This window comes from Lissotriton vulgaris, chromosome 5 (assembly GCF_964263255.1).
Source record: "Lissotriton vulgaris chromosome 5, aLisVul1.2, whole genome shotgun sequence".
NCBI lineage: Eukaryota > Metazoa > Chordata > Amphibia > Caudata > Salamandridae > Lissotriton > Lissotriton vulgaris.
In genome coordinates, this window is record NC_141693.1 from 351,672,236 (window position 1) to 351,816,414 (window position 144,179).

At 46.6% G+C, this 144,179-nt stretch overlaps 2 protein-coding genes and 1 pseudogene across 2 annotated transcripts; 1 reads left to right on the plus strand and 2 right to left on the minus strand.

Moving 5' to 3' along the window:
- Positions 1 to 17,084: 17,084 nt before the first annotated feature.
- LOC147710884 (uncharacterized) lies at positions 17,085 to 18,343 on the plus strand (annotated as a pseudogene).
- A 1,645-nt stretch (positions 18,344 to 19,988) lies between these two features.
- On the minus strand, positions 19,989 to 78,533 carry DDOST (dolichyl-diphosphooligosaccharide--protein glycosyltransferase non-catalytic subunit). Its single transcript, XM_086921623.1, has 11 exons — positions 78,239 to 78,533; positions 75,845 to 75,955; positions 58,077 to 58,163; positions 56,289 to 56,392; positions 42,274 to 42,368; positions 41,815 to 41,908; positions 39,229 to 39,377; positions 30,804 to 30,951; positions 28,555 to 28,675; positions 27,571 to 27,677; positions 19,989 to 21,301 (listed from the first exon to the last, which is right to left on the minus strand). Exons 1-11 carry the CDS (start codon positions 78,372 to 78,374, stop codon positions 21,152 to 21,154), a joined length of 1,302 nt encoding a protein of 433 aa, XP_086777749.1. The 5' UTR covers positions 78,375 to 78,533; the 3' UTR covers positions 19,989 to 21,151.
- Positions 24,789 to 26,459, minus strand: LOC147710886 (uncharacterized). Its single transcript, XM_086920070.1, has one exon. The coding sequence runs from the start codon at positions 26,146 to 26,148 to the stop codon at positions 24,964 to 24,966; it is 1,185 nt and encodes a 394-aa protein (XP_086776196.1). The 5' UTR covers positions 26,149 to 26,459; the 3' UTR covers positions 24,789 to 24,963.
- Positions 78,534 to 144,179: the final 65,646 nt, after the last annotated feature.

Genomic DNA, 144,179 nt, shown 5'->3' on the forward strand with positions numbered 1-144,179 from the left:
CACGGTCTTCCATGGTGGCCACTCGCTCCCCAATCTTGTCCACATCCCGACGTATCTCTCTCAACTCTCCCGCCACTTCATGCTTAAGCGTTTGGAAATCCTCCTGGAGAGTGTTAAAGAGTGTTTTGAGAAATGCATGTGTGATGGGCACCTCCCCATCTCCTTGTTCTGCTTGTGCTTTAGGGGCCGGAGACGTTCGACCCCTTTCTCCCCAGTCGTGGAGCCTTTAGTGAGAATCACTTTCAGTGATCTCTCCCCTTTATTCCACACTTTGGACATTTTGGGGCCCTTAACCCGCAGGAAGTCGGCATCCGCTCTTGATCCGCAGGTGTGTCACAAGGGTAGCGCTGCTGGGTATCTTATAGTTCGGGTTGAATCTAGTCTCAGTACAATTCTTACAGGGCTCACCCCTCCGTCCGACCCTTGCTGCAGGCTTGACTGCTCTCTCGTGCCCTCCGGGGCCTCAAACTGCCGCACTCCATATCTCTTCTTTCTTCCGATCGCAGGGGGACATGCAAGCTACTAGCTGTGTGACGCCCTTTTACGTGCGGGCCCCCAGGCAGCTTCGGCTGTACTCACAGCTGGATTATGGAAATGTACAGCAGGTGCGCTCACGGGCCACCTCACCTTCGCCGCCAGAATCTTCTTTCTTGCTCCTGCTTTGGTGCTTAGGGCCAATAAGCACTGCACAGCCCTCAATGGCTCATCAGGTATCCCGCCAAAGGCGTGGGGAGGTCCTTTTAAGGCCGCTCTGCTATTCTCCTTTGCATGCGGCCTCTCCACGATAGCGCCAGATTCGCGCCCCTGATTTTCTCCTTTGCCCTGGAGGGAGCCGCCAACCCCCGGCAGCACTGCTCCACGCATCCGCTAGTCTACAGTGGCCTCCACTGACCTTCGCCCGATAATGATGTGAGCAGCACCCAGTACCGCTGTTGCTCCCTCTGACAGAGGGTCCTGCCACTTCCATCGGCATCGTAGCTCCAGGCCCTGGCACCTCTTCTCTTGCTGCTGGGCCTGTCTTGTAGGGTGTTGCCCTGGGGCGCCCGTCCGCCACGTGTGCTCCCAGGGGGGCCCGTGCGCTTCTTCTCTCTGGGGCCACGACTGTGCTCAGTAAGGGGGCCCGCGGGCCCGTCCGGCCATCTCAGCTGGCCGCCCCTGTCTTTTCCCAGGTCAGCGCTGACTGCACTGCCCGGACGGCAATTGTTGGTGAGGAGGCCTGCTCGGTAATGCATGAGGAATATTCCCCCCTGATCTATACCCCCACTGCGCATCTCCATCTGGGCTTACCAGGCACCGCTCCTTCTCTGTGTTTCTGTGAGAGCACCAGGCCGGCGCCCGGGAAGGCCCGGGATCCGCACCATCGAGTTCTTGCTTCTGCCCAGGAAGGGACCACTCCCCGCCGCCTCCACTGGACCCCAGCCGCTGCAGGTACTCACTCTGTGTGGGGAAGGCTGCTGCCCAGGTTCCCCGGCACCAATTCCACAGTTGCCGCCGCTGGTGAAGGGCCTGGCCTGTCTCGCCCCTGTTCCAGCACTATCGGGCTCCCGGCCCGGGCGCCATTTGCTTTCGCTAATAGCCGGGCCGCTTAGGGTGTCATCCAGGAGCATGGGACTTCTGCAATCATTCCAAGGACCACTGCTTCACTCTCGCCCGTCACCTCACCGTCCGCGGTGCACCACGGGAGAGCTAAATCAGGATTTTGGCTGGATTAGGAGGCCAAGAGCGAGGAGCCCCCGGGTCCTGCGACTGCTCAGATCGCCATCTTGGCCAAGCCCCCCTAACCTCTTTTTTAGAGAACAGATCCTTTCAAGTGATGGAAAAGGACTGTTTTTCAGATTGTTTGGCAATTACCTGTGGTGTTCCACAGGGTTTGTCTCTCAGCCCTACACTATTTAACATTTATGTGCGACAGCTCACCAACATAGTGCAGGAGTTTGACATATCGGCGGTGTCCTATGCAGATGATACCCAGTTGCTTGTGTCTCTGACAAATGGCCCTAATTCAGGAAACCACCAGCTCATGCCGGTCTCGAGAAGGTGGCCAACTGGATGTCAAACAGTCCCTTGAAGCTAAACGGAAAAAAGAGGAAGCTTATGATACTGGTAAACCTTGCCATACACAACCCCCTGATTCAATGGCCCAATGACATGGGCAACCCTCCTGTTCCCAAACTTTTCATAAAAAACTTAGGAATTTGGCTGGAGGATATGCTTACAATGGACTATCAAACTAAGAAATTGTCAGGAATTTGCTTTTCGCTACTCAGAATGATCAGAAAGATTATCGAACTGATCCATGATCATCTAAAAAAAAAAGTCATCCAGTCCCTTATAGTTTTTCGCATGGACTATGGCAACACGCTTTATGTGGGCTCTCCTAAATTGTAAAAAAAGACCCCAGGTGGTGCAAAATGTGTCAGCCAGGCTCTTATTAAAAGTCCCAAAGTCGCGTATCAGTAAAAGAATCTTTTAAACAGCTTCACTGGCTGCGGATGGAAGCCAGAATCAAGTTTAAATCCCTCTGCATTGCATACAGGGCCAAACAAAAAAATGCCCACTAAAGCTCAGACAACTGATATCTATGTACACTCAAACCAGACACCAAAGATCCTCCCAACTGCAGCTCCTTAGGACAACCAGAGCGCAAAAGGGCAAGATGGGGAGGCAAATCATTTGCCCATCAGGTACCGATTCTGTGGCATACCCTCCCACTTGACCGTAGATCATTGCCTAACAAAATCTCCTTCAGGAAAAACCTGAAGACCTTACATGTGATCGTAGTTCTCTGGACAGCACTCACCAGTGCGGGGAAGCACTCGGGCAGCTTTGTGCTTTACAAATTACAAACGTAAACAATTGGGATCTTTTTTTCACTAATAGCCAGGGGTCACTGGAATTGTGGGGCATGGGAGGGTCAAATATTGTGTCAGGGTTGAGTAATTTGGGCTGCCAGAAAAGGCAAATTATGTGGTATAATGCAGCACATTTTATGATAGTATTTTTTCATTATGCTGCCATTTCTGCACAGTTTAACATTGTCTGGGCATTGATGGCACCTCATTTTAACCCCCACATATAGCAATAAGCAACAGAAAGGAGAGCAGTGAACTTTTTCGAAGGGTCTTCCTCTGTGTAGCAACACACGTCTGTGAGATTTTAATAACTTTGGAACTGTTTGAGCTGGAAACAAAAGCACTTTTTGTTAAAATCTGCAGGTTCTGCAACAAATATATAATTATGTTAAAAACGCAGCGCCACCCAATCTCATAATTCCAGTGGCCCTGCTAATTCCTGTGGCTAATTGTAAATATTAATGTTGTTTTTTTGTAAGACGGTAATCTTTAAGTAGCCGGATACTTGTTTTAGTTTTTTTCTGTCCTATGGGTTATATTATATTAAATTGTTTAGCACTCCTTTCACTTGTATTCATATTTACACTAAAATGTATGCCATTTATCTGTTACTTTATGTATGTCTCCTTGTTATATTACAAAACTCAAAAACATATTTTAAACAATAATATTGAGCATCGTCACTCACTCACTAGAATGAGAGTCGTGCAGAGGATTTTGTTTTGGAGGCTGATTGCCTGACCCATACCGACAAGAAGTTTGAATTAGCCTTTACCTCAGTAGGAAATTGTGTGTGGTAATTCAATCAGTGGGAACACTGAAGTCATCCGGCTTGTCAGTAGATTTATCATACACTTATGCTATAACGCGTACCAGGTTTAACCGGATGTTTCCGTTTCGCTTAGGTTGTTAAAGGGCACTCAACAGGGTTGTCTCTCATTGCCTTAGGCATAATCCATACACAGAGAATTGACTTTTACAGAGCCCTGCACGTTCTCTCGGTATGCCAATGGGGTTTTGTTAGATGCGAGTGAACCAGCTAAAGTTCTCTAGAATTTAGATGAATGTAGGATATATCCCCTAGATTCAGGTTTAGTTGGAGCAAGTAAGTGATGAGACCTGTTTCTGGCTATCAAATGAGGCAAATTTATACTACTGCATGCGATCCACTGGAATTCCAGGACAAATTGTCATGAAGTGGATATCGTTCCATAAAATGAATATTCTTCCTGGGTCACATTACATCTTTTTGAAGTTATGTCCATGTGTACTCCAAAGAGGTTTTACAATAAACATGGGTGGAAGGGGGTTCCTAAAATCCTACATAGGCTCTGCAGCAGGTGGTAGGCAGGTTCCAACCTCAGCCACTGAAACCAGTTACACCTGTTACAATTCCTTTATTTGTAGGCTCTTAATGCCTCTCCTGGTGCTTCTTACCAGAATTTCCAGGCTGTTCCAGGCAGAATATAGATAGTGTATGGAATAGCGCTACTCATCAGAGTGAACAGCCAGATTCATACCAATTTGGCCGTAATGGCTCAGGTGGAACTGCACAACAACTTGAAATGAGCCAGCCAGATCCATCTAAACAGTCAGTTTATATTGTTTGACGACTTTGGTGCCTGTTTCAGAGATCAAGGCATAGGGTTATTACAGTTTGTGGCTTTCGCAGCTGGAGTCAGGACTGCTGCTGCTAGCCTTGGGCCTGACTAGGTAGAGGGGTCTTGGCTCCGCCCCTGAACTGCTGTTTCCGAAAAGCAGTTTTCGGGGTGGAAGCCTGGACAGCACCCATGGATTTAGCTATCTTGTAAATTTTTTTACCTCTTCCTCAACCTTAGGGCCGAAGAGATAATCCTCAAAATTGAAGATTGAGGAGGTGCTTCTGCACCTGAAATGCAGAGCTATGCATGGCGTCAGAAGAGGATGCTCGTGTTGATGTCTGTGGAAGTTTTACCAGCTGCATTCAGAGTGCAGCATATCTTCACATTTGAGATGATCTTCCCTTCGGCCAAGAGCTCTTGTCTCTTTTTATGGGTTTCCGGGAGGCGCTTTGTAAACTCCTCCATTTCTTCCCAATGTTATGTATTGTAACTGGACAGAAGATACAAAGAGTTGGCAAAGGATGGCGGCCCCCACCACCACACACTGTCCGCTGTGCTGTTGGCGGTGAGGCGATTAGTTGGTAGTGGGAAAGACCATTGTCCTACAGACTGCTCCAGAATGAGGGCAAGAGGAGAGAACTGGGGTAGGAGATGATATGTAAGCTAAGCTGGGGGCACTTTGAGGGACTATTGCACAAACAGTACAATGATTAAATATTGCTATCCACATTCACCGAGGTATCGACTAAACCATTTGTTTTCTGGTTGAGGAAGCCTCACTCATATTTTAGTGGCGTGCTTCGTTATAGGCAACTTCACCCCACTCTGAAAAGAAAGTACTATCAAGGTGGACTAAACCTCTACTTGAGGGAGTTGTTTACAAGAGCCTACTTGATATAGGGGGAATGCAGATACCAAAAATGACCTCCGAGTAAAACCAATAATGCTTCCTTTTATTGGTTGGTGCTGAGGGTAAGATTAAAGTTAAGGGATGTATATTGAGTGCTATCATTCAGACATTCCTGTGTGTGCCAACATGTTTCAGCCTAAGTAAGTGTCCGGGGAGTTGGGGGGGGGGGGTATTTGGGCTACTAATAACTTTGGCAGTTTGACAAACCTTCATGAAACTTTAAAAAAAAGTGTAATCTCAGCTTCTTCCTGGAACGTTTTGGGTTGATCCATCAAGCAGGGCCCGAAGAAAACAAAAGAGAAGGGGTGTCCCAAAACCAGGTTCCCCCATGCAAATTTTCCATAGGGAAATTGAACAGCAATCCAGCAAAAACAGCTGAACAGAACTGCACCAAATTAGGTAGAACGCTAGATCTTGATCAAGAAAGCACGCTTGTGGTAATTTGGTGTAAATTATTTCAATAGTTTTGGAGAAATGAAGGCTCCAAATGTATGTTCATTTCATACTAAGGATCCACCAGAGTAGATCCATGAGCTCAAGTGTGTGTTATGATTAGCAGGACAAGACCTGAAGGAAAAGTTGGGACTGCCTTCTCAGAACTTGGAGACTCAGTCTATGAGTCCTTAACAATAAAATAAGATATAATGGGATAGGGTAAGGATACCATGACTCACAGGGCAATGTGGGGGTATTCCAAGAGAGACCCCGCCTGGGGTCAAATTTGAAAAAGTTTCTTTTTTGGGTTCCGTGGATTCATGGCAAGCCTCAGTGTGGCCCCCTGTAGAACCGCTGCGGACACACAGAGCAACAAAATTAAAAAGAAGGGTTGGGCGCAGGGCTCGGCCAAAATTCACATGGTCATGGAAGGAGAGGATAGATACCCTTTGTAGTCACACACGTGTTGGAGGCAAGGGTGTCTATTTAAGGTTAGCAATCATAACGAACCAATGCTAAGTGCTTAAATGTAGGTTCCACTTTGTGTAGCTCACCCAGGTACACTCCTTGATGGTAGCAAAGTCAAAATATGGGGTCTTGAAAGAGAAATATACATCTGTTTTACTAACAAAACCACTCATTGAAGGCAGTGGGATTGTAAATATAAACATTCCCAAGTATTAATCGCAGAATTATGTTAAGACCCTTTTCCTCACACACCACGCCTCTGACGGCCTGGGCCCATCGGGCATCAAAACCTTATTCCAACAGAATGCGCCCTCGAGGAACCTTAGGTCAGCAAAAAAGAATCTCCTTACAGTGCCCAGATTCAAAAGGATGAGATTGAGCAGGAGAGTTTAAGCACTTGCTGCTGGAAACTTTTGGAAATCTCTCCCAGATGATCTTTCGGGGAAACAATCACACACAATCTTTCAAAAGACTTTAAAGACCTGGCTGTTCCCTGAGAGGGGGGTTTGAGTGGGCGTCTGTATTCAGCACCTTGATGCCCTTGGGGGTAAGTCTGCGCTTTAAAACATTTCTATTCATTTACATTCATGTGCATGTGCATGTAAAAATGCTCATTGAGTCTCTTTTTAAAAACACATCATCTCAGTCTTGGTGTTCGAACAAGGTTGTTGCTCAGGCTCCTTCGAACAGACCACTTTTAAAGTGCGCCTGAAATATAAATGAGGCAAAAAGGACTTTGTGATTGCAGGGATATCCGTTTTGTATTGCTCCCTATAAATAATGCATGTTTGCCTAATGTATGGGAGTAATGTGCAGAGGCTTATGCAGCCACTCAAAGTGAAGGAAGAAACAGGTTAAATTGTCTGAACATTGCCCCATGCTGAATTGTGTGGTGGGTGAAATCAAAATGTTAAATGCAACTTATCAGACCAATGGATGAAGCCCCGTCCAAAAACCCTGCTACGGAAGTATATTATGTATGAAGCTGATGGAAAACTAATAGTCTGGTGACACAGTCAACGCTGTCCCAAAGGCCAGACCTAAAAATAGTGCCCATCTCTTGTAACCAATGGATCCCTATTTGTCTTTTTAATCAAATCTACCAACATTTCCTTTTCTAGGCATCTGGTGTACCCTAATGTACAGTGTTTTATTGGAAGAGTTATAAAAACCGCTCACTGCCTCCTTATGGTAAACCACCATAAGGAGGTAGTGGACAAGCAAGTGTACACTTGCCCAGACTGAGTAAAAACGTGCATCATTCTCGTTTACAAGGTGGGAAAAAGCTAGGGTATGCTGGGTATATTTTACAATTTATAGATGGAGTGAAATAAACAGTGTGCAAATATATTCCAGTTTATGAAGGCCGGGCACAAAATCCCTCCAAAATAACTCCAGCAACTCTGGCCATTCTAGCATATCAAAAGGAACTGACCAGCATGTAGCTGATATGGTGTCTTTGCATTTTTCAAAGGACCTAACCCTGTCACCAACATATATCTTGATCGAAAACATTCATCCCTTTACATCACTGGCTTGAAAGAGGCTCAAAGGTGTCTCAGTCTCCACAATGGAGTCTCAGTATTAAACTTATTGTTACTTATTGCAGGTTTTATATAGCGCTAGGATCGACTCCCGGAGGAGTATCTCCGCGCTTCGACCGCTGCAAAACCCTTCCTGGCTTCCCTGAGAGATGGTCCCTTAATGGGTATCTCCAGGGTGAGACCAGGCATCCCCGGCGGTCTGGTGGGGCCGTTAGTGAAGATGAGGCAAGCTAATGCCCAGAGTTGCCGAGTGTGATCGCTGATCAGAGTGGGCACCGAGGCGAGAGAATTATCGAGTCCGCTGACCCTGGTCCAGAAACCTGCCACGTCGGGAATCGAACCCTGGTCCCGGGCCGTCCTCTGCTCTCGGGTCTGCCGCCTCTAACCAGTGAGCCACACTAAACGGTGGTGTCCTTACTATTGCCTTTATAATAGCGTGTCCCCGCACTGTAGTGAGAGAGGAGGAGGCAACCCAGCCTGCATTGCAAGGCAGCTGCGGGATTAGCTAGCGAATAGGTGGGTTTTAAGTCCCTTTCTGAACTTAGCTTCAGAGGTCTCCATCCGGAGTTTTAGCGGGAATTTATTCCAATTCTGGGCTGCCAGAACCCGGAAGGATCTGCCCCCCATTCTGACTTTCTTTACCCTCAGTACTGTTAACAGACTGGTCCCACTTGATCTCAGGGATCTCCCTGGTACATAGCTAGTAACAAGATCCCTCAAGTAGGCGGGACCAGATCCCTTGGTGATACGGTGGCAGGTGCAGAGTGCTTTAAACATTACTCTTTTCCTTATTGGGAGCCAGTGCAGGATATCGAGGGCTCTTCTAGAGGCAGCCCTCCTTTGCTGCATGAGAACAAGTTGCGCAGCAGCATTCTGCATGACCTGCAGTCTACTAAAACATTTAGCAGTGGCACCCAAATAGAGTATGTTGTCGTAATCCATACGAGATGTAATAAGGGCATGTACCAGCGTCTTTCGTGCATCTATGGGCAGGAGATCCATTGTTTTGCGGAGGCTTTTAAGGACTCCAAAACATTTCCCTACTACGCGCCTGGTGTGCACTTCATAAGAAAGAGTGGGATCGAGCCTCAACCCTAGATTTTTTGCCTGGGTACATGGTATAGGTGTCGGACCCAGACTACAAGGCCACCACGCCGACGTTCACCCCCTACCACAAGCACCTCCGTCTTGTTGCCATTCAACTTCAGGCAGTTCTTAGCCATCCAGGAGGCAAGCTCCTGCATGCATGCTCTGAAGTTAGAGGCAGCCACGTCAGGTGCCCGCAACCATCCAGTCTCAAATCCTGTACATTAATGTCGCTAAGCAAGATACTTAAGGAGACTACTCCTTCGCACTTCAACATCAGGACTGAAGATCTATAGGTTCATGACAGCCTTGAAACAGGGCCCTTTCGCTCCTGGGGCAAATCAGAAGCCTTTTCACTAAGTATACTAGCTGTGATGCCAAATAAAAACATTTCACATCAGGGACATTTAATCCTCCCTCTTCATATGCAATTTTAGGGTCCTTAGTTTAATTCTAGAACATTTTCCTGCCCAAATTCAAGGATAGCATTACTGTAGACAATATCTGGAAAAAAATTATATGACAACAGGCAGAAAAACACCTGAAATACATAGAGGCATTGGGTAAACCACTAACTTAACAACTTAAATTATGGCAAACAATGACAAAGGAAGCTTAGACCAGAAGGGTTACTACTCGTGAATCTTAGTAAAACCTTGCATTCCACATCCATCTTCTTGATGCATCACCCATATACCCAGGTACTTCTGGTTTCTCATTTCAGGTCCAGGTCCGGAAGATCGGCTACCATGCTACCTGCCATTGCACCCAATGGTAGCAGTTGTGATTTGAACAGGTTATTGCATATGACCATAAGGCCACCATACTGATTAAACCACTTCAGCATGCTGGGTACCGATTGTGATACACTAAACTGTCACCAGCACAGAGAGACAGCATGTGGACAACGCTCCCTATTGGTATACCCCAGTACTTCAAGTCGATCCTAAATTGATTAGCCATGGGTTCTATTACCAATGTAAATGGGGGCGAGAGAGGACATCCAGGATATACTACCCTGCTGATTGTTTTATCTGGAAATCTTCCATGTCAATAAGTTCACCCTTCCAGACATAAAAATACAAGAACTTCCTCCAAAGCTACCGGAAACAGGAGAGGGTGTTAGCAGGTGAAGGGAGTTATGGATGCCTTTGGTGGCAAAAGGCTGGGAGAGAATGGAAGAATCTCTGGTGTGAAGTACAGCACTTTTCTTTAAATCTATTTTATGAACACAAACATAACAGAACCACTTATAGCATAGACGTCCATCGTAGTGGCAAGGACCCCAGTCTCCAAAAGCGCAGCAGGTCGGGCCAGGAGGCCTAGGCCATCACACCAACTCAAAGAAAATCCCAAATACTAAAAAAGGAGAAAATGTAGGATGCAGACAACAACCCCACACACCCCTGCAGGTACACCCACAGATAGAAAGCCCCCTGGGTGTGTAGGCAACCTCCAGGAAGGCTCAATCGGAAGGGCGAAGCAGGGGATGGGAGACAGGGGAGACATTCTGCCAGTTGTCCCTTTTAGCAACTTATACATTTAATACCAATGAACAGAAAAAAAATTCACACCAAAGGATATCAGCGATTAAGAAATATGCACTTGGTTATACTCAGAGAAGCCAAAGTTAGAGCACCACAATCAGTATGTTAACGTCTAGCAGTAACACTGGTCCCATGGTCAGAACCAATGACCTCTGTATCATCCTGCACAGTGCCACCCAAGCCGCTCTGCAAAGTCCCCAGGCAGCCTAGTCTCATCTATTGGACGGCTTGAGGGTGCAGAATGCTCTTCAAACTATGCAGCCAATTGTGGGAAAAAGGAGGAGTGGGGAAAAATACATCGCTCCATCCATCACTTTATTTAACAGGAAAGAGGAGCATTGATTTGAGACCATTTTCTGAAGTCTTCGACTTATCTCGATGAACGACTTCCTCTGATGCCGCACAGCCTGGGTAAAAATCCAGATTTTTTTTGCAAGCCCCTCATACTGCACTTCTCTTTTAGGCTACGTATTCTGTGATGTAGCATCTATATTTGTTGCCTTTACGAATCTGACAGTCCTCACCTGGTATGGTGCTTCAAGTTTCAGTACAAGGATGAGAGTCCTATTCGCATGTTCAACAGAAAATAATGTTCACAGGCCCTTAGGGTACGAAGTCATAGAAGGGTGTGTCACACGTTCAGCAAAACCCAAGAAACAGACCACTGCGACCCGAAGTGACCGCTGCCTCTTCCACTATGGACTAAAACATGCATAGTTTCTTTAAGTTTAAGGATGGTGGATGCAATTGGTCATATTGGTCGTAATAGTCTCCACGGGCTTTTGTTCTCCATGATAGTTTCTGGAAGTCAACTTTAAGGAGGTTCCTTTCCACTGACATTATATTAAGTTTGTGTTCCAGAACATTTCTGGAATTTGATAGCTGCCATAAAAAACCCACGGCAGGCTGTCTCTCTGCCGCCACACCTGGAGTCTCTGCTGCAGTGCCACCAGGACAAGGAGCATACTAAACACTTTTACTTGTCTTGTTAAATGGATCGTTCAACAGCTAGAACTTCAAATCTTCAGACCTAACTGGTAATTTCAGCCGGCAAAGGACTCTGAAGCAACACACAAGACACACCACTACAAGGTGCCCATCACGTCCAATCAATGAGAAATGGAGGCAGGATCAGGCCCAATACTCGGCTGGGTTTAATCAGGAAGAGCTCAATCCTATTAATGCAGTCTTTTTATCAGCTTACTGATTTACCCCAGGCCGGCATCAAGAGAGTCCAAATCCTGGCCTAACTCCACGCAAAAGAGGAAGAACCAGTCATGCAAGAAAGAAGTGGTCTTTTTGGTGCATGTCTTGGTTACTATCCACAAAGTAAAGTCCTCTTAAACAAGACGGGGGGGGGGGGGACACCCAGTTCTCAGACTACTTATTACCCTTGTCTGACATCGCAACACCCACCTGTCTTCCATGCCACCGAGTAATATTAGCTCCTCACTAGGTGAGTGTGAAGGAAGCGGGCACCATGTGAGTTGGAAGGTCCGATTATAGATAGCAGCAATTTTTCATTCCCACATGGGCAATAACCCCATGGCACGCGAGCAGTTCATCCTGTCCTGTTGATCTTTTTTCCTTGTGCATCTTGCTTTAGTGAAGCCTTTAATGTCAGAGTTCTAGATACCAGAATGCATTTCCTTCATACATTTGCAAATTCGCACCAAATTGGGCCACCTGGCACCTGTTCTTAGGAACAGCTGAATTGAAGAATGAAGCGCTATACAAAAGCACCCCAACTCTCACATGCCCAAGCCAAGGCCGGCTTCGGGTGGCAGTTAACTCTCACTTCCCCGCAGCTAGCAACTTAAGTGTGCATAAGTGGGGCCATGCCCCTTCCTGCAAGATCAATTAAGCCAGGCCTGGGGGAGCACGCTACTTACTTGTGCCTCAGCAAGCTCTCTGCCCTACTCCGTGCCGGGGCCCTATCTTCACTCTGGTCAGCACCTGATCTGCAATTAGACAGCAGCTGCAATTTTAGAAATGCAAGTCTGCGAGTGAGGTCTGACGGAGTCAGTACAATCTCGGCCTGTCAAAGTATTCAGAGGGCCACAAGGCAATTTGCAAATAAATGATTCACTTCCCCCTCAGGAAGCAGTGCTCAAAGTTGGCAATGGCACTTGCTAAACAGGACTGCTGCCTAAGGCGAGCAACAGTCCATAGTAAATTTCAGAAAGTCCGTAATTTTCGGCTTCTATCTGTGATATCTTTAATGGACACCATTTGGCCGTAAGTTTGATGATTTTGGGTGACAGGCAAGGACGTTGTGCCTTTCACAATAGTTTCCCAGGACGTTGTTTGGAGAACTAATAAAGCTACCAAAGATTGGCTTCAAAGCCATCAGCCAAGCCTAGTGCTTGTTGCTCCACTGCAGGACTGTTCTCATTAGCCCTGATGCTTCGTGGCCAATGAGAACAGCTTTCAGGTACCCAGCCTTAGAATATTTTAGGACGTGCAGAGCCTGCCTTCGGTCTTTTGTTTTTAGCTCTCGCGACCTATCAATGCGCATGCGCATTGAGCGGAGCGAGAATTCAAGTGCTCAAAATCCTCGTCAAACCAAGGGCTTTTTGGTGCGGTTTTCTTTGAGTTCACGTGAATGACGTGACCAAACAAGCACGCGCATCAGCCTCCCTCCTAATTGCATTTTTTAACAGCCGCCACCACATCAAAGGGCTTCGCCCAGCGTAAGCTCTGCGACTTCTCCTCCCCTAATTAATCATGGCTGGCCGGCCGTACTTTCAGGTTCCCGGCCGCTCTTGTTTTATCTCCCCCCCCCACTGTATCTGATTACCTTGCGCTGTGCCTCCGCTGCAACACACAATATCGAACTGCGTCAATGTGACAGTGGTCTTTATATCAAAAATGTACTTTTAGAGATGGGATGTCTTGCGCTCGCCTCAACTAATCGCTTTCACAAGTTTGCTTTTTTCCCACTATTAAAAAACAATCCTCCTGCTACACTTAAACATGTTGTCTCTTTCACTTTACAGCATATCACGCTAGTTCCTCTTTCTTTCAGCGACGCTCCACATTCATTTTCTGTTGCACTTGACTTTTTCACCCCAAATCCACAGACTGTCTTTTACAATCCTCATGGGGGTGTCAAGTGCTCCTCTCAACCTTCTTTCATGGGTTTGTTTTCCTGACTGCTTTCACAGGATCGGCAAGTCGTCGCCAAAATTATGTTGTAATATGAAGCTCTGGGACTAATAAGCTTGTAATTAAAAGGCTTTATTAAGCTTCATGGTCAGGCGTGACTTCTCCCCACGCCAGCTCAGGGCAAACTGCAGACGAGTAGAACCTCAGGCTCATTTCAGTAACCACTGAAACAATAACAAAGCGAACACAACAGATTGCAAAGTATGCATTAGCAGAGCACTAGTTTACAACACACATAACTAATCCCCATCTCTTCCGCCTTGTTCTATCTTAAGTTTGAATGCGATGCCAACACTGTAGCAAAAGTAAATAAATACCATTTATTTGTCAGGGGCATTTTTAAGATGCGTGTCCTGTGTGTCCACAGATACCCCAGGTTTTTCTTGGGCACTATATGCAATTCTTTAGACTCTGTGTGCTTTGCTACCACCATTATTTGCTCGCAGTAACTTCTGTCATGTATTGGTGTTGTAGTCTTGCACGTTGTCCAAAACCCTCAGGCGCCACTCTTGTTTTGCTTTTTCGATGAGCGCCAACACTTCCCAAAGGGACTGTAACACTTCACATAAACACCAGTTCCATTACACTCGAAGCGCAGCGTCCACAGCAGGCTCCGGCTCTCACCTCAAGTGCACATAATATTTATTATGTCTTCGTCTGTGAGGGGGTGTCAACACCATCAGCTGTGTACAAGCTGCGCATGCTGTATACACAGGCCGTCTCCCAGCACATACGGCGGCCTCTAGCAGAGTGCACCCCACATTTTTCTGATTTGCAGCATCTGCCACATAATCCATCATCTGCCGCATAAACTGCAGCTTTTAATAAAAGCGGTTGTAGCTCAAACGCATCCAAAGTTACAAACAATTCCGCAATGCATGTTGCAGCTCAGCGAAAGACCTTTCGCAAAGGTTAACTGATCACCTTTGTGTCACTTATTGCCAAGGCCACTGGAATTATGTGGGTCGGGAGCACCGAATTATACGACAGAGTTCACTAAATTATGTGGCAAGTAAAGGAAAATTATGTGGCATGGAATTTTGTAGCATTTTTTTTATATTACTACTCCATTATATTGCAATTCTGACTCCTGGTCATACTGTCTGTGCAAAGATTTCACCTTATTAGTGCCACTTTAACAAACAAAGACGGAGAAAAGCAATCAAAAGGTGACCGGTTAACTTTTGCAAAGGGCCCACCACTGCAAACAAAGCCACGTCGCCACATTTTCAGTAACTTTGGATTCGTTTGATCACAAACATTTTTTCTGTTAAATTCTGCAGATTATGCAACACATGATGTATTATGTGGGAAATGTGGAATGCCCATAATTATGTGAAAATAGCCGCTTAATTGCATAATTCCAGTGGCCCTTCTTATTGATATATGTGTGTTTTATACTGGTACTAATGAAATTAAACTCTTGCCCAGGCAGTGTTAACTGTCAAAATTACAAAATTATTGAGTAATGCTATCATAAAATATGACGAATTATGCCACATGATTTGCCTTTTCCTGCCACATAATGTAATCAGCTGTGCTAAATAATTTGATCCTCACCTGCCGCATAATTCCAGAGACACTGGCTATATAAAACAACATCAAATTCCACCTACAAATAACTTCAGAGAATACCAACACGCTTGAACGTCTGGATTCATTTTGTTTGCTGCTATAAACTTCCACAAATATTAATCTTTTGTAGTATCAGTCAGTTATCTCATTTATATGGTGGCTAAAACAAAACGAGAATTTGTAATGCAATAGGTCTCGCGTTTACGTAAGTTTAAGCTATTGGCATTATAAATGACCAGGCCTTTTATTTATGTTTTAAAAACCAAAACATAAATAAAATGTATTGTCATTTACAATGCCAATAGCTCAAACTTGTTCTTTAAGAATCTTTGCATAAATTTGGGTTCCAGAGTAGCATGATGCTCGCCGAAAAGCGCTTTGACGCATGGTCAGTGGTAGGAAGCGCTATATAAATACGATGCTGAAATGTGGGGGCAGTGCCCTTCCCGGTTTCGTTCAGCTTTTATGTAGACTTTAGAAAATTGTCTCGTGAGGTAAATCCTGCGCGCATCTTCCGATGTAAACCTCCGAGTTGAATTACTGGAACTCGAAGAAACCCATGCCTGCTACTGTTGTAAAGCGCTCAGAGCCTTTGATATCTTTGGCTCATGTTCGCGCTACATAAAATTGAACATAAATGGAAAATAAATCTGTGTTTTGTAGCCCCATGGTGTTAGCACATCGGATAAGGAAGCTTTTGAACTGTACAGCGGAAACAATAGTGTTCCTGGGACAAGGTATCTTTTAGGGCTTTGGTGGAATGTGTTCTCTGGCCCGATTCATGCAGGGGAAAAAGCAGGGTAGATATGTTCTTCCACACCATGGACAGTCTATTGCCTTGTAAGGTTGGAGCCCCGAAAACTAGCTCAGAGGCGCCGCGGGGTCTGAAGCTGCAATGACATGCTGCCTTAAAGACACCTCTCATTCAGTTCTCTAAACACGCCCGGGGCACCCCCCTCCACCCTCTCAATCTGCGCGGGGGAGCCGGTCGTGTGGCTGTAAAGAGAGTTAACGCCACTTGTCAGTGTCCTCTGGGGCAGAATAGGCGCTTTGTCTGCGCCCTGGCAGAGGGCTCGTCGTCTGGCGAGCGGCCCCGCCACCCCCAGATTGGCATGCTAATGCAGGCTAACAACAAGCATTCCCATAGCCAATAGGACTCGCATTAGGAAAGTGTAAGCTATTGGCTTTGTAAATAACAATGATATTAATTTATATATTTTCATTGCCAACACATTAAAAAAATTATTGTCATTTACAATACCAATAGCCCACACTTTCCTAATGCGAGACCTATTGGCAACGCCAGTGCTTGTTTGTTTACAGGGTCCAACGCGTGCATTTTTAGGAGAGTGACATCACGTGCCAGGCCAGCACTCACAGACCTTGAAGACCTTCCCCATGTCTACTCGTTCCTAAGCGCTCTCTCTCTTCATCGCTTCATCTCTTCTGGTTCCCACTCCCAGGGCCCTGTTCCCCTTCAAACAAGGTCTTTTGTCTTCATCTCGGAGTATCATTTTCTATATTTTTGCGTCGGTGTATATGTAGGCCTGCAAATGATGTCTGCCTTTGTATGTTTCGGTCTCTTAGTCTGTCTGTTAACTCACGAGTGGCTATCGGTTTGTCTGCCTTATCTATCAACTGGTTTTTCTCACTATTTGTCTTTACCCGTTTGTGTCGGTTTGTCTTCTAATTGTCTGACCACCATTTTGCCTGTCTACCTACTTTCCTTTACAGAGCTAATTAAGCAGTATTAGCTTTGAGGTCCCGTAAGAAAATAGCAAGGAGCGTGAAACTGACATCGTCATGCTATCTAGATCACCCCTCGATATATTGTCTGGATTATGTTGGGCTGTAAAGCACAGTGCGATTCCATGCACTTTCTGCATCTTGGTGGTAGTATGTCTGATAGTTGCTGGTATGTGTCTGATTAAGAGTCAGGCGAAGGTGCTGCAGAGGCGACGTTCACATCAGATTATGAGGCATATTCGGATGCACCATCTACCTTGCAGGCAGACTACTTGCCAGAAACCCCCCAAAAAAAGGACTTTGTGAAGTACAGATCAGAATGGGAACTTATACACCACAACATCCGGAAGTTGTCAGACGATGTGTACAAGGCTAAGTGCATCCTGTGTGATAAAGACTTTTTAATTGCCCACAGAGGAGAGCGGGATATCAAAATGCATGAGGCAGGAGCAAAACATAAGAAAAATGTCTCGGTCAAAGATGGCAACAACTTCATCACACCTGCAACCAAGCTTCCAGCCAGAATTAGCTAAAGTAAGCAATTGCTGGCTTCGTCATATAATGTGCCATAGGTTGTATGTAATTTATGTACACACTTCTTGCTTTGTCACACTCTAAGAGTCCCACATTGATTATGCGAGCCATCTTGCAATTTTCTTTTACTCTTTAAATGTGCAGCAGTGTTTACCATGTCAGATTGCATTTAACATTTTTCTCACTCTGTTTTTATTAAGAACACATTATAATGGTTTTTGGTTTAGCAGCTGACACTTTAGTTTAAATTTGCTGCTCTACGGCCAATTGTGGCTACTATTTTCTTCACCAATGGAGACTTTGTGTGTTGCTTATACCTTTGTATTTTATTTTAGGTCACAGCTGCAGAGGTGACTCTGGTGAACCATGCTATGAAGCATCAACTCCTACCACTCCCTGGATTGTGGCTTTAAGGTATCCAAAGTCATTTATTCTGGTTCCTCCATTGAGATGAAAGCATCCTGTGGCTGCACAAAGGCATCAAATATCTCTACGAATGGGCTTGGACCTCTATTGTTGCAGCAAGCATATGAAGACTTAAAAGATGGATGTTTTTCAGTTTGCAGTGATGCCTCAAACAAAGGAAACATTAAAAGTATATCCACTTTTGTTGCAGCACTTTCATTTCACTTCCGGTATAACCTACTCTCTGCTGGATTTCTATGAGGATGTAGCGGAGACTGCTATAGATATTGCACAGCAGATTACAATAAAATTAGAAGAGCATGGGATCGAAATTGTAGCACGTCGCTGCATACTGTGGAGGCAACGCAAGTATCAACTACGGACGACATCATTCTGTATTTCAGCTTTTGAAGGGAGCAAATTACATTCTTCCTGCAAACTGTCCTCTCCACATCCTACACAACTGTGCTAAACAAGCCAATAATGGATGTAGAATTCTTTATTCTAAAAGTTTACAGCCATTTCTCTCCTTCAACTAAGCAAACATGGGAGTTGAAAGAATATTTTCCTTTTGTGGACCTAGAGTGGCAGCCTTTGTTTTGGCACGTCACAACATGGTGGCTCACTTTGTTCCCAGCCATCGAAAGACTGTTGAAGTGCTGTGCAGAACTGAAACCTTACTTCCTTTCCCTTGGCAAGAAAAAAACACCCAGAGCAATATGAGATTTTCTAGGACTTGAAAGTGGGGAGGCCACCATGTCATAAGGCAAAGCTTACCTTTTCTTTGATCATGACATTTTGGTAATTTTCAACACGCCTATCCTCCTGCTTGAGAAGGATGAGCTGAGCGCCCCAGAGATACCGGGCATTTTCTGAATATTGGAGAACAACTTAAAGGACAGAGTGGAAAATAAGTTCTTTGGTTTCCAAGGGCCAAATTATTTAATTTCGCATGATTCAGAGTTGAGCGCAAGCACGCAGAGCACTTTAGACATTTTTGGAGCACCCTTAATGTATATAGAAAAATGTTTATTTTTTTGGCAAGTCATTATTTGTCACCATTAGAACCACGATGCTTAAAAGAAATGCTCATTTTTTAGCAGCTCTGCAAAGCTGCCGATGCGGTTAATTTGACCCATCTTCTGGAACTGAGGAACTTATTTAACTAATACAGTATAATTGCTCCTGCTTCGCGAGCTGCGTCAGGCACCAACTGGTCATGTGTGCAGAAATGGCTGAATGTTTTGTCAAAGTTGCCTTGCGATGCTCCTAACATGAAAACAAAATCATGTCATTTATACTTAGCTTGCTAGGCGGCAATGCACCTACTGAGAGGATTTTTTTCAATTGAAGTTTACCTGGACTGAAACACTAAATAGGTGTGATGTTGAGCTGGTTAAGGCAGAATTGCAGATCCAGGTGAACATGAAGCATTCATGCGCATATTTCTATCATTTTTCTCTTCGGAAACAAAGAACTTCTAAAGTGCGTTAGTTCTGAGAAAAAGTACAAGTTCAAAAACCAGCACTAAAACAAATACTGCTGCAGTTTGTGAGTCTATGTACTAGCAGTCATATTAAGGAGGCAAAACCTTGTTACTTACATCAATGGTCAAATTTTATTTGGTGTGCTGAACTGCTTTTTAACCCAATATAAACTTACTTTGACCTGTACTTATGTTTGCTGTCCATTTTCCTATTTATATACTATTGTGCGAGCTCCGTGGTATGTGTGTAAAACATACCCTTTGTCCTGATTTTTGACCCTTTGTCCTAAATTTTGACACTCACCATCCTGAATTTACACCTGTGCCAGTTGGTCACCCTACGGCTGCCGGATTTTTCGCTCGGGCGCCAGATCTAGTTGTTAGCTGCCATCTTGTCAGCCGCACCCCCTTTCATCTATGTTTTCTCTCAAGTATGCACTTTAGAAACCAGTTCTCAACTGGTACTTGCTAGAAGGAGCTGCAAATAAGACACTGGAAGATCACTGAGCAAACTATAAACAGGTGTCCTTTTTTAAAATTTATTTTTATTGTTATGTAAACCATCGTTTGAAACATGTCCGATACGAAATTGCGTTTTGGAAAAACAAAACATGTACAATATACGGCAAGATGAAGTTGGGGTCGTGGGGATCTCTTTTTAATGAGTTACAGTGAAAACAGATCTTAGGTGTGAAGAGAAAAATCAAGTTATAGTAATAAGTGTAGAAAAGTTTATGGCCACCTGCAGGTAAACAACGTCTAAATCTCAGCATTAAGTTGAGACCAAATTTTAAAGGTGAAGTCAATGGTTCCAACAACATGTCCTACCCACAATGTATCTACAATCAAAAGAAGCCGGTTTGGCTTCAACACCCTAGAACCCCTCCAGACTCATTGGCATATTGAGGCTCAAACTGAATTATTGCAATAATAGTCATTATCAGTGAATGCAACATATCTGTAGCATTCAGAATTTTATTCACCTTCTGACTTCTGGAACTGGCTCGAAGTACAGACATAACTGCTTCACCTGTCCTAGCACATTTCATTGTCAGACTGGTCTACCAGTCTGAAAAAACAGACCACCAGAGAAGACACCTGCTAGGTCTATGGTTACCGAATGAAGTGCCAAACCCTATCAGTTCTAGCTAATCGTGTGAGCAGACCAAGACACAGCAAGCAAAACAAATATTGGAGGACAACACCTAGAAACGAAAACACCCTGAGCAACACAGTTCATCTTTCCACGGAGGCTTGGACCCCACTACAAAGATATCCTTCATCAAGAAATAAGGAGCACAGCAATCAACACGAGCGTGGAGTATTGCATCAAACATGCTCAGGGTGAAATGTTTGCTGTCTGATTATTTTTTCAGGGTCTTCAAATTAAGGTTCTAGAGTTCAGTAAACACAAAATCAGAGGAGTGCCTCCTATAAAAACGACTAGGCTGATTCCTAGACCAAGATTTACTCAGAAAAAGTGAGAGAAATGTAACTGTTTATACTCATTTAAACACCAAAATGAACAAGAAAATATTTATGTACGTCTCAAAAATGTCGATGTTACTCTATCCCCCACTTTCCCCAACCACAGATTGCCTCAGTTTTAATTTTGTGGCTTCTCACCTCTGCAAGAAACAGAAATAATTCACGATTTCAACCCTGTCCCCAGTCCTCTTTGATTTCATGAGCAAAAGTGAGTGTGACCACAAACAATCTTCTGTGCCAGTTGGACTATTTTCATGGGTGCTGCCCTTCTTTCCCCCCACAGGGGTGACTTGTTACATGGAACACTTAATCAGATTTCTCCTTCTCCTTCATATGCAAGAAGACAATGCTGAAGAGGAAAAGGCCGACCATCATGGAGAAGGCACTGGCATAGTAAGGGAAGGCAGATGGGATGAAGCGTTCATACTGGGTGTGCTGCAGTGGACGTACCGACACCTGAGGGGGACGGGAGAAGGGGGACAGGTGAGAAATAAAATAAATCATAAATTTATACACAAACAAATGCTTCGTTAAAGAAAGTTGTGATGAAGAAAGAGTATGTACTACTTCAACAGTATAGAAGGTAGAGACACACCTAAAAGAAATGCACAAACCCTTGGACAAGTTAGAAGAAAGAAAAAAAAAAAAAGAATGCATGACCCTCAGGATAAATGGCCACAGCATCTTAAAAATAATACTCAAAAGATACCGACCAGGATGGGTAAGGAGATCAATGGCAAATATCATGCTCATCTCCCGCAGTATCAGTAAGGAAAATGCTACTTACAGTATGCATCTGTTCTTGGCATGTAGGGCATTCATATCTTAGCATAGATCGCCACCTAGTGTTTAGTCCGGATGTTTGCACTTTGGTGTCCTGGAAGAGTCTTCCAAGTATCACGAGATAGGTGACTCCTCCCCTGGACTACAGTGCGCATGGGCTTCTTCTCCATCCTCCGATTGTTTTTCACCATTGTGGCAAAGATTGAGTACAGAAAAGTAAGAGATGACCATGTAAATGTATGTAGAAGGAATTACTGCAGCTGTGACAGGCACCGGGGAGGAGAGTGGGCGATATGAATGCCAGCAGCCCTACATGCCAAAAACAGATGCATACTGGTAAGTAGCATTTTCCGTTCGAGGCATGTGGGCTGCTGAATTGTTATCTTAGCATAGACTGTATAGCAGTATCTCCTCTAGCGGTGGTCACCTGTACCAGCTGCAGCAGTTTGAAAAAGAGTTCGGAGGACAGCCTGGCCTACAGCAGCTTGCTGCTTTGCTTGCACATCTACACAGTAGTGTCGAATGAAAGTGTGTATGGTAGACCATGTAGCTGCCCTACATATGTCTTCTAGTGGAATATTTCCTAGGAAAACCATGGATGCCCCAATTTTGCGCGTTGAGTGGGATTTTGGGGGGACTGTTAGAGTGCGCTTAGCCTTTTGATAGCATATCTGAAATGCATTTAACTACCAATCTGGCTATCCCTGTTTTTGAAATGGGGTTACCCTTATGTTGTGGTGAAAAGCGACAAATAGTTGTTTTGTCTTTCTGAATGATTTAGTTCTGTCAACGTAATATAGCAGAGCCCTTTTTACATCTAGTGTGTGTAGGGCTCTTTCAGCCACTGACTGCGGGTTTTGGAAGAAAACTGGCAAGTCTATTGACAGATTGATGTGGATATAACTTTCGGCATAAACATGGGGTTAGTACGAAGCACTACCTTATTGTGGTGTATCTGCATGAAAGGTTCTTGAATGGTTAGTGCTTGTAGCTCACTCACTCGCCTGAGGGAGGTAATGGCTATTAAAAAAATGCCACCTTCCATGTTAAGAATTGTAATTCACATGAATGGAGTGGTTCGAAAGGTGGCCCCATAAGTCTGGTAAGTACTACGTTTAAGTTCCAGACAGGCGCAGGTAGATGTTTTGGAGGGATAATTCTTTTAAGTCCTTCCATAAAAGCTTTGATAGGTGGTATTCTGAACAGGGACACGTGTTGTCTGTTTTGGAGATATGCTGCTATAGCAGCAAGGTGTAGCCTTATGGAAGAGTATGCTAGATTGCATCTTTGCAGATGTAACAAGTAACAGATTATGTTTTGGATGGAGGCATCTAATGGATTGATTTGGTTATTATTGCAGTAAATTACAATTTTTTCCATTTAGCTGTGTAGCATGCTCTAGTAGTTGGACGTCTTGCTTCCTTGAGAATGTTCATACAGTCTGGAAGCAAGTTAAGATATCCGAACTCTAAGACTTCAGGAGCCAAATCGCTAGGTTCATTTGACTGGGATCTGGGTGCCTGATTTCTCCATGGTTCTGAGTTAGTAGCTGTGGCGATAGTCGCAGTCTTTGGTGGGGAACTACTGAGAGTTCTAGGAGCGTCGTGTACCATGGCGGTCTTGCCCATGTGGGAGCAACCAGGATCATTGTGAGTGACTGTTGCCTTAGTTTGCGTGCTACCAATGGAATCAGTGGTGTTGGTGGAAAAGCGTACGCAAATCTGCCTGACCAGTTCATCCATATCGCATTGCCTTGTGACAACGGGTGTGGAAACCTGGCGGCAAAGGACTGGCATTTTGAGTTTTCTTTTGTGGCAAACAGACCTATTTCTGGATGTCCCCACTTTTGGAAGAATGGTTGAGAACTTGAGGGTGAATCTCCCATTCGTGTATCTGTTGGCAGTGTCTGCTTAGTAGATCTGCAATCTGATTCTCTATTCCTGGGAGGTTTTCTGCCAGGAGAAAGATGTTTTGGGGAATTGCCCACCTCCATAAGCTCTGTGCTAGGTGAGTCAGTTGCGGAGAGTGTGTCCCTTTCTGTTTCTGGATGTAGTACATGGCTGTCATGTTGTCCGTCCGGATTAACACAGCCTTGTTGTACAAGTATTTCTGGAAGGCTTTCATTGCTAGAAATACTGCTAACAACTCTAAGTGGTTTATATGCAGTGTCTTTTGCTTGACTGTCCAGAGCCCTTGGACTGTGTATTGAAGTAGGTGGGCTCCCCAACCTGTCAGTGATGCGTCCGCTGTTAATACTACTTGTGGAACTGGCTCTTGGAACAGTCTCCCCTTGGAAAGGTTTTGTGGGTTCCACCACTGCAGAGAGTTGCAAGTGCGACTGTCTACCAACACTAGGTCTTTTAGTCGTCCTTGAGCCTGGTTCCACTGCCGTGCTAGGCATTCCTGCAATGGACGCATTTGAAGTCGGGTATGAGGGACAATGAATATGCAGGAGGCCACCATGCCTATGAGCTGCATGAACACCCGAGCTGGCAAGGAGTGTTGTGGCTAAAATTTTTGAATTAGAGACTGCATGTTGGCTATCTTGGCTGGATTTGGATATGCCTTTGCCACTGAGGTATCTATTGTTGCTCCCAGATATTGCTGTATGTGGGAGGGCTGCAGATGTGATTTTGGTTAATTTATGGAAAATCCTAGACTGTGCAGTAGCTGGATTGTCTGAGTTGTATGGTTTGCACACTGTGTGTATGAGTTGGCTTTTATGAGCCAATCGTCCAGGTAGGGAACACATGGAGGTGTGCTGCTATTACTGCCAGGCATTTTGTAAAAACCCTTAGTGCTGTAGTAACCCCGAAGGGGAGAACTTTGACTTGATAGTGGTGACCTATTGTGAACCTGAGGTACTTCCTGTGAGCTGGATATATAGGTACGTGAAAATATGCATCTTTGAGGTCTAATGTAGCGATGAAGTAACAGGAGTACTTGCTGTAGTGATCATATGGAAATCCTCCGAGAGTATGTAATGGTTCAGAGGTCTGAGGTCCAATATTTGTCTGAGGGACCCATATTTTTTGGGAATAAGGTAGTATAGGGAGTATACTCCTGTACCCCGATGTTGAAAAGGGACTGGCTCTACGGCTCCCTTTTCCAGCATGGATGTCACCTCTAGTTGTAACAGCGTGATGTGTTCTTTGGACATTGGACGGTGTTTGGGTGGTATGTTGAGTGGAGTAGAAGTGAGTGCCAGGCAATAACCATACTGGATAATTTGTCTCACCCACCTGTCTGTGGTAATAGAGTTCCAGACTGGTAGGAATTGTGTTATTCTGCCTCCGACTGGTGTTAAGTGGTCTGGAGGGAGTGTGAACAAGTCACTATTTGGTGGCAGTGGAGGCTCTGGTGTTGTTGCCGCCACATCCTCTGCCTTTGTTATTGTTGCCTCTATAACCTCCTCTATTGGAACCCTTATTAAAGGTGCTCTGAGTATAACTTTTGAATGTAGAGGAGGTTTGGGATGTGTTGCCTCTACCTGAGCCTCGAAAGGAGGAGCGGCGAAAGGAACTCCTAGATTGTTGAAACTGAAGTGCTCCCATAGACTTAGCAGTATCAATATCTTTTTTCATCTTTTCCAAGATGGTGTCTACTGCAGGGCCAAACAAGAAATCTTGGATAACTGGCTGGTTGAGGATGGTTGACTGCACTTCATTCTTAAATCCGGAAATGGGTAGCCATGCATGCAGGCGTAGTAGCACGCAAGTATTGATTAACCTGGCTTCTGTGTCAGCTGCGTCAAGTGCACATTTAATGGAAGCATTTGTGATGAACTTGCCTTCCTGTATGAGGTAGTTAGCTTTAGTTTTAAAAGGTTCTGGCAGGTGTTGTAGTAAACCCTCCAGTTGGTCATAATGTGCTCTATCGTAGCATGCTAATAGAGCCTGTGTGCTTGCAATTCTCCAAGTGTTTGCTGCTTGGGATGCCACTCTTTTGTCTGAGGCTTCTAATATCTTTGACTCCTTGTCAGGAGGAGCATCTCCTGTTGTCTGTGAATTAGCTCGCTTTCGAGCGTTTGATACAACTAGTGAGTCTAAAGGTAACTGTGACCCAATATAAGAAGGGTCTGTAGGGGCTGCCTTATACTTCTTCTCAATTCTGGGATGGAGGACACGCGCTCTGGCTGGGTCTTTGAATATGTCTGGCATGTGTTTTAGTACCCCTTTTAACATAAGAAACGTACGTACATTGTTTGCTGATGTTGGAAAAGTATCAAATAGGAAGTCCTCTTCTATTGGGTCAGTGTGCATGTCTCCATTATGATATTTAGCCTCCCTATCCACCAGTTGGTTAAAGACAATGGTGTGGTCAGTAGGCAACGGCTTTGTAGGATATGTAGAGGTGTCAGGGATGGGTTGTGGGTCGTATGTATCATAAGGATCATTCTGGTCATCCCATGTGTTATCCTGTATATCTTGATCCTCAGGTTCTACAAAATTATCTTGAGGATCTTCTATGTTTTCTGTCTCATCATAACCGGATGTAGGAGAGTAAGGCACAAAAGGCATGTTAGGATAGAAAGGAGGAGGAGTGAAAGGCCTTGAAGGTGATGTTCCCAAGTCTTTTTTCTTTGGAGGGCCAGGGGAAGAAGTGTCAGTGTCCAATGGTCTCTTCTTCCTGTGGTAAACTGTTACTCGTGCGGTTTCAGGGTCTATATACAGTTTAGGTTGTTCCTCGCTCTCTGGATCAGGATGGAAGAGTTCTTCCTCAACTGTCCGTGGTTTCGGCGTCGATTATTTTGGCTTGGTCACTTGTTTGTGGTAAGTCTTTGGCTCGACGGCCTTCGGCTGTGGAGCTTTTTTTCGACTAGACTGCTGTTTTTGGGTCGGTGACCTTTTTCAGGTCGGCGATTCCCTTTTGTTTGAAGTCTTTCGTTGGCTTTACTGCCTTTTTTGGTTCGACGACCTTCTTTGGTTCGAAGACCTTTTTTGATAGACCGCTTCTTCGGGTCGATAATCTTTTTTGGATCGATTTGTGTTTTCGGTTCGATGACCTTTTTCGGATCGACCGATTTTTTCGCAGACTCAACTGCCTTCTTCGGGGCAACAGGATTTTTAGTGTGACCTGCTTTTTGGAGGTCGACACTGTTTTTCATCTCAACGGCCTTTGTCGGGTCGACTATTCTTTTGGGATCGACAACCCTTTTTGTCTCGACGCCCTTTTTTGTATCGACGATTTTTTTCAGGTCCTTTCCATCGGCAGCAGGCCCACGTGGCGTAATAAAGGCCCAACGGCCCGCATCGACGACCGGATCGAGATGGAAAGTCTTTACGAGTCAATGGGTACCGAACAAGAACAATACCGTCGAGGTAGAAGGCCTTTTGGCCTTAGAAAGTTGAAAACTTTGGTTCCGAAGTTGGAGTTGAGGAATAACATCCGAACCCAATGGCGGAAAAAAACAACATGAGGATGGAGAAGATGCCCATGCGCACTGTAGTCCAGGGGAGGAGTCACCTATCTCATGATACTTCGAAGACTCTTCCAGGACAACAAAGTGCAAACATCCGGACCCAACACTAGGCAGCGATCTATGCTAAGATATGAATTCAGCAGCCGACATGCCTCGAACATTAAGATTAGGAGGTGCAGGGGTCAGTCTCTGGAATTCTCTCCCAGACTACATTCAGCAGGAATATGATCGCTAAAAACACCTGAAAGCAGTTACTCGGGGAAAGGTATTATCTATAAACACTTTAATATGAATACCTTACAGTCCACACTGACTACTACCTGCACCGAGATGCAGATTGTGTAGAGAATTAATCTTGGTTTAAGAGAAGGGCGAAGTGGTGGTTAAGGACTGAAAGCAGCATTACTGGGAGAAGAAGCAGAGTAAATGGGGTAAACAAGAATGTTTACTCCAATATGTAAATGAAACAAACAGAGGGAGTAAGTAACTCACACATACACAAATGCAGCCATTGCATTACCTGCGTTGAAGAGTATAGATGTGTGTATCCCAGTCTGTTGTAATCCACCTTAAATTGGAACACACCATACACATCAGGCAGAGTGAACTGGACGCTGTATTTGCCCCCTAGAAGAGAAGATGTGTTTGTTACAAAGAAAAATAAGACTAGTGATAGTGAAGCTCCTTCGGAGAGTGTCCAACCTCCTTCCAAATGACTATTTAGCCACTAAGCACCTTCAACAGACCACTGGAGAGAGCATATCCTGCAGAAGGAAAGCCTTAAGCTGCAGGTAGTGACATTCTTCCAGCCAAAATGTAACCTGGTAATGTTACACGAGGGCGCTTGGATTAATGATTAAGGCTGCTGGGCATGACTTACTAGGTTGACACTACCAATGTCAAATGGGGCAGAAACACATTTTGTAGTCACATGCTACTCAAGTCACCAACGGGCCATATAAAACACAAATTCCTGACCTTGATTATTCCTAGGTTTATTGCCTCCAATAGCCGTGGGACAGAGCAGGTCCATCACAAGAATCCAATTCTTTTGCCACAAACAAAAGATGGGAAATATTAGAAACTATGCAGTGGATTCAAAAGATAATTGTTTTCTGCCCCTTCTTTCCCTTCCACGCTGGTTCAGGCTCACCATGGCAAAAGTAAGGCCTGGAAAGTACTCTATTTCTTTTTTTTTAATGGGGGGCTATGGGGGACTAATCTTTTATCCCTGCCTATATCATCAACACTACCGACTTTCACAGGATTCTAAATATTGAGCCATTAGCTGAATGCTTCGGCATATGTTTAAAAAGCCCCTTTGAACTGGACCCTGCAGGTGGTGATGGTCAGCTAACTGGATTTAGGACTATGATTTGGTGGCTAGAGGTGGTCAAGGCGTATGAGTGAGGGGTAGGAGGGGAACGTGCAGAATATTTTCGAAAGTGGAACCGCTATGGATTAAGTGCTCAAAAGAAGTGAACTGCAAAGCAAGTAGACCCACCATTTTTCTTCAGGAAGGTTCTGACAAAGGGATCAATGCGGACAAATTCCAGTTGAATATCATCGCCATCAAAGGGAATCCATTTGCCATTGGAGAGCTTTTCAATCACAATGCTGTACTCCTGCAAGAGGAAATAGAACAGTCCAAAACATTAAAATACTGATAAAAATCAATGCAACGATCATAAACAGATTTGTATCAAGTGACAAAACTAGGCAAATAACATAACCAGCAAGAAAATTAGGAATCTGCAAAAATACAAAGCAATCATTCAAGTCTTGGAAATTTGAAGACTGACATTTTACATTGAAACAAACAGACCACATAGAGAACCAGGGTAAAAAGGCAGAGATCGCAATGATTAGGATTTGGTCTCAAGAATGTAAAGGAAACAGTAGGTAGGAATTTAGGTGCAATGGCAGAAGACTTTGGGCACAGCAACAGGTAGGCACTAAAACTTTTTTTGTTTGGAATAAATTGAAAATTATATTTTAAGAATTATATTAATGCCGAACTGTAATGGAACAAATGAGTTATCTTGGCCAGTACATTTTTTTAGTAGAGCAAACTTTGCTCCCCAAACAGATCAATAATAATAATAATAATAATAGGAGTTTTATAAAGCGCCTGGTTACGCCAACGGCGTGTCCCCGCGCTAGGTGACAATGACAAACCCTATCGTGGTCAAACAGTTTTAGCACAAATCTACTTAACTAGCATCCAAGAATAAATGCGGCTTCTCTTTCAGCTAAGTTTGAGTAATATCACGGAGCCGGAGACCCAGAAATCATGGAAAAGGAAAGGTGTAACTTGGCATCGGTGTGGGCCCCATTTATAAAGCATGCATAAAAAAAACAAAATCGACTTTAATTCAACAAGGACTAAACGGCAAGTTAGACACTGAGTAAGCCAGAAATTGGTTACATGGGGGGGGGGGGGGGAGAAGAAGGGGGGGGGGGGGACTTTTGCTGAGCAAAGTCCAAGCCCCTATGTGCATGAGACTGCTGGAATGAATGTGGGCATTCAGTATGTGCCAGTAAGAATGGATAGATTCCCATGGTTTTAAAACTGCAATCCAAGCTTGAAGGGAGAAAAGGTCTGCTGCACAATGCATTTCGGGCTGATTTCATGATTATATAAATGACTATACAAAAGGTACCAATGCATACAAAAAGCAAGAATTATGCCTTCGACTTGCTAGTGGCAATGAGCAAGGTCCGTATCAAAACTAAGAATGCTCATTTACAAATGCATAATTTCATATTCTTAGTTGACATGCTGAAGTGTAGCGACAAAGTAGAGCATCATTCTAGTCCGCCAACAACACCAATACATTTCCCACCTAGGCCACACTAATTCAACATTCATCAACTCAGACAGGATGTGGCGCACTGCCCATCCAATAATGTGCTTTGGTACCTTGTCAGAGGTAAAAGCGCTAAATAAAAGCAAGTACAACATAAAACAGCAGCACTGGCATTTCAGTTTAATAAAAAAAAGTGATTTACTTCAAGGTCAAATTCTCTGCTAAAAGTGCAAAACTGGTTATATTGTAAAAGTAAACTTCTTGCTATGCTGAGAAAATGTCAACAACAAGTTATGATTTTTACGATGCCAACAAACTGAACTTGGTATTGTGATGTTTGGATCAGGCATGCTTTTGTGATACTCTACAAAAAAATGATACTACAAAGTTGTTTCATTTGACTCTTAGTAGGCCACCTTGAAGATTGAGTAAAGGCAATGCTTGGGGAAAATGTGCCTATGATTAAGGAACAAGAAAACATATGGTGGTCAATTTATTCTGTATTCTTACTGCAGGGATGGGAGTGACAAGCTGTAAGAACCCTCTCAATCTCCAGTTTTGATACCCTGTACATTTGCCACCCTCCCCAAGATGGTCTCTCAAGGCACTATTACAGCACTGTGGTGCTGCTGAAATACTCAGATGAAGACCATACTAAGAAAAATTAACCTTCATTAGCGCACGGTTTCACGGAGCATATGACAAAGCAGATTGCATCGCTCTGTGTACAGGACGGCAAATTGTGGACTAGGCAAAAAGAAAAAAACATAATCAAACCAACACAGATTGATACTTCCCATTCTAGGAGCACTCTCGCCTCTTGCACTAGTTTGTCTGCTTCAATAATCTGTCAGTCTATTAAAACGGTATAGTGACTGATCGACCTTGACCTTTTTCCCTCCGACATCCCAATTTTAGTGTCAGATATTGGTGGAAATCTTACCACAAGGTCAGTGACTGTATAGGCATTGGGTGGGGATTTCTCCCCTACGCGGTGGTGGGACACTGCCCCTACTCGTAGCACTCCCTCCTCTTTGAACACCCAGCGAGAAATGGCTAAAGCCAGATCATGGTTTCCGGTCCGGTCATGCCTGAAATCCAAGAGATAAGAAAATATATAAGTAAACAAAATATTTTCCAGGATTAGCCCTGCAAAAGCCTAAACTCTGCACACACCTGCTCAGAACTACTGTCGTACTTGACAAAAGCCTTTACAGAAAGGCAAAAGAAATACAATTTTCACACAAGATGAAATAGTTGATATGCAATCAAGAAACACATTTATTTATTTATTTTGAAAGTTTTATATAGCGCGAACAGGATCTTTGCAGATATCAGAGCGCTTTACACGGCTGGGAATGCCAGCAAGAGAGTGGGGTTACACATAAGTAGTACAGCACATCAATAATACAAATATAACAGTTAAATGTGTGCATAGATTGTCAGTAGCATCAATAATACAGGTGAGATACATATTCATGGAGTTCGAACAGCGAGTTAAATGTGTGCGTAGATAGTTAGCAGCGACAATAATTCAGGTGAAATACATAGTCATAGAGTTCGAACAAAGTAATACAGGTCGGAGTAGGGTCTTTCCAAATCCACGCTAATAGGTCAAGTGTATTTGGCCATAAAAATGGCTTTTACTTCTTTCTTAAAAAGTGTGAAGGAGGAGATGAGCCTGGTTTCAGGAGGGAGTGAGTTCCAGATCCTGGGTGCCATTCCTGAGAAAGAGCGTTTATAGGTTTTTACCTTCCGGAATCTTCGAGGTTTTAGCAGAAGATTGTCTGTGCCTCTAGTGTTTCTAGAGCCGCCAGAGATTGACAGCTTCTGAGTGAGGTATCCGGGAGAGCTCAGATGTAGAGCCTTGTGTGTCATGCAGGCTATTTTCAAATGTATTCTGGCTTCAAAAGCCAGCCAGTCCAGTGTTTTCAGATCAGGTGTGATGTGCGAGTGTTTTTTTGATCCAGTGATGAGTCTGGCTGCAGCGTTTAGAGAGGCTCTTAGGGGTGCGGTGCTGGTTAACGGGAGACCGCAGAGGGCGGTGCTGCCGTATTCAATTCGCGGGATTACTAAAGCTTGTACTGCAGTTTGGAAGTCTTTGGCCGGTAGGAAGGGTTTAAGTTTCCTCAGTGTATTGATTTGGAAGTTCGCTCCCTTAGTGGCCTTGCTGATATGATGCTGCATGTTAAGGTTGGAGTCGAGGGTTATGCCTAAAGATTTCGCTGAGTCCACTATGATGGGTTGGACATTGAGTGCCGTTAACTGTTTAAGCCAGGTTTGCGTGATGGGGATCTTCGCGGGAGGTGCGATCAGCAGGAATTCTGTTTTCAGAGCATTGAGTTTGAGATGATTATCAACAAGCCAGGATTGGGTGCTTCTAATCGTAGAGTTCAGTAGTAAAATGTCGTTGGGGGATTGTAATTTGAGATATAGTTGGGTGTCATCTGCGTACATGTGAAAAAGTACATTGGATGCTTGAAGCAAGGTGGTGAGAGGTTCCATAACTAGGTTGAACAGGGTTGGTGATAGGGAAGATCCTTGGGGGACGCCTAACGACACAGGTATTGGAGAGGACATCAGGTTGTTACTCTTGAATTTCTGCGACCTGTTGTGTAAAAAGGAGGTGAACCACTTGAGAACAGTCCCAGAAAGACCCATTCTTGTGCTCAGAAGATCGAGTAACTTCTCATGTTTGACAGTGTCGAATGCCGAAGAGAGATCAAGCAGGATGAGGAGGCAGGTATCACCGTGATCTAGGATTTGAAGGGCGTCATCAATTATGTGAGTCATAGCAGTTTCAGTGCTGTGTCCTGCTCGGAAGCCTGATTGATGCGGGTTGAGGAGATCAAACAGGTCGATATGTTTAGTCAGTTGTAGTTGAACGCATTTTTCCAATAATTTGGCGAGAGTGGGAATATTGGTAATGGGACGGTAGTTGTTTAGGTCGGATGGGTCGGCAGTAGGTTTCTTTAGCAAAGGTGTAACTTGTCCAACTTTGAGGGAGTCAGGGATGGTTCCTTCTTAGAGCGAGCTGTTGATGATTTTAGTCCAGAGAGGAAGGAGCAGTGGGATGAAGTCTTTGACAGCGTTAGCAGGGAGGGGATCCGTGAGGTGATTGGAAGGTTTCACGGTGTTGAGCAATTTGCCTATTTCTTCTTCGGAGTAGGTTTCAAAGGTTGACCATGTTGCATTGTTTTTAGGTTCGGTGGGTGTTATGCAGTTGAGTGTGTTGTGGAGTCTTGCGTCAGCGCGGAGATCATTCTTTATGTTGTCAGTTTTTTGGGTAAAGAAAGTGGCGAAGTCTTCACAGGAGGGTGCTTCGTGCAAGGTACTGAGAGGTTGGGATTGTTCCTTGGCTTGTGTTTTGATTAACTCAAAAGTTTTCTAGGGCGATTTTTTAATTGGTCGAGCTGGAGGCTGAAGAAGTTTGCTTTAGAGCGCTTTATTTTCCTGAAGTAGGCGTTTCTCTTTTTCTTCAGGGTTTTCAGGTGTAGTGCAGAGGGAGCTGTCCTCCAGGTGCGCTCTGCCAACCTCATGGCTCGTCTATCTTCATTGAGACTCCCGTCGTACCATGGGTTGGAGATTTTAGCGGAGACTCTTTTTAGCTGCATGGGAGCAGCCTCATTAATTATTGAGGTCACGGCGCTAAGATAGTGGTCAGTCAGGGATTGGACATCTGTAGCGCCAGTAGGGGGGAGTAGGAGGTCGCGACTGTTCGGGGGTAAGGATAGTGGGTTGAGTTTTTTCAGGTCTCTTTTCCAGACTTTAGTTCTGGTGGGTTGAACCGAATTGAGTTTGACTTTTTCATTGATGTGAAATGTAACCATATGATGATCTGACCAGTCACAGGGTTGAATAGTCTCAAGTTGAGTAGCGCCCTCTTTGGCGATGATAAGGTCAAGGATAGAGCCTTTCTCGTGGGTCGGGCTGTTACATAATTGTGTGAGGTCCAGTGCGCTGAGGAAGCTTTTAAGACTATTTACCACCGCATCGTTAAGATCGTTCCAATGGAGGTTGAAGTCACCCAGGTATATTTGGGTGAGCTGTCGTCCTGCGTTGGTTAAAATCAGGTCCATCATTTGTTGGGCGAAGATGAGGTGGTCTCTGGGAGGGTGGTAAATGCCATGAAGAGAGCATATTGATTTGCCATCACTGATGATATCGAGGCAGATGTATTCGTAGGAAGTTGGGGAGGGTAGGGGCGGCATGGAAGCTGTCAGAACAGAAAGGCTGTTCCTGTATATGCATGCGATACCGCCACCTATCTTGCCAGACCTGTCAAGCCTAACGATGTGGTAGTTAGGGGGAACCAGAATGTCCATTATAGGTGTAGAGGATTCGGTTAACCAGGTTTCAGTCAGGATGATAAGGTCAAGGTCCAATCTTAGGATGAGATCAGCGATGGCGGAGGAGTGTTTAGAAGCCGATCTGCAGTTTAGGAGAGTGCATTTGAGACTGGGTGGGTCTGGAGAGGATGAGGGTACTAGAGAGAGGGGGACTTTTCTAAGGTTATTTGGGACGGATATTCTGTTGTTGAGAGTGGAGGATCTACGGGGATTTGAGTGTATTGTGGGGATGGGGAAGTGCGAGGCAGTTGTGAGGTTTAGGGGAGCTTGGTCGTAGGAGCGGAGGAGGGAGAGGGTGTCGAGGTCCGAGAGAGGGTTGCATGTACGAAGGGGGCGGTTGTTGCGATTGTGGGCGGGGATTGCGGTCCAGTGAGTGCGGCGGTTGTGCTTGTTGCGATTGTGGGCATGGATCGCGGTCCGGTGTGAGGGACTTGGCTTAGGAGCGTCGTCGGGACGGGAGGGTAGCAGGTTGAGAGGGGGGGTGGTGGTGAGTGAGGCGAATCTAGGGGGTGTGGTGAGCAACTCTTTGATGGTGTGCATGTCTTCCTTGATGGTGTGAATTTCTTCTTTGAGTTGTAGGAGGAAGGACATAATCTTGTCTAGCGTGGGAGGAGTATTAGTGCTGGGGGTGGAAGTCATGGTTGGGTGGATGACCTGGGACTTAGCGTGCGGGGGGGGGGTTAGTGTTCATGCAGGGCTCCGTGTTGTCGTCGTGCGGGTTGGTGTTAGGGGGAGAGGGTAAGGGGGCGATGGGAGTGGATGAAGTATGGAGGAGGTTGGAGGCGTGGAGGCGGGGATTCCTGGCAGGTGGAGAGAGCGGGGTGTATGATGGAGTGGAGTGTATGATGGTGGTGAAAGGGGAGCCTGAAGGGAAGTGAGGGCTGAGAGTGGGGGGGGGGGGGGGGGGGGGGGGAGTTAAGGTTGGAGATGGTCCTGTCGTGGAGCGGGGGAGTTAAGATAGTAGATGTGTTGTGCTCTGCATGATTAGTTAGCGTGTGGAAGTGGGGGCTGAGAGAGGGGGGGGGGGCAGGGTGTGGGATTTGTCGCTATGTGTGTCGATCTGGTGCTGAACTAGGTTAGAGGGGCTGTGGGCGGGGTCTATGGTGTCAGGGGGGAGAGGATGGGTGGGAGTATTATGAGAGGGGGTCACCGGGGTGGGAGTGTGTGGTCGGCTGGTGTGTGATGGGAGGTTATTTATGTCTGTGATTGCGGGGTGTGGGGTGGTTGCAGCAGGAGGGTGAGTGACTGGTGTGTTGGGGGAGGAGGTGAGGTTCATGTCGTTCTGGTGCTGAGCTAAGTAAGAAAAGTTGTCGGTGGAGGCTGTGAGGTCTGGGGTGATAATACTGGAGGGGATGTGAGTGGAGGTCCGATGGTTGGAGAGGTTCTCTTTGAAAGTGGGGAACAGGTTGTCTAGTAGTTCCAGGTTCCTGTCTGTGGATTGAATTAGGACAATCCCGTTATTGTAGATAGTAATAGTGGTTCTGCCTAGGAAGAGTTGGGAAGGTGTGATGGAGAGAGTTAAGCAGTGAGCAGATTTCCTGGTGGTGGAGACAGTGAGTAGGGTGAGGAACGTTTCTCTCCATTGAGCTCTGCGAGAGGTGTGGAAGATGATATCGATGTTAAGGGATCCATTGACTGGTGAGAAGTAGGTGTCGACAAAGGGTATTTCAGGGTGAGACCTCAGGAAGTTGTGTTTAAAGCGTTTAGCGGCTTTTTTGGTGAGTGCGGATGGGTAGTTGATTTTATATGTGTGCTTGCCGATGGGCTCCATGCTGGGATGGCTGGGATGGTATATGTGTAGGTGAGTGTGGCGGTAAAGGTGGGTGTGGGAGGGTGGATGATAGTGTGACACGTGCGCAAAGAACAATGCAGACAGTAGGTTACATGGTACACAAGTGACCTTAGTGAGTAACAAAAAAAAAATAGCCAACATATAGGGGTAGCAATCTGAGTAAAGCACTATGCCGACAGTAAATTACGTGGTACACGAATGCCACTAGTGAGTAACAAGATAGTCAAAATAATCAAGATAAATAGGTAGCAATCTGGGCCAACCAAAAATACACAGTGTGAATGGGTGTAGCTTACACAGTGTACACAATGAATGAAGAAATATGAGATAGCAGACGGTACAGCTTACACAATGTAACGAAATATACAAAACTATAAAAATATAAATGGTGTCAAACGGTGCATATCGAGCAATATTAATACTAGTTATTCGCCAGAACAATTTGAGGTAGCGCTCGGTACATATAAAAATATAAATGGTGTCAAACTGTGCATATCGAGCAATATTAATACTAGTTATTCACCAGAACAATTTGAGGTAGCGCTCGGTACATTGACCGTGCAGAACAGTGAGAAATGTGCAAGTTTACAAAAACGAAAATGTACGCAATACAGATAGAGGTATAATGTTGCACTAAATGCAGGCACTTAAGCCACACGAGTGTTTAAATACACAGACTGATTGTAAGTAGCAAAGTACAAGATACAAGTAGAGGTAGAAGTAGAAGACTGCAAAAATAGGCAGGCACTTATGAGATTAGCAGTCCGAGAATTACATGAGAGAAAAGTGATAATTGGGTGCAAGTTGCAGCATTGTGCAAAGTAGTGCAGAGTATACGTGGAGGAGTAGTTTTGATAAAATATAAACCTACACTATATGGGGTAGCCGTCGGTGAATTACAGGAGATAAGAGTGAGAAATGGGTGCAGGTTGCAGAATTGTGTAGAGTAGTGCAGAGTACAATTGGAGGAATAGTTCTGATAAAATATAGGTCTATAGATAAAATATAAAAATATAGAAATAAACATCCGAATACACCTGCAAACAGTCGGTTACAAGACACAGATAGGTGTGTGTCAGAGTTACATTATCATATAAAGCCACAAACCTATTCAAACAAAGTCTAATGCCAGGTAATAGTTAATTTATTGTATTCTTTAACAGACTTGGTTTCTGAACAATCTTGTATATTTCTATTGGCATTTGTAGAGCACAAACCTAGCTGGGGAGTAATGGGACACTCATTCCCAATGTCATAATACTAATGCCCCTTCAGCCAGCAGTTTTCATATTTAAAGCGGAGATCGCGATTAAGGTAGCTTCGTTTTTTAACGTTCATAATCATTTAAGATTTCCTTTGCTTTAGCCAGTCCTGTAATGATGCTAGCCTTTCTATTGACAACCATCTTCACCTTTGCCAGTTGATAAATGTACGCCTTAGTTCCAGCGAATCTAAACCGAGCAAGCAGCTTTTTAAACACTGCCTTTTCCCTGGGGTCCCAATAGTCATGTCTGAAATAAAATTCATAGTTATCCTTTTAAGATGGAGTCTGAACTGCGTGTTGGTTGCAATACTTACGCAGCAATCTGCAAAAATTCTCTACGTTAGTCAAGTAGGTTGCTTCAGCTGAACAAAAGGGATTGGATAGGCTCAACGATAGGTCAGTTGCCCCTGCTAATCAGGGAGAATACATTTACTTATGAGAGCTGCCATCACTTAGTCAGTAACCAGGTAATTGCTTGCCAAGTTCTGAGAAGAGTGGCATTGGTTAGTTTTCAATTTGGGACTAAGCCCTACGTGTTCCTGCAAGGGGTTGATTTTGTTCACTGTAGCAACTGATGATGCAGAACAATCCATTGTACCTGGATGACACCATCCCTAAAACAACATGGCAATAATGCACAACGCAAGTTTACATTTGTTTTTTTGTTTTTTATCTTGGCTAGTTGGTGCTGCAACTCTTTTCACATCAATGTCAACAGAATTTTCCGCCAGAGAGTACTGACCACCGGATTAAAGCAACCATCACCGTTGAGACATATCGCCCCACCTTATCCATGTGGCCTGTTACTTTGAAAGGGTTTGGGCATAAATCAAACGTAAGATACTTGTGAATAACTGGTAACTTGTATTTTATTTATTTACTCTCTCATTTGAGGTACAGTACACTACCGACAGAATAGGGATGAGGAAAGGGGCTTAGGAGGTTCGTAGTCCAGAAGAAATCTCCACACCAGATGAAGTACTGTACGTCAAGGGCAGAAATGTGTCAGCTATAATCAAGACATGTAGGGTCAGGCAACACTTGTTTTTAATATTGTGCTAGGGATGTGGCAGTGTTACAACGGACTACCACTAAACAGTTGTAACAGTCTTCGTGACTGTTTTCTTCCTAGATCAGGAAGTCATCTGGGCTAGTATCAGTAAAATAAAAACTATACAAGCTCTACGCTACTAATAATTACCCCCATAAGAGCTTGAGAAGAGTCTGCAATAGACTGAATACTAGGTCTTTCGCACGCAGCGGTCCAATTATGGAGCATGTCCCACCTGGTCAATACAGAGGTCAGCGCATTGCCACTGAATGGCTTCCATGCGTAGAGAACCTGGGACCTACCCTCCGCTGCTCTCCTGGATCGGGAAAGACAAGAAATAATCCATAGGATTCCCCTTACCACTCCTCCAATCGAGATATACGTCCCCCCTTTCCTTTAACTCCTCCCGCGATAGGAGCAGTATCTTTGTGGTTGATACAATGACTGCCTTCGGAGCTTGGGTACTGGACCTGTATTGGCTTGTAGCACCACCCCTTTTTGTTTTGAATTATGAAGCATGCCACTGGCTGTGGGCGAGTGCTTTTACAGACTAGAACAGACATATGATCTAGGGTGCATGCAACCGGGTAATTAGACATACTTTTGTCCATTCAGTAAAAAGTCTGTGGTAACTCTTTTGGGTTGTATCGCAGACATTATCATTATTTCCCCCTACAAATCACAAGATCAACTGCAATGCATGAAAACAAGCACCCCAGTACACAGGAGAAAAAGACCTGCCTAGAAAACACACACACACATTTTCATTTTTGATTCTACAGATCCCTAACCAAGAGACTGCCTTTCGTCACTAAACCAACCCACTTTCTCAACTCTGTATAGAATTCAGATCCCTACGGTTTTGCAGACAGATTCCAGATGATATATTACTAAACCCAGATTGGTGCACACCTCGTAGAGCCAGGTGTAGCCTTCTGCACAGCAGAGTTGAAGAACGCATCGCTGAAGAAGTCCAAGGAGCCACTGAAGACCACTCTGGCATTATTCCTGGCTTGGAGACCAGCTATCAGAAGTGTGTTCTTTCCAACAGCATGAGGATACTGTACAGACAAGGAAGGGGTAGAAGAGTAAGAGGTAAAAATAAAAGTTATAATACAAATCAATTTCTAGTCTAGAGTGCTACAAAAATAAACCTTTCGCCATGAAACCCAGATTACCAGCTCTAGTATGTGGAAAAGAAACATGAAGTAGAGTGATGTGCTTACGTAAAGCAGACATGCAACCTATGTAGAAATGAGACAATCTGCTTGGGTGTACAACTAGGGAGGATGTGTTCCTCTCTGTAGGTAGGTAGTCCATTAGAATGTGATCTCTTTGCATGGTGACCACTACAGTCATATGTGCATTGGCTACGTCACATCTGCTCCCTACCAATAAGTCCCAAATCACTATACCCTCTCTATCTTTTCTACACTCTAAGGGCCATTTGCTCTGCTTCTCCCAACCCCGGCATTATTACCCTGCCTGCTGCCCCTTTATCTACATCAGTCTCAACACTTCATGCCACCTTCTCCCCAACACCACCATACTGGACCTAACCACACCGGCTCTTTAGTGCAGCAACACGAAGCAGGAAAGGAGTAGACAGAGGGAAATGTGGGAGGACGGAGTGGCACAGGTTTTATAGATGCACAGAGGGGATTAGTACCAGGTGGGTCAAAAGAACAGGAGGGAGAACGGGAGGGGTGTGTGAACTTCTAGTAACAAGCAAAGGAAAGTGGTTGGTGCACGGGCAAACCCTTTTCCTAATCAAAACCCTCCACCACCTCCTCCCAAAGAAAACATGGCAGCCTCCACGGGGCACTAAAGAGTACCAGAGAAGGGTGGCACAGTGAAAACCAGGTACACGTGTGGAGGGGAGGACAACCCTGCCAGGTTTTAGATTTCAGAGAAGGACAATAAACAACCTGAAGAATTTGTAGTGGCTTTTCTTATGTGAAATGTCTTAGAACCCACGACATCACCTCTTCAATTTTTCCCCTCTGTATAGTTATGCTCCGCAATTCCCGCTCCACCACTCAAGTCTGATTTTCATCTGGTCACTCTTTCTGATCCTCCCACTTCCTTTCCAAACCATCCTCAGATTGTATTTTTTCTCTATAGTTCAATCTTCTTCTCCTCTCCCGGTTTTTAATCTTTCAGGTTTTCCTCACTCTTTCCATCCCTAACACAATCTCTCTCCTTCTGCTTCGCCCCAATACATCTGCCTCTCCTCGTCACTCAGTCTCTTTCCACTCCCCTCAAAATGATTCTCTCCCTGCCTAAACTTCTTTCCCTAGGCTTTATTTTCCTTTTCAGCGCTTCTGAATCTCTCAACCAGTTAGTCTGTCTGACCACCCCACATTGCCACACTATTGCCAGCTGGTCAAACTGACTTGCAGTGCCACCTCGTGGTTGAAATAGGAATCTGTAGAAGAGCTGGGTTTGAGGAGAGAAAGTGATGGGGCCCAAGGGCACCATTACAAGTCATATTTTGTTAAAAGTGTTTGGATTTTTCACTCCATGAAACAGGAGATGTCCAAACCTGGTATTGCTGCAGGGGTATGCTTTAGTAGGCTATAATTTGGGGAAATCTGTGATTAAGGAAAGACCAAGGATTTCCCTATTTCCGAAAATCTCACATTACTTAAAGTTCAGCTTACGTATCAGCTCTCTAAGCTATCACAAAAATACACCCAGATCCCAATCACCCCCCAGACATTGCATGATCCTCCTGCAATGCCACAGGAGCCACAGCTCTACACAGTCTTCAGGAAAAAAGAAGTTTTTTTATTACATGAAATGGAAGAATAAAGTTTCTTAAAATAAAACTAATGTAACTGGACCTTATTTTGGAAACGAAATGCCACTTAACTGAATAGTTAGAACTTGCCCACATAAGAAAATAGGAGGAGGAACCAGCAGATGCAAAACTACTTACACAAAGAAACTTAAACAACCATCTGGCCAGTAAAAATCAATAAATGGCAAGCCTGCATTTTGTGTTTAGACCACCTTGCAGGTAAGTTTGCCCTGTGTTGATAAACATTTTATGCACTGGAAACCAAGCATGATTGCCACAGAAAGAGGTACCGATAGCTATAGAAATCCAGAAGCACTACATAGATTTCTGGGGCAGTTACACATCATGCCTCAGTATTCTCCTTGACACCCAGGCCCAAATGCTTCTTCACCCCATGCAACAATGAGAGCCACAGCCCTACAAGGGTGACAATTAAGTAATCCCTGCATCCACTATAAACATGTACAACAATGGTACCATGGTAAATACAGTGCAATAAATTCTATGACCAAGCCCAGATCAGGACATCAGTTTAAACTATTAGACCAGCACAATCCACAACCTCACTCAAGGCAAAAACTTGAAATTACTCTGGGTTGTCAGTTCCCTACACTTAAAGGAAAGAATCATTTCACTTAGATTCTGCTCTTGTCTAGCCATACATGTGCATGCAAACATAATCTTGAAATACATACCTGTGTGATAGGTTTGTCTGGGAAGAAGGAGTAGGACGTAGAGGAGCCAGTCAAAATATCAAGCACCAAAGGATTATCTGGGTCAGCCACCATGCTTCACAAAAAAAGAATTGAAAGTGATAAATGTATTGAACAACTCTTTACGTAGCCTTGTAACTTTCTATTTGCCAGTCAACAATGTTCCACTTAATAGGCACCCTCCCCTCCAACAGCAAACAAGCTTGTCTCCCACTGCCTGCTCGACCCTGAGCACACTGCTCTCCTACATAACACAACTACTTGTTCACGTAACTGCTTAGAAGTATGTCTTACGGTACACTGCCCCCCGTGACAAAATTAGACTTTCCCATAATCATTCACAGCGTACTTCCTTCACCTCCGACAGCACATGCAGCCTACGTTCCAAACATCATAAAGCAGTAAAAGCTAACATTAAAAACCTTTCCAAAGAGGACTTACCCAACTCCCTTGAAGAGTATGGGGTTCAAAGGGGTTTTGCCAACAATAGTGGGGGCCTTTAGCAGGTTCTCTGGATCAGCCACAATGAGCGTATGCTGAAGGGAAAAGAAAGCAGAGACGGTAAAATTCTGAAAGACTAAGGGGAGAATATCAAATTACAACACAACATGACATCCTGAGAGAAAAGACCAAGCAATAGCTCATGTTTTTTTCTTTTTTTAAAGAATGTACTTGTGGCATTAGGGAAGTCTTGACACTGCTGGCATATAAATGATGCTGTGCAACTGCTTCATACATTGCAGCACTTATTATAGAGCAAGGTTAGCTTTAATTAAATGACCCCCGCCCCCACTCCTCTAAATCATTGAACCTCCAATAATTGCAAAATATGCTCAATTACTATAGATATTTTAATTGTATTTCACAATGCTACATATACCAGCATTGCTCAGACAGCACAAAACCGCTCGTATGCTTACTCTCCAAAATGTCCCTCCCTCAGCTGGTTTGGCCCGCCGGCCACTAACTACATCACAACAACAAAAACACACAACTGGTTAACTTTTCTAATAACAGCCTGTGCTCATAGGTTAACCTGACACCAACTAAAGAGCAAGCGGTAGCAAAAACTGAACACAAGAGATGCAGAGGATACTTCTAACATTCTGCTTTGAATGTTTTGGGTTGGTATTTTATTGAGGTGTTTAGTGCTCGTTCTACAACCGCTCTGAAGAGGTCAATTGACATAAGCACTACACAAGGAACGACAAACTTAAAATCATTGTCCTTCTAATTTATCCTTTAACCGCCCCCCTTCCCTGGTTTCTACTCATGCATCCATTAGGCCTCCTCCAGCACCTCTCTCCCCCCTACAAAATGCTTATGCTTTCTACAACTAACCAGTATGATCCAATGTAGATCTCCCCACCAGTAATCCAACTCCACCCCTTAGCATGGCAGAGCCACACAAATAGTACCCAAAAGACATGAAAATACCTGACAACTCTTTCGAGCCTTGCATACCAGAGTGTAGATATTAACGTCCCATCCACTGTCCACATATCTTTACTTCCTCATTGACGCATCTGTCACTTATACTGGACTCTCACCAAATCATGCCTAGCAATGTGTTCCTTATGACAACAGTCAGTCATCTGCCATTGACCCATCAGGTTCTTCACCAATCAGTTTGGCCCTCTGTCAATACAAAACTCCTCCCCTTCACGTTCTGGATCCTTGGGTTTGCTCTCATCTCTCAGGACAGAGACAACGAATACCAGTCTAGATGGCTGGTCACCAAAGAACTTTTTTGTATGGTACATGTATATTAGGCCAAGCTCTCATTCTCCAAAACATCTGTTAAGAAGGCTTAACAACTTCAAACAGCCTCCCTACCACACACAATGCCTTTTACTTTTGCCGTCTAGCCTTCACAGCTTGATGCTGATGCTTACTGAACTGCAATTAAATTCTAGCTCCAAATTAGATTGCGTTGGACTGATACTAGAGAAAAGGAACAGATTCTGAGCTCAGCTCCAAATGCCAGGACTAACTCTTGACAAATTGGAATATAAGCTCTGTCAAACAGGACATAAAGTGCTCAACTGGTCGCAACATATGGACAAGGCAGGACGAATCTGAATAATGCATCCAGGCTGCCCCTTACATCTCAAGCAAGAGGGGGCTAACCTGTGGCGTAAGCACTTTATGGAACATGATGCGAGGAACCAATGGTTTCCTCAATCTCATCCTTCAGGTTTCCACGCTGCCTCTTATGTTCCCACTCAGCACTGAAATGACCCGAAAGATTACTATACTAGCAATCAAGATGACAGAATCCCAATTCTACAATCATTTTTACACAACCCCAACTGGTTAGGTCAATTAGGGTAAACTTAAATGTTACTTATTATCACACTGAAATGTTTTTCTTATAGCATTATTGGGATACGTTGCAGAGATTCCTATGTGCATAAGAAAATTAACATAACAAATACAGAATAGTCAATGCTTTGCTCTGAAGACTGATGGCGTCGGCCTGGTTAAATAATGCAACATACTGCAAGGATCTGACAGATACATTTTCATCCATGCTACCAACTCAAAGGAGTCCAGAGAATATATGGAGCCCTATCTTGTTAGAAGTTTTTATTTACTTATTTTGTGTTTTATAGAGCTCAAACTTGACACGTTAAGGTATCAGAGCGCTTTACATAGTCAAGGAGTTGTACAATAGGAAGGGAATCATGGGAGTACAAGGGGATGCAAGGAACACAAGGTACAGTTAGCATTACAATAGCATCGGACAGCGGAGGGAGGAAGGATACAAGTATGGTTAACATTATAGTTGCTGAAGGTAGGCCCGTTTCACGTTGGGGCGAAAGGTCGACGAAAGGAGGCAATAGTCTGTGCGGTTATGGGACAGGGTTTAGACTAGGAATTTACTCATGAGGAAGGATTTGGCCTCCTTTTTGAAACGTGCAACAAAGGGGATTCTTCTGATGGCAGGTGGTAGGGAGTTCCATATTCTTGGCGCAGCCCCAGTGAACGCCTGATTAAACTGTTTTTTTCCCCCGAAAGCGTGCAGGCTGGAGTAGGAGGTCTCTGGCGGACCGTGAATTTCTGATTCCGCCAGATAACACAAGTTTCTGTGACAGATATGCAGGGGAGTTCGAGTATAGGGCCTTGTGCGTGATGCATGCCAGCTTACGCTGTATTCTGGCCTCGAGAGGAAGCCAGTTCAGCATTTTCAAGTGTGGGGAAATGTGATCAAATTTCCTTGTGCCGGTGAGTAGTCTGGCGGCCGCATTGAGGCAGGCTTTTAATGGTGCTAGCGAGATCTCCGGTAAGCCAGAGAGGGTGGAGCAACCATATTCCAGTCTAGAAATGACTAGTGCTTGGTCTGCCATTTTTAGGTCGGGAGCGTCCAGGAAGGGTTTCAGTGTCCATAGATAGCTCAGGTGGAATCTGGCAGATTTGGCCATCAAGCTGATGTGGTTTCGCATGCTCAAGTTACAGTCCAAGGTTATTCCCAGCGATTTGGCCGAGTTCACAATGGTCGGAGGACTGTTTAAGGCTGTGATGGCCTTAATCCAAGTCTGAGTTTCAGGGTCGGTTTTAGGAGGGGAAATGAGAAGAAATTCAGTTTTCTTTGCGTTGAGTTGGAGTTGATTGGATTCGAACCATTGGACGGTCTGCTTCAGGGCCTCATTCAGGGAGAGAACCTCCTAGAGAGAAGAGATTTAGATGTAGATCTGCATGTCATCAGCGTACATATGGTAGGAGATATTTGCAGTGGGGAGGACTTCGGCAAGTGGTTCTAGATAAAGGTTGAAGAGAGTGGGGGACAGCGTTGAGCCTTGAGGGACTCCTACTGTGACCGAAGAGGGAGCGGATAAGATGCCGTTGGCTAGTAATCTTTGAAATCGGTTTTGGAAGGAAGGAGCTAAAACATTCAAGGACGGTACCATCTAGTCCCATACTAAGTTTTAGAGGTTCGAGAAGTTTCCCATGGTTGATCAGGTCGAAGGCAGAGGATAGGTCTAGGAGGATTAGGAGACAGGTTTTGCCTTGGTCAAGGGCTTGGGGGGCATCATAGACTATGTGGAGCATGGTGGTTTTAGTGCTGTGTCCTGGCCTGAATCCAGATTGGAAGTCATCGAGCAGGTGAAAGTTATTGATGTGATGACTAAGCTGCAGCTGCACACATTTCTCCAGCACTTTGGCTAAGAGAGGGATGTTGGAAATTGGTCTGGAATGGTCAGGTGAGGCTGGATCCAGAGATGGCCTTTTCAAAATGGGGAGGACTTGGCCCACTTTCAGGAGTCAGGAATTGACCCCTGCCGGGAGGCAATAATTATCGTGGTCCAGCTAGGGAAAATGGATTAGGCGACGGTAGCTAGGCATTTGGAGGGGAGCAGGTCGTTGAAGTGGTTGTTCGGCTTTAAGGTAGATAGAATTTTGGAGACAGAGTCCTCGTCGTAGAGTGTGAAGTTGGTCCACGGTGCTTGGTTCTTGGGTGAGGCCTATTGGGGCGGTGTGGGTGGAGGAGGCAGGTCAGGGGGGTTAGAGAGAATGAGGCGGAGCTAAGTTCGTTACCTAAGCTTTTAATTTTGTCCATAAAAAACGAGGAGAATTCCTCAGATGAAATTAGAGACTTGATGTTTTCTTTTGATGTTTTGGCGAATTTGTTGGATTGGTGTTTGACCAGTTTGAAGAGTTTGCTGGGCCTGTTCTGAGCGTTCCCCAGTTCCGCTCTGAAGAATTATTTTTTTGAGTTGAGGATGTTCTTGTTGTATGTATTTCTGGCCTGGCGGAGAAGTTTTAAGTGAGTGGCAGAGGGGTGCTGTCTCCAGTTTGTTTCGGCTTGTCGGAGGGATCTCCTCTCAATGTTGAGGGATCCAGTGAGCCAGGGGTTTCTATCTTTAATTTGAGTTATTTTTTATTTTAAAGGGGCCAGGCCATCCAGAATGTTGGACATAGTAGCTGAGTAGTGACCGTTGAGGTCATTGACCGTGGATATTTGCGGGGGAGGAGGGAGGTCAGATTTGCACCTAGCCTAGAGTTCCTTGTGGTCAAGGTTCTTAGTGTCTCTGGCCCATCGTTTAGAAAGCACCGGCTGGGGGGCCCTTGTCTTGAGGGAGCATGGAAGTAGGAAGGCAATGGCGTGGTGGTCGGACCAGTCATAGGGGTCTATTGAGATAAGCTTGACGGTTTTTTCCTTAGCAATGATCCAGTCAAGAGTGGCTCCTTTCGAATGGGTTGGAAGTAAACAGGATTGTGTCAGGGCTTGATCGATCAGGAGGTCTTTAATGGCGTTGACGTGAGGGGGGGGGGGGGGGGGGGGGGGGGCTCAGAGAAGACAGGAGTATAGGCGTTAGATTGCTTCTAGTTACACTTCTGTTGCAGAGGGTGGCAGATCTGCAAGGGTTGATAGCGACCGTGCCGATGGGTTGTTGTTCATTCATACCAGAGGGACACAGGGTGACTGGGGCTGCATTGTGGTCCTGTAGGATGGCGAGGATTTCTTTTTCAGTGAGGTCTAGTGGATTTGGTGAGGCGAGGGGAGGGTTATAGGAGAGGGCAAGCGCTAGGGTTTCATCCTGATAGGTGGCAGGGGTGCTTGCGAAGGTGGCTCAGGGATAGAGGTAGAGGGTGTTTGGGGAGCTCTATAGTAGGTGGGGAAGTGGAGCTCAACCGGGGCTTGAGGCTGGCGAAGGAGAGTTCAGCGAGGTGGAGGAGGTTTGTTAGAACCAGGATGGAGAAATGGATGCTCTGGATTATTTTGGTGGCTCTGGAGTGCAGAGTATCGATATCCACATACGGGGGGGCGCGGTAGGGGTGCCTTGAGGGTTAGACTGGGCTATGATGGGAGCAGGCGTGAAAGGGGTACTGGGAGGGTTAGGATGGGAGCAGGTGCGATAGAGTGAGGGTTAGAATGGGCTGTGATGGGAGGAGGCGTGATAGGGGTACTGGGAGGTTTAGGCTGGGCTGTATTGGGAGCATTAGGGGGGTGATTTGTGGGCTAGCAGGGTTAGCTTGACCTCCATCATAGGACATTGGAGGATTACCAGTCTCAGAGTCCGAATGGGGAGCTAGATGGGAGGAGACCAGGTGTTTCTGGATGATTGCGTTAGCAGGGCCGATAGATGAGCTGAGGAGGTTAGGGTGTACTGTATAAGAGACCTCCGGTACTATAGGGGGGAGGGAGGGCAGGGGACCAGGGGTCTCGGGGCCAAAGTGTATGCAGGGCCGGTAAACGGACTGGAGGGGTTGGGAGGAGTAGTGTTGGAGAACCTTCGAGAGGTGGTTGGTGGGCGGTTAGATATACTGGGCGGGCAGGTCGGAATGTTGTCGCAGTGGGTGTTGGTCACCCGGCTAGTGTCATGCACATTGTTTCTGAAGAGGGTAAAGAGGTCTCCAAATTTATTGAGGTTTTTGGTTGAGGCTTGGACCAATACAATGCCGCTATTGTAGAGGGTGATGGTAAGGTCAGCTCGCAGGGTTGCGGAGGGCACTATTGAGAGTTTAGTGCCGTAGGGAATGTTCCTGGTTGAATGTACATTAAGGAGGTGCTCAAGGGTATTGCGCCAAGAGGGGTTCTTCTGGAGTAGAAAACAAGGTTGTTGATGACTGTGTCGATGTCTGCACTGAAGCGTAAGTCAGAGATCAGAGTCTCAGGGTGGTTTTTCATGGTGAGGTGCTTGAAGTTTTCCGTGGCTGTTTTGGAGCGGGTAAGGGGGTAAACTAGGGTGTATGTGTTTAATCCAGTAGCAGTCAGGCCAGGATCAACCATGTTGACACGGGTTGGGCACTAAAGCGCGACCTGGGTCGGAATCCGAAGAACCTATATGTCCTTAGAGTTGGGATAGTAACTTACAGAGGTAATAGTTTGGCCGGGTTGAAGGGAGACAAGATTCCTGGAGCTTTCCACGTTCCAACAGCCTCTCTCTTTTTTTTTTTTGGATGACTATGGTAGGTCAGGGCCACTTAAAGATGGCCGCCACCAGAGCGAATATGGTTCCGGGTGACCATTGATTGTTGAGAGGGTGCAGTCCTCTGTCTATTACCACTGCTGAACCAGCCTGGTTGGGTACAGCAGTGGACACTTGTTTGTTTCTGTTGTTGTTCAGTCCTCTTTCTATTAGCATTTCAATGTGCTGCCATTTTCCGAGGTGGAGTGACTGGGCAGCCAGAGGGCAAATTGAGACTAAAATGGGCGAGGAAATAAAATCGTGGTTGTGCCATAGTTTGGACGCATTTTCAAAGAGTAAGCTCTTATGGCACTGAAGACAGGCACATAGATTACAGCCTCAGTTCTTACTGCTGCTGCTTTAAGTGCGGGCGCGAGGCGGGGCTTTGTTTCGAGCCAGGAACCCATTCAGCAGTTCCATACAGCTTGTGTTGTCCCTGCAGCCCGAGCGCGATCGGGCGATGCGTCAAGAACAATTCCCCAGCATCGCGTCTGTCCAATACGGATGTTACTCCAATGATCTCAAGCCACATGCCTGCAGAAATGTACAGCTACACCACTGGACAATGTCTTGGTCAGAATTCAACGTAAAGACTATAATAAGCTCTGCACAGGATGTTTTTTCCCTAAAGATCACTATCACCGGAAAAAGGACTGTACACTTCGATGAATAGGTGCATTATATTTCACTTGTAAGTCAGATGCACCCTTCCTTCTTGGGAGTGGCGTCCCCAAATGCATTCCTCTTTGGGAGTTAAAAATACCAGTGTGAATTTTACTACTCTTTGTTCAATTCCTTATTCAAAAAAAATACATTTTGTTTTTAAATCACTCTTCAATCGTAGTGCTGTTCATTTAATTTATCATCACGATGCAGTGGTCTTCATTCAAAAGGTATACAATATTTGGCCATCCCATTGAATAGTCATGGTATACTCATACACTTCCTTTAACCCAATGCATTTTGGGGATATGCCCTTCTTCGGGGGTACATTTATCCTGGGTGATGGTGAAACAAAAAGTAAACTGATACTCTGAAATGGAGTGCAAAACATACTACTAAATCCAGAACCCTTAAAATTTATATTGTTTAAATGGTCATGGGGCTCATTATGAGGGGAAATTCCAACAGCTATGTGAACCGTCGTAAAGTCATAATTGTACAGGGAAGGTCTAGCTGTTGGGCTTTTAGGTAGTGGGTCTACTAGTCAAAGCACCTACGTGCTTCAGGAACCATAAAGGCCAATTCGAACAGGTGAATAAACAGATGCGACCTCCAAGATGACTTGGATGAGCAATCTTCATCAAAACGATGGCGATTCATCAAAAACATTGTTCGATGTAATAAATAAAATAAAAAAATAAAATTTAAAAAAAAGACGGTACATGCCAGTGGTTAGGCACGAAGTTTAAATTACCTCAGAGGGAAATATAGCATTAAAGCAGTGAACCAGGTTTCCTCCAACGGTCCAAAGTACTAGGTACAGGGTTAGAAAGAGCCCCCAGAGTGGATCTAACTAGAAGAAAAACTCAAAATGTGAGCCAGAAAATGTGTCCTTACACTCTGATAGTTTAATAGTAATGCATTGTCATCCATGATGCCCAATATGCATACAACAATCCAAGCGCCAATAGGGTTCAAGGAAAGTTCATGTGCGTCCTTACCTCTCTAAAGCGTGAAGTCTCTTATATAGAGTCTCTGATAGCGTTCATATAGATCGCATCTTTGTGCGTTTAAATATTGTGATGAATGTGTCAAAAGTAAGAAAGTGGACTAGATTTCAAGTGCAGCTATTCTGCTCAACGCCATGTTAGGGCGGCATATTTCACTCTAAATGTGAGGAAAAAATGGGCAAGTTTAAGTCATACTGGCCTATGCTTCAGACTGAAAATGAATTGAGATGTATTTTCAATGAGCCACCATTGTTCGCATATCAAAGATCGAAGAACTTTAAAGCGGTTCTACAAAAAAAGATTAACAAAAAGGTACTACAGTTCATAAGGGCAACATTGTTTGTCTACATTGTGGAAGTTGCAATACCTTAAAAGGCAGCACCCACGTGTCTCAAGGGACCAAGATGAAATTGTATCCCACCGTCGCGTGTGCTTAAAAATGTTGTTTACTTACTGAAATGCCCCTGTGGTCTAGTCTATGTAGGCAAGACTGAACAAAAAATAAAAACCTGATTAATTGAACATAAAAGCAGCATTCATGCAAGAAATGAGAAATCTACAGGGGCCTTACTTTTCAACACCGATGGGGAAAACGTCAGTCAATTGAGATTTACAGTTCTGGAGATTTTTCAAATGGAGTAAGGCATCGACAACAAAAAGCAACAAGCATTTACAATGCAATGGTTTTGCCTTTGTTAAAGTTAGAGCTATTGGCATTGCTCTTGACATTTTTATTTATGTTTTTTTTAAACATAAATAAATGGCATTATCATTTACAATGCCAATAGCTTGTGTGCCTCGAGGTGGCATTTTCAGACTTTATAGGGGTATGAAACCGCAGTACGCACGGTGTGGGTCATTGAGAGAACCCACAGTCCACCCGTGGGCACTGAAGGGCAGGCATTATGGGGTGAACTGTGGTAGGGAGGACATTGGCACCGCTTACACCTTCGATTCATTGATGGGTATTTGAAGTCTAGTCGCTGTCACAATGCCCCGGAGTGTTGGCGTGGAGTGGACCTCGCCTTATAGGCCATCCAGGACCCTTCCAGTGCCGCATTCACGCTCTACAGGACTTGGAGTGCGAAGTGGGATTCCTTCTGGGGCAGTCACCTTACACGGATGCCCGAGATCAGACATTCTGAGCACAAAGTTTGGGGTGCAGTTGTTGCCTTCAACGTGACCACCCTGTTCCCGTGAGCATCTTTGATGTTGCACACTGGTCTCCAGGGGGCCATTTTAACGTCTGATTTCTATAAACCATTTCATTTTACTTTCTGATAAATATGGCCGTGAGTGCATCCCATGTGGGACCGGTCTGTGCCCCGTCTGGCCAGGGGAGGGTGTGACGCCCTTCCGGACAGAGAGATATATTCACTAACATTCCAGGGGCACAGATGTGCGGCTCTCCAGGTGTGCGTTGGGGGTACTCACCTGCCTGCTGCTTGCTGTCTGTTTCCGGGCATTAAAGGTGGCACACAGAGGCACCCTTCTGAGGGGGCAGGACTGTGGTTACTTACAGACCTGCCTAGAAGAGTTTAATGTGCATTTACAGACAGTATTGGGGTGAAACATGCGACTCAAGGGTGTGTTTTATTCAAAGGTCTGTTTGAGAGACCCAATAGGCTGACTCCGGGCATTACAGACCTTTATGAAGGGAGATCGCGGGGTGATACAGCCACGGGGCTTTCCAAGTCTCAGTGGGGAGCAGTGGGGGGGGGGGGCCATATTCCGAGAGGGCACGAGATTCCAACAGACCAGTGAAGATACAACCCTCTCATAGAAGGCTAAACACGAGAAAGGGGGCATATTAAAAAATAAAATGATCAGTGTTCCAATGTAACAGTTATTAGGGTGTTTTAATAACAAACGTTCCCAGGCACTGGAGTGCAGGGTGCCCTGGAGCCGCGCATGGGGCCTCTTGTTGTCACCCTATGCGGACGGGGGTCCATTGCTTGCAGAGGGCCCCCCAAAAGACCTCATGATAATGACCCCAATGGCAACAGTTCAACCCCCCGTCTCCTGTGTGTCTATAACCTGCCAGGTCTCCGAGGCCTGGGTCTTCCCAGGGACTGAGGGAGCCCGTGGCCTCTCCGCCGTGGCCTCTCTCCGCCGTGGCCTCTCTCCGCCGTGGCCTCTCTCCGCCGTGGCCTCTCTCCGCCGTGGCGCAAAACTTTCTGCCGACCAGACAAGGGTGTCGGGCCGGAATATTTGTATTTCTAGGCCGGACTAGCAGAAGCCGAGCCTTTGTTTGCGCTAAATCTGTAACAAGAGACGCGTCCGAAAAGCTACAATTCCTACACCTCTGAACATGGTTTCAAAAGAACGAAAGCGCAACGGAGACCTCTAAAGGTGACGTGGGAACTCGGCCCTCCGAAATGTGAGTTTCTGCTCTGGGAATCCGGGTTCTTTTAGGAAGTATATATAGAGTGGAATTTAGAAACCACCTGAGCACCGCCCATGAGCAGAAAGTGTATTAATTGAATCTATACAGAGCTTTTTATAAGTAATGCACAACCAGATTATAAAACAACGGACGAATTTGAGTTGGGTACAGGGTGGCCAATGTGGCGGGTCCAAGGGGAGTCCCGAGATTGGCACAACTCACCCCCGCACGGGGTCCTGGGCGGACCATCTAAGGAATAGGGCGGAAGGCTGGCACAGTGCGGGCCACTTCTGATGGCCTGGCTGGTTATGCGTTTCGCTATGTCTGAAGTGGGCACCGCGATGGCTTCTTTCAATCTGCCCCATCCTGACTCGAGCTGGCATCAAAGTGTCCATGAGAAGTTGTCCTGCTGCCCGGGGGCAGTGGTTTGCATCGCCCTGCTCTGCCCAACAAGCTTTGTTCCCCCCAGGCCCCATCAGAGGCCTTACACCTTTGCGGGGAGCAGAGTTTCTCTGTCTCTCGCACTGGTGCAAGTTCCTCTCTCAGACATGTCCTATGCGGCGTCCCACCCGTTCCAAACACAGCATTGCTCAATTACTTTGCGGCGGTAGGGGGGCGGGAACGGGGCCAGAGACACGGAGAGCGAGGCAGCGGTAGGGGGGCGGGAACGGGGTCCGGAGACACAGAGAGCGGGAGAGGGGGTGAGAACGGGCTAAAAAAAAAATAAAAAAATTTAAAAAAAAGAAGAAAGAAGAAAGCAAAAAAAAAAGAAAAAAAAAGCAAGCACTCACCTGGACTTCTTCCGGGTGCCGTCAATCCCGGACCAGATTCGGGGGTGTTCCCGAGAACAGGCTTTCGGCTGACGTCACCAAAAGGGAAAAATTCTCGGGAACGCCCCCGAATCTGGTCCGGGATTGACGGACAGAGCCGTCTCCCAATGGCTAGCCTCCATTTATGGAGCTAGCCAATGGGAGGAGGGGGCAGATACCAGACCCCACAGAGCAAAACATAAGATTTTTCCTAGCGCATGCGTACTTCGTACGCATTTGCTAGGCAAAACCTAAAAAGAAGCTACTCTGGAGGAAAATGTACTGAATCAAAAACCTAGAAACTTTAATACTCAAAGGATTGAACGACCTTACGGAGTTTAGTTGTGATCTTTATGGGATTATCATGACCATGTTATTTAGACCCATCCTTTCTTAAGATTATGATAATCTCATACCCATGACATTTTTTTTCCACCCGCCAAGCCCCTCGGGGGACATTCACGAGATGAACACATTTCATATTCAGTCACCTCGGGGATTGGTCACATTCAGAGCGGTTGATACCACTGTTGTCCGTTTCAGGTTAGATTACTCAATACCCCCTTGAATCACGGCTCCTTCCGCTTGAACATGGCGCAGATTTATATTTTAGTACGTTTTCTCTGTAACACCAAAACTGTGACATTAGTGAATACCATTTTGGACGTGGATCCAGTATATTTACTCTTTCGTTAACCTCGCTTTTCGTAAGTTAAACATGTCCCTTTTTTTCTTCACATTTAGAGTGAAATACGCTGCTCTAACATGGCATTGAGCAGACAAGCTCGTCTTTATTTCAACAAACTCATCATGATATTTAAAATCACAAAGATGGCGATCCAGATTAACGCCATTGGAGACTCTAGGAGAGAGACTTTGTGCTTAAAGGAGGTAAAGACACACAAACTTTCCTTGAACCCTATGGGCGCTTGGATTGTTGCAAACATATCTGGTATCACGGGGGACAATGCATTTGTTTTAAACTATCAGTGTGATGGCACATTTTTTCAGTCACGTTGTGAGTTTTTACTCAAAGTTAGGTCCCCTCTGGCGGCTCTTTGCAACCCCGCACTTAGTAGTTTGCAGTAGTTAGAGAAAACATGGTTCACTGCTTTAAATCTATGTTTCATTCAGAAGTCGTTTCAACTTCGTACCTAACCACAGTCACATACTTATTTTTTAATAAAGCAAGCACATGTTTTTGCATGAATCACCATCGTTTTGACCAAGATTGCTCATTCAAACTATCTTGGAGTTTTCATCGCTTTATACACCTGGTCGGATCGGCATTTATGGCTCCTGAAGCACACAGTGGCTTTGACTATATAGACATGTTACCTAAAAGCACCAACGCTGGACCTTCATTGTACCAATATGACTTTACGATGATAGATGTTGGAATTTCACATCCCAATGAGCACTTTGACCATTTAGAATATAAATGTTATTGGTTCTGGATTTAGTAGTATTTGTTATGCACTCCATTTCAGACTATCAGTTGTTTTATCGTTGTTTTACCTTTTCCCAGGATAAACGGATCCTCTGAAGGGCAAAGCCCGAAATGCATTGGGATAAAGGAAGGGTTTGAGGATACCACGACTATTTAATGGGATACCAAAAAATTGTATACCTTCGAATGAAGGTCAATGCATCATAATGAAATTGTAGAAAAATGTCATCAAGAACACTATGGTTGAAGAGTGCTTATTTTGTATAAGGAATTGAACAAAGTGGATAAAATTAACATTCTTTTTGAAACAGAAGGAGGAGTGCATGTGGGGGACGCTGCTACCAGGAAAGGAGGGTGCATCAGACATATGTCTGACCTACACCCATGATCAGAGGGCAATACCCTTGTGCACCTAATTCATTTTGATCAAGTGATTACACCTCAGTTGTACCGCTACAGAGTGGATTACCAGTCTCTCAGTATTATATTTTTCTTGACCCATCAAACAATTTTTACGATTACTGAAATATGATGTTGCAACCACGTTAGATCTCTCATGTTATCCTGCAGACAATTTGCATTTGTTTTTTCTTATTTATACTACTACAATTGCATTAATGGAGTTCTTAAATAAATTAAAATATAAAAACAAAAATTGTCGAACTGTCCCTTAATTGCTGCTCAAGTTCCTGGAGATCACTGTAAGCCCAAAAGCTTTATAAATAATGCATCAGCCCTCCTTTCCAGATCAAACACAGTTCTGTGTCCCATCCTCCCTCGCACTACTTAACCACAAATATGTGTTCAAGCCTTCTGCTTCTATAATAGCTTGAATAAATTGTGTGTCCAATCCCCAAAGCTTAATGATCATGCAGAGGGCCACCCTTTCCACACCTTGATGATAATGCTGTATACAGTGACCCCAAAGCTTGACTATGCTAGGTCTTAAAGATAGATCACACTGCCCCTTTCAAAGCTCAGTCATGCTGTGGGACACACCTTCAGAAGCTCCATTTAGTGTGCCCCATCTTCCAAATGTTGATCACTTGCAGTTTTGCTCTGAGTCGTAACAGTGATCTGCCCTTAACATATTGTTCAAACGCAGCCCCCACTGCCTAAGACAGGGATATGATCTACATACATCATAAAATAAAGGGTACAGTTGCATGCCACATTCCTGTCCAACAAGGGTTGATGACAGAACTAAGAGTGAAAGGATCTTACCTGGCCTGGATCAGAAATGTCATAGTTGTGATGGTCGATAACTGCTGTCTTCTCCTCGTCGAACTCTATGCCACATTCACTGCCCAGTTCTCGCAGGGGGTCACCTTGGGGTGAGGGTGATAATATTAAAAGAGGAATGGTGTTTAAGATTTATTGTTCAACATGTATGATGAATTGGACTCAAGTCATAAGGGTTAGGAAAATTAAAATATCACACTCATGGCAAAGGAATACACCTTCATGCTCCAATGCACTTCTTAGCAAAGTCACAGATTGAGCATTAGCCAATAAATAGCTTTCACATTTGTCTAACTCCTCAGAACGAGGTAATACTGAGCCTTAAGCAAGAGAAGCTCTGGCCTGTGCACTCTCAGACAAATGTGCTTACAGGTCTAGAAAGCCCCATGCAGGACCTGAACTACCCCTGTTTAACAGCATAGGAAAAAACCCAGCAACTAGTTCAAGTTAGGAAAAGAAAAAAGGTAGTCCCAGTTTACAACTCAAACAATCGCTCTAATTTTTCAATATGAAACCTCACAATGGAGGGGACTTCAGTTTCATGATTAAAAGAACAGCTCTGGAGTCCAATCCTTTGAATCACACATTGCGCATTCTTTGTCAAAGCTTTCACTGATCCTTTGTTCTCTTACTGGGAAACTAGGAGAACGTATAAGCATAGTTTGCCAGAAGGCTGCACTATGAAATATCAACTTTCTAGACAATTAAAAGTAAAAACTTCTCCAGCAAATCACGAACATTGTATATAAATAAAAAGAAACGGCTGATTTATTCATCATTATGTTCCAAAATCCAACTGCAACGTTTCAAAACGAAATATTGCACTTATTAGATCAGACTTATTGGTGAATAAACAGCATTCAGAAGGACTGACTTGCAAGGCTACTCTCTAAAGCCGATCTGCTAATGTTGGGCTACAAAGTGAAAAAATAAAAATAGACCCAGCCTTTGGTATCCACATATTGATTATACCAATTGATTATTTCTTGCCTAGATTTATTTCAAGTTTGCCTTAGGTTTTTACGATAGCGCATGCGATTATTTTCCATTAGCAGACACTGCTTTACCTCCTTTCTAATTCTGTGATGCCTATTGTCCAAGTCCACCTCTGTCAGTTTACATTTTCAAGTTGAATGTATGAAACATTCAAGTGAGAGTAAGTATGTGCAACCCAGGAGTCAGAATCTAGGAGATTATGCAAATGCAGTATTTGCATAATCTCCTAGATTCGGACTTTTGCCGCACCAAGTATAAAGCAGGTGAATACCGATTTAGAGAAATGCACCAAATGATAATCAATTTGGTTGGCTTTAACACTACATTTGAGTAAAAGGTGCTGGAAAGTTTATGCCTGGTCAATCCTCTCTACAGTTAATTGCCTTTCACACACCCATTGCAGTTATAGGCTCAGCGATATCAACGCTAAAAAGCCTATGCCAGCAAAAGGTAATACACAAATGTTTTTTCTTTAAAAACACTACTGTGGCCCTTTTAAAAAAAATAGAATGCTACAGATTGGTCTAACATTTACAATTTGACAACAGCAAAAAAGGTTTCAGCGAACTGGACTTTGTGAGGAAAATAATCAAACCACCTAATCATGTTCTCAGTGGCCGAACACAGAGCATTAACAATAAACTATCATATTTCTGCACAGACACAAAGATAATGTGCAATTTCTAATGCTAAGGCATTCCAGCTTCACCCAAACATTGCAACACATATACAGTGGGACTTCACCTCAAACGCCACCTTGATTTTATTACTCACCAATATCTGAACTGGCAGCCACCAAAACGCTTCCTCCTCCATCTATAAAGGCACTAATGGTCTCTGTGTTGATGTTACCGCCGAAATCTGAAGGGGACATTAGACAACTTATGTAACGTAACTCCCATAAATCAGACAAGAACAACAAAGAAGTAACACTCATAAGGGTAACTAATCAACTTTCTTCAGTGATACTAGGAACAGGATGTGCGTGGGGAGGGATCTACCCTAACCTATTTTGTTGTACTGCAATTGCATTCAAATAGAACTTACTACCCCAGACGAGGTGTTGACTGAATTTTGCAAGTAGCATGCTACTCCGGAATCGAAAGTTTGTGGTTAATTCAGTGCTTCCTGTTTGGTTTTTAGGATCAGTCGTGTGCTCGCACGGAAATCCTTCCTTGTATTTATTTACTTCAGTTTCTTCGCAATAGATTAAATTAATTGGAGTTCTATGTAATTATCAGTGGAGGGTATGTGAGTTCATGCAAACGGTTGGTGGGATGACTGGATAAGTGAGGGGAGATCAGTCCTCATTAGATTGCAGGGATATGGTTTCAAAGAAGGAGGTCGTGGTCTACGAGTTAAGTGTGGTTAATTTTCAGAAATGCAATAAGAGAGACTGAAAAGACAGGCATGTGGCTTATAGTCTACAATCAGAGAGAGTAAGGCACGCAGAGGACGGAGAGTAAAGAAAGCAAAATTCGACAAAAAGAAAGGATATTGAATGGTAGCTAGCTTTAAGTCAATATTAACTTTCCATGCATGGTTTTAGGAATATAGGAGGCGGCGACAACCCCTTTACTTTCTATACACTACACTCAATAGTAGATAAGGGCTAGCTGCAAGGTCTTTTGGAAAAAGGGGGGAAATTAGAAATGAAGATTATTTCAGTAAACACATTGACAACCCCCCCCCCCCCCACCACCCCCTTTTTTTAACAGCAGTTCTATGTTCTCGATTTGTAACAATGAGTTAGGCCCTATATGGACAACATTTAAAAATTCAATTAAGCAAATTGTTTTCTAAGAGGAAGCCCTGCAATATGGACTAACACTATTGCTCTGTTACCTATAGCCGATGGGGTGGTCAAAACTTGGTTCATGAGGGTCCAGTCCATGCTAGATTGCGAGAATAATCACTGGCAACTTGAATGGCTCGTTTCACTTTCCGTGTTTATGTTTTTCTCATATGTTTTTCCTAAATACTTGATAAGGATTCTGGTGTCATTGCCAAACACTGGACACTATTAATCTTGACAGAGAGGTTTATAGAGAAGCTGTGTTACCTTCCACAGGCCTCGTCAAATCTACTTGCCCACTCACTATGGAGAGTCAGATTTTATCAGGGTGAGCTATATTTAGGGCCTACTCGTGGAGAGCTGACAAACAGGGATTCTTTTCACTCACAAAATGAAGACTCCGTCTTATCACATTTATTCTGTGTTCAGAGACAGAGGTTAAAAGTCAGTTTACATGTACAATGTAATTTGATTTTTTTTTTTTTAGAGGATGAAAACAAAACAGAATTACTTGGTGATGTGCAAATGATAAATATGTTTGCTGAAACCCAATCTCCACAACTTATTAGTTTTAATTCACTATATAGTTTAATAAGTAAAACTGCATGTTAGTGGGAAGGTGTTTGGCCATTTCCATGGAAAACGTACTCTCTGTAAAATGACGGTGCACTACCACCTCATGCTTTATTAATATTTATTAAAAATGAATTCTTATAAATGAATTGCAAAAAAAATCCTACCCCAGCCCTGTTGGCAATACTAGTATTGAACTAAGAGGCAAGTCAGGTGTAATGTGTATCCTATATGTGGGGGAGATTCTGATTATGCATGGAGCAATCGTTTAGTATATTAAATCAAACCAAATAGGTTTTTTTGTACACCAGGAATGCTGAACTCTTATACTGGGAGGTGCTCTCATATGTGATAATGAAGAAAAGGGTGGCTCTGCAAAGATGACAAAATTAGACCCTTTTACGGGTCAAGTACATTAATTTAGGTCGAGAAGATTATTCAAGTTACTAGACCTACAGGTCTAGTAATATTTTAATTATTTTTTTAGGCCTGTTCCATATTAGTGGCATTCATTCATTCAGTGAAGTAGTGTGGCTCACTGGTTAGAGGCGGCAGACCCGAGAGCAGAGGACGGCCCGGGACCAGGGTTCGATTCCCGGCGCGGAAGGTTTCTGGACCAGGGTCAGCGGACTCGATAATTTTCTCGCCTCGGTGCCCACTCTGATCAGCGATCACACTCGGCAACTCTGGGCATTAGCTTGCCTCATCTTCACTAACGGCCCCACCAGACCGCCGGGGATGCCTGGTCTCACCCTGGAGATACCCATTAAGGGACCATCTCTCAGGGAAGCCAGGAAGGGTTTCGTAGCGGTCGAAGCGCCTTGGGACCCTCCGGGTAAGTAGTGCGCTATATAAATGCCTATACATACATACATACATACAGACCAAGAATGCACACTCATTCTGCCCTAGGAAAGGATATGCATGTGTTACAGGAAGGGAGCACCTCTGAACATGAGCATTTTTTAGTACATAGGGGCTCCATCCTTTGGTAGCAAAACAAAAGAAAGCAATGGTAATGCCTTTAGCGGATGCAATACAAAACTTCAGGAGAGCTTTCACATCATTGATGGTGTCAGATGCAGAGTGCGCAATCTACTTGCTTCCATGGAGGTCAGAGAATGAAGGACGGCTAACAGGCTGCTTGCGCTAGTAAAAACTTTTTTTTGGAGGAGAATAATACTCATGATCACAATCATGACACACTGAAGTGATAGCTAGTACAAGCAGTCACAAAACGCCTGCCTTCCTGTTGCCAGTTCTAGGACACCGACTGCCATTGGTACAAATGGATACAGTTCTCACCAGAACGGCCAAAACAATGTTCAGACCCAACACTCTATAGTATGGAGCGTGATCAGGAAAAAGGAATACTCCAGAGTACCTTCCTTGTAGAGCCCAATTGTAAACGAAACACCTTGCATGTATCAAACTTCATTTAAGTCTCTGGAAAGTAACGAGGAAAGGTTCAAACCATCATTGAGAGGGAAATAGAGGGCCTTCTAGGTCCCAAAACCTACTTGAGGGCTACTTGTGTTTATAAGAGGCTCCTGCTGAGTACATCTGCCATGTTCAAGACTTTAGTTTTATCAATGAACAGTCAGAAGCTTAAGTGTTCAGACCCTTCAAATGATCTGTGAGCAGAGATGTTAACTTCTCATCACTTTTTTCTTGAGAAGAGGTCCACCTCCAGAGGTGGACAAACGTCTCTTGCAGTACAGGACAGGAGATCTCAGACCTAAAGGACTGACTTACAGAGGTGTCCCTTTGTGTGCGAGTGGAACACTTTATGGTGAGAAAGGTCACATAGGAACTTTACTAACTAGTCAGAACATGATCCTTGAGGGAACTATCTCCTCTGCTCATCAAAGAGGTGTACTTGTCGTATGAGTCACTCATCATAAAGGAACGAGTTAGAAAGGTTTAGAACCGACAAGGACCCAAAGATAAGATGCAGGTTTCACCTTCCATTGAGCTGAACATTAAGGAGAGCTTTGACTGCGAGGTTCTGCTGCTCCATTGCTCTATTCAGGTGCAATGACATTCAGCAAGCAGTCCTACAATGCCATGAGTGCCCGCTCTTTTCTTGAATTTTGAGATTTATAAAGTACATAAAACCAAGAGGCATCGAAGCGCTGTAACCAGATAAGGCACCAGAAAGAAGGGCACAGCCCTGATAGGAATTATGCAGCCAAACAAACCAGGTAGTCACCCAGGCCAAAGAATTATAGAAATAGCCAGGTTTTCACCCACTTGTGGAAAGTGGCATAAGATTCCAGACTCCTAATCTTTTCAGGGAGAGAGTTACACAACATGGCAGCTCCCGCTGTGTAGGCTTGTTCCCACCCACCTCGCTTTTCGTAACCTCTAGACTGTCCCCTTTCTCTGTCCTACCGGCAGCAGTTTGCTGGGAGCATTCCCATTAAAGGCATCCGTGACATAACATGAGCCCTGTTGGTGAAGAAGAGCCTTATTTATCAGGCAAGGGCTTTGAGTCACCCGCTTTCTTATTGGCAACAATGGAGAGTCCTCAAGCCCTCCCTCATCGAGATGTGTTTCGGCAGCCCCATATTCAGCCGGGCAGCAGCATTTTGGATGACCTGAAGCTTATTTAGCGACTACTGATTAGCATTTAAATAGAGGGCATTACAGTAGTCATGACGAGATGTAATAAGTTCAATGACCACAGACACCCATATCTCCTCAGGGAGAAAGGGGAGAATCTCCGTCAACGTCTTAAGGATGCAAAAACAAGAACTCACCATTTCATTGACCTGGATGTTAAATGTCAAGGAATTATCAAGTTCACCCCAAAGTTTTTGCCACAGGAAGAGTATCACTGGTTTATGGCCACTAATGGTCATACTAGATTGAATTTTCTGCCCCAAAAACCATAATCTCAGTCTTCTCCCCATTCATTTTAAGCTGGTTCCTTCTAATCCAAATATTGACTTCGGCCATACAAGACCTGAACCAGTCTGCAACCTCTTCCCAATCATCAGAGATAGAAACAATGATTTAGGTGTTATCAGCATATGATGACAACTGGAAACGGAAGGAACGCACCAGCTTTGTTATGGGGCGGCAAAGGTTAAATAAGGAAGGACAGAGAAGAACTATGCGACACTCCGCAGGGAAGATGGAAAGGTTTGGTCCTAAAACCCCCGCAGGTGGCAGTCAATCAGTCAAATCATATCATTAGTAAAGCGCACTACTCACCCGTGAGGGTCCCAAGGCGCTGGGGTGGGGAATGCTGCTAATGCTCGAAAAGCCAGGTCTTGAGGAGTTTTCTGAAGGTCACCTCACCTCTCAACACCCCACTCGAGTGTGTATATGTGAGGCCCCGCTCTATCCGTCGGTACCTCGGCATAGCAGCTCGAGCTGCTGTGCCTAGGTACCGACGGATAGAGCGGCGCTGCTGCGCCGAGGTACCGACGGGTAGAGCGGGGCCTCACATATACACACTTGAGTTGGGTGTCGAGAGAGGTGAGGCTCATTTACAAACAAGCTATGATGTGAACAAACCATCACACTTGTTTCAATGAAGTTACAACTGAATACCAAGTATGTAATAAAGTTGTAGATAATAATTAGGGCTCCCGGTTTTATGGTGTTCATTTTTTTGCCATTTCCGTCTGTATTTATTTTTTGGGCATTTTTTCTGTATTTATCCACATTTATTTTTGCCACTCTCAGAAGACGACGCTACAGCTAGTATTTTTCCACATTTATTTAACTTAAAAACACAGTGAAAATAAAATGCCTTTCTACACTTGAAGTTGAAGACATTGAGTAAACTTAGTGCTGCACTGCTTCGATAATATACAAGAAATGCATTGCATGTCCCTCTCTTGCTCTGGATTAAAGTAAGTCCAGGCCCCCAAAAATGTGTTCTGGGTGACAACACCTTTACAGATGAGGTGCTGCAGGAGTGAGGGGGAACCAGGTTGGGACCTTAGTTCAACAGGTGAAGTGTCCTCTTGGGCAGATGTTTACACATTTTACCATGGACCTGAAAGTAATGGGGAGCTGATGAGGAGCCATTAGTGCTTGAGCCTTTGAACGTCTATATGAAAAGAGGTGGATGGAAGCTAAAAGCGGTTCTTTATGAGGCTCTGTGTTTGCCGTGCATTGAGTCCACTTGTTGGGCCCAATGTTTGCTGGCCAGATCAAAACTGCTGCTGCGTCCTATACCACTGGACGGGGGCTGCTCAGTCGCAGGATGTGCCATATACGTATAAACCACAGAGCAAGACGTGACTCATTATATGCTTGTCTTTCTGCAGATTACGTAGAGAACATGATATAACATAAGTTGTCAAGTCGGCAGCTGCCTCTATTGCAAAGTGTCATAAAGGAGCAGACTGGTGCGCCGCACAAGAACAAGCATTTGCAATGCATAAGGTCTCACATTTACGCAAGGTTAAGCTACTGGCAGTGTAATAAACAATGTCTTTCATTAATGTTTTAAAAACAAAAAATAGGCATGGTCATTTACAATACCAATAACTTAAACTCTCGTAAATGCGAGACCTAATGCTTGGCAAATGCTTGTTTTAAATGTATTTCTACTCCGTCCCTTTAGGCAGCGTGCGGTGTTATGCCCCGTTATGTGTGTGTTTGAGGGAGGGAGGGCAGATCCTCCCATCATTAATTAAAGTGTCACGTGAGATCTGCTCCCACAAATCACCACTTTATAGCCCATTTGGACAGGATTCCGTCGCCTACCTTCGTTTAGATCTTCGTTTTGAGCACAGTGTGTAGCCCTTAGCGCACCCAGAGGACTGTGGCTCAGGTTTTAAATGAGACCGCATTGACAAAAACAATCAGAACATAGCAGGCGCTTCAGCTGTGGACTACGTGCATGCTTGCATGTAAGGTAAGAATGTAAATGAGCTATCAGGAGCATGTGTAACCTAGAGCAAGTACAACTATACGGCCCCTAGTCATGTCCACACGGTTTGGAAAAATGCCAAGAATGCGCTTCTCTGGAAGCCAGGCTATCGGACTGAGAAGAAACCCCTGGGAGTCACTGGGATCCCCTCTCCGGCAGGAGCTTCATGGGAAATTGGATAGAGGAGGCGGTACTAGCCCCCCCTCCAGTAAGGTTAACCCAGGGCAGAGGGCAACTTCCGACCTAGAGGATGGGGGGCAAAACTCCCTCTCCCGAACAATCGGTGCAGAGCAGTGTGTCTGAGTGTGTGTGTGTGTGTAGGGGGGGAGGGTGGGGGGGGGGGGGAGGGGGTTGAGAACCCCAATAGAATTAATACATTGTTGTCAAGTTAAACTCGGTGCTAGAAAATGCATCTCTGTGGCTTGTGTTTGAGGTGTCTTTGAAGCATGGCAAGGGGTGGAAAGAAGAAAGCCTCACTCTCTGTGTCTCGATCGAGCCCAGAGGGACCTTTCTTCAACGGGAGGAAGAGCCTGGGATTCCCCGAACAGACCGAACCTTGTCTGCCTCTCATGACATCGAGTTCAGGAAGGTATGCCTGTCACTGGGAGTCCATTGCTGGAGGCGTGAATCTGCAGCTCCTGTATAAACAGCTGCTGGCACCCCCGCACCAGGGCCTGGTGGCAGCAGGCAAAATGGGCCGATGTCCGCTTTCTCAAGGCCCATGCTTTGTTCAGTGTTAGTTTATCAGAGCACCTGGGGGGCTTAGCTGTGATAAACCCCAAGAGTTAAATTTTTATTGGAGCCAGCTCGCACTTATCTTTGGAACTCAACGGGATGCAAACGCCCCTCCCCACCCTCGCACAGGCTGTGGACAGCCCATTGTCATTCTGACTGCAGATGATTATCACATTTAGAATGACAATGGGCCGTCTGACTTTAACATAACGTGCACTGCAAGTGAGTGTCTTTGAGGCGAGTGACTCACTTGGCGCCAGTAGATTGTAGCAGAGGACCTTAACGTGCGCCCAAGGTGTGCTTCCTGACTGCGGATTAGCACATGCGAGAAGGTGACCTCATTCATGAACAGTTTTACTCGTATTTTTCCGTTTCTAAATTTAAATACAGATAATGGAAAAATAGTTTTCTGTCTGTATTTATGTGTATAAATCCGTAAAAACGGAAAACCGGGAGCCCTAATAATAATGCAGTGACATTTGTAACACAAGGTCCTGAAGAAAGCCAGAGGAATACCCTTGCTCTATGGCTGAAACATGTTGACCACGTGGACAGTCAAAAGGTCATAACTGTCCCTCACTTTGGTTTTTACTTCGGGAGACTATCAATCTAGTATTGCATAGCAGTTCTGGAGTCTGATTTTATTTACACATTTCTCACTATATGCACTGCATTCTTTAAACATAAAACTCACAAAAATATTTTTCCCACCTTGCTTCTTTCTTCTTGCAAACCACAAGAGGATACAACTAAAGTCAGTGTCTTTCTCGATCAATCTAGAGCGAGCACTGCTTAGTTGTTTTTGGTAACACCCAGATGATGACACTGGGCACGCTTTTCGGTGCAATGATGGGATACCAAAAGATCCTAGAGTGGGCATGATTCTTCCTTCTTTTGATTTCATGCCTTACCTTTTTCCTTTTGATAGTTGCTTTCGCTAACTACATTGCCTTTGTTTCTACGTTCTCGTGAGTGTCCAGAGAGACTGAGGGCGTACATAGCAGTATAAAGATTATACTGTTTTCTTGTTTGAAAAAGACCACCACATTTTATGAGTATGTTGATTAATAGGTTTATGGGGATTTAAATGTGGAAGGTCTATAAATATTTTTCCCTTGGGCCCTCCTTTTGTGGATTTGGTGAAATATTGAGCCAGCTCCTGGTTGATGTGCTTCTCCAGGATTTTAGCTGGGACCAGCAGCAGGGAAATCGGACGGATATTTTTTAATTCTATGTCAGGACAGGAGGCTCCGATTATGCTTTCTCATTTCTTTAATGAAATGCTCAGCAGCCAATCAAAAAACAGAACTACAAATCCCATGAACACTTGGGAATGACCCTAGAGGAAACACTATATAAGGTCCATAAATCAGTCTTTCTTCCTCTTTCTTTGCTGCTCCGCAGCCAGTTAAGTCACTTTTACCTTGCTTGCATTTCTTTACTTGTTATTGCTCTGCTTTGGTTGTGTACACTTGCCTTATATTGCGCTGCTTGTGCTTTAGTGCGCGTCGCTTGTGTACTCTTGTTCGGTTTCATTGCCGATATTTTTTCTGCGTCCGTTGGCGACGTGTCTTCCTGGGAGCGTGTGTTCACCTCCCTGCGCCTGGCCGCGTCCTTGTGCCCGGTTGCTTTGGTGGAGTGGGAGCAGGGGTCGTCGGCTTCTTAGGAGAGCGCGAGCGCTCTCGAGCCGGTGTTTCAGCGGCAGCGACGTCGCGCATGCGCGTTGCTTGTTTCCGGTTTCTGGCTGTTCGCCTCACGCCGGTCGAGTGAAGGAACGCTTCTCACCAGCGCTCACGCCCACAGCCCTGAACTTTCGACCCCGTCTACGCCGGAGCACAGTGAAGTGTTTTGGCTGATAATTGTTGCATAGGCTCTGCCTAGAGTGGTTTTTGTTGGCAGGCTCTCTCCCTCCACGTTCTATAGTTTTTTCTGGAGTTTGGTATTTTTTCCAACCTCTCTCGGGCCTGCTTTGGGGTTATCACTCCCCCTTACTGGTATCTCTGATACTCAATATTTTCGTCAGTCATCTAGTGGGCATTCATTTTTGTACCTTGATACAATGTCTGAGTATTACGACGCAGATGATGACTGCTATTATGACGAGGAGGAGGATGACTCCATGGAGTATAACCTGGTCGAGGAACTGGACACGGGTGTCCAGTTTTCGGTGAACAAGGCCTTGGTTAGAGCCATAACCCCTCTAAAACGTCATCTCAATGACTATGCTGTTCAGCAAGGGTGGTTGCCGCCTTCTCAAAAGGCCGCGAAATCTCCTCACAACCCGCATAAATCGGACTTCCAAAGGCTGGCAAGGGCCTTGTCTTCCGACAAGCCCAAGACTTCTGCGTCACATACTGTGGATGAGTCGGACCAGGCTCAGGCCTCTTCCGAGCACGACTCTTCGCCTCCTAAGAAGCGTCTCCGCAAGGAGCGTTTCGTTGACGCTCCTGAGCGTCCCCTGCTCTTGAATTTTGAACCGGAGGATATCATCCATCCCAATTCCACGTCCTGGTTGCCAGCTCCGGCAGTGGCCGCATATCTTGAGGCGCATGTTCGCCATCCTTTCGAGGCCCCGGTCAGGGCTCGTCTGCGCTCTGAGTGTCCGAGACCGGACCTTGCGGACCACATTGCTGAAACCCCAGAGGTGGACCCCATGATGGTGACCTACCTCAAGAAGTACTCCAAGGACCCTAAGAAAGGTCTCGACCGCTCGTGGCGGTCCTGTCAAGACAAGTTAATGGACATGTTGGGCCCCCTCTCAAAGATCCTGGATTTGGGCTTCAAAGCAAAGGAGGCTTCAGCGACCGTCAATCCTGACGAACTCATTGAATGGGCTCAGAGAGCTGTCTGCATGTTTGGCAACGTGAACTGCGCCATTTCTGCTGAAAGGCGACGGTCTATTCTCCTCAAACTGGACCCGAAATTGGCCGAATTAGCTACGTCTGAAGCCGGTCCGGAGGCGCAGGGCCTTCTTTTCGGTCAACCCTTCCTCAAGGAATTGACTAAATTTGTTTCCGCCTTCAGCGGCATTGACAAGACGCAGGCATCTTTGCGCCGGGCCATGCGTCCGGTTTTCAGCAAGGCCGGACGACGGGGACGGTCGTTCGGCCGCGGGTTGCAGCAGCAGTCCCACAGAGGTTCTTCGCAGCAGCGCGGTGGTCAGTACGACTCCGGTTACTCCACCCGCGCAAACTTCTATCCTTCCCGGAAAGGAAAAGGCCAGTACGGCAAAGGAAGATCTGGTGGCCACCAGGGACAATATCAGGATTCCGGAGCTACAGGTGAGCCTAATTCAAGCATGCGATGTGATGCTGGGGGGCAGGATAAAGTTTTTTCTGAACAATTGGCGCTTGATCTCCAGCGATGCTTGGGTGCTGGACACCGTTCAAGGGTTCAAGATCGAGTTCTATCACCCAATTCATCAAACCCGTCTGCCGACCCCTATGCTTTTTTCAAGTCACTCTCAAGCTTGTATGTCGGAGGAGATAAAGGAGCTCCTCAGCAAGGGGGCGATTGTTCCAACAGTACGCCATCCTCAGGGCTTTGTCAGCTCAGTCTTTCTGGTAGAGAAAAAGGGAGGCGGATCTCGCCTGGTTCTCAACCTGAAAGACTTCAACAGCGGGGTTGTGTACAGGCATTTCAAGATGGAGGGCATCCATCTTCTGCGGGATCTCCTTCGGGAAGGGGATTGGATGGTCCGTCTGGACCTGAAAGATGCTTATTTGTCCATCCCGATATACAGTCCCTATCGCAGGTTCCTCCAGTTTCAATGGCTGGGTCAGTGGTACGAATATCAAGTTCTCCCGTTCGGCCTTTCGTCAGCACCGTGGTGCTTCACGAAATTGCTGAGGCCGGTTGTGGAGCATCTTCGTTCCAGGGGAGTCAGACTGATTATTTACCTGGACGACATTCTTTTTATGGCAGATTGTCCTCTCAAGCTCCTACAGCATCTGGAGTGGTCCATCACCCTTTTACAATCTCTGGGTTTTCTAGTCAATGTTCCCAAATCGGTTTTGGTTCCCGCTCAGTCTATCGATTTTCTGCGTTTTCGGATAGATTCGTTGACTTGTCAACTACTCTTACCCAACCAGAAACTCCGTTACATCAGGAGAGAGTTGACGTCTGTTATTTCCAGACAGACTGTGTCGTTGAGGTCGTTGGCGCGTGTAGTGGGCCTTCTGGCGTCCTCCATTCAGGCGATCTTCCCGGGTCCCTTACATTACCGGGCGATGCAACGCTTGAAAATCCAGCATCTCCGGAAAGGTCTCCGATATTCAGATCAAATTCCTCTTTCGGAGGAAGTGCGGATGGAGATGCAATGGTGGCTGGACCACATGGAGGCCTGGAACGGTCGAGCCCTGTTCGGGTCTTCTCCGGAACTGGTGATCGAATCGGATGCCAGTCAATGGGGCTGGGGAGCCCGTTGCGGGTCCATCTCGACGGGGGGTCGTTGGTCACCCCAGGAATTATCTCTCCATATCAATTGCCTGGAACTCCTGGCGGGTTCCTTTGCGATTCGGTGTTTTTCCCCCCTGCAGGCGAATTGTTGCATTCTTCTCCGAATGGACAACGTATCTGCAGTCCGCTATGTGAACAAGCTGGGCGGGACACGGTCCAAGATTTTAGCGGAGATTGCCAAAGATTTTTGGCATTTTTGCCTTCACCGGAAGATCACCGTTATTGCCGAGTATCTTCCGGGCCGCAACAATCAGGTAGCGGACTGGCACTCCCGTCATCTTCGGGACTACAGCGACTGGAGACTTCACCTTCGAGTCTTCCGCACCATTCTTCATCAATGGGGCCAGTGTCACCTAGACCTTTTTGCATCTCGCCTCAATACGCAGCTTCCCCAGTTTTACAGCTGGAGACCGGACCCATCAGCTCTGGCCGCGGATGCTTTTCTCCAACAGTGGCCCTCGACTCTTTGCTATGCATTTCCCCCGTTTATGATGCTTCCCAGAGTCCTGGCTTACACCAAACGCTTTCGAGCGGAGCTGATTCTGATTGCTCCCTTGTGGAAAGCTCAGGCATGGTTCCCGGTTCTCCTGGAAATGTGCTGCGCGCCTCCTCTCCTTCTTCCCCAGAAGCGGAATCTGTTGCAGGATCCTCTCGGATATCCGCATCCCCTCATTCTCGCCGGCACTCTCCAGTTACTAGCGTGGCGAATTTCGGGGATCGTTGGTCGGTCCCAGGCATTTCTAGCGAAGCTGCCAACTTCATCAGTAACGCCTGGTCTCCCAATACCCACAAGCGGTATCGAGGAGCATGGAAACGCTGGAGTGATTGGTGTGTTCAACGGAAGGTTGATCCCGTTTCGGCGGACATCAGTCTAGTCATAAATTTCTTGACTTCCTTGGCCACGTCTGGTCTTGCATACCGGACTGTTAAAGGTTTTCGGTCGGCCATTTCGGCGGGTCATATCCACGTGGATGGTAAACCTGTTGGGGAACATCATTTGCTTTCCAAACTGTTGAAAGGAATTCGCCTTGCGAAACCTCCCACACCGAAGTACGTGTCTTTGTGGGATGTTTCGATTGTCCTGAGATACTTGGAGGCCTGGCCGTCTAATCTTCTATTGTCCCGGAAACAGTTGTCTGCAAAACTAACAATGTTATTATGCTTAGTTTCTTGCAAACGTGTTTCGGATATTCGGGCTTTAGACCTGGCGGGCCGCTCCTTCACTCCCGAAGGTGTTACTTTCACTCTCTCTAGAAGGACTAAAACCAACACCTCATCCATAAAGTATCCTTCCTTCCCGGATCACCCCAATCTGTATGTTGAACAATGTTTGAAGGATTACGAGGTGAGTACCGCTTCTTTGCGCGCAGATATGCAAGGTCAGCTGTTGATCGCTTTGCAGAAGCCTTTTCGTCCTGTAGCACCAGCTACCTTAGCTCGCTGGGTGCGCTGGCTTATGTCCGAGGCGGGCATTGATGTTTCTGTGTTTGGGGCGCATTCTGCTAGGGGAGCAATGGCCTCCAAAGCCTTCTCCATGGGTGTAACTTTGTTTGACATCATGAAGGCTGCAGACTGGTCTTCGGACTCTGTTTTCAAGCAATTCTATTATAAACCTATTGTTAGTGTTGCCTCTGTAGTAGTAGACGAGCTTTGAACAAGCATAATCGGAGCCTCCTGTCCTGACATAGAATTCAAAATTTGCAAACATTTGTGACAAGAATTTTCAATTCTATTAAGGACAAGGAGGCGAGGATTATCCCACCCGGATTGTACTTATTTGGTATTATCATGTACTGTATAAAATTGCATACTGTTACAGTTGTGAAATTTTCTGTTTTTTCCCTCCCCTGTATATCTTATTCTCTCGATGTTGGGATATTAAGGCTCTGTCTCTGTTTCAGGTTCTGACCAGAAGTGATATGGTTGATACGCCTCGTGAGCCTCCTCTGTCTCCTTGCGCACGGATCCCGGATACTTCCATCTTTGTCTACAAGATCCTGTGGATTTCGGCGGCTTGCTTGGAGCTGATGCTGTTACTTTACCTTGGATTGTTTTTTGATGTCGAACTTATTACCCAAAGAAAGAGGAAGAAAGACTGATTTATGGACCTTATATAGTGTTTCCTCTAGGGTCATTCCCAAGTGTTCATGGGATTTGTAGTTCTGTTTTTAGGTTTCGAACCTGGCGAGGGGCACGAAGTGCCCCTCCCAGTTTGAAAACTATTGTCTTCAGTAGGGATGTCGGCCCCGCCTCTGCCTCTCATTGGCTAGCTCCATAAATGGAGGATAGCCATTGGGAGGCAGAGGCTGTCAATCGCGCTTTCTCTCGAAAACGCGATTCGGGGGCGTTTCTGGTGCTTTTTTTAAGCCCCGCCCCTTTGTCCCGGGCCGCGCTGCCATTGGCTGCCGGCCCGGGACACCCCCGTGACGTCATTCCCGGGCCGCGCTCTGATTGGCTGGCCGGCCCGGGACCTGACTTGTTTTTAAATTGCCTCGCGATTGAATTATGGGTTTTAAAATAAGGTGATAAAGTAACGAAATATCAAAATGTTAGATAACACTTGGGGCGTCTTCACCTCACACATGCAGCACTGGTATGTTGCCACGGATCCCTAACTTGAAAAGTCTAACGGGGGCTATGAACCGCTAGAGTCGCTTGGAGACGGTGGGGTACGGCGGCTGAATGCCTGTGCTGGAGTATGTCTATGCTATTGTAGTAACTGTGCGTCCGCCGTTCGTCTAGTGACTGGTCTGGCAGCGCTGCGAGCTGTGACAGGGGCGGGCGGGCGTTCGGCTCTCGGGCGTTCGGCTGTCGGTGTCTGGTTTCTCCCCTCCCTCCAGTGCTGCAGCTTGGCAGCTGGTTGCTAGGATGACGTCATCGCTTCCGCCCCACTTCCTCTCCTCGGCGGTGAGAATCCAACATGGACTGAGGCTGCAGCCATGGGGTTCGGACAGGGCCACCGCCAGCCTCCCTCCCAGCTCCCCACTCGGCGCCTGTAAGCGGGAGCTTGCCGCAGAGGCGCTCTGACACGGCCGAGCTGCGCAGCTCTCTCTGGGACGGCCCTTCTTTTGCAGTTACACCTTGGTTTTCGTTTACTTTGAGACAACCCCCCCTCGACTTATCGCGGATAACTATTGAAACATAATAAAAAGTTGAGGAAGGTCCGAGAATGTGACCAAGAAGATGTGGAGCGCGGAGCCGCAGGGCGCTGCTGCGGGCCGCCACTGAGGAGGAAAATGAACGAGGAAGAACAACCGGACGAGTGAGTTGGGGGCTCAGGCAGGAATGGGTTGTGTGTTATGGGTGGGGGTAGGTGGTTGGTGCATGGGATTTCAGCCTGAGGGGCTCACGCGAGCTGCTGCACGCCCCCCTGCAGCCGTGTTTACTTCTGCAGGGCTCGCGCTGGCGGCCACACGTCAGTTGCTACCCAGGACTTAACGGGGTTGCCCCGGTCTCGGCAGGGACACCCTCCCCTGGCACGGACCATTTGGGGGGGTGCTTTAGATTTTAGGTGTCAACAGCGTTCCCTTACACTTTGGCGTTTCTGAGCCTTCCCCGCCCCCCCTGCATTGTCGAGCCTGCGGCGGCCGAGGCTCGGGACATCCCCCCCCCGCGTTAAATGGAAGCGCAAGCGTTGGCCATTTTTTTCCTAGAGTCGTCTTCATTTGCATACAGCGTTTTCCATTCATAAAAAAAAGAGCTGGCGTGCGCCGGTGTGAGGCAGGAGGGTGCGCTCTGTGGAGGAGTCCGCGGTCTGGCCCAGCCGTTGGGCAGAGAGGCCCGGCTAGGTGAGGGGGAGTTGCCAGCCGCTTATAGTATGAGCAGATGGCCTCTCTTCCTGCGCGCTCCGTCTCTTGGTAGGCAGGGTGAGGCCTCCTAGTAGCTGCTGCGTGGGCCGCCTCGCTCTGAGCAGTCCTTGGAAATGTACTCGTTCACAATGCCCTTTAAAGCTCATAGGACGAGAACTGACCACTCTGCTTCCACGCGAGCCCTCCAGCTTTCGCTGTGCCCCATGTTCCTTCTTAGTGAGATTTGGATCGCCATGAAATCCCTTTATGTCAGTCTAAAGTGGGGCAGTCGGGTTTAACTCCTATGTACTTTGTTTTTTCTAGATTCTTACACTTTGAGAACGAGCTGTATTGCTGGACTTTCTGTTAAAAATCACAAAACTTTACATTGGTTTCTCAGAGTTTTAAACTGCTGCTCGGCCTTGGGTCTGTTGCTCTTAAAGTGTCCGACGTATTTAAAGCTGCAATATGCTTTTAATGCACATGTTAAGGTAAACAAAATTAAGAAAGTTATTTTAAAAGCTATAAAAGTAGCAACATTAAAGTCTCTGTAGTTTAGTACAAAGTGAGTGTGAAATGTGTATTGCTGAGAGAACTTTTCATGCATATTGTGCCATCCTCCTCATAGAACGTTAGAAAGTGAATTTCAATCCCCAAGTAAAGTGCATTGAGGAAACTGATTTCTGAACTATTGGGAGAGCAAAGCAATAAGTAAACAGTCATGCATTCCAGTCTTCCTTGAGGAGGGGGGGAGTCCTAATGGTAATATAACATGACGATCTATGTGGAACTATCAAATCCTCAGTAGCGTTATTAAAGCTACCATTTTCTTTAAATACTATGGAAGAACTCAACCAAAGGTTATGTCGATACAGTAGCTCCAGGTTACACATAGAGCTCCCTGATGGGTGCATTAATCAACCAGGCTACATCACCGGCTTTTCTGGGTATGTTCTACTAATTAATGCATTACGGCTTACTTCAAGTGTCCTTTAACAGTGTTATCAGAGGTGGGATCGCAAAGGTAAAAACAGAGGCTGCCCCAGGTAATTTTCACTGGCGACCTCTGAGTGACCTCTTAAAGCTGTGTGGGTGTGGGTGTGGCTCTGGGTGTGTGTGTGGCTCTGGGTGTGTGGGTGTGTGTGTGGCTCTGGGTGTGTGGGTGTGTGTGGCTCTGGGTGTGTGGGGCTCTGGGTGTGTGGGGGTGTGTGTGGCTCTGGGTGTGTGTGTGTGGTAGTAATTGCTGTCTGATGAGCTCGTCCAGTAGAGTACAATAGGTATTACATTTGCGAGAGATTAAGCTGTTGGCAATGTAAATGACAATGCCATTTATCTGTTTTCAAAACCAACACATAAATACAAATTTTGTCATTTACAATGCCAATAGCTCTAACTTTTGCAAAGGCGAAACCGTTGCATTGTAAATGCTTGTTTTATTGGCTGCTGAGCATTTCATTAAAGAAATGAGAAAGCATAATCCTCGCCTCCTTGTCCTTAATAGAATTGAAAATTCTTGTCACGAATGCTTGCAAATTTTGAAATCACTCGAATCCCCATTAGGTTTTTTCTCAAGGGGATGACTATCACCTCCCTTGCGGTACTGGGGGAACACACCAGACTTCAGGATCTGGGCATAAACTTTCTCCAGTACCTTGGGCGGACAGGGGTCGTCCAGAGGTCTCAAAGTGATTTGCCCTGAAAGGATTTTGATTTTGCAAGGGTGAAAACCTGACCATGCTATGTAGGGCAAGCATAACAGCGAGTACTTTATTCAACCAACCTTTGCTCTCTCCCTTATATGCTAAAGAATAAACTATTTTAATTCCAATTATATTTTTGTTTTCAAGTGCTTCTAGTAGGGCACATAAGGATCATAAGAACAATGCTACTAAGGATAGGTCAGGCAGCTTAAGAGTCAACTACTGGCCCTTCGACTTACTATCGTTTTTTGGGGGCACTCACAGGGATAAAGTAAACTTTATTTGACGAATTCTATGGGGATGTCGTTAGGTTGGTTACTTCAGGCTCAACAGTAATATACCCTCTAAAATGATGTAAGCTATCTCCCAACACACCCAAACAACCATTTAAATATTTACATTCATTCGTATTGATACAAAACGTTATACATAGCAAACAATCTAAACAGCCTCACCCTGTTTGTGTGCAACTTGTGCTTGCACTTGTTAATGGCAGAGCTGGCAATAGTGTGCACCCACTCCTGTAAAAGCAACCAGATTACTTATGGACTTCAGATTAAATCTTAGTGTGTGAAACAATAATACTTTCCACGACATACCTTCCACGGAGGGTGAGAAAACGATGAGGTTGTCGTATAGGAATTCACCATATTTAATTAGCGTCAGGCCGGGGTCATCAGCTGTTCTGAAGGACAGGTCGAATCCCCGATCTACAAAGAATGAAAGACAATGAACCCATAACCAGTGTGTAGCGTGAGGCTCATACCCAGGGGTTTATCATTCTTATTAGATGCCTAATTATCTAAATAAATAGGCCACTAAGATTTATGTTTAACTTGCAAACTGCTGCTTTACAAAATGGTTACCTAACTATCAACCCCATGCGAAAATACATCCATGATTTACCATGCTACATTGCGCCTCCACGTGCAATCTATGGGCTGCATTCTGGCGGGCATCACATCGGGGTTTAATTCAAAGAACATTAATACCACTTGCAAGACAAATTGAGCAAGAAGGGAAAACTTCGCTTCCAGAGTAAACTCCTACAAGATTCCACGGAGCAGTGTCTCCCTGGATAATAAATATTCGAGAAACCTCAAATAAACCATTGCATTCTCAAGGGCGCTCTCAATAACCAAACTCAAAAGTCACTGAATCACACTCACAAAAGACATCTTTCATGAACAAACAGCTAGATTGCTTCCTACAATAACATATTAGTGGGAAATAAATGTTCCTTTGCGTCACATCAAAAACAAGTGCATCACGGACTCTTAGAAAGTCTCACCACCCACAATTGGGCCCTTGTCATTTTTTCACCACAAAAGATTCAACAGCCTGATGAGAATCCAGTCAGACAAAGCCTTCCTAAGGAAGAAACGCCAAGCCAGATTTAGCTTCGACTAAGAAGACCCTTTCACAGAAGACGTTCTGTACCTCCACTCTCAGAAGCCAAAGGAATTTAGAGACAGACTCGCTGAAACACACCATCCAAGTACAAGAGGCAATCCAAGCACGCCTAATGTCCCATGGCCAGTTGTTAAGTGCGTGACATAACTTACTCACTGACCAAAGAGTTGTTTAATACTTTTATCAGTGTAGGCCAGTCCACAACTAATTTGTGTGCATAATTACTAGTCCCTTCCCTGGATACTATCCCATTTCCACAGCTTATGAAGCAGGCTAAGTCCGCGATTCATACCATAACGTGGAAATCAAGATTGGGTGTTGGTCTGAGGGGGGTGGTTGCAGATCAGGCATCATCGGAAGCTATAAACCCCAATTTGTGATACTATGCACTGTTTGCAGAGTCGCCTAACCCACATTTCATTATTACACAGCATAGAAGTTGAACTTTCACTAGTTTGTCTGGTTCACTACAACGCTTGGGTGCCAAAAAAGGATTACGAGGAATTGCAACATGGTGCATCTTGGAGACCTTCTCTACTGTATCCCCAGCCATACCTGCAAACTGTATGCAAGCACTTCAACCCAAATCAATTACAAACTATAGTGGCGAGATATTCAAAGTGCTGGCACCTCCACTTTTGATTATCTTTCGACTGATCTATCCAACTTGCACTCTATCAAAAAAGGTCTCTGTGCTAACCTCTTTTAAGTGAGATTTCGAGTCACCACAACTTCAGAACGACACTCGATTCAACAGGTCGGACCTAGAAATCCACGCCCAAGCTGTCAAACATTACTATTCTAGAATAGACGCTGCAGAGTTTGACAATCAACACCTGCATTTTCAGTATTCGGCCTGAGTTCAGCAAAATCGAGGATCACTGGCAGACACGCAAGCACCAGAAGTAGCAAGAACTTGTTTCGGCACTTTACTATGGTAATTAGATGCAACAATACATGGCGCCGGTGTCAAATCCCGTTTCTACTAGGCAAACAGAATACCTACGTAACAGGCTTCACAGATTTAGCTGACCTTCCTTCAAAAATTATATTAGTGAAACTCCACCAGTTGAGACGCGTGTTCAGTCAGCTAAAAACAGACGGACCAAGACAAGAGTTCCGTTTGGCGCAGGCACAGCCCTGTCTTACTCAATGCCCCAATAGACTCCCCACTGCAGACTTTCCTTGAGACTTGATTTTCGAGGGAAACCCACAACACTGTGGCAACTTTGAGACAGGACTATCTAATCAACGCTTGCTTTCTGATAAACCAATCGACCAATATTGCAGGGCACGCATATCCACCCAGGGGCGTAACTTCCATTTGTGCGAGAGGTGCAGAAGTCCCCGGGCCTATTGAACCTCCGTTATTGCTGTATTTCAAAGTTCAAACAGCGTCCAGGAAGCACCTTTCCTTGCTAGCACGTGTGCCCAAGACAGACACACGGGATACGTTATTGTAACCGACCTTGAAATAAAAGTGGTTTTAAAAACAGGTTCACGGGACCCACTTTAGGCTCGAACCTGTGCTATTAGTGTTCCGATAACCCCTCCCAACTCTGCAGACCCACTCCCCTCACCCTGCAGGCTCCTGAAGAAGAGTGAGTGCGAGTCTCGCAGACTACCGCTCTCCAGCAGCACCAGGGTCCTGCCTCCAGCCAATGCTCCGCTGAGCGAGCACAGCAGCAGCACCCACAACCGGCCAAGCAGCTCCATTTCCAGCAGGGCAGGGGCTCGTCACCGCTCCGGGAACAGGAAGAGGATCAGAAAAAGCGAGGACCAATCATTGCCTACAGGCAGGCGGAAGTGGGGTCTGTCCAATGATCAGTAACCACCCCTGACAGTAGGAAACAAACCCTGCTACCCAATCAACTTAACGAACACGTCAGACGTCAGCAGGAGACCGTGCACGCTGTCCGATGACACGATGAAAGCGACGAGTTGGAGCAAATTCGTTTTCCAATCACCACTCGCTGGAGCAGTGCATTTCGGTAAAGAAAAATAATACCAAATCAGCGCTCGGCACGCTCGAAGAAAACGTATGACAAGCAGCAGCAGCCAATCACTTCTTCAACGTAGCTGGGATTGGTGGGACCAATAATTGCTGTAGTTCTCAACCGCGAACACTCAAGGCAAGTACATGTAAAAACAAGCATTGGCAAAGCCAATAGGTTTCCCCTTCGTCTACTCGTGAAATATTGCCTATGCAAGATCTGTTGGCTTTGTCAATGCTCCTTTACAGAGCTGCCAAGGTTTCAGATTGCTATGTGTGACATTTTTTATATTTTCAGTGTAATTAAGAGTGAAATTTGAACCACTATGAGTGACACTTTTCTCGCCGAGAAAAATCAAGCAGTAATGACGAGGGAAATTCATAAACATAAGAAATTACATCCATTTGAGCAACAAGAAATTCTAAGAAAATAAAAATGCTCCAAATCACAGAAATGAAAGGGCACTAACATTGTGCCCTTGTAAACTGATCGTAGTCATAGCTGCCAAGGATTCAGATTGCTATGTGTGACATTTTAATAATTTTAGAGTAATTATGAGTGACATTTCAATGACTATGAGTGACACTGTCTCATGAGCAAAATTAAGCAATGAAGAGGAGGGAAACAATAATATCAGAAATTGCACACATTTGAGGAACGAGAAACTAAGTTAACTGCTGCAAAACGTAAGAAATATAAACAACTTCCATTGATCAGACTCTAGCTAAAATTATAGAAATTAGATAAAGCAGCTTGGAAGTGGTTGAAAATGTCATTATAATCAGCTGAGTGACTCAGTCTCACTCAGCAGCCACCAGTGACCTGAGCTATAACGAAACTGAAAAACAAAGCAGAGACGTACTGTGTGAGTGACAGGGGCATAGGCAAACTCAGAATAAGACTAGAATGGAGTGCATTTGCTAGTGGGTGTCTGGGTAGGCACGTGATTGAGATGAGCCACACTTCACACATAGAACTGGGTACGCTCTCAGGTATGTTTGTACTGTCTGTTTTTATTAGTTTAAATGGTTAAAGTTCTCTGTAGTTTAAAATACCCTAATAAATCGATAAATGGCATTTATTTGAACGTCGTGAATAAACACGGCACAGTTTGTTCTATTTAATAAGAAGCTAGTGGGGTTTGATGTGCTGTGCTAGCTGCCCTGACCCGGGCAGACTGAGTGTTTCTGAATAAGTGAAAGATCCGCCGTGGCCTTCATGTGCTGCTTCTTATCTCTTTTCCTCTACTTGTGAGGAAGAGTGACGCTCTGAACAAACAAGGAGGCCCAATGAGGGAGTGGGTGGGGGGCTCCTTTACCAAGCAATAAAAAAACCTTTCCAGTCGCTTCAGAGCCCCGCGACCTCTCCCAAGGCTTCACCGAGGAGAGATAACCGAGGTACGGTGGAAGGGAGCTGCACGTGGGGGCTCAGCCAGCATCTCAATTTCGCGCACTCAGGCTCTCTCTCCCACTGACCACGACCAGTCGTACATATGGCAATAGCAAAATTTCACTAACCTCACAGAAGAAGGGCCCTCCACCTCCAGTCTGTCCAGTCTGTCCAGGCGGCCCCGGTGTCACTGACTTCACTCTGCGACGATCGGCTACAGTAAGATATTTCATGATTCAAAGGGGGCGGTAATAACAATAGCTAGCACGTGGTGCCGGAGCAGATTAAAGCCGGCGGACGGTGCCGTAGTTATAGACAGCACTACCTCTAAAGATGATGACATGCTGCGCCGCTGGCAAACTATCCAGCCGCATCGAGCGCCCAAAATAAACTGCGCGCGCTTCTGCAGTGACGTCTCACCGTGATGACATCAGCCTGCCAGTAAGAGCCGAGCTGGGGCAGTTACATTCAACCAGGATACATTGTACTAAAGCTGCGTTAGCTCAGCTGAATTCCAAGCCTGCTGGAGCTGCCACAGACTCTGTTTTAATCAGGCTTGACAGTCAGGCTTTACAGTGACAACCTCAAGTACTGATAATGCACTTAGCTTTTAAATACGCTTATTTGCGTGACAATCCTTTAACATGCAGTAATGCGGAAACGTAACTAAAAATGCGTTAGTGTCACACCGGATGTGTGACACTTGGCAGGGCTGCGTAGTTTTTTGGAGGCATATACAGTGCATCATTGGTACAGTCACGTGCTATCAACAGGGACATTTAACCTCTCCTGTGCGAAATCACTGTGGTAGCGTTCATTTTATAATAAATACTTCTGTCTATAGTAAAGTCACAACACTACACTGGTGCACCTAGTTGGGAGGGGAAAATAATAATGCAGGTGCCGATGTGCTTGAGAACAGTGTCTATGTCTGTTATACTCACTGGCTCATCCAGTTTTGAAGTTAATCTGCCCCCAGTCACGACGCTGGTGAGGAGCTCTGAATGCAAAACTGGTAACGGTGGCACAGCTCTGTCAATGTGAGAAGCGCCTGCCCTAAACACCACCAGCTCAGCCTCTCCCGGACTTAGTGCAGAGTTCTAGAATTGCCAGGCGTGTCGAGAGCAACACTTAGTGAGGGCCCGGGCAGGGGTACAGGCTGATGGAGGAAATAAGAATCGGAAATAAAGTACCCAATACTACACTACCCGCTCAAAACTTTAACAACAATCTATACACGGCAGCTGCGAAGAAGTGTTTACAAAGATATAATTGCTAATTACAGTTTAGTTAATAGCTTACCTGCTCTCTCAGGCACTTAATCATTATTCATGATTGTCACTGGGCAGCTGAGCCCCGCTGCAGCCCGGTAGGCTTGCTCCCATTTGAATGACATATTACCGCCACCGATGTGCCATCAGTCATGCTACAACCAGTGAGCACAGCAGCTTGCTGCGCCCACTCCCACTGCTACTGGCCCCCTGGTGCTGCCTCAGTGACCCTGACTCGTGAGCCAGCCTCTCTGGCCCTGTCTTTGGCTGACTGGTGCAGGTGTGATTGCCGCATCTTGCCTAACGACTCCCTCCGCAGCAAACACCGACCAGGGCATGATGGTGTGGTTCAGCCTGTTTCATAAATAACCATTGCACAACTTTGTCATGCTGAGAGCAGCGCTGCCATTGCATGCAGCCTGCCACGAGTTTAATTGAACTGTAGCCGCCCGCACTTCTTAGTTTGTGCCCCTGCGATCATCACACCAATGTTGATGGCAGCCTTAAAAGACTCAACTCAACTGAGTGACTACTCAAGTCACTCGATGCTGGCCACCTCCCGCCGGTCCAACGCGGGTTTTATTGGGCAGACAGTGGCGAACCACTACCAGGACTCGCTGACTCTTGAATTCTATTACAGGGCCGGAGGCTTCAGATTATGCTTCTCAATCTTTACTGCAATTAACACAGCAGCCAATGAAAATGAATATTTTCATAAATAACAGTGAAACAAACTACATTTCCCATGAGTACACATGAGTATAGGCACGCCCCCATAGTCCATAAGAACCCCTTGCGTGCTCCCATCATCCTCTTTCTTTGCTGCTCACAGCAAGAGTTAAGAGCACCTATTTACTGGTCCCCTCACTCTGCTTTAGCATGGGGTTATATCTATTGGTTTTGACAGATTTTGATATGGCATTTTAATGTATTCATTTTGTATAACATTGTTGGATCATTGAATGTTTATTTGACTTGCTAGCATTTATTCAGCTTACTTGTGCAATTTGGGCTTTCGATCCGAAGCGCTCAGGGACTCGGGGCCTGGCGTCGCTAGGTTTTCGCCGGCTTCCGACGCCTACTCCCGATCATGCGCTTCGAGCGCTTATTTCCGCGGTCTCTGACCGGCAGGGAGCCGGTCGCATTCCTCAGAGGAGCCCGTTCCCGGTAGCGCTTCGCGCGCGTTGAGGCTTCCCTGATACGCCCCTCGCATACAGGCCGGGTGGCTCACGGCCGACGCGCGCGCCCAAACACTGACAAATTTTGGGCTGTTTTTTAGTAGGATTTGGACGCGTTTGGGCTGCGCGCCTTGGCGCGATCCCCAAGCAGGCACGGGACGCATTTTCCATGCGTCCCACACACCGGCAGGTTCCCTGTTAGATCGCCTTTGGCATTTGGCATAAGGTTGTAAAATAAAAGGCCTTTGGGATGAGCACACGCTCCTGGGAATAATTGGCCAGGTCTCTGACCTTATTGAGTACAGCTTTGCTGAGGGGGTTTAGGTAACGTTCCGAGTGTGTCAGTGTGCAGTGTGCAGTGGGCTGACCCCCCCATTATCCCTCCTGAGTAGGGCACAGCAAGGATCTGTCCCTGGTATTAAGTACTACAAGCATTACAAGATGGAAGAGTGGGCTCAGGACCCTGAGGACTACTATGGTGGAGAGGAGGAAGTTGGTGAGAGTCAGCAGGAGGCTGTTTTGGAGGACAACATTGCTGAAGCCTTAGATGCTTCAGTCCAGGCTTCGGTGAACAAGGCCATGGAGACCAAAGTTCCTCAAACGGCGCAGCAGGCACTAGCTGTAGCCCTTTGACCTATCAGAAAACAGTTAGAAGGGTTTGCCAAGCGGCATGGGTATGATAAACCAAAGAAACAGAAGAAGGAGCAAGCCCCTTCCACAGCCACTACTTCAAAGTCCCAAGATCAGTGGCCTCATTCGCAAACTCTAGCATCTTTGCCAGCGTCAGGTACAGCGGAGCACGCTTATGCAGGTGGAAAGGCGAAAGGGAAGCGCCCGGCTCAGGTGGATACTGACACTACAACCACCAACACGGACACAGACACTGACACTTCGGAGGAACCCCCTCCCCAGAAAAAGGCCAAAGTGGCCCCTAAGGCTACGGAGGGCAAGGTCAACACACCTTTCACATTTGATCCGTCAGACATTATGCCTGCATGATAATTTGCGGAAGAGCTTCTCTAGAGAAGTCCGCAATCGGTTGAAATCTGAATGTTCCCGTCCGGAACTGCCAGACAATGTGGCAGAAACTCCAGAAATTGATGCCAGCATGCTGACCTTCCTGAAAAAGTTCTCGAAGGACCCCAAGCGAGGGTGCCAAGATAAAATGCTGGACGTCGTAGGTCCCTTAGCAAAGATACTAGAAATGGCTCTGGCGGCCAAAGAAGGTACGACACCAGTCGACCCGGACATTTTAGCAGGCTGGACTCAACGCGCAATCTGCCTCATAGGTAACGCAAACTGTGCGATTTCCGCAGAGAGACGCAAGTCATTGCTCCTTAGAATGGACAGCAACTGGTGGAACTGGCCGAGGCAGAACCAAGCCCCCTGGCGGATGGTCACTTGTTCGGAGACCGATTTGTCAAAGATGTGTCCAAATATGTTGGAACATTCACGGCTTTGGACAAAGCTCAGAGCGGGATCAAACGAGCCCTTACACAGGGTATTTTCAACAGGGCCGGGCGAGGCGGGGGCCGCTCGTCAGGCCGGGGCTATCAACAAGGCTCCCAGAGAGGCGACTATGGTTGCGGTAGAGGAGACTGGGACTCCACCCGCGGTGATACCTTCTACCCGTCCCGCAGAGGCTTCAACAGGGGACGTTTCCAATCGGGAAACAACAGAGCTAACTTCAAGTCCCAGCAGAAAACAGGTGAGTGTAACAGATATCTCTCAGTTTCCTCTGGGGGGTCGTACACGGCACTGCCTTCCGCAGTGGCAAGCTCTGACTCAGGATGCTTGGGTTCTGCAGACTATACAAGGTTTTCAGTTGGAATTTTACTCTCATCCGACACAAGTGTTCCCCCCCCCCTGCTCTCCATTTTTCCCGACAAGATCAGAATTTCATAGAAGAGGAAATTGCAGACTTGCTGCAGAAACACGCGATCACGCAATGCCAAAAGGGACCTCGCGGTTTCTGCAGCAACGTCTTTGTTGTTCAGAAGAAAGGAGGTGGCAACAGGTTAGTGCTCAACCTCAAAGACTTCAACCAATATCTTACTTACAACCATTTCAAAATGGAAGGTATTCATCTGTTGGCGGATTTGTTACAGGAAAGGGATTGGATGGTCCGGTTGGACCTCAAAGACGCTTACCTGTCCATACCCATTTTCCCTCCACACCGCAGGTTCCTGCAGTTCCTCTGGAATGGCCAGTGTAACGAATATTCAGCTCTTCCTTTCGGGCTCTCCTCAGCTCCCTGGTGCTTCACCAAGGCGATGAAACCAGTGGTAGCTTACCTCAGAGAGAGAGGCGTCAGGCTGATAATTTACCTGGACGACATACTGATTCTGGCGCAGAGCCAGTCCATGCTCAAGCAGCACTTAGACATGACAACCTCGCTGCTTCAGAGCTTGGGGTTTGTTATCAATCAGAAGAAGTCGGTGATGGTTCCGACACAGGTAATAGACTTCTTAGGGTACACAATAGACTCCCAGATAGCGCAACTGTGCCTTCCTCAAGCAAAGTTGAGAGACTTGAAGAAGGAAATTCGGAAATTACTGGACAACCAGACGGTTACAGAGTGGTGGGAATACTGGCCTCATCCATTCAAGAGATATTCCTGGGCGCTCTTCATTACAGGGCACTTCAGCGCCTGAAGATCAAACATCTTCAGAGAGGTCAGTCGTACACGGACTCCATTCCACTGTCGGAGGAGGTCCAAACCGAGTTACAGTGGTGGCTCGGACACGTGAAGGCCTGGAACGGCAGGGCGATCTTCGGATCACAGCCAGAGGTGGTAATCGAGTCAGACGCCAGTAGATGGGGCGGGGGCGCGCGCTGCAGAGCTATCTCCACAGGAGGCAGATGGTCAACGCAAGAGCTCGAGCTACACATAAATTGCTTAGAACTGCTAGCAGGATCGTTTGCGATCCGCACGTTATCCCCGAAGCAGACATCATGTTGTATCCTACTGCGCTTGGACAATGTGTCTGCAGTGAGATATATCAACAATTTGGGCGGCACGAGGTCGTCCCTTCTTGTTCAAATGGCCAAGGACTTCTGGCATTATTGCCTCGAGAATCAGATCTCCGTGATAGCGGAGTACATTCCGGGGCAATCCAACCAGGTAGCGGACTGGAATTCCAGGCATCTCAGGGATTACAGCGACTGGAAGCTGCTTCCCCAGGTCTTTCAATGGTTACAGACAATCTGGGGTCCGTTTTAGACGGACCTATTCGCCTCCAGACTGACCTATCAGATTCCCAGGTTCTTCAGCTGGAGGCCGGATCCGATGGCGACTGCAACCGATGCCTTTCTCCAGGATTGGTCGCAGGGGATTCAGTATGCCTTCCCCCGTTCTTGTTAATCCCCAGAGTAAGGACACAGGTGATCAGACAACGGGCGGAAGTGGTCATGGTGACGCCGTGGTGGACGTCTCAAGCTTGGTTCCCCAAGCTGTTGCAGTGGAGCTGCGATCGCCCACGGTTGCTACCGGACTCAGAGTGGTTGTTGCAGGGCCCTCGTCAGGAGCAGCATCCTCTGATGCTGGAGGGCAGGCTATCCCTGATGGCATGGAGGCTTTCAGGGAGCAGTGGCATCTGCTAGGAGTTTCGAGCGAAACTTCAGATTTCATCAAGCAGGCATGGGCACCATCTACCAGAAAGCGTTATTCCGCGGCCTGGAAGAACTGGGTGGATTGGTGCGTGGGAAGACAGGTGGATCCCGTGGGGGCAGAGTTACCCCACGTGTTACATTTTTTGGCGAATAAGGCAGCTAGTGGCCTAGCCTATCGCTCGGTGAACAATTTCCGTTCAGCCATTTCTGCGGGGCATGCCCAGATAGACGGGAAACTGGTAGGCATGCACCCAATGGTGTGTAAACCTCTAAAGGGGATTAGGGTAGCTTAAACCCCCAAAACCCAAATATACAGGTTTGTGGGACGTTTCGCTAGTCCTTTCATTGTTCAATAGATGGCCGGATAATGCACTTCTGTCTAGGAAACAATTATCAGCAAAATTGGCCATGTTACTTTGCTTATCAGCATGTAGAAGATCATCGGACGTGAGAGCTCTCAACGTTACAGGTAGAGTGTTTACCCCGGAAGGGGTTTCTTTTACTATTACTGGTCGAACCAAAACGATGTCAAGACACATTGATTATAATGCATTCCCTGATAATGACAAAGTATGTGTAGTCAAATGTTTGAAAGCATATGAAGAATGTACAAAGGCCTTGAGGCCTCAAGGTTGTTCACAATTATTGATTGCTGTGCAAAAGCCGTGTAAACCTGTGGCAGCCGCCACAATTGCCAGATGGCTTCGCTTCATAATGAAGGAAGCAGGTATTGATACGCAGATTTTTGGTGCTCACTCAGTGAGAGGCGCTATGGCGTCAAAGGCTTATGGTTTGGGATCTAGTATCCAGGATATTATGCGATGTGCAGATTGGTCTTCTGAATCAACGTTTAAGACGTTTTATTATAAGCCAGTGGGAGATATTACTTCTGTGGTTTTTAATGAGCGTTAAACTAGCATAATCTGAAGCCTCCGGTCCTGTAATAGAATAAAAAATTTGCTAGCATTCGCGCCAAGAATTTTCAAGTCTATTAACCCCTTAAGTGCTGCGTCGGTGCGTTGGCCGACGGCAGCACTACCTCCCCAGTGCTGCGCACGACCATTGGACGTCCATTCAGCACTAGTTCCAATGGACAGCGCAGCACTGGGGAGGGATGTTTCCTAGCATCTATGAGGTTAAGGACACGGAGGCGAGGATTATCCCACCGGCTTAATTTTACAGTAAATAAGCTTACCCACCCAGTTATGCAGTGATTACGGTGGTATGTTTCCTTTCTTTCAGGATCAGATAAGAAGTCTGATTGAGCGACGACGGACGACAGGACGTTTGGCCTGAAACCTTGTTTCTTCCACGTTGGAGGAGTTATTCATTGTTCAAGTTTTGGTTGGACTTAGTTCGCCTCAAAGAAAGAGGATGATGGGAGCACGCAAGGGGTTCTTATGGACTATGGGGGCGTGCCTATACTCATGTGTACTCATGGGAAATGTAGTTTGTTTCACTGTTATTTATGAAAATATTCATTTTCATTGGCTGCTGTGTTTATTGCAGTAAAGATTGAGAAGCATAATCCTCGCCTCCGTGTCCTTAATAGAATTGAAAATTCTTGGCACGAATGCTAGCAAATTTTTGATCCCCCGCTGTTTCTATGACCTTACCTCACTTCCTTTTGGCTCCTCCAGGACGTGACGAGGCACGCGGTCCCAATCTCGAGGCCCCCACGGTGCCACACTCCACACAGCTGCCAGTAGCAACCACTATTGACGCCAGGCCCTGATGCCCCCGGGTCAGTGGTGTCTGAAAGCCGCGCCGCGACAGGGGAGGCAATTTGTGACATTGTAGCACTCTGACTCCTGCGCTGAGGAGTCAGTTCATTAACTATTTACTTACTGAGCCAGAGCGCTGCTGGAAACGCACATCTGTGTGAAGCAGCAAAGCCAGGGCACAGAATATGCTATAGATGACCAGTTTCAGACTGCCATGATTAAAAACGCGTGACAATGCATTTCAGTGCGGTGATGCGGAACACCACACTGAAATGCATCGTGTCGACCCTTTGCTGAGCCTTGTGCTCTAAACTTTTATAAACTGGGTTATGCATAGGTTCCGCTAGTCATCTGGTTGCATCTACCATGTACAGATGTAAGGTGTATGAGGTTTTGTGAGAGTGTGAATGTGTATGATTGAGTAGGAGGCATATGTATTTATTGTACACAGTCCAGGGATAATAGTGTAGATTGTGCTTTTTGTATAGGTTTATTCAAATAATATTGTATGGAAATGATTATATTCATCTTTGGTATTTGTTAAACTTTTGACTTTGAAAAAATAGAAAAAAGATAAAAACAAAAAATAAGAAATGAAATGAAAAGAAATAGAATAATGAAGTGACAAGGAAAAAAATAAAGACAATGAGTAGAATAGTTTTTACTGTTGTGTGATTCCATATACTAATGATTAATAAGAAATACGTCTGATTGTAAAGCATATATAGACTATGAGGGAGTATGTTTAGCAGTGTGTTGGTTCTCTCCCCTCTTCTCCCTAGTCTCCAAAGAATTTCCCATAGAGGGTGTCCCTTAATTTGTGTAGGTGAACAGTCTTCTATGTCACTGCCCTTGCGGCAGAGAATCCAAATATCTTAGCCCTTTTACTTGTTCATATCTTCCAGACTTCAGTTTGATGAGTCAAGACACTGCTGGTAAGCTGCAAGATCACTTTGCATTGGCTTCGCCTCTCAGAACATTTCCTACATTTTGGAGTTTATCTTGGTCAAGATCATAGTTTCAAGTGTCACCTCCAAGATGTCTGCAAGGCATTATTTCTATTTTTCCCATCCTCTTGACGGCGTCTCTCAGAAAATAATGTATTGTACTTCACACAAGAACACATACATCCAGCACATGACTTCATTGGGCTCGCACTGCGCAGCACTACATCTCTCATGTAATGTATTCCTCGCAGACATACATAGACCCAGCACATGCACTAATCCGACGTGTACCACAGAGTACTCCACTATCACAATACAGTACCCTTTCCTGGCACAAATGTATCCAACTCAGAGTCACTACTCCTGTGCTGTTTAGCACTCCACATGTACCTGATGTAAGCCAGGGGTGAGTTAAGCAAACAGCAGTGAAACATAAAAAAAAATGAGGGAGCCTGTTGTAGTGTAGTTCCTATATTCCCAATAGGCTCTGCGCATTTGAATAATATATCCTGTAGCTTAGACACAGGTGTGAGATCCCCTGGGTCTCTACCGAATATATTAGACTTAATTGTGAGTGCCAGCTAGCTCAGAGGTCACTAGAAACTTTCTCGAATTCACAAGAAGGGATTAGTTTCTGACAACCGCATAAACATGACAACTTTGTTTCCTATTATTAAGAAAGCAATCTCTAGAGTCGCGGAAACAATAGATAGCTAATTCACTCAGTCAATCGTGCATACTTCGTTTCACCAGAGCGGCTGAGAAATTAGAGAGACGGGCGTTTTCAATAAAAGGGGTTATTTATTGAACAGTCTTCTTTCTCAAGCATTGAAAATGAACTGCTACAATAGTAAAGCTTACTATGAAGTACAATGCGTATAATACGTACAGTATTATAAAATATTACTGTAAAAGTATGATATGGGGGTTAAGTCATAAAGTGCATAAAAGGTATAAAATTTATAAAATACATACAGTAATAAAGGATGACTAAAAGTACTCAACTGGTGCTTCTGGAATACGCCTACCCCGGTGTACCTAACCTAAGTCTAGTACGAGGGAGGGAGTATAAGAGGAGGAGTTTAAGTCTAGGGTTTCTTCTGCCAGGAATCTAATTCCAAGAATTCTCTAAGAGGGCTAATCAGCTCTGTACCTTTGGTTTCAGAATGAAGGAGGTCTTGTATCTCGTTCTCGGGACTCGATTTCCCAGATACCCGCAAGGGTAAACCGGAAACACTGGAACTGGATTTCTCGACAAGGAGAAATGGCAGAGTCTTGCAGTGTGTCTGCTGGAGGATCCGCTTTCCTCGGCACTTGCTGCTGCAGGGCGTCGGGCAAGTAGATAGTCGATCTGCTCCAAACCACTGTGTGTTTGATTGGGCAAATGAAGGCAGATTTATATTTTGAAGGTGCTGAGTTTGACGCATGTTTGGACTTAATAACGTCACTCAAAGGCTCAATTCTTGGAAAATGCCGAGAGTTCTAGGAGAACTTAATTTTCAAGCAGAGGGAAGTCCCGGGCTGCTGAAGGCGGGTTTTTCCAAGAAAACGTTGTTAATTCTTGGAGCTTAGTGAAAGTATCCCTGCCGTATTCGGGCTGTATGGTTTGGGCCAAATATGGTATTGATTTGTATGCCTTTTATAAGGATATGATAAAATAGACCTATATAAGGGCATGAATCGGGATTTTTATATTAGGGTCCTAGATTCATTTACAACACTGTAGGCCTCCTTCCAGTGACACTGGTCCTGTTCACTCCTACTATCACTACACAGTATGCTGCCACCACCATGTTGCTTAACTCCTGGTGAAGGCAGTAGCCTTCCACCACTATGAGGGTAGTCCTTTGGGCACCCCAACCGGTCCAACAGGACTGTAATCCATGAGACAGGCCTATGTAATTGTGCACACACATGACCCATGTTTGCCTATTTCTTTATTTATTTATTTGTTTGTATAGCACTAGAATCGACTCCCGAAGGGGTATCTCTGCGCTTAAAGCAGACTGTGAAGAGAAGCAGCGGTTCCTAGCAGGATTAGCAGACACAGAATAAGAAGGTCTTAAGCAATTTTCTGAATTTCAGATGTTCTGAGCACTGTCTTAGAGAGAGAGGGAGCTTATTCCAGAGGCGAGGGGCGAGGTAGGGGAGGGCTTTTCCTCCTAGTCTAGCCTTTCTTACTCAAGGTACCACCAGAAGATGTTTAGCGCTTGAACGGAGAGACCTTGGGAGTGCATAGGTTAGGAATGTCTCCGAAAGATAGGAAGGGTCCAGGTTCTACAATGCCTTGTGGTTAGTGCAGCAAGTTTTAAATTTAATCTGTTGACATATAGGAAGCCAATGCAGCTTTAGAAGGAGGGGGTGGGAGGGGGTCATAGGTGGAACATTCAAGACCAGCCGTGCTGCTGTGTTCTGAACTACCTGCAGTCTCCTGAGTAAGGCATCATTGGCCGAGATCAACAGGCCATTACAATAGTCCAGGCGGCTTAATACCAAAGCCTGGACTAGAGTTTTGCGGGTAGAATCAGGGAGTGAAGGAAAAACTCGAGGGAGTAGGTCTATTATATGAAAACAGGAGCCAGATGTTTGGGCCACATGCTCCTTCAGGCTGAGGGCCCGGTCTGGGCGAATGCCCAGATTTTTAACTATAAGCTTAGGAGCAGGATAGGAGCCAAATCAGTTGGCCACCAATCTGGTGTCCATAAGAGGGGGGCCTCTCCAAAGAGCATTACCTCTCTCTTTCCCTCATTGCATTGTAAGACATTATTTACCATCCATTGTGATATGGCCCTCATCCCATTGGAGAAGGCCAACTGGACTGCAGCTGTAAATTTGTTAAATGAGAAACAAAGCTGAGTATCGTCAGCATATGATATGGGAATGAACCCATATGTACTCAGGAGATTGGCCAATGGGGCAATATACATGTTAAACAATGTTGTGCTCAAACATGTGCACTGAGGTACTCCCTTGGTCCGTTCCATAAGCATAGAACGATACAAGCCAAGATTAACAATCTGAGAGCGATCATACAAAAAGCTCTTCATCCATAGTAAGGCTGATTCTCTTAGCCCAACCTCTTCCAGTCTTTTGAGCAAAATACTGTGAGAAACTGCATCGAACGCTACGGATAGGTCCAGCAGCACCAGAATCATAGAATGGCCCTTGTCTAGGGACATTCTGATGTTATCTGTAACTGCAAGTAATGCAGATTCGGTGCTGTATTTGGGCCTAAAACCAGACTGGAAATGGTCTGGTAAAGACCATCAGCTTTAAGAGAGCCAGGACGGGCGGTAGAGCCTTTGGCGTGGTAGCAGCGCAACTCTGGAATGATCTTCCCCAGCCTATAAGACAGTCCTACACGCTAACCGGCTTTAGAAAGCTGGTGAAAATCTGGCTATTCCCGAGGGGTGATATCTAGCTCCCCCGCTGTAATGGTGGACTGTTTCAACCGGAATATCTTCTGAAGTTCAAGCGCCAGGATACCCGTAGGGTGACAGTTTTGCGCTATACAAATGCTTGATACAATACAATACAATACATAGTTGGAAAGATGGGTATTAACATGTTTCTCCATTAGTTTGCTCAAAAATGGAAGAAGTGAGATGGGGCAAAGGTTGGAAAGGTCCGTCCAGGGAGTTTTAGAGTTCTTGCGGATAGGTCTGACCTGGGCGACCTTCCACTCCCCTGGGACTTGACTCTCTGTAAGGGAGAGATTGATATGAGATTGCACCATGGGGGAAAGCTGTTTAGCCAGAGATGGAATAACTTTGGCTGGAATATGGTCTGAAGGGAGTCCAGACTTTATCTTATGGGTCAGTGTTTCGACCTCAGTCAAAGTGATGATAGGAAAGTTCTTTAGTAACTGAGGGTTAGCCGATTTAGGTTGGTCAGGACCATAGGACTCTGCTGCAGATTCCCTGCTGCCGTGATTTTACCATAGATGAGCTCTATCTTTTGAGTAAAATAGAGGGCGATATCATCGCACAACTGTTGGTAGAGGGTCTCAAGGCTTTCACATGCCTTCGAATTGATAAAGGACTGGAGAATTTGATGTAGGGTTTTTGAAGAGTTGCCCGCCCGTGTTAACTGAGATGTTATATGCGTTTTGTGTGCAGTCTTTATGTTTTTGTGATAGCTGGTCACAAGGGAATGATATTGATTCTGTCTGTCTCAATATGTGAGGCGAGCCATATTCTTTCCAACCTTCTACAAAGCTGTTTTTGAGCTCTCAGATGAACCATAAATTAAACTGCCTTTTAGCGATTAGGGCGGCTCACAAAGAATTTCATAGGCGCAATGTGGTCAATGGCTTTTACGATAGCCGAATTGTATTTAGATAGTGCTTCCTCAATATTGTCAGATGCAGCATATTGGGGCCTCGTAAAAACATTTCGGAAGTTCTCCGCAGAGACTTTCTGCCACTGCCTAAGCAGATAGGCTGTGGCCGGATTAGAGATTTTGGGATCTGTAAGGTCCTGACTATAAAATTCAATAACTGAGTAATCTGACCAATTAAGTTGTTTGAGAGGTTCACACTTGATATTAGAAGAATTTGAGAATATAATGTCCAAAGTATGACCAGCTACATGAGTTGGACATTCATTAAGCTGGGATAGGCCTAATAGAGATAAATCAGCCAGGAGTGTCTGAGCATCTGAATTGGCATGGCTTTCACTATGGACATTAAAATCATCTAATAGTAGGAAATTATTGCCTACATTCCTGTGAGGGGCTAGTAGTTCAACCAATTGCAAAGAAAAGTTTGCTGTGGGTCCTGGGGGGTGATAGATTAATGGCCCTTTCCAACTAGCATGCAAGAGAAAATCTATCCTGAAGAGCAGCACTTCCATAGTGACATCACTATGTTGGTCTAGGACAGAGATGCTTATTCCATCTTTATAAACGATGGCAATACCACTCCCTATGACACCAAATCAGCATTAGGGATCCAGATAACAGTACAGTTGGGCACTCAAGCAGAGGTACACGTCTCTAACCAGGCAGACTGCTTTTGGTCACAACAGACCACCTGTCACTACACCTCAGGCAGCTATAAACTGAAGCAAGAAGAACCTTCCTAGACTGAAGGATGTGAGCAATTCTATGTCAGGACAGGAGGCTCTGATTATGCTTTCTCATTTCTTTAATGAAATGCTCAGCAGCCAATAAAAAACAACCAAAAAACTACATTTCCCATGAACACCAGGGAATAACCATAGAGAGTAGTGTATAAAAGGTCCCAACATTAGTCTGTCTTCCTCTTTCTTTGCTGCTCCGCAGCCAGTTAAGTGCATTTTTTCTCTTCTAAGCATATTGTTACTTGGTTGACTTTGTTGCTTCTCTTACCTGTTGTGCTTTGCGCATTGGGGTTCACGTGTTTGGGGCTTCGTCTCCGTGCTACATACGTGTTTTTCTCCGCTGCTGTTGGGCAGTTTTTCCTTCCGTTTGGAGCGTGTGGTTCACCTCCGTTTGTTCCGAGCGCGGTCTCGCGCTCGTGTACTTTAGTGGAGCGGGAGCAGGGGTTTCCGTTTTCCTTAGGGGAGCGCGAGCGCTCTCGAGACGGTGTTTGGTGACAGGCGACAGTCGCGCATGCGCACTGTCCTATTTCCGGTTTCGGGGTTTCTCCTCAGAACTGGTTGAGTGACGACGTTCTTGGCGTTCTACCCACGGCCTGTCTCCAGACTTTAACCCCGTCAGACACCGAGGTCTCTTGAGGACTTGGGTTGCAACATTGTGGCATAGGCTCTGCCTAGAGTGTTTTGGTGCTGTGCAGGCTTTGGCTCCCTCCATGCTTGAATAGTTTCTAGAAGTCGGACCCGGTCCTGCTTCGTTCAAAGCCTGCTTTGGGGTCTCCACACTCCCCCTTGACTGGTGTTTTGACACTCCGGATTATAGTCGTCTTGTGGGCATTTACTTTTCTACCTGGTAGAATGGCTGAATATTATGACGCTGATGACGACTACTGCTATGATGTCGAGGAGGAGGACTCCTTGGAACAGAATTTGGTGGAGCAGTTGGATAGAGGGGTCCAACAATCTGTTAACAAGGCACTGGTGCGTGCTATTAACCCCTTGAAGCGTCACCTGAATCTTTACGCACAACAGCAGGGTTGGCTGCCTGCTGCCAAGAAATCGGCTAAGTCGCCGGTTAATCCTCATAAGGCGGACTTTCAACGCCTGGCGAAGAGTTTGGCGGCGGCTCCTTCCGCTTCTTCTGCTCTGCATGAGTCGGAATCGGATAATGCCCACTCTTCCGCGTCTTCGGATCATGCTTCACCGCCTCCTCGGAAGAGGGTCTGTAAAGAACATTTTGTGGACGCCCCTGAGCGTCCTCCGGTGCTTAATTTCGAGCCGGCGGATATTGTCCACCCGAACTCTTCGACCTGGATGCCTTCACCTGCAGTGGCTGCCTATATTGAGACTCACATTCGTCAGCCTTTTGAGGCCTCGGTTCGGGCACGGTTGCGCTCAGAGTGCCCGAGACCGGAATTAGCGGACCATTTAGCCGACACTCCTGAGGTTGACCCCATGATGGTCACGTACCTGAAAAAATATGCGAAAGACCCTAAAAAGGGCCTGGATAGATCTTGGCGGTCCTGTCAGGACAAGATGCTCGACTTGCTGGCTCCGCTCACCAAGATCTTGGACCTCGGCTACAAGGCTGAAGAGGCTTCTGCTCTGGTGAACCCGAAGGAATTGATCGAATGGGCCCAACGGGCAATATGTTATCTGGGTAATGCTAACTGCGCGATGTCGGCAGAACGTCGCAGATCCATCCTCTTAAAACTGGATCCGAAACTTTCGGAATTAGCCACTTCAGAGTCTGGTCCTGAGGCTCAGGGACTGTTGTTCGGTCAGCCGTTCCTGAAGGAACTCACTCGTTTTGTCTCCACGTTCAGCGGGATAGACAAGGCGCAGGCCTCCTTGAGACGGGCAATGCGCCCGGTTTTTGCTAAGGCCGGACGAGGTAGGGGACGCTCGTTCGGCCTTGGCTCTGCGAACCAGTCCCAGAGGGGCAATTCCTCTCAGCAGAGAGGTTCCTATGATTCCGGCTATTCCACCCGAGCCAACTTCTACCCCTCGAGGAAAGGAAAAGGCCAGTACGGAAAGGGCCGTTCTGGCGGCCAGCAAGGACAATACCATGATGCCTCCTCTACAGGTGAGCCTGATTCATGCATGCGATGTAATGTTGGGGGGTCGCATTCAATTTTTCCTGCAAAATTGGCGCATGATCTCCAGCGATGCATGGGTGCTGCAAACTGTTCAAGGGTTCAGAATAGAGTTTTATCATCCGGTGCATCAGACCCGTCCTCCCCCTTGTTTGCATTTTCCTCTAAAGAACCAGGTTTGTCTCTCCGAGGAAATAGCCACCCTCCTCAGGAAAGGGGCGATTGTTCCCACGACCCGTCATCCCATGGGGTTTGCCAGTTCAGTCTTTCTGGTCGAGAAGAAAGGGGGCGGCTCCCGCCTAGTTCTCAACCTGAAAGACTTCAACGGGGGGGTAGTCTATCGACATTTCAAGATGGAGGGCATCCATCTGTTGAGGGATCTCTTGCGAGAGGGGGACTGGATGGTCCGTCTGGATCTCAAGGATGCATACCTCTCGATTCCAATTTTCAAACCTCATCGCCGTTTTCTCCAGTTTCTCTGGCAGGGAGTTTGGTACGAGTATCAGGTTCTCCCGTTCGGTCTGTCATCGGCACCATGGTGCTTCACGAAACTGTTGAGACCAGTTGTGGAACATCTTCGGTCTCGGGGTGTGCGGTTGATTATTTATCTGGACGATATTCTCCTTATGGCGGATTGTCCTCTTCAACTTCTACGTCATCTGGATTGGTCCATCGATCTCTTACAGTCTCTAGGTTTTCTGATCAATGTTCAGAAGTCGGTTTTGGTCCCTGCCCAGTCTATAGACTTCCTGGGTTTCCAGATCGATTCGGTAGCTTGTCAACTTCTCTTGCCCAAGCAAAAGATGCGTTACATCAAGAGAGAGTTGACATCTGTTATTTCCAGACCGACTGTGTCGTTGAGGTCGTTGGCACGTGTAGTGGGTCTGCTGGCGTCGTCCATTCAAGCGATATTTCCAGGTCCTCTGCATTACAGGGCGATGCAACGGCTGAAAATTCTGCATCTCCGGAAAGGCCTCGGATACTCCGATCAGATCCCTCTTACGGAGGAGGTCCGTTGGGAAATGCAGTGGTGGTTGGACCACATGGAGGCCTGGAATGGTCGAGCCCTCTTCGGTGCGTCCCCGGATCTAGTGATAGAATCCGATGCCAGTCGGTGGGGTTGGGGAGCCCGCTGCGGATCTGTCTCGACCGGGGGTCGTTGGTCCCCTCAGGAGTTGACTCTGCATATCAACTGTCTGGAACTCCTGGCGGGTTCCTTTGCGATCAAGTGTTTCTCCCCCCTGCAACCGAGTTGTTGTGTCCTTCTCCGGATGGACAATGTATCGGCAGTCTGCTATGTGAACAAACTGGGCGGGACCAGGTCCAAAGTGTTGGCGGAGATCGCCAAGGATTTCTGGCACTTTTGTCTGCAGAGGAAGATCACTGTTATTGCGGAATATCTTCCGGGATGCCACAATCAGATAGCGGACTGGCACTCCAGACATCTCCGGGATTACAGCGACTGGAGGCTTCACCCTCGAGTCTTCCGTGCTCTCCATCGGCGTTGGGGTCCTTGTCAGTTAGATCTGTTTGCCTCTCGCCTCAATGCGCAACTTCCACGCTTTTACAGTTGGAGACCGGACCCTCAAGCTCTGGCCACGGATGCTTTTCTCCAACAGTGGCCATCGACCCTTTGCTATGCTTTTCCTCCATTTCTAATGATTCCCAGGGTATTGGCTTACTCCAAACGGTTTCAGACGGATCTGATTCTGATTGCCCCTCTCTGGAGGGCTAAAGCATGGTTTCCGGTACTTCTGGAAATGTGTTCCGCTCCACCGTTTCTCCTTCCCCCATTGTGGAATCTCTTATTGGATCCTCTCGGAGATCCTCATCCCCTGATCCTCTCAGGCTCCCTGCATCTGCTCGCGTGGAGGATCTCGGGGATCGTTGGACGATCCCAGGCATTTCAAGCGACGCTTCCAAATTCCTTAGTGAGGCATGGGCTCCCAATACTCACAAACGATATAAAGGGTCTTGGAAGCGATGGTGCGATTGGTGTGCTCAACAACAAGTTGATCCCGTTTCAGCAGATGTCAGTGTGATTGTTAATTTCTTGGCCTCTTTAGCCACCTCTGGTCTGGCTTACTCGACTATCAATGGTTTCCGCTCGGCTATTTCAGCGGGTCATGCCCACATCGATGGGAAACCTGCGGGTGAACATCCTTTTGTTTCCAGGGTACTTAAAGGGATTCGTTTTGCGAAACCTCCCACTCCTAAGTATGTTACCTTATGGGATGTTTCGGTTGTTCTCCGATTCTTGGAAGCCTGGCCTTCGAATTCTTTGTTATCTCGCAAACAGTTATCTGCGAAGTTAACGATGTTGCTATGTTTGGTTTCATGTAAGCGCGTGTCAGATGTCCACGCTTTGGATCTTGCGGGTCGCAGTTTTACTCCTGAGGGGGTTTCTTTTCGTCTTTCCAGGCGTACAAAATCTAATACGCCTTCTATTACTTATCCTTCTTTTCCTTCTCATCCGTCTCCTGCTATAAAGGGCACGTTCAAAGCGTGGAAGGACATTAACCCCAATGATTTAATGTTGCTTCTCAACACTACAACCCCAGAACTATCCACTGACCCAACGATTGCCACTAATCAATTTCAAAAATGGTTGGGTGAAGCTTCAACTCAGTTGGCACCCACCAAATCAATTTCTAAAAATAGAAATAGGCCTAAAGCTCAGTGGTATACGAAACAACTAAAAGACCAAAAACAACTTACTAGGAATAAGGAACGACAATGGCGAAGAACTTATGACTCTGAAACCAAGGACAATTATAAGAAAACCCTGGCTACTTATAACTCAATGATAATAACTGCAAAAAAGGATTACTACACTCGCCATATAGAATCTGCTAAAAATTCCAGCAAAGATCTTTATCACGTTGCTAAAACCCTTGCGGGTAATGCCCCGGATCTTAATCCACCCCCATCACAAACCTTATGTGATGCCTTGTCAGACTTTTTCTTTACTAAAGTCAATGACATTTATCAAGCCTTTAATCTTGACCAGGTCCACAGTGGTGTCACTATTCCTCCGATCACTCCATTGACTCCGGCTAGGACCACTATGACATCCTTCAATGCCCTCACCATTGATCAAGTTAAAAGCATTTTTAACACGATTAAAGCTGGATCAGCTTTGGACCCCTGCCCTACCTCTGTACTTGCCACAGTACCAGATATAGTCATCCCCATTATAACTACCCTCTGTAACACTATTCTGGCATCCGGATCCTACCCCGACTCGCTGAAAAATACACTAATCAAGCCTCTGCTTAAAAAACCGGGGTTAGACAAAAGCGAACTAAAACATTTTCGCCCTATTGCTAGTCTCCCTTTCCTAGCAAAGGTTGTAGAAAAGGCCATGAACCAGCAGTTGTCAGCTTATATAGAGAACAATCATTTGCTGGATGATACACAGTTCGGCTTCCGCAAACATCACGGCACGGAAACCGCTCTCATTAAAGCAGCCGACGACATAAGAGTCATCCGTGACCAAGGAGGTACTGCTGTATTAGTCCTCCTTGATTTATCTGCTGCCTTCGACACGGTCGACCACTAGATCCTGGTCAACCGTGTCGAGAGGATGGGCATTCAGCTTACTGCTAGAGATCTTCTGGCCTCCTTCCTGGCCATTAGAACCCAGGTGGTTACCCTGGGCCCTTTTCAATCTGCCGACCTGTCGTTACCGTGTGGGGTCCCACAAGGCTCATCCCTGAGTCCGACACTATTTAATATATATGTGTCGGACCTTGCTAGTGTCATCAAAGCCTATGGGATGGGCCTGACCTCTTACGCCGACGACACCCAGTTGGTTCTGGCCATAAAGGGTGATGGACAGAAGATGGCGGAGAGCTTCCAAAATGGGATGACTGCTATTAGTGAGTGGATGGCAAGAAATTGCCTGAAGCTCAACTCTGATAAAACAGAGGTGGTTATCTTCGGTGAGCTCTCCCCAGCCTGGTCGGCAACCTGGTGGCCAGCGGCCATGGGTACTCCTCCTTGCCCCACGGCCAAAGTTAGAAACTTAGGTGTCACCTTTGACAACCAGCTTAACTTCATGGCCCATGCGAATAAAGTGGCTGCTAATGCTCACTTTAAGTTACGTATGGTAAGGAAAATCATACCCTACCTACCTGAATCAGCAGAAAAAACACTAGTCTCCTCGCTAGTGTTGTCTTCATTAGATTACTGTAACGGTCTGTTGCTTAATGCCCAGAACAGAGTCATCAAAAAATTACAGACCGTTCAAAATGCTGCTGCCCGCGTACTTCCAAAAAAACCCAGATTTGCACCCATCTCGGACACGCTCAAAAAATACCACTGGCTGTCCATTCACAATAGGGTCAAATTTAAATCTCTGTGCACTGTTTTTAAATCACTTCAGGATTCAGGACCTCGATTCCTTAAAAAACAACTGATTCCGTACAATCCTTCAAGAATGCTCAGATCCACATCTCTTAACCAGCTAGTGGTTCAACGTAGCCGTACAGTTTCCTGGGGTGATCGCCGCTTTTTAATCGCGGCCCCTAGACTTTGGAACACCCTACCCATCCACATAAGAACTAGTTCTACTCTTCTTCAGTTTAGAAAAAAACTGAAGACATGGCTTTTTAATCAGTAATTCACTTTTCCGCTTTTTTTCTGTCTAGGGTGAGACTTTAATGCAATTTCAGCGCCGAGACGCCTACGGGTAATTGCACGCGCTTTATATATGGCATTAAATAAATAAATAAATAAACCTTTGCGTTGTGCAGTGCCTAAAGGATTACGAGGTGAGTACCGCTTCTTTTCGTTCAGACATGCAGGGTCAACTGCTGATTGCTTTACAAAAGCCCTTTCGCCCGTCACTCCAGCTACTTTGGCGCGCTGGGTGCGGTGGCTTATGTCTGAAGCAGGTATTGATGTTTCTGTGTTTGGCGCGCATTCTGCACGCGGGGCGATGGCATCCAAAGCCTATTCCATGGGTGTTACTTTGTTTGATATAATGAAAGCTGCAGATTGGTCATCTGATTCTGTATTTAAAACGTTTTATTTTAAACCGATTGATTGTGTTGCTTCTGTAGTGGTGGATCAGCTTTAAAAAAGCATAATCGGAGCCTCCTGTCCTGACATAGAATTCAAAATTTGCAAACATTCGTGACAAGAATTTTCAATTCTATTAAGGACTAGGAGGCGAGGATTATCCCACCCGTGTTTCATATTTGTATGCTAATGTATTATGACTGTATACATGCAATTGCAAATATTTCACTCCTTGCTATTCCCTCCCTGAATGGCTCTTGACAGTGTTATTACTTTGGATATTATGGCTCTGTATCTTTTCCAGGTTCAGACCAGAAGTGATGTCGTTTGTTCCTTGTCGGAATCTGGTTCTCCTCCTGGCTTCTGGACCCATGGTTCTTCGGCTGCCTACTTCAGGATTCTCTGGATGACTGCGGCTTGTTTGGAATTGTTGTTCCTGTTGTATTTGGGATTTTACTTTAACTTGGACATGTTTCCACAAAGAAAGAGGAAGACAGACTAATGTTGGGACCTTTTATACACTACTCTCTATGGTTATTCCCTGGTGTTCATGGGAAATGTAGTTTTTTGGTTGTTTTTTATTGGCTGCTGAGCATTTCATTAAAGAAATGAGAAAGCATAATCCTCGCCTCCTATTCCTTAATAGAATTGAAAATTCTTGTCACGAATGTTTGCAAATTTTGAAGTGATAATTGAGATAACCATAAATAGAGCTGTCAGCATGGCAGAAGTGAACAAAGAAAAACACTCAACATTAAACTAAACGTATCTGCAAGGCACAGGGAAGAAGCTCTTGGAAGAGGATCTGCACTGTTATACAGAGTAGAGAAAACAATTGGTAGCTCTGAAGGCCATTCGGCATAAACTAGCCATGACACTTGAAACAGTAATGCAAAGAGGCTTCAACTTTATTGTGCCAGCTTCCCTAACAAAGTCCACAGTCCAGCTAGCTCAAGTGGGAGAAGGAACCCATAAAAATGAAAGCCAAGATCTGGGAGCAGGTCTGGTCTCTGAAACATCTCAACAAAGTCAAGTTTCAAACCAATCAACCTTGAAGAACGTGCGCATTATCCATCTTGTGTCCTCATGGGGAATTGCCTACATGTTGCGGCCTCTTTTGGTGGTGAAGCCAAAAGGGAATCTCATCACTGCAATTTTTTTCAGAATGCTAGTAACTAGGAATATCTCATGCTCGCTACTGATCCTGAGTGACTGAAACGGCTTCCTCGGTAGTCATTTTCAGTCCACCCCATATTAACTGTCTAGCGTCACCCTCAGTGAATGAAGATAGCACAATTCTGGCATATCTTCAATGGGAGAATCTGATACCAATGGAAACTGCAAACCGCTCAGATACTATGAGCAAACAATTCTAATCGAAAAATATTCAGGACATTGCATTGATTTGTGCTTTGAAGACTCTCCAACCCTCACATATTCGTGCTGAACTCAGCCCTGCTGTTCCTCCATGTCAGTGGTCTTCAAACTTTTTACAGCCATGCCCCCCAGTGCAAATATAAAATTCACCTGGCCCCCTCAGAATTTTCCACAATTATTCTATTTAATTAGCAATGTTTTATTATGTTTCAACTTACTTAAACACAAAACATATTTTAACATTGCTGGTAAATTCTGTTACCGTTTTAAAAATGCAACCAAATATATGATTGCCAAATATACTATTCTGGTCATGCAGGCCTTACTAACGCGTAAAACTAACTATCCACAGTGTGACTATCAGAAATGGGGTAGTGTTTTTGAAGAATATTTGGAGCCCCCTCTTTTTTTTAACCCCTTAAGTGCTGCTGACGGCCAATGGTCGTCAGCAGCGCTACCTCCCCAGTGCTGCGCACGACCATTGGACGTCCATTCAGCACTGGTTCCAATGGACAGCGCAGCACTGGGGAGGAATGTTTACACGCAGCTAAGGTGTTAAACATACTGCCAGCTAGGATATCAATGATAAAAGATGTTAGTGGTGGCCCATTACCGAGCGATTACTGCTGCTCATTTATTTCCTGCTCAAAACAAAGCACTGCTATCAACATGATGCTTCTTTTGATCAGAGCCTGGTGTCCCCCATGGTATTACTTGAGGGCCCCCTAGGGGGGCCCACCCTCCAGTTTGAAGACCTCTGCTCTAAGTTATTTTGGAAAAGGATGTTATATGAAAACTATTCTTACAGTTTCAATGGGAAATATTATTGCAGCTTCTCCCACCTCACATATGCCGGTTTTGTGACCTCTCATTGCACCAGATGTCCGCATCAACCCACCACTCACATGCAGTATGACCCAGAGAGCATGCCGTGACTCTGGACACACATGATGATGACACCGGGCGAATCAGGTATTCATCACCGGTGGAGGCAGGAACAACTGGCCTTGCTTCCAGTTGACTACTGATACCTCACAAGCTACAATGTGGGAGCTCGTTGATGCCAGTAAATCTCTGTGCATCAATGGCTTCCCCCTCTTTCTGTAACTGTGGCAGACACCGCAGATATCCTGCAAACTCTTTTTGGGGTGAGGATCACTTTCTTGATCACAGAGCTCTCATGACAGACCCAGCCATGGAAGTACTCTTTCCACTAATGCAAACTCACTGGACCTAGAGTTCATAGTTATCTTTGTACAGAACTCTGCCTTTACCACTGGGCCCACTAGGGCTTTTCTGCCTGTTCTGGCCCCAAGTAGGGTTGTGTGGCAGCCAGTCTGGTACCAATATCCTTTCTATGTCTGGATTCGATACTATGGACTGAGTAGGTGCAGCCCCCTGCCTTTGGTAGTTCTTACTAGTTGCAGCTTGACTTGCTGAGTCTGACCAGGAGTGTCCCCACTGGAAAAGCCTTTATTGCAGTTGTTGGTGGTCCTGCAGTTTGAGTGCTGTTAGTCTGCTGGGAGCACACTTTTGGTTTGCTACTCAACCTGTGGACTTCTGCCTTCTTCTCACTTGAAAGGATGACTGCTACACTACTCCTGAGTGGTTCCTAGGTGCTTGTTGCACCCTGTTTGCCATCTGGACAGGCATTTAATGTTTGTACTGTGTGCATTTGAGTTATGAGTAGTATTCACTGACCTTTATCTACACATCGTCCCACCAAGGGAGCCTTTGACTGCTAGTGCACAACTACCACTGAAAGTCAAGTGCAGAAGAGGTACTTGGCTCAGTTGTTCAGGATCCATAGTAGGTTGGGCCTTGGGACAGAAGACGTAAAAGGCCTAAACCTTCACAGTTGGGCATGGTAGCTGTGAGAAGTTGGCCTGGCATATGCTGTCCACTATTCTAGTGGGCACCTTGCACCAGTCCAAAGGACCCTTATTGATGGTAGGTTTAAAGACAACCCATATAAAAAGCTATCCTAGTGGTAGCTGTGAAGGGCAGCCTTCAGGCTAAGTCTTGAAGGAATGTAAAGCAGCTTGTTTTATCAGTCTATAATCTTGTGAATGACCAAATGAAAGGAGAACCACACCAGGTGTATATATATAAAATATATGTATTTAATCTAAACACATCCCTCTAGTCTCTTTATGAGGCTAGAGGCAAAAGTACATACTTTAAACCTATTTAGCACACAGTAAATTAGCACAATATATGATTAGCCCTGGGCGCGTCACAAACCATACACTAAGTAAGTGGTATAAGAACCATGATAGACATAGAGACAAGGCCTAGGGCCTGTAGAACCGCTGGGGCAACCAGGAACCACCCAAGGTAGTGACGCAGGAGACCCACGGGGGACAGGCGCAGTGTCTAAACACAGCCGCGAATCACCATTGACTTTTATGGAGAAAGTTGCGATTATAATTTTAAAGATTAGGGCCACTTAGGAGTGGACTTGGAGCAAACCCCTTGAGAACTAGATAGTTCGAGAGTCAAGACCCACTGGAGCACCAAAGTACTCGTGTTACTTCACCCAGGGAAGCCGGGTGCATAGGTGTCTTTTCGTGTCGGGTTTCGTCGTCGTTTTCTATGGCGAGGTGTGAAAAAGTGCTGCAGGCAACCAAGTGGAAAGTGTCCAGATGGATGCAAAGGTGGATCGGAGATCTGAAGAACCTGAAAGCAGAGGGGACAGAGTCTGGGTCACTAGCCAGTGACGAGGAAGGCGATGAGCAGATGCCCACCGATGTCGGGTGATTTCAGGTGCAGAAGGTGAAGCTTGACTCTTCAGCCACGAGGACCAGGAGGCGCCAACGACAACCAGGAGCTGGATTCAAGCTGTCCCCCGTCGGATGTCGAGTGCTGCGGTGTCGGTATCCGGATTGGACCCAACAAGCCTTGGCAACAGCAACCCCCGCAGAATGCAAAGATTGGCTCCGGAGCAGACCAGCAAGGTCTGAGGGACTCACCCTTTGGAGGGGAGTCAGTGCACGTCTGGATCAATCAGGGAAGCCCAAGAAACAAAAGAGCTACCTTCGTGGGGACCCACCAGTCGACAGACCAGGGATCGCAAAGGGGCCTCAAACAGAAATGCTAGAAGCGGGCCCACGGAACACTCGTGGAGTGTAGGCTCACAATCTTCAGTGCAGATGCTGCTCAGGGCTTGGACTACGAGTAGCCCAATGCACAACTTTGGGAAAGCTCGGGAAGTAGAGTAAGTCCAACCCCTATACTTATACTAAGTTTAGGGGTTGGACTTACATTAGGGTCCCACCTATGGGAGGACATGGGTGGGGGTGGTTACACCCCTTCCCTTTTGTCCAGTTTCTCACCAGAGCAGGGGCTGAGTGCCCCTGCAACCTGTTTGAACTGGGGTATGCACAGGGACAGTAAGTGTGCCCCCAGCACTGTCTGAACAGCATTCACTGAATGCACCCACCTAGCCCCAATACACTAAAGCCTGTCTGGGGAGGTGGTTACCTCCCTGTGACAGGAAACCTATTGTCCAGGCCTCCCCTACAGGAGTTTCGTCCAGCAGCAGGAGGTCCGACTCGTGTCTGTGGCCACAGCATCCATTTTGTGATGCTGGGACTCTTTTAAACTATTACAGGTCAGGTAAGTGTGTACCAGTCTTCTCCCTCTAGAAGGGTGGAATTCTACCCCCCCCCTTTGCCAGGACTGTCGGGGGTGGGGATGCGGGGGGTAGGATTCCAAAGTGTTTGACACCAAACACAACATGTTTTGATGCAGCCATTCCAAAGTTAGCATTTACCACAAGGTTATAATGCATCTACCTGGGGCTGCATTATAATGCAGCACCAGGTAGATCCACCCATTCATTGCTTTTGGTAAGGGCATGGTGAAGTTGCACATTTGTAAATTCTTTTGTCTACACTAGTTTGTACTCTTCCCTCAAGTATGCAAGCGTCTAGGGGCGCTAGAGGGCGTGCACACAGAATGGCCGCCTAACAAGGAGGCTCTTGTACCCTGGAGCATCATCCTACCTTACTGGAAGCCAAACGGTCCTAAACCCTGCTTGACTGGTCGCGGAGGCGATTTTCCAGACTCGGTCTGAGTTTGGGACAAATCCGACCAGCGGTGCCTTCGCGCTGTGCTGCGGCAGTTCCCCCGGCGCCGGAGCTACGATGGAAGGTGAGCCGGGTGGAAGAAACTAAGCGAGGCCGGGGATGACCACGAGGCGGTAGGCCTCACCATCGGACCCCGTTCGGGAACACCCGAGCCTCTCTCCCCTGTATACTTGATCACTGCGGGAACCCCCGCCCTGCGTGGAGAACTGGAGCCTTTATCTGCCTACTGCCTGGGGAGACGGGAGCCGGGACTTCTGTACCTGTGACTTGTCCGGTGCTGCCGCGAACAGTGCTCCCCCGCTGCCGGAGGGCTGCTCGGCGGAACCGGCAGGAGGAACTAGCGAAGCACACCTGGAGATTTCTGCCGCTCGCCTGGCCTGAGAGACACCCCCGGGAGCCGTGCTGAGGCGCTACCGACGGCGCGGACCGGGATTGATTGCACGGTCTCTGAACCACCATTAGAGACCCGTACCCCTGCCGACATTCCCGTGGAGAGCCAGACGGACATTGGTGCTGCGTGTGCTCAGGGCAGTTGAAGAGGTGGTGGGTCTGAGTGTTGGCCTCGCACTGTGAAGCCATTGTGCCACCCCCTGCTGTATTGGATCCCGCTCCCACAGGCCCAAGCACTGCTAGCGAGTCCGACCGGGCAATTGTGCACTCAGAACTAATTACACTACCCGCACAGGACGAGAAGCTCTGGGCGAGACTATCCCTCGCTAACTGCGGGAACACGCAGATTGCTGGTGACATTCCTTGTTTTACTGGAGGTTCGTGGAGCTGGGAGTCTGGCGCGCCCGACAGGGATATCGCCTGCTAGTTTAGGCGCTGGTAGGCTACGTTTGCTGTGATAGCTTCTGACTTGAGACGGTGAGCCCGGGGTGAGGCGTGTTGCCGAGGATTGTGCCCTCTCCACTACTCCTCGTGGAACATAGCGCTGACCACGGAGCCGCAATGATAAGGCAAGACACCCGCCAACCGAAGCTATCCATTGAGGCCGCAAAAAGGGGGCAGAGGGTGACTGTTGAGAAGCCCAGCGCGAGCGGGACGGGTGCGGCCGGCGGTGCCCCCCCCTGACAGCCAAGATCTGCAACAAATCCTGCAAGAGATGCGACAGGGCTTCGCCACCGTAGTGGACAAGGTTGACAGGATGTCCTCCAGGATGGATGCCCTTGTCCACAAAGTTGATCAGCATGAAGAGAGACTCGTGGCTGCTGAACAGCGTATCTCTGATGGCGATGATACCACAGCCTCCCACACCACTCAATTGGCCAGGATGGACAACCTACTGCGGATCATTGCGGCCAAGAATGAGGATTTGGAGGCCCGCAGTAGACGCAATAACATTCGCGTCACGGGCGTGCCGGTGTCCACAAACACAGGCAGAATGGAAATCTACGTTGAGAAGGTGCTCCTAACATCAATTGAAGCAGAAGCGTTCTCCCCACAGTTCATCATTGAGTGAGCTCACAGATCCCTTGGACCGGTGCCTAAACCAGGAGCACCGCCGAGACCCATAATAGCCCGCGACACAGCCCTGAAAGCAGCACGTGCGAAACAGACCCTATCCTACAACGGCGTGAACTTCTCCATTTATCCCGATTTCACTCCCATGGTCCAAGAGGAAAGACGTAAGTTTCTTGCAGTAAAGAAAAAGCTACGGGATGCACAGATAGACTATGCCTTACTCTATCCAGCGAGGCTCCGAATTACGCGCCAAGGGAAACAGCGCTTCTTCACAAACCTGCAAAAGGTAGAGGACTACTTGAAGGCACTTAGAAGGGCGCAGAGAGGGCCACGAGATCAGGATGCGGCGGAAGGCGACCGAGTGCCAGAATCGGATGGAGATGTCTGAACCGGCGAGGTTGGGACGGTCACCAATCTTTAGGTGGCGACCATGCACTGCTGCGATGCTACATCCTATGTACCATGGACAAACGCTGGACCTAAGACAAGGGACAGGGACCTACTACCAGTGGTAATGTACTCCGGGGTCCACTACCCCCCTTGGCCTCACTCGAGGGCATGACACACTAAGAGGCTAGTGAGGGGAGTTGTGGTTGTGTGCCCTCTGAAACTACTTCCCCTGAGGGTATACCCCATACTTCTGTTTAGACTTTTTGAGGTTTGTTTAAGTAGGGGGGGAGGTGAGAGGGTGTGGGTACAGAGAACCCTCCCGGCGAGTTGGGGCAGCTGAGGAGACCTGGGGAGAGGGATGGGGTGGGTAGGAATGGCTGCTGGCATGATTGGGATGCAGTAGTGGGAGGGGGGAGGATTTATGTTTACAGTGGTTTTTTCCTTACAGAGGGGGAGGGCCTGATGTGTGGAGCAGGATGTTGCATATCCCATCTGAATAGAGATGTCTTTCTTAGCCTATCAAATGGCGTATTGCAATGTTGCGGAATGTTATTTAGACTATGGCAGGAACAGGCCTTGATGCGCAAATGAGCTGTATGTCGTGGAATGTCAGGGGACTTAAAAATGCCAGGAAATGCCGTGACGTTATTGCTTATTTGGATCGTCACCAGGTTAAAAAATTGCTATGTTACAAGAGACGCACATATCACCACAGACCGCACTACTTTTGCAAGTAAATGGGCCGCTACACGTTCGTTCTCATCTTACTCCTCATACGCACGAGGGGTGGCTATCCTGATTAAACGCAGCTTCCCCTTTCAGATGTTGGGTGAGGCCTCGGATGCCGAAGGGTGCTTTGCTATTGTATGGGGGCGCCTTGGCTGTGGCACTTTTACACTAGTGAACTGCTATGCCCCTAACGTGGATCAGCCCGAATTCTTCACCACACTTTGGGGCAAAATCCTCGATGTAGGTTCTCAACATATCGTCTGAGGGGGTGACTTTAATGTGGCGCTAGTACCCCGATTGGATAGAGCTGATGGTGTGGCGCTCTACAAGCACTTATGGGTGTGATTGAGGAGGGAGAATTGTTGGATAGTTGGAGACATCTATACCCAACACACACAGAAGGAACACATTTCACATCACTGACTGGTACATGGGCAAGACTGGACTATCTATTACTATCCAAGAATTTGAGTGTTGGTTTGACCAGGGCGGAACTTTTGCCTAGAACGTACTCGGATCATAGTCCGGTCCTGATACGCCTGCAGGTACCCGGCTGGGATAACCCCGGGCCGCATCGGCGATTGCAACCTGCGGCGTTGCTGGACATGGTGTTTCGTGAGGAACTGGGCGATGAGATAGCAGCATTTTTCCCACTCAACAAGGGGTCAGTAGACTCGGTTGACACCATCTGGGAAGCGTTCAAGGTCACGGTTAGGGGACACTGCATATCGAAAAGCTTTGGAGTGTTGCGTGATATACAACGCACAATCCATACCCTAGATAGGGACCTGAATAGCCTAGAAGCTAGGATGGTGATGGATAACACAGCTGACATACATGCAGAATTCAGGGTCAAATTAACGAAATATGAAGAGGAAGCGGCTAGAGAAGCAAAATTTAAAGGGAAACATTGGCAAGCGAGGAAATATTGTGAGGGAGATAGACCTGGCAGTGCACTGGCAGTACTGACCCGTCCTTCTAATACACCCAATGTAATACTCGAAATTATAGATGACCAGGGCCAAAATGTTCGAGACGCGGATGGTATACTATCTGTGTTCTTGTCGCATTATCACACGCTATACACCACTACCACAACCGAGGACGTGCCATACGATGACTTCCTTAGAGAGGTAGCCCTTTGTTGGCTGGGTGACGCTGACAGGTCCTTTCTTGCTGCTCCCTTTGAGCTGGACGAAATTAAAGAAGCCATCATGTCACTCCAAAATGGTAAAGCCCCTGGCCTAGACGGGCTACCAGTAGAGTTTTACAAGGCATACATTGATATAATGGCTCCTGTCCTTCGAGAGGTCTTTGAAGAATCACTGGCCGATGGAATCCTCCCCCGTTCAATGCGAGAAGTCGTTATCACGTCGCTCCTCAAGCCGGGTAAGAACCCTAACACTTGTGATTCTTACCACTCACTGTCTCTATTGAACTGCGACGTCAAAATATTGGCTAAGGTACTGGTCACCAGGCTTTCCCTCTTAATGACTCAAATCATACTACCAGACCAATCGGGCTGTGTCCCTGGCCGCTCCACCTCCCATAATTTGCGTACGTTGTTTTCCCTAATTAGAACAGTGCACCCAGATCTCCCAGTCGCAGCGGTCTTTTTGGACGCCACTAAGTCCTTCGATTCGGTCGAATGGCCGTATCTATTTACTGTCCTTACACGCATGGGATTCCCTACTTTATTTGTTTCTTGGATTCGGCTACTATATACGCAACCCACGGCAAGAGTACTGATCAATGGCTACCTTTCTCCCTCAGTTGCGATCACCAGAGGCACCAGACAGAGATGCCCGCGGTCTCCTCTCCTCTTTGCGATTGCTGTAGAGCCCCTGGCTTGTAGGCTGCGACAGCTGCACCGAGGGGGTGCATTTCGCTGCCTTCAACGTCAGATTGATGTGTCATTGTATGCTGGCGATATGACACTTTACGTCAAGGACCCGGTGCAGAATCTTAACTCCTTGTTAAGGGAATTTGTCATTTTTGGGAGGATATCTGGGGTATGCATCAATTGGGCCAAATCACAATTCTACCCCCTCTTGGATGCAGTCACCGACTTTCCATTGGACTTTCCTTTGGAATGGTGCCGAACAGACTTAGGCTACCTGGGAATTCAAGTCACACGCGATAAGGATGAAGCACTGCGACTCAACTAGTTGCGATCGCAAAACTCACTGCATCGGTTGACCGCTGGATTTCTCTTCCCTTGTCTATAGCGGGGAGGGCGTCACTTATTAAAATGGTGGAACTGCCCCATTTTTTATACCTCTTTCTTAATATTCCCTACTACCCGGGCGCGTTCTTCTTCAAAACATTACGAATGGAGCTGAGCAGGCTGTTCTGGGGCGGCAAGCACCCACGGCTTCGCTGGTCAATACTAATCCAGCCATATGATCAGGGAGGCTTTGATATACCTGATTTCGAGGCCTACTACGTCTGTTCGCAGGCCCATTATGCGTACCATTGGATGCACCCCACGCCTTTTATGCCTCAATTAGCAGTCGAGGACTGGATTGCGGACCCCCAACATCTGAGTGGGCTCATCCACTGCTCCACGGCAGCCATAGAAACGCTGTTTACAACGGTCACATGCACTGTTGATGCTTGGCGTCGACTGACTAAGATGTTGGGCTGCACTATGCCATATTCTCCTCACCTACCGTTAACATACCACCATGCGTTGGAACTCCTCCAAGAGCGCGGCTTCCAGGCACTCTGCCAACGATTGCAGATCATCTGCTGGAGAGATCTTTTTACTGACGGCCAGTTCAATGCAATGGACTTATTTATTTTTTTTTTTTTGTGGAAAACCTTTATTTATAGAAAAAGTACACCGCTATTCAGCCATACATCCCGGAGGCCAGGCAGCATTGAGTCAACAGGAAAGGTCGTGCACAATACCAAGAGCAGTAGCAATCAGGTTTAATTTTTAAATAAGATCGAACTCAGAAATAAATAAACCATGAGATAGAAAGGCCCAGAAGGCCAAAAGAAGGAGGTGTGCAGGAAGCACGAAAGACAACCGAAGAGAAAGAGAGGTAGGCTGAGGACAATACAGATACAGCGGGCTTTTGTAGCGGGAGGAGGTCGGGGGTTCCACACCCAAGGCAGCACACAATAAGAGTGTCAACAGTGAATCACGTGGGGGGTAGCACAACGGGATATGCAAAGTGGAACCACGGGTAGGGGGTATTACGGGGAAGGCGGAGCCTCGGAATCGAGTTCCACGGGGGGGTCGCAAATGTCACCCCTATAGGAGTTCCAGGCACCCCACACAGACATCCACATTCTAGGCTTACCCCTGACCGCATACACCGTCTTCTCACGTAGCATGCACCAGTCCATATTTGATTCCCATAAACTGAGCGAGGGGGGAGCAGGCGCACCCCATTTCTGGGCGATATCCCTTTTGGCCACCATGTTACCCAAGGTGACCCATCGGGTCTGCGCTACACTATAATCAGTCGGGCCCCAGATGTTGAGGAGGCATCTCCGGGCCTCAGCCGGCAGGGTCACACCAGTCACTTCTTCCATCACGTCATGCACACGTGTCCAGTATCGGGCCACACCAGGACATTCCCATACGATATGCAGGAAGGTCCCAAGCATACCACATCCCCGTCGGCACATGCCATCCGTTGACAGCCCCATGTGTATTAGTCTGGGGCCGGTGACATACACCCTATGCAGTATCTTCAGCTGCACCAGGCGGAGACGCGCCGATATAGCCACCTCTCTAGGAGAGGAAACCGCCGACTGCCACTCTTCATCATCCACCTCTATACCGTCACTCACCCAGAGCTCTCTCAATCGCACCAACAAGTCGACTCGCACGTTAATAAGTTTTTTATAAGTTAGGGAGATAGCGCTGTCCGGCATATGGCCGTCCAACACCCGATCTTCCAGGGGAGATGAGTCGGGGATCGCTTCCCCCCTGATACGTAGGGGGAAAGGGCATGGCTAAGCTGGGCGTGTCGGAAATATTCCGTTGCCGCCAGTTGGAACTCTAATTGCAACACCTCGAACGACTTGACCCTTCCCCTGGCCACCATGTCTCCAACCTTGGATATCCCAATGGTGTCCCACCTATCGAAGCCCTTAGTATGCCACAACTTCCCCAACATGTCCGAGTCAAACAGCGGGGTGGCCATGGTAACCCTATTTTGCCATCCCAAAGTTTTAGTGACTGCACGCCAGATATGAACCATAGTTTTAGTGGGACCCGTAAGCTTCCGATCCAGAGACCTGGAGTACAACGCTCTGTAGTAGTTCCCGTCACCCACGAGCCATCGATCCATAGCGTAGCCTGGGTTGATCGCCGGGCCGTAGAGGTCGTGATTGAGTGCTGCAAGTTGGGACGCTCAGTAGTAGCGCCGCACGTCAGGCAGAGCAATGCCCCCATCATAGCCCGGTATAGTCAGCTTGGCCAGCGAGATCCGTGGCCTACCGTCCCACAGCAGCGCTCGCTGCAGGGATTCGACTTGCGCAAAGTATTTCGCTGGCACGGGATCCTGGGTATTCTGCAGGGCATACAGGAAGCGAGGCAACGCCATCATTTTAAAAAGGGCGGCTCTGCCCATAAGGGAGATCGGCAACTTCCTCCAGCCCTCGACGTCCCGGCGCAGCCGCTCCAATGGTGGAAGGAGGTTGTGCGAATAACGGGCTCGGGAGTCCCGCGACACATAGATGCCCAAATACCGGAAGCCCTGCTGGGCCACCTGTATAGAGCACCCCCGGGGGAGGCGCGGCGTATCTCCGGACAGTACGTATAACGAGGACTTAGCCCAGTTGATTACCAGGCCCGAGTGGGCCCGAAGGTCCCCAAGAGATCGAAGGCCACTATGAGTGAGTGACAGGGGGAGGTGAGGTATAAAAGGATGTCGTCAGCATAGAGCGACACCCGGTCTTCAAAACCCGGGGACCATGTTATGCCAGAGATATCAGGGTGCGTTCTGATCCAAGCCGCCAATGGCTCAAGTGCCAGGGCGAATAGGAGCGGGGAAAGCGGACAACCTTGCCTAGTGCCTCTGTGCAGCGCGAAAGAGGCCGACAACCGACCATTAACCGCCACATTGGCCAGTGGAGCAGAATACAACAGTCGGACCCAGCCGATGAAAGCGGGTCCGAACCCCAACTTGGCCAAAACTGCCCACAGGTAATTCCACTCCAACGAGTCGAAGGCCATAGTGGCGTCGAGAGAGGCAAGGACAGCAGGCTCACGAAGCAGGTGCGCACGTGCCATTACCGCGTGAAGTCGCCTCAGATTGAGCGCCGTGTTCCGGTGCGGTATGAAGCCGGACTGGTCAGGATGGACCAGGTCCGAGATCACGCCCACTAACCGGTTAGCCAGTATCTTGGCCAGAATCTTAGGTTCAGCGTTCAAAAGGGAGATGGGTCGGTAAGACCGGCAAAGATCGCGCGGCTTCCCTTCCTTGTGTATCACCATGATGGTGGCCAACCGCTGGTCGGGGGGGAGTACTCCCGCCTCACGGGCCTCAAGGAACATGTTCATCAGAGGCACGGCAAGCGATTCTGCCCTAAGTTTGTAAAGCTCAACCGGGATACCGTTGGGCCCCGGCGCTTTGCCTGAGCGTAAGGATTTAATAGCCAAGGCCACCTCGTCCGCCGTCAGTGCCCGATCCACGTCATCTCGCTCAAGATCCGAGAGGCAGGGAAGCTCAATGTCTTCCAAAAAGGAGGCCGACGCAGACTCCGGAAGGGGGTCTACAGAGGCGTAAACCTCCTCAAAGTAATCCGCGAAGGATCCAACTATCGCCGCCGGGTCCGTCAAGGATAGGCCGTCCGCACACACCAACTCCGGGACCACCCGAGACGCGAGTTCCCTTCTATCTAGCCACGCCAAGAGTTTTCCAGCCTTATCACCCACGTCGTATATCCTGCCTTGTTGCTCCCTACTCAAGGCTTTCGCCGCATCCGTGGCAGTCGCCCGGAGCTCAGACTGTTTAAGGGAGAGTGCGTGAAGCAGTTCGGGGGATGGATCCAGCTCCAATTGGGAGTTTAGCTCAGCAAGGTCGGATTCCAGTCGAACCACGTCCTCATCCCGCCGGCGGCGGGCCTCCGCAATCAAGGAGAAGGCCTCTCCGCGCAGCACGGTCTTGAAAGCCTCCCAGAGGGAGACAGCTGAGTCAACTGAGCCGGTGTTCTCGGCAAAGTACCGATCCATTGCTTTGGTCAGGAGCGACCTGGTCTTCGGGTCACGAAAGTACCAAGGGTTAATGGGAGCCACTCGCGATGACGCGGGGATCTGGAAGTCGAAGGAAACCCAAACTGGGGAATGGTCCGAGATGCCCCTAGCCAGGAGACGCGCTGTGGATACGGACTGCGCCTGGGCTGCCGGGGTGAGGACGTAGTCTATCCTGGATAGGCTACAATGGGCGCCGGAGAGGAACGTGTACTGTCTCTGGGAGGGGTGCATCAACCGCCAGCAGTCAACCATCCCCATGGAACCCAGAAAATCAGGCAACCAGGACTGGGAAGGACGCAGGTCCCTGGATGGGAAGCGGTCTAGGGTCCCGGAGACGACAGAGTTGAAGTCCCCACCCACCAGCAACAGGCCCTCGGGGAGACCCAAAATGGCGGCAGCTAGGTCCCTGAAAGTAGTTTCCTGTAGCCCCGGGGGAATGTAAACCGAAACCAAAACTAGTGTACGGCCCTCCCATTTGCCCACCACAGCCACATATCTGCCTCTCTCATCCGCAATCACTGACTCCACCTCCAACGGGAGGGACATGCGCACCATGATGCCCACCCCTCGCGATCCCGAGGAGAACCCCGAGTGTGCCACCATTTTGAAACCACGTCTGCTCAGTGCTTTGCAAGTGTGTCCCACTAGGTGGGTCTCCTGTAGGAGAATCACATCAGGCGAACAACGTTTAAGCATCTGTAGAACAACACCCCTCTTAATGCGGTCCCCCAACCCGTTGACATTCCAGCTCAGCAAGTTTAGAGATCTACCCCCCATCGTCAAGGACGCTCCGCCCCCTCCCCACCACCCGCAATGGCGCCCACCACAACGACATAGCAGTCCAATGAACCCTCAGCCATAGCAAAGAAGAAGTCAGAAAAAGAAGTTGAAGAAACACACCCCAACTACCCCCCACCCTGCACCCCTGCATTAGACTATAATCCACCCCAACTAGCAGTGTGCCTGTCGCCCCTTAACTAATCTACAAGAAGTCTACAGAGGAGAAAGGAGACATCCTATCGCCCCCCGTCATCCCCCATATTATAAACAAAAAGAGTCAAAACCAATAGCAGCAGTGTCTGAAGTTGAAGTCCCATACGGTCACTCAGCTCGCGGAAAGTCTAACGATGAACCATCATTCCTGTGCGTCCGCGCCCCCGGTGGCCTCCTCCGTCTGGTCAGTCGGCTCGTGTCGCTCCTGGGGCAGGGTATCCAGCCAGTGTCCCACCTCATCTGGAAAGTCAAAAAACAAAGTCCGGTGGTCACGCTCGATGCGAAGCTTGGCAGGGTAGAGCATGGAGTACCGCAGGCCCATTTCTCTCAGTCGCCGTTTCACCCCCGCAAAGCTCTGACGTTTTTTCTGCACGGCCTGGGTGAAGTCCAGAAAGAAATTTACTTCAGAGTTCTGGAAACGCAGAGGGCCCGCGGTCCTCGATGCCTGCAGGATAGCATCTCTGTCCCTATAGTTAAAGAGCCGTGCGATAATAGGGCGAGGGAAGGCGCCTGACTTTGGCGGTCCCCCCGGTATCCTGTGGGCCCGTTCCACCGAGAAGAACTTACTCAAGCCCCCGGGCATCAAGTTCTTCAGCACTAGGTCCTCCACGAAAAGTTCCGCCGAGTCCTCCTCGGCCTTCTCCGGTACCCCAGTAATGCGGACGTTCTGGCGCCGCGCACGGCCTTCGAAATCGTCCAGTCGGCGCGCCAGCATTCCGTTCGCCAGTTTCAGGTCGCGCACCTCCGTCTGGATATCAGACACATCAGTGGTCAGGCTAGTCGTCTTGAGATCCAACGATTTGACCCGGTCATTAGTTTTCCCTAGGTCAGTCCTAATGAGGTTCAACTCAATCTTCAAGGAGTCGACCTTGCTGGACAGTTCCTCTCGGAGAGTATGCATTTCCGATTGTACTCCCGTGATCGCTCCCATCACGTCCCGAAGCGTTATCTCAGAGTCATCCGGTGATCGATCCCTAGTCGGGTCTTTAGCACGGCCTGCCAGTACCGGCGAGCCTTTCGACTGGGAGAATCGCTCTGGAATGGTAGATTGGGACTGGGACGGCTTTCTGTTGACCCGTTGGGACTTGCCTTTGTCCAGGTCCCCTCTGCCCGCCATGTTGGCACACTCAACAAGATGATCGGCAGGGACAAAGAAGCCCAGTGGAAGGCGCGCCACGCACACGGTGATGTTACCAGGGTCCGGTACTCCGGCCGAGTAGCAGGGCGTTCAGATACCAGAGTCACACTTCGGAGGGACCAGGCGCAGACAAAGAAGTGTCCATGTGGAAGCACCGCTGCACACCTCGACAGTCGCCAATGACACGGGCGGAGCCTCCGAGGTCCGTCGAGCTAACGAGGTCCAGGAATGTCCGATTTTCACTCCGAAAGCAGGCGCCGCATCAGGACCCACTTAGCAGTCGATTCCCACAGTTGTGGGACAGGATAGGCATCAGGATTATTGCGGAGGATCGGGAGGTCTTCGGAGCTCCGAGCTCACGCGGCCATCTTGATCGCCGGCGAAGCTCCTCCTCCGGACTTGTTTTTTAAGACTCATAACCCCACTCCTCTTGAGTCATTCTATTACCTGCGGTTGCGTCAAGGGATGAGAAAGATTTTGCCTGACTTTCCTAATGAAACGACGGTCCTGCCACCCTTACATTTCATGTTGTGCTCACAAGACTGCTTGCACTTAGTGTCGGGCATGTACCGACATGTTCGAACATCTTGAATAGAACAGGGGAGCTCAGCCCGTTCACACTGGGCTGCTGACCTAGCGATAGAGATCACGGATGACCAGTGGTCCTACTGCAGTGGCCTCACGGCACGCATTTCAGCTAGCTGTAGGCTCAAGATGATACATTTTAAGTTCCTTCAGCGCCTATATTACACACCGGTCAAGAAACACAAGTTCCGACTATCCAATGATGACAGGTGTGAACGCTGTCGTGCAGAGCATGCTGGATTCCTACATCTGTCCTGGGAATGCCCCTTAATCCAAGCTTATTGGCAACAGGTACATGTTGCCCTTGAATCTATGACTAAAACACCAATAGACCCTGATCCCCTATTAATGTTACTGGGACACACACTGCACATCCCGAGGTCCTGTAGAAAATTCTTAGACATTGCTCTCCTCCTTGCTAAGCGCCGCGTGGCGTGTCGCTGGGGGCGTGGCAGGGCGCCGAAGTTCAAGGACTGGCTAGCTGATCTAACCTACTGCCAGGAACAGTTCACTATTTTTGCAGAGACACTTCCGATCTCTAGTAAGCCTAGGGATGTTTGGGGCCCTCTGACCACATACTTACTTACCCAGGCACACAGGGATGAGGACGTATCGGGGAGATATGCGGACTGCAGATGAACCACATATAGCTGAAGCCCTACCCATGTCATGATACTATCTATGAATAGAGTTTACTGTTGTTTGTACATTTTCTGTATACACGACTGCATAGCTAGGTATCTGGTACCGTGTGTTAACAATCATTACTCATCTGCACGAAATCTTGATTACTGTATGTCATAATTGTTTGGCTTGAACTGTGCTACGATACTTATGCGCTGTAAATGTCCTCTGACACTCACCCTTGTCGAACATGCATAGCGCCTACTCAGGCACCTGTCCCTAATTGGGTCCTACTGATGTACTGCCATGAATTATCTGAATGATGTGATGTAGACATTACTGTAACGCTCCACACTGCTAACATCTGTTTTTCTTGTTTTGCAAAAAACTACAAATAAAGTTAAAAAAAAAAAAGTATGCAAGCGTCTCAATTTCCCTTATTCATGCTGTGTCCCCAAGTTTGTAGATGCCAATAGCGTCCCACTTTGGAATCAATCCAGTCTTGCGGTTTCTTGCAGAATTGTCCCACTCTGTAATAGGGTTTTGTTAGCTAGTCTCTTTTGTTGCGCCCGCCTCCCTGTGGCCACCCTTGAGGCTATGATTAGTGACTTTATCGAAATTGACAGCTCTACTCTAACCTCACGAATATATTCTAAGAATGAGTTTTCTCCCATTGCTAATCTATCCAGTTTAATTGGTAGTTCTGTAAGCAGCAGGTATATCCAGTGATTTACTAGCGGACGTTGAGAGGCCCATTAGTACGGTCGCACATTTGGTAGCCCTATGCCTCTATTATAGGATGACCTATAGAGCGCAGCCAAAGAGACACGGGATGTTCGCAATAGCAAAGTAGGTGCCCTAATTCTCCTTCTAGTCATATAAAGAAGGCATCAGGGACAGTATGGGGGTGATCTGCAGAACATTTATAAACTTGGGCAAGAAAATAATTTTAAAAATAGTCAGTTGTAATATTAGGAAGAGCGTCAGATTCCTTCATCACTTCACATTCTCCTGGAACCTTGTCATTAAGCTGTTCAAGTTACATTAAAAGATGTGTTTTCTGTCTGTATTATCTTCTGCCAGTGTTATGGCAGAGTTTTTGGCTCTATTTAGCAGTGATATAGATCTTAGTCTTGCTCACATCTAGGATAGGTATTCTTAGCTTGTGTTGGCCCTTTTAAGCCCTTTCTTTCAGACCTAGAAGAGGATAGCTGCTTAATATGATGATAGATCCCTTATTCTTGACTCTAACCTGTCTATTGCCTATTGGCTTTGACATACTAGACACATTGGTATGGTTTATGTAGGTATTCTGACAGAGCTAAGGGGCATTTCATCCCTTTCAGGCCTACAGGCCTAGAACTAGAGGGACTCCATCTTGATGGAGCTGAGAGGCTTTTCAGGGTAAAGGTAAAGTTTATAGTTAATCTGTTGTTCGCTTGGAGAGAACCGGCTCAGGCTGGCCCTTATCGAAGGAATGTATTTTTCTCCACTCCGAAGACACAACTTCAGGCTGGCCAGCTGGGAACGTGTCCTTGGTACGGGGAGGTACAAGAATTTGGTGGGCGGCAGGTTACTGGCCGTAACTTTCCATGAAAGGACAAGCTTCCATATTAGCGAGCTACAGGAGAGGAGGAGTGGTCAGTTCAGCGTGGTGTTCATTCCAGCTTGTGTGCAGTACAGCTTGGAGCTCAGAACAGCTTGGAGCTCAGAACAGCTTGGAGCTCAGTTCAGCTTGGAGAGAGAGAGAGAATGTCTGCTGGAGCTGCAGAATAGAGTGCAGTTCTTGAATGGAGAAAGAAGGCAGACGATTGCTGAAGATGAGGAGAGAGAGAGCAGTGCAGAGGGCATCAAAGAAGGCTGTCAGCTGGAGCAACTGAACCAGAGGCGTGGTGATGTGGTGAAGGAGGGAGAGACGGAGAGAGCCCTAATCCCACCAGAGGCAGAGAGAGAAATCTTCCTTCTAATAGGTGAGGTAGTCTGAATTAGTTACACTTACACTTACACTTTAATCTTGTTCTTATTCCCTAGGCTATTGTATGTCTAATCTTTTCCCTTTCAGCGGTGTGTTCCTGTTACCCCGCAAATAAATTGTATGTTTAATCCTTTTCTTTCAGCGGTGTGTTAAAGTTACTGCTAGTTATAGAGACCCCATAGTTTTGTATATGTATACTTTATTATTGTTACAATAAACATCCCCATTAATTAGTGAATTAGTGTGCATGAGTTTTTTTTATGATAAAGCTATCTTAGCTTCTAGCCAGTTGCCGTTGAGCCACTGATGGATCAGAAGGGAGTAGGAGCGCTTAAATCAAGAAATAACTCAATCACATAGTGTGTATATCTTTGTCCCCATACAGTGAGGGTAATCTTCTTTTCTGATAGGTATTACTGTTTGAACAGATGCTACCCCTGATCAGGTAAGTAATAGTGAGGGAGAGAGGAGACCTGCAACTAAGGGACCACGGTAGTACACCCTCCCATAATCCTGTAAACAGCGTCTTCTGTTCCAAAGCATAGGTAACCTTTTTCTCCTAGTCAGATGTTACAGCCAGAACAGATGCTGCCCCTGATCCGGTAAGTCTGAATAAATAGAGAGAACAGGGAGCCCTTGAGCTAGGGAATTGTTGACACTAAGTAATTCGGCTATCCCATAATATTATTGTAGTAGCAGACCCTTAGTGAAGAGACATATATCTGAAGGTGTTCATAGGAATGTGGTCGTCGTTGATATGCGGCGTTAGTGAGAACGCTGGGTTGGATCACCAGCGTGTATACCCACAGGATTGTGGCTTGCGTAAGTGAGAGCGTCAGGGGGGATACTGGCGTGGAGATCTGCCGGATTGTAGATCATTTGGAAAGGAGAGCATTGGGTTCTGCACGCCCATGTGTAGACGCACCGGATTGTGTGTCATGTCTGCCCTGAGGTAGATCAGTCTGGGTCTGAGTGGCCGCGAGACTAACTGATGTATGAGTGTGGTGTAGGGTATGGATAGCCCTAGTAATCAGTGAGTATTCTTAGTATCCCTATAGATTTAGTGGTATTTTTAATAATATGAGCTTGTATATTGCGAGTTCCCCATCCTCAGGTAGGTACCCAGGTGCCTGGATAGATGGTCCTGAGGAGGGATGTGATTACGTTCTGGCTGGGTTGGAGGGGCCCCTAGGGGCTGATCCCATCTAATCAGAAAATCCAGCCATGACATCTGGCGTCACGAACTGCTTACCTATCCTGTGTGTCCTGGCCATGTGCTTAGAGAATTTCCCATGTGTTGTGAGGGAGTGCCCTGAGCGCCAGTTCCATCTGGCGTAGTTTGGCAGTTTATGTAGCCTGTGTGACCTATGGGCTTGAACAGTTGCAGCGTGAGGAGATTGCATTACATCATGGCATTTGGCTTATTCAGGGTGGAAGGAATGGTTTTCATCTTGGTGTTTAAACTGTCAGGGTTGAAGGATGGCATTACATGAGGGAGCCAGTTACATCTTTGTGATGGTCCAATTGTATAAATGTGTGTAAAAAATGCTTTTAAATTACCCATTAAATTGCTTGCTGCATCTGCTTATGCTGTGCAATGTGAAATGTGTTCATTGTTATATGATCTGTGGAGTTCTTTGCATATAGCTCCTTGTGAATAGCGCCATATTAATGTGGCTTGTGAGGTGCATGTTCTCATGTTGATCTGCTGTGTTCCTTGTGCATTGCGCCTTGGATATATTGTTTGTGAAGAGTTTGTCTTGTAAATATGGCTTGTGAATAGCGCCATGTGGTTATGGCTTGGACAGGGCATGTTATCATTACGTTAGGCAGGAGAGAGCTGGATCTCTCTCGGGTGCTTGGGGATAACGTTTTGAAAATGTGTGTACGTGTTATCTGTAAACGTGAAGAGATGTGCTCATGACTTTCCCATGTATCCATGGACATTGGGGAATGATTGTGCTTGAGCTGCCAAAGGGTTAATATCTTGAATTGAGATGGCAGTCTTTATTTTTAACATGCTGTTTTACCTTGCATGGTTATCTGAACTGACTATAAAAGTCAGTGTATTATTTTAAGGATTGGTGGTTTGATTTTGACTTTTATTGATTCCTGGGTCTGCCTATGTGCTTTGTCAGCTTCTTGCCGGAGAGGTAACATCTTGTGCTTTGCGAAGGGTTCTGTTCATTTCACATTCTTTTTGAAATGCGTCTACGAATTTGTGTGGGTTTGCCTTGGAACTGATGACTTCATGTGTCTGACTCTTAGGGGTCGCTAGGTTATAAATCAACCAGTCGGATTGAGATAAGGGTTTGCACGGAGAGAGTAAATGTGCTTCTTAATATGCATCCACTGACGTGTGGAGAATTATTTTTGAATGCATGATTTAAAATCTGTGAAATGTTAAAAAGATGGCCCAGTTAGAGTGCACGCTACGGGGCTGTTTTCATTAATTATTTCTTTGAGGGTTTTCCATCTAGAAAGGAATGTGTTGGCCGATGCTTTGCAATGATCACAGGTTGAGAATAATCAATCTTGCCCGACAGTGCATGGTAACATGTGCTTTTAATTAGTGAAAGGCAACCGTGTGCTTTTGTAAAAAATGTGTTCTCATTATTATTTTCCCAAATGCAAACTGAACCTTTTTTTCTAATGTGACTGTATGCAGCAAAACCGGCATTGGTAAGTTAATCAATTTAGTTAGAAAATAAATGGCTCTGAATGTGGCCCTTTTATTAGGTTGAATTGAAACGTTTGCGCTATAAATTACGCTGTAATGCATAATTACATGTTGTCCCTGGTTGAACAAAATACAATGGTGAAATGTGTCTGCATTTTATGTTGTTTTAAAATTATTTCTCTTTCAACAGCTGACAATATATATTTTTAATACCTTGCACGATAAACATGCTGCCTGATAGATATATGTGCAGAGAAATATTAAACCCAATGGTCCATGATAATTCGTTTTTTCAAATGCAGAATGCATAATTTTGTGTGCAGAAGTAAATTGCCCCTTTTTGTATGTTGATCTGCATGTTGCATAAATGCTGAATTAGTTAGACAAAAGTCTTTTTAGAAAGTGGAGCTTTTAAGTAGCAGTACATTGTAATAGAATTGTTTTTTTTTTAAAATGCTGGCTTTCGTTAGTTAGAAAATCAAGCCTGGGAACAGTTTCCAATGGAATTTGTTTGTCGACCTTGGCAGACCAGCTGGTTTGTGAAGACAGGTTTTTTCCTCTGCAGGCTCCGAACACGGCCCTGTTTCGTTATGATTGGCCATAATCCAATTTTGTTCTGCGGACTGAATGTTTATGTAAGGGTGGGGTGAACTCGCTCTTCTTGGCTGTCGACGCAGGCAGCTTCATTGCCTGCTGATAAGGGATTCTTGCAGACTCTTGGCCCTTGGAGTTAGTTAGATACAGTGGGCCTGGGCGGGCTTCTCTGATCAGGGAAAGGGAGGCTTGCAGCGCCCTGCTCCTGCTGTGAGATCATCATTTGGCAGTGATTCAAATTGCTTCACACTGTAGCCTGGCTCCCGCTTACTCTGAAGGGAGGGGCTGTCTCACAGTGGATTAGGGTATGTTAGGCCCTTCTGAATTTACTTAAAAATTAGATTTTGAATGTTTTTAATTAATTAGGATATTTTCTTTTCAATAATGAAAGGCACCCGGGGTGCTTTTTAAATGGAAAATTTTATCATGCAAGATTAATGATACTTGTTTTCTTGTCCTAGGATTGCTGGGTTGTGGTGTTGGTGCGTGGGTCGGCCCCCCCCCCCCACTTCCTTTCTTATTTTAGTTTTTTACTTTCATGTTTTTATGTTAGTTTATTATTTTTGGAGGATGGATCCAGACCAGACCAGACCGGAAGGGTGGTGGATGGCCGCATCGGAGGAAGTGTCTGGATACCGAAGATGCTGGGTGGTGACCTACACTGATGTCCCAAAATTGACATTGGACTCTTTTTTATTTTTTTTTGATAAAAAATATACCAAGACACTTTTTTAATTTGTGATTCCTTGCAAAAGGATTTTCTTATATAATTCCTTGGCCTGCATTATTCCCATGTTTTTTCTTTGCAATCACTATGAGCAGGCCCCACTTAAAAAAAAAAAAACACAAACATGTCACCTATTATAGTTTTCCTGTTTTCTTCAAAACAGTTTTTGCCAATGAAGGACTTTTTTTTTTAATGGTGGTGCACACATGTGTTCCACAGTGTGAAGAAACTAGGTGTTATATATATACACCAGCTATCTTGTAGAAATGGGGTTGTCTTTTACTGTTATTACATTTTCACCTTGATTGATCAAAGGGTGGTTACCCTAGACTTTAGATTGTCCTGGGAGGTGTGTCTTTTAGTATGATTATGTATTAATGTTTGCCCAGACCTTGAGAACAGTTTGTCATGTTTACTTCTCAGATTTCACTAAAATGTTTCCTTAAATTGACAAATGTCAGTAGGCCTCATTTAGGCCCATTGTTATTTTTATTCCACAAACAAGCCCCTACACCAATAGATTTCATGAGTCATCATTAGCTTAAGTTGACCATAGTAGGTAGGCCTCATTTAGGCCCTTTGTTGTTTTTTTCATTAGAAGTTGAAACACATTTAGTTCTTAAGTTGTCCGAAGTAGGTAGGCCCCATTTAGGCCCCTTGCTGTTTTCATTCAACACATAAGTCCCTACATCACTAGATTTCACCAGTTATCACTAGAAGTTGAGGCACATTTAGTTTGAGGATGCTTTGGTTAGTTTCTGTTGTTATCAGATCCAATCTCAGATATGTTTCAGCATTCAAGTCAAGGGTGCTTTGATTTGTTTTCAGTTGGTTGTTAGGTTTGTATTCCCTTCAATTGAGTTTCAGGTGGAATTTCCTTAAGTTGTCATTCTTTTTAGAGAGTTTTTTAGTTTTTGATTTGTTTATAGATTGTGTTGATGTTTGTTTATATGGATGTTGTTGTTTATAAGATGTTCGCAAGATAAGGATCTAAGGGTGGAATGTTATGGCAGAGTTTTTGGCTCTATTTAGCAGTGATATAGATCTTAGTCTTGCTCACATCTAGGATAGGTATTCTTAGCTTGTGTTGGCCCTTTTAAGCCCTTTCTTTCAGACCTAGAAGAGGATAGCTGCTTAATATGATGATAGATCCCTTATTCTTGACTCTAACCTGTCTATTGCCTATTGGCTTTGACATACTAGACACATTGGTATGGTTTATGTAGGTATTCTGACAGAGCTAAGGGGCATTTCATCCCTTTCAGGCCTACAGGCCTAGAACTAGAGGGACTCCATCTTGATGGAGCTGAGAGGCTTTTCAGGGTAAAGGTAAAGTTTATAGTTAAGCTGTTGTTCGCTTGGAGAGAACCGGCTCAGGCTGGCCCTTATCGAAGGAATGTATTTTTCTCCACTCCGAAGACACAACTTCAGGCTGGCCAGCTGGGAAGGTGTCCTTGGTACGGGGAGGTACAAGAATTTGGTGGGCGGCAGGTTACTGGCCGTAACTTTCCATGAAAGGACAAGCTTCCATATTAGCGAGCTACAGGAGAGGAGGAGTGGTCAGTTCAGCGTGGTGTTCATTCCAGCTTGTGTGCAGTACAGCTTGGAGCTCAGAACAGCTTGGAGCTCAGAACAGCTTGGAGCTCAGTTCAGCTTGGGGAGAGAGAGAGAATGTCTGCTGGAGCTGCAGAATAGAGTGCAGTTCTTGAATGGAGAAAGAAGGCAGACGATTGCTGAAGATGAGGAGAGAGAGAGCAGTGCAGAGGGCATCAAAGAAGGCTGTCAGCTGGAGCAATTGAACCAGAGGCGTGGTGATGTGGTGAAGGAGGGAGAGACAGAGAGAGCCCTAATCCCACCAGAGGCAGAGAGAGAAATCTTCCTTCTAATAGGTGAGGTAGTCTGAATTAGTTACACTTACACTTACACTTTAATCTTGTTCTTATTCCCTAGGCTATTGTATGTCTAATCTTTTCCCTTTCAGCGGTGTGTTCCTGTTACCCCGCAAATAAATTGTATGTTTAATCCTTTTCTTTCAGCGGTGTGTTAAAGTTACTGCTAGTTATAGAGACCCCATAGTTTTGTATATGTATACTTTATTATTGTTACAATAAACATCCCCATTAATTAGTGAATTAGTGTGCATGAGTTTTTTTTATGATAAAGCTATCTTAGCTTCTAGCCAGTTGCCGTTGAGCCACTGATGGATCAGAAGGGAGTAGGAGCGCTTAAATCAAGAAATAACTCAATCACATAGTGTGTATATCTTTGTCGCCATACAGTGAGGGTAATCTTCTTTTCTGATAGGTATTACTGTTTGAACAGATGCTACCCCTGATCAGGTAAGTAATAGTGAGGGAGAGAGGAGACCTGCAACTAAGGGACCACGGTAGTACACCCTCCCATAATCCTGTAAACAGCGTCTTCTGTTCCAAAGCATAGGTAACCTTTTTCTCCTAGTCAGATGTTACAGCCAGAACAGATGCTGCCCCTGATCCGGTAAGTCTGAATAAATAGAGAGAACAGGGAGCCCTTGAGCTAGGGAATTGTTGACACTAAGTAATTCGGCTATCCCATAATATTATTGTAGTAGCAGACCCTTAGTGAAGAGACATATATCTGAAGGTGTTCATAGGAATGTGGTCGTCGTTGATATGCGGCGTTAGTGAGAACGCTGGGTTGGATCACCAGCGTGTATACCCACAGGATTGTGGCTTGCGTAAGTGAGAGCGTCAGGGGGGATACTGGCGTGGAGATCTGCCGGATTGTAGATCATTTGGAAAGGAGAGCATTGGGTTCTGCAGGCCCATGTGTAGACGCACCGGATTGTGTGTCATGTCTGCCCTGAGGTAGATCAGTCTGGGTCTGAGTGGCCGCGAGACTAACTGATGTATGAGTGTGGTGTAGGGTATGGATATCCCTAGTAATCAGTGAGTATTCTTAGTATCCCTATAGATTTAGTGGTATTTTTAATAATATGAGCTTGTATATTGCGAGTTCCCCATCCTCAGGTAGGTACCCAGGTGCCTGGATAGATGGTCCTGAGGAGGGATGTGATTACGTTCTGGCTGGGTTGGAGGGGCCCCTAGGGGCTGATCCCATCTAATCAGAAAATCCAGCCATGACAGCCAGATATCTCAATCCTTCACGATTTATGCAGATGCTTGTTTGGATGATGTGCCCTGTCTTCCAGTCAGTAATTGGCAACATAACTGATTGGAACCAGTTACCCTGTTTCCTGAATTCACCATATGATTGGACATCTGCAAGAGTATTAGTGTTGTCTGTGCACTGTGTGCTGCTTGCAAGAGAATAAAGCAAAACCAAAGAGGATGATGGACGGAGTGATGAACATTGCAAGCACTCCCCCCCCCCCCAGTCAACTGATCTGGGTTTAATCCATCATTATTCTTTTGCTCACTTCGCCACCCCAGTTCAGACATGGCCATATGCAAATCAGTTTGACCCTGTGCCTCATGGGAACAGTCCAGCCTGAACTGCCACCCATGTCTTTCCTTGACTGGAAACAAGCATCCTGGGACCGGTTTCTGGCTAATCAGCCGTCATCAGCCAGGCTAGCTTGAATCCAGTGGCAAAGTGAGCAAGGGACCCACATCTGAGCATACCCTGCCAACCTAGGGCGAACAAAGCAAAACCAAAGGGGATGATGGACGGAGTGTTAAACATTGGAAGCACTCACCCCCAGTCAACTGATCTGGGTTTAATCCATCATCATTCTTTAGCTCTCTCCGCCACCCCAGTTCAGACATGGCCATATGCAAATCAGTCTGACCCTGTGCTTCATGGGAACAGTTCAACCCGAACTGCCAAGCCATGTCTTCCTGAACTGGTAATAAGCATCCTGGGACCGGTTTCTGGCTAATCAGCCGCCATCAACCAGGCTAGCTTGAATCCAGTGGCAAAGTGAGCAAGGGACCCACGTCTGGGCCTATCCTGCCAACTTAGGGCGAACAAAGCAAAAACCAAATGCAAGAGAATGTCAAATGCATATGGTGAGATTCTAGCCTCATTTCACCTTATACCTACGGGCCCTACCTCCTACTACGCCCTAACCCAACATGCCAGCAGGATAGCCTGTTGTTTCACGTTTGCTGCGCAGAGCATCCTTTTATGACGGCACAATGTCAGCCTATTCTACTGGTTCTTCTTTCACTGACATGAAATGAAATGAAATGAAAAAATGCACTTATATAGTGCGTAACTACCCGGAGGCCTCGCAGAGCTTTTGACTGATTGCTTGTGGCGAGTTCAGGGTGGATCAACACGCTTTCAAACAAGTGCGTTTTTAAGACCTTTCTGAAGGACATACGGTTATTGTTCTCTCGAAGGGAAAGGGGGAGAGAGTTCCAAAGCTTGACCGCAGTATGGGAAAAGGAGCGACCGCCCCAGCGAGCTTTGTTGATTTTAGTAGTGGTTGCAAGCTGTAATGAACTAGAGCGCAGGGCACTGGATGGTGCATAAGGCGTAGCTATGGGGTGAAGAATTGCCGGGCCGGTGTGATGAAAAGATTTGTGCACAATGCACATGGCCTTAAACTGCACTCTGGCCGCTACTGGGAGCCAGTGAAGTTCTTTAAGAGCTTTCTTGGCTGACTGCCAGTGGGGGATGTTATACAGTAGTCGAGCGGCACAGTTTTGCGTAACTTGGAGCCTATAGGTCACTGCTGCCGGGGCTCCTATGTATAGGGCATTTCCATAATCCAGGCGGGAGAGTATCAGGGCCTGGACCATGATCCTCCTAGCCTGGAATGGGAGCAAAGGGAGCACTTTGCGAAGCATTTTCATCAGCCCAATACATGTGTAGGCAGTTGTGGTGGCTTGGACCGAAAAATCAAGTGCTTTGTCCAGCCAAATTCCGAGGCTCTTTATCTGGGATTTGGGAGAGGAGGCGGACCAAGACATGGGGGCCAGATGGATGCTAGGGCAGACGGAGGAGGGTTGCCCAACAGCATAATGTCTGTTTTCTCCCCGTTAAGTTTAAGACAGGAAGATTGCATCCACCTGGCGACAGCCTCTAGACAGGGACCTAAGGTGGTGGACGATCCCTCAGAGTGGTCCAAAGAGACCACCAATTGGGTGTCGTCGGCGTAGGTAACAATACGCACACCAAAGGGATGGACTATCCTTTCTAGAGGTTCCATATAGGCGTTAAAAAGAGTGGGGCTTAGGGAGGAGCCCTGGGGCACCCCACAGCTAAGTGGATGCTTGGGGGAGACTGTCTCGCCCTCAAACACCTGGAAGAATCGTTTATCCAAGAAGGAGGTTAGCCATTCCAGGGCCGCGCCCGACACGCCCAAGCCATTCAATCGCTGTAATAATGTGGCATGGTTAACCGTGTCGAACGCGGCACTGAGGTCAAGTAATATGATGGCGGCCTTTCCTCCCCGGTCTAGCACAGCTCTAGCTTCTTCCGTCACCGCTAAGAGAGCAGTTTCAGTTCCGTGCTGAGGGCGGAACCCTGTCTGAGAGGCACGGAGCAGACTGTTGGACTCTAAATAGTCCACTAAGATGTTGTTAACGTGCCTCTCAAGCAGTTTACTCATCCACGGAAGTAAAGAAATAAGGCGATAGTTGGCCAAGTTGTTCTGGTCCAATGTGGGCTTTTTCAATAAAGCTTTGACCATCGCGCACTTCCATGGAGATGGGACGGAATTAGAAGTGATGGAAGCATTAAGAATAACCGGACGAATGACGTCGATGACCTTAATGAGAGTCTGAGGGGGTGCTTGATCGTTGGGCGATACCGAGGTGATCTTAGGAATCAGCCTGTCTAAAGTGGTGGGGTCGAGGAGTGGAAATTTATCGAGCAGACAGGGGACGGGAGAGTCGGAGGCTGAAGGGGTGGTAAGTTCTATATCATCATTGCCAGTGGTAAATGAGGAATAAATGGCCTGAATTTTCTGGGAAAAAAAAGTGGCAAGGTCGTTACTGCGGGTTTGAGCGCCGTCTGATGACGGACGCTCAGGGGAGAGAGAGATTAAGGATTTAACTATTTTGAAGATTTCCTTAGGGGCGTTAGCGGCCAGATTAATTTTCGAATCAAAAAAGTGGGATTGTGCAGCCTTTATTTCATTTTTGTAGAGCTTTATTGCGGCTCTGTACTCAGCCTTCCTATGTTGTGAGCAGTCATGCCTCCAAGCTCTCTCAAGTTTGCGGCAGGCTTGCTTCATTGTTCTAAGGGCGGGTGTGTACCACGGAGCGACTTTGGATCTTGTTATTGATTTCAGGGGGTTCCTCGGGAGAACTTCATCAAGGGTGCTGGAAATCCAGTTATAAAAATTAGTCGTGGCGGTGTTTGGATTGGTCGCCCTCTGAGGTGGGTGCTTGGTGTGAGCCAGTTCCCATTCAGGGAGCGAAAGCGAGGCCTATTTCCTTCCCCAATGCTTTTTGAAATTTTGAAGGGTGGAGGGGGACTTATGGACCATGTAAAGGGTATTAAAAAATGATCAGTCCAGGGTAGTGGAATAGGGGTCTCAACCGTTGAACTGTCTATGTTACTATACATGTGGTCTAAGAGGTGTCCCTTGATATGTGTCTCAAGAAAGCCCTTTTGGCGTAGGTCAATAGCCTGAAGGTTGGATCGAAGACTATTGGCTGATATATCACGAGGGTCGTCCAGATGCAGGTTAAAATCGCCCAGCAAGGTAAAATTTGCTGAGGTGAGCACAGCATTAGCGGCAATGTCTGTCATGTTAGAGACAAAATTGTTAAGAGCGCCAGGTGGTCGATAGGCTAAGATGCCAGAGAAAGTGGTGGTAGGAGAGAATTCTAAAGTAAAGTGTAAGCTCTCACAGGCTAGTGTGGTGGATGAGGTGATGCGGCATTTATAGCTATCTCTATAGATGATAGCCAGTCCACCGCCTCTGCCTGTCTGGCGGTCCAGACGTTTGAGAGAGTATCCTTGGGGAGTGGCCCACACTGTGGTCGGGTCACTTTCTAGCTGAAGCCATGTTTCTGTCAAGAAGAGAGCCTCTGGATTGAGCTCTTCTATCAACATGGACAATTCAGTTGATGTTTCGGTAGAGACCGACAGTTAAGGAGAAACATTCTCCATTTGTGTGAGGAGTGTAATTTCTCGATGTTAGGGGGAGACATACTCCAATCACACGATTTACAGTGGGACCTTGTATTAATTGGAAGGATCGAGTGAAGGCATAAAGGGTTGGCGGAGGGTCGTAGGGCGTGAAGGGAGGAGAAACTATAAGTGAGGCGATGTCCTACCATGGTGTCGGCACAGGCCGAAAGCTGGAAGCGTCTGGACGTGGACTGGCTTCTCTTTGGCGCCTCTTCGGCGCGTCTGTGGCGCTCCCGCTGCGCGTCACCGCTGCGCGAGTGGACTGGGATTATGTAGATTGGGAGGTGAGGGGAGACTAGACCGTCACCCTCGAAAGATGGCCGCCCGCCGAGGAACAACCAGGAAGTGCAAGCGCTATTCCTCCCTCCACACAAACAGCATGAATTTGCTGCGGTGGACCGGGGAGTCAGCGCGGCGAATGGCAGGGGTAACAACAATTTTAAAAAAAATATTAAAAGACATCAGGTTAAAAACCCTTGCAGCAATGAGTATCAATGCACACACTAGCGCTACGATGTTGCTAATCAATCTACTTGTGCGTGTGACTGCAGAGCCCTAAATAGTCAGGGAGGGAGGGGAGACTAGACCGTCACCCTCGAAAGATGGCCGCCCGCCGAGGAACAACCAGGAAGTGCAAGCGCTATTCCTCCCTCCACACAAACAGCATGAATTTGCTGCGGTGGACCGGGGAGTCAGCGCGGCGAATGGCATGGGTAACAACAATTTTAAAGAACAATATTAAAAGACATCAGGTTAAAAACCCTTGCAGCAATGAGTATCAATGCACACACTAGCGCTACGACATGGTCTCAAGGGTTGCTTTGGTCGGGAACAGCTCAACTGACCACCCTGCACCAGCATGACTTCAAGCTTAGTACCTGGATGTCCAATAAGTAGTTGTCACTGCCTACAGGATCAACAGATCAACGTGGCGAGTCTGGTATGAAACGTGTCCATTGATTCTTCAGGCTGCTGCTTGGCACTTGACAAATTTCTCATATCATTAATTTGTTGCACTAAGTGAACAAACACTACAGCAAGAAATACCTCAAAATTGCCATGACTAATCATGCTTCTGTGGCCAAGCATGATGATGTAAACCTGCACATGTATCCCTATGTCATGCATTGTTACTTACAAAAGCGATATTTTATTTTTTCTTTACTGCTCCAAGTTGGCAGACGCTAAACTTGGGGAGTTAAGTTTAAAAAACAAAAAGTTAATTGTGTGCAAAAGGGGGTGGTCCAGCAGCAACTTAAAAACATACTTGCCTGGGAGGGGTGCAGGAGCAATGGTGGAGGGGGTTAAATTACAAAAAAAAGAGCTGGATACAGAGGGTGGAAATTAAGGGATGGGTTTGGGAGAAGTAATACAGAGAGAGTGGGGACATGTATGTGAGGGGAAAAGCAGCACGTAGGGGAAAGAGGAAGAAAACACAAAAACTGTCAAGTCGTGCTAAAACCGAAAGAAAAATAGTAGTTTCCTGAATATGATCTGTGAAAGGATAGATAAAAGTCACACAAATCACCCAATGAAAACGATCTTAAAGATGCTATGCATAAAGGAGGCGGACAAACACACAAAGGGGAAGTAACGCCATTGAATAAGTAGCTAGCAGATGAGATTGACAAGAAAGCCAACCAATCGATTTGCTGACCCACAGCCCACTGTAAGTATTGGCATTGCACACACTATGGGGCATATGTATCAAAACTTCGATTAGTGATTCTCAAAATGCAATTTTTTGCGAATCGCATTTTGAGAATCGCTAATCGCAATGTAAATAAAAAGTTGCTAACTGTTTGCAATTCCTAAAATATCGCAGACATTTCTGAGAATACCTACTTGTGATTCCTTATTTGCGAATTTCGCAAATAAGAAATCGCAATTTTAGGGAATCTGCAATTCAGGTGCAGCTTTATGACATCACACCCAGGAAGTGGGAGTGATTTGCTGCACCCGATTGCCTGAGGCAGAGTCAGAGGCTGTGAGGAGAGGCAAAGGAGTGAGAACACCAGTGAAACTGCTACAATGGAGTCCCAGGACAAACAGACGGACAAGGAGGGTGCAGGAAGAAAAAGAAAACTGAAATTCAGTGAAAGGGAGCAGGAGGAGCTCATTGAGGAGATGGTGTGCAGCCATGTACTTTTATGTGGCAAGAAGGCACTCCAGGTACCTGAGTCTAGCTGGACGTGCAAATGCAGTAGCTGTGACCCGGCGCACGGTGGAGGAGTTAAGAAAGCGCTGGTATGACATGCGCCAAAGGTCGAAGGAGAAGGTGGTAGCCAGGCTGGCGGAAGTCAACAAGACCAGGGGGGTACATCTACTGCCACAGACTCAACACCCCATGAGGAGTTGGTGGAGTCAAGCCTCCTGCCCGAGAGCGTCAGTGGTGTGGCTGACATAGACAGCTATGACCCTGCATCCACCAGCCAAGGTAAGATGCATGCCAAATGCGGCCGCACACATCACCATCCCATTCACACAGTCAGGGATGCACCAAACACAAACTACACATGTCACTCTGTCTACTTTTTCCAGCACACACACAGCAATGCATCATGGGAGATGTAGTCTGATGCATAACAGTGGGGCAATGAGACCTAGCAATGTTAATGCAGTATGTGAATTCATGTACAGGGGAAAAGTGAGAGATAGCCAATACAAATGCAGAAAACTTTATTGAGTGAAGACAAAGTCACAAAATCAAATGTTCCCCATTCCATCCACAGCACAAGCCAGGACACAGGAAGACAGCGCAGGCAGCGAGGAGTCTGAACATTTGGAGGACCAGGCATGTCATGGGGACTCAGACTCAGACACAGAGTGTGAGTAAGTGCCATCTTTCTTCCATGGTATGCCCCCACTTTTTGCTGAATTGCTGATGCACTTTGACTGAGTGTGCCCTGGGCTCCTGCCAATCAGGTGCCCAGGGCCTGTGTTCCTTCCCTAAAACTGTATTGAAGCCTAAACCCAATTGGAATCTCTGGCCACAAGTCAGCCCCTGGTAAATGGTACCCTAGGTACCCAAGGCACTGTGACCAGAGAAGGCCCCTGAGGGCTGCAGCACTTATTGTGCCACCCTGACACAAACACACACACACTGCCTTTGCAGGCTGAGTGTCTTGGTGCAAAACTAAACAGAGAGTCGACATGACACACATCCCTGTGTGCCCTGCCCACAAGCACACTGCCCTGGCATACCTCAGTCACCCCTCTAGCTGGGTGCAGTATGCCAGTGGTGTGGGCACAGGTGCATGATCCCTGTGCCCTTACAGTACCCAGGGCCATTCCTGGGCACTGTAAGTACAGTGATGCCATTAAGAGTATATAGTGCTCGGAGGTTGTCATCACGAACTCCACAGCACCATAATGGCTACACTGAAGACTGAGAAGTTTGGTATCAAACTTCGCAGCAGGTTAAATCCACACTGATGCCAGTGTGGGATTTAATGTAAAGTGCACGACAGAGGGCAACTTAGAGTTGCCCCCTGAAACTAACACATGGGCCTGCAACAATGCACATCCTGGGACGAGGTGCTAGGTCTCCCCCTCCAGGATGGGCAGGGGGAGCTTCAAAAGCAGGCCACCTTTGTGAGCTTCTCTAGGCCACTTGCTGTACTTTGCAACTCACCCCCACCGGGTCTGACTCCCACTCTGGCGGGAAGACAGGCGGTAAAAACAAAGAAAGGAAAGGGGGTGTGCCAGGCTCTGCCAATCCCACCCCTCAGGTGGGAGAGGCAAGGTAAAGCACAACTCCGGGCTTTCGCCATTTTGAGAATGGGGAGCCCTACCCAATCAGAGATAGGCTCCTGCCATCCTCCCACTGGAGAGTGGCAGGATAGGGGGTGTGCTCACCCCAGGACAGGGACCCAGTTGTCCCTGCCCTTGCCCTACTTGTAACACCTCTAAATTTAGTATTTAGGGGCACCCTGAACCTTCCTTCCTCAGATCCCGATTTTGAAACATGAAGAAGAACAAGAAGAAAGAACACTTGCAGTGCAGCTGCTAACAAGAGAACGACATCAACTGACTTGGCCCCAGCGCTACCAGCCTGTCGATCCTTGAACCTGCTCCTGCTAAATCCCGGTGTCTCCTGTGGTCAGCAACCTTGAAAACTCCGGAGGACCTGACTGCCTTGCTCACCTAAAGACTGGGACTCCCACGAGCAGTGGTTCTGCTCAAACAGCAACAACCCCTGGTGCCAGCCAGGAACCGCGAATCCAGCACACTCTGCACCCGCCGAGCCTGGCCTGTGCCTGAGTGTACAAAGGCCACGAGGACGTCCCCCCGGCGACTGTGACCACAAATCCAGCTCCCAAGGACCCTCCTCGACGCTCCTCATGACGCCTGCAGCCTCACAACAAGGGACTCCTCCAACCACGACCAGCTGAGGGTAAGATTTCATGACACCAAAGACACCCCTACACTCGGCACCCCACTGCCCCCTGTGCCCAACTCCTAGGTGTCTACCTATCCTACAACAACCCAACTTACCTCTCGAAGTGGTGGTCGCACCTGAAGAATCTCCGTCCCCGAGCCTGCAACCTTTGTTCATCTTGCAGCTTCCCCATTGAAATACATTGGGCGCCCGAAGGCCCAAAAGCACCCTGCACCCAGTTGTCCGAGTGCCACTGGGAGTGCAGTATCTATCCTACTCTACATCCCCACTTGCCCTGTGTAAGTGACCAGGAGCTCAGCTCCCACAGCCATTTGGCCTGCCTGCTAGTAGCCACCAACCAAAGCCCCCCTATCCTCCATAGGATAACATTGGGGCTATTCTCTTTGCACCCGGCTGCCCCTGTGCCGCAGAGGGTGTAACTACTGTACCTACCTGACCCTGGGAGACCCCGGAGTCTATCCCCAGAACCTTAACTCTGCCATCCGAGTACTTACCCAAAGACCGATAACTTGATTTTCTCCATAGGGTAACATTGGCTGGGTTTCACTCAGAATTTCTTCTAAGTTGTGAGTTTTGCAACTTTTAAATATACCTTAAAAATCATACGATCAACGAAAACAAAATTAGTCACCTGCCATCAGGAGACATCCCAGTGCTGCATCTTTGAGCCCAGCACTGAACCTGAAAAGTAATTCCAAGTGTGATTTTCCGATAACCTGATTCCTCCCATAGGATTTTGCAAGAATTTCTAGTGTCGGTTTTCAAAACATACAAATATTCCTTAAAAATCGCCTGTGTAACAAAAACGATTTTTTCCAACCGTTTACAGGAAATGCACCAGGGCTAAATCCTGGATCCAGCCCTGAGTAAGAAATTACATTTGTAAAGGGATTTTTTTGCATTTACTTAAAACTTCCCATTGAGCTCAATGTTATTTTGTGTTTAACTTTTGTTGCATATTGCAACAACTGTATCGATTGCATTTAAAAGTCTATTGCTATTTGAAAGTATTCAATTACAACATCTCATTCTGAGAAAGTATTTATGGTACCTACTTGTGGTTCTACAATAAACAAGTAGGGGCCAGATTTAGGAAGCCTAATACCGGTCGGTAACAGCCAAAATTACCGAATTTCAGCCGTTACCGACCGGTATAAGGCTTTTCAGATATAGGAGGCCACATTTCAGGATTCGGCAATTTACTGAATCGGTAATTTAAGAAATCGGTAAATTACCGAATTCTTAAAATACTGATTCAGTAAATTACCGAATCTGTAATATAGGGAGCACTCAAGTGAGTGCTTCTTACATTTAAGGATTCGTTATTTACCACCAACTATTAGTTGGTGGTAAATACCAAATTCCTTTTAAAAAGCAATTTTTTGCTTTTTATTCAGTGCCATGTGGCAGGCGCTTAGGGCATGTATGTTTGCCACATGTGCACCCATGCACTATTCAGGGGTGCAACAGGGTGTTAATGTGACACCCTGCCACCCTTGAAAGGGTTCACCCTATTAACTATTCGGTATTTACCGATTCGGTATTTACCAAATCGGTAATTCTCATTTATTCCTGTGGGCCTCCAGGCCCATAGGAATGAATAGGAATTACTGAATCTTTATTTACCGATTCAGTAAATAACGAATCGCTAAATACCGATTCTTAATTACAGAATCTTACAGATTCGGTCATTTTTACAGAAAAAATATCTACATCCCATTTACCTATTCTTAAATACCGAATCTGTAAAATTCGGTATTTAAGAATAGGTAAATTGAGATTACCTACATCTGGCCCCATATCTTTTATATACAAACCAATTGGCCTAGAGTTCAGTTCTTGAGTGTGTGAGACCATTTGCTGACTGAGTGTGTACAACAAATGCTTTACATTGTCCTCTGATACTGCCTTACTGGTCGACCAAGCTACCACTTTAGAGAGTAAGGTTATATCTAACTTTAGCCTCTGCCATACCTCTGGGGACTGTGGACTCTGTGCACACTGAACCTTACTTTGGTGCAGTATATACAGAGCCACTTTCTTACACAGAGGCAACACCTGTCCCACGTAGGAAGCGCACCATTGTGCCACCACTGGAGGATGAACCATAGTCCACAGGGGAGGAGGATAGACAGGCAGAGCCAGGGCAGAGTGTTACCCAGGTGCGTGAGCAGCACACAACCCAACATAGGGAGTCCGGAGCAGTCAGACGCAGGTCAAGGCCCAGGACCAGCTGTACCACTGACGAAGATGCCACAGTGTTGGCAGGATTGGAGGGCAGCATGCTGCAGATTCAGCGCCTGCAACACAAATCAATGAGGTCCATTAACCGAAAGCTATTCAGATTGAACAAGAGCCTGCGCTACATGGGGGAGGGCATGATGGGCATGGGAGGTGCCATCCGTGAACTTTGTGAAACATTAAACAGGGACCAGGCAGCCAGGCACAGGGCTAGCCAACACTCAAACCTACGTTGCAAAGCTACACCCAGGCGGTGAACCGCCTGTGCACTGCCACTAGCCAGCTGACACGTAGCAGCGTCAGAATGCAAGTGGAGATGTCCCACTACTGCCACAACGCTGCAAAAGGCCTTGCACAGGTCAGCACTGCTGTTAAGCAACTGCAGATGGAAAAAGCAAGCGGCACAGCACTCATGGTCACAGGCGAGAGTGAGGAGACATCCAGTAGGAGCAGTATCATCCCAGTAGTGCCAGACCCAAGAAGGCGCAGTTGGAGACAGGGTGCAGGCACTTGTGGACCCAAGGGAGGGCATTCAGCCCCCAGAACGGCCTGCAGCAATCCGTCCAAGGAGGAGGTGAATTTGGAATATGATTCAAGCAAATGGGTGGTGCAACCCATTCCTACAAGACTCAAAACTTGCCTGACTACCTGCACTGTGGAACTAACATGTGCTAAGGACAGCGACACTCAGTGTGTAGGTGAGACTGTGTGACAAACTTCCATCCTGCAGTTAAAGGTGTTAATAAACACAGATCTGCTACAAAATGTATGTTGCCTCATGTCATCATTACTCACCTAGAAGTAGTTCTGCGGGATCTCAGCCCGTCTCTGCCTTCCGGCAGCTGCCCCAACTCCAACTGCTGGTCTGCCAGGGGGTATTATTAAATTAAGACAACCTCAATCGATGTATTGCCACCTCATATGTTAGATGGCAGTCTGTAGGGCACCTTCATTTTAGTTTGTGCGGGTCTTACGTCCTCTCTGCAGTCTTCTCCGGTATGATAATAATACCCTTCGATTTACATATTGGCACCAACTTGGACCATAATGAGAAGATGGTCGGATCCACAAACAAAGGGAAAGCTACAATATCCTCTGTACACAAAGCACTCCAACAAATAGAGAACCTGAAAAGTAACGGTGAAGGTCTACCACTGCATGTTTGAAAGCCACAGAATTGGCAAATCATAGTGAAGATGATATGTTTTTAACTGATATGTCCTGGAGAAGGTGTTCAAACAACTAAAAAGACACCGAAACGCGTCGACAAAAGGACTTTTACTAGTATTGTATTAATTTAACTATATACATTTATTTGTATCTTATTATTTTTGTATATGAATATTGTTGTATGCCAAAAGATAGACGCAGCATGTTAGAAGATAGGAATACTAGACTGAATTAGCATGCTCTGAAGAAGTTATACTTCAAACTGTGTTGTTGTTTACATTACTAAATGTATTGATTTTTAAAAAAATTCTGATGAAAAAGGAAAAAAGTGTTTTTAATAAAATAAACAAACGGAACCTATTTGCATTTGAACAATCCTTCAGTTGTGTCATGGTAGTTACTAGATGGTCACTTCATCATTGTGGGAATTAATTGAGGAACACAGAAAGGAATTCTTTTTGTTTACCCTTGAAATAGCGCCCGCTATTTGCGATTCTTTAATACCGAATCACAAATAGTGAATATCTTCCCATTCGATTCGCTATTAAGGAATATTAAGGATTCGCTAATATTTTAGCGATTCCTACCTACATTAAATTTTGCGAGTCCTTAATAGCGAAACGGTAAAATTCGCTATTAAGGATTCGCAATTTTGATTTTACCTACATCTGGCCCTAAGGCTTTTAATTTTCACTTCTGCTATTATATATATAACAAGTGAAACAATGTTATTTTTAAAATACATATTGTGAATTAAATAATGAAGATGGAGGTATCACAAACTTAAATTGTAAGTGAGACATAAGGAGGACCAACGTAAGATGGTGACCCAATATGCATATTGTGAGAAAGTGCCATCTTTCTTGCCTTGGTATGCCCCCACTTTTTTCTGAATTGCTGATGTGCTTTGACTGAGTGTGCCCTGGGCTCCTGCCAACCAGGTTCCCAGGGCCTGTGTTCCTTCCCTAAAACTGTACTGAAACAAAACCCAATTGGCATTTAAGGCCACTTGTCAGCCCCTAGTAGTTGGTACCCTAGGTACCCAGGGCATGGTGACCAGAGAAGACCCCTGAGGGCTGCAGCACTTATTGTGCCACCCTCAGGGGCCCTGTACCCTGGCACCCACTCACTGCCTTTGCAGGCTGAGTACCTAAGTACAGAACTAAAACCAGAGTCGACATGGCACACATCCCTGTGTGCCATGCCCACAGAACCCACTGCCCTGGCATACTTCAGTCACCCCTCTAGCTGAGTGCCCTATGCCAGAGGTGTGGGCACAAGTCCATAAGCCATAAGCCCTTTGCACCTAGAGTACCCAGGGCCATTCATTGGCACTGTAAGTGCGGTGCTGCCATTAAGAGTATATGGTGCTGGGAGGTTGGCATTGTTATGTTATGTTATAATTGTTTATATAGCGCATGGCTACCCCAGCAACAGGGCGTCCCAGCGCTTACGGACATGCCAAATTACAGGATGGCCAGAATGTCAATCACAGAGGAACCCTAGACAGAAGAAAACAGCCAGGTTTTAATGTGTTTTCGAAAAAAGTAGATGGTTAGTAGTAGTGCACAAACTTAAAGGGATAGAGTTCCAGAGTTTTGGGGCCAAATACCGGAATGACCGGCCCCCGGCTCTGCACCTCCCGATCTTAATGGTACAAGCAAGAGAGAGGTCCGCAGAGTGGAGAGCATGCGACGGGACATAGAAGGAGCAAAGCCCCTGCAAAATTTGGGGGCCAAGGCAATAGAGCATTTTATGAATGAGACAAAGGGTTTTAAATTGAATATGTTGTTTGACAGGCAGCCAGTGCAGCTTGCGCAGAACCTGGGAGGTATGGCAGCGTTTCGGCAGTCCAAACAGAATGCGGGCAGCAGCGTTCTGAGCCCTTTGCAGTCTGTTAGTGACTTTCAAGTTGGAACCAAGCATAAGGGCATTACAATAGTCTAGATGGGATCAGACCATAGCTTGAACGATTGTCTGACGGATGGAAGGTTCAAAGAAGCCAAGAATGGATTTAAGAGAGCGTAGGCGGCCGTAACAAGTGCCAGCCACTCTTTTGGTATGAGATTCAAGGGTGAGAGAGTTGCCTATAATCACACCCATATTTTTAACTTCCTTCTTGGGAGTAGGAGGCGGGCACAATGTAGGGGGCCACCACTGCTCATCCCACTTCTGTGTGTCACTGCCAATAAGGAGAACCTCAGTTTTGGATGAATTCAACTGGAGGCAGTTCTCGGTTAGCCAGCTGGAAATGGCCAAGATGTCTTCTTGAAATTTGGCTCGGTCCCCCACGGTGTCATTGGAGAAGGTAAAAATCAATTGCGTGTCGTCCGCATAAGAGATTAATTTGATGTTACGTTCCCTGGCCAACGTGGCCAAGGGGCGGACATACACGTTAAACAACGTGGGGCTGAGAGCAGAACCCTGTGGAACACCGCAGCCTAAGGGGAATCTGCTGGATGAGTACGGCGGAGCGTGGACCTGGAAGGAACGGTCAGATAGAAATGACACAAACCAATCCAGTGCTCCGTCTCCGACACCTATCTCCCATAGTCTCCTAAGAAGGATCCCATGGGAGACCGCGTCGAACGCCGCGCTCAAATCCAGCCGGACCACAGCTGAGGTGCTACCCATGTCCTGTATCGCTCTTAGATGTTCCATAACGGCCAGTAGGGCCGATTCCGTGCTATGTTTGGCACAGAATCCATTCTGAGATTCTTCCAAAATTCCATTAATCTCCAAAAAACCTGTCAAGATGGTATTCACATGTGCTTCCGCCCCTTTAGCCAAGTACGGAAGTAAGGAGATAGGTCGGAAACTTTCTGGCTTGGAAGGGTCCAGGGTAGGTTTTTTTTAACAGGGGGACAACTTTGGCATGTTTCCAAGATTTAGGAATAGTGGCTGACTGAAGGGATCTATTAATCAACTCCCGCCCTTCAGTCATGAAGGAGTCCTGGAAAAGTCTAAACATCTCTGGTTTAACAGGATCTTCCGGAGACCCAGACTTGATTTTTAAGGCCAGGAACTCCCTATCTGTCTGTGAGATGGGTGGGAGGGTTAGGAGTGTATAGGGGAGGACCGGTGGATCTATGATAGGTTTAGAAATCATAGTAGAACCACCAGGGTTGAATGAGTTGTAGATCCCTTGAACTTTGTTGACAAAAAAGTAGGCGAGCTCATCGCACTGTGAGTCAGACACTATTGTATTATTAGTCCCCTCAGGTGACTTAGTCATCTCCTTCACCAGCGCGAAGATAGTTTTAGCGCGAAAAGTGCTGGAGTTGTTTAAATCAGTGTAGTAGCTGGCTTTGGTCTTTTTTATGAGCCTATGATAGGCTTTTGTGGCGGTTCTAAAGTTGGTTTTAGCCGAAGGGTCGTAAGATCGCCTCCAAATACGCTCAAGTACCTTACATTGCTTTTTTTAATTGTAAGGGCCTCGCAGTACCATGGATGGGACTGTTCGCGTTTAGGCCTCGACATTTTGATCCATTCTCTATAGGCTAAATCAGCCTCCTCCAAATTGCCAGAACAGTCTGCACGGGAATTTATTAGTCTGGCCTCAAACAGAGCACCCTCAAGTTTATGCCATGGGCGCTTCCAGAGAGGGGGAGAAAGCTTTTCTCTAGAGCTGGCTGGGGTTTTAATGGAAACCTGTACCAGGAAATGATCCATCCAGCTAAGGGGGCTGGGGGTAGAGACTAAAGTTCCCTGGATGTTCGAGAACACCGGGTCTCGCAGGTGTCCTGCCAGATGGGAAGGCCCTTCAACCAGCTGACATAGTTGGCAGGCTTCTAGGTTCCCCAGGAATTTCTGTATGGCCGGGGACTCACAGGACTCAAGGTGGAGGTTGAGGTCCCCCAGTATGCTGAAGTTAGCTGACTGCAAAATGAGTGCTGAAACAATTGAAACTAATGACTCCTGGAAGGCGCTCGCTGGCCCGGGAGGGCGGTATATCAGAAGCCCAGTAAGGGTGAAGATGTCAGAGACCCTCAGCTTGAATAGAGCGCTTTCACAGTTAGCTATATTTGTGGGGGAAAGAGTACAGGAATAGATGGTTTTAAAAATCACCGCCAATCCCCCACCCCTTCCTTTGGGTCTATTCTGGGTTTGAATAAGATAGCCAGGGGGGAGGGCTAAAGCCGAGATAGCCAGTGAATCATTAGTTAGCCACGTTTCCGTTAAAAATAGCAGATCAGGAGAACAATCCATAAGGAGCTCATAAACATCCTCATAGTGTTTCGCTAGGGACCTGCAGCAGTTAAGGCACAGTATCTGTATGGTTTGCAGTAGTTTTTTCCACAGCGGTTGTAGCCGGTGGAGTGAGGACAACCTCCGTGGCCTCAAAGCCGCAGTGGTCACACTGCAAATATAGTGAGCCTGGGTGCCATAAATGAGCTGCACAGCCCGACTGACATTGAAGAGCGAGCAACTCCTCGCGGGCAAACGGGGCCATTCCGAATGACTTGCGACGGACCAGCGCGGACGGGCGCAGACGGGCTCGCCTTTGGCGACCCGCCGGCGTCAGGAGATGGTGTGGCCTAAGAAGGCACCGGTCCCGCCTCTAACGAGAATGCTACGCCCACAGGGGTCGGGCAAAGGTCGAAAACGCCCTCCACACAACTGGCACCAGCCGTGATGAACCAAGGCGGCGACCGGATTAAAGGTACAATGAGCTCCAATAGTACACAGTTAAAAACAAGCAGTTTTATTACGCTAGAATA

Excerpts from the sequence above, each read along its gene's own strand:
- LOC147710886 (XM_086920070.1), bottom strand. The coding sequence starts at position 26,148 with ATGCCTTTTGTGCCTTACTCTCCTACATCCGGTTATGATGAGACAGAA.
- DDOST (XM_086921623.1), bottom strand. The coding sequence starts at position 78,374 with ATGGAGCTGCTTGGCCGGTTGTGGGTGCTGCTGCTGTGCTCGCTCAGC. Across the intron at positions 75,956-78,238 it reads CTTCTTCAGGAGCCTGCAGG|ATCGGGGATTCGACCTGTCC; the intron begins GTGAGGGGAGTG and ends CATTCTTTGTAG. Across the intron at positions 27,678-28,554 it reads AACCTTCCTGAAGAAAAATG|GGGGCAAATACAGCGTCCAG; the intron begins GTGGGTCTACTT and ends CTTCTCTTCTAG.